The sequence below is a fragment of the Python bivittatus genome, unplaced genomic scaffold (assembly GCF_059951505.1).
Source record: "Python bivittatus isolate LINGU-HERP-01145 unplaced genomic scaffold, Pbiv_v1 ctg000700_np1212, whole genome shotgun sequence".
NCBI classification, from domain to species: Eukaryota; Metazoa; Chordata; class Lepidosauria; order Squamata; family Pythonidae; genus Python; species Python bivittatus.
Genome location: NW_028277098.1, coordinates 64,403,344 through 64,547,522, shown reverse-complemented (window position 1 = coordinate 64,547,522; position 144,179 = coordinate 64,403,344). Strand labels below are relative to the sequence as shown.

At 37.6% G+C, this 144,179-nt stretch overlaps 2 protein-coding genes across 2 annotated transcripts; one reads left to right on the top strand and one right to left on the bottom strand.

Moving 5' to 3' along the window:
- The first annotated feature begins 75,754 nt into the window (after positions 1–75,754).
- Positions 75,755–115,502, top strand: CD34 (CD34 molecule). The gene is made up of 8 exons (XM_007427485.3): positions 75,755–76,037; positions 95,475–95,615; positions 98,777–99,015; positions 100,495–100,578; positions 107,033–107,168; positions 108,995–109,047; positions 111,313–111,477; positions 113,273–115,502. The coding sequence occupies exons 1-8, from the start codon at positions 75,959–75,961 to the stop codon at positions 113,462–113,464; spliced, it is 1,089 nt and encodes a 362-aa protein (XP_007427547.1). The 5' UTR covers positions 75,755–75,958; the 3' UTR covers positions 113,465–115,502.
- A 19,065-nt stretch (positions 115,503–134,567) lies between these two features.
- Positions 134,568–143,255, bottom strand: LOC107326105 (uncharacterized). Its single transcript, XM_088154535.1, has 3 exons — positions 142,900–143,255; positions 142,358–142,568; positions 134,568–142,210 (listed from the first exon to the last, which is right to left on the bottom strand). The coding sequence occupies exons 1-3, from the start codon at positions 143,001–143,003 to the stop codon at positions 142,199–142,201; spliced, it is 327 nt and encodes a 108-aa protein (XP_088010661.1). The 5' UTR covers positions 143,004–143,255; the 3' UTR covers positions 134,568–142,198.
- Positions 143,256–144,179: the final 924 nt, after the last annotated feature.

Genomic DNA, 144,179 nt, shown 5'->3' with positions numbered 1-144,179 from the left:
TCCGACTCTTTGTGACCCCATGAACCAAATTGCGCCAGGCCTTCCTGTCCTTCACTGCCTCCCTGAGTTTGCTCAGTTTCATGCTCATTGCTTCAGTGATGCTATCTAACCATCTCATCCTCTGCCGTCCTCTTCTCCTTTTGCCTTCAATCTTTCCCAGCATCAGGGTCCCTTCCAAAGACTCCTCTCTTCGCATTAGGTGACCAAAGTATCTGAGCTTGAGCTTCATTATCGATCCTTCCAATGAGCAATCAGGGTTGATTTCCTTTAAGATTGACTGGCTTGACCTCCTAGCAGTCCTGGGGACTCTCAAGAGTCTTCTCCAGCACCACAGTTCAAAGGCATCAATTCTTCGGCGCTCAGCCTTCTTTATGGTCCAGCTCTCACAGCCATACATTACTACTGGATTTAATACATTACCTGTAACTAATTATCTTTTTTGTGGCCTCTCAGTCCAAACAGTAATAGCAGTGAAAGCAATAAAAACAATTTGCAAGATAATGCAATAAATTTCCAATCTTGATTTAAAATTTGACAGATCCCAAGTCCCAAATTATGTTTTAGGGAATAGAGAATTTTTCTATTCTGAACTATTTCTTTAAGACACCTTCCCCCCTACACAGAACGGTGTTCATGCTAGCAAGAGTTTAATGACCTACTGTTGAAACTTGTGGAAGGATGGTTTAATAGCATTTGCTATTTACATCCCCACTGCATGTGTGCAGAAGTACCCATTGAATCAATAGCACATATTCTGCTGCACTGCCCATTATATGAAGATTGTTGAACTCTGATATACATTCTCCTTGCGAAGCATACAGGCTGGATTAAGTCTGAGATTATACACTTCTTGCTAGCAGACACCTGTACTATAATTCTTTAAATTGTTAAATTTTGCTCCATTGTAGTTGTCATCAAAAGCCATGGAGCAGTGGCTTTAAACTTGTTAAGACCTGGAGTTGTTTTGGGTATTATAAAGACAACTACCAGTTGCTATTTGAATATAGGTTGGTCAATGTTCTCCCCAACAATTGAGTCATCCAGAGACTAAACTGACTCAGTTGCTCACCAGATAGCAATACATAAGCTTATTGTGGGTGCACCTGACCAAAAGAATAAAAAAATCTTTTAGAGTGGCTTCTGGCTTTTTATACGAATGTAAACAAATTCCATTACATCTTGGACAAAAGACTTCTGGCTGTAAGTGAGCCATGCATTTGCTACAGAAAATCAAGCTGAAATCCTGATTGTAGCAGTTAGAGCTCCAGATTGTGACTCTGCACTGTACTCTCAAGGATGCTTCAGATGGCCAATTTAATACTTAGTATAGTGAGCATTTAGACTCTAAAATATCACCTGGATTGAGACAGCTGCTGACTTTTTAAGAAGCAACAGATTCTGGGATTTGTGTTTGCTTATGTAGGAGTCAACATATGGTTTGTCCTGGAGTGTAAAAAGTGCAATAAATTACCCAGACAAAATCGTTTTCCAAATTTTCTGGTTGGGAACTCAGACAAATGAAAAGAGTATTATATAAAACTTTGCACCTCAGGTAGAACTCAGGGCTAAAGGAGCCCAGCTTACAAAAAGCTTTGCTAATTGTCAACAACTTAATATTCCAGATGTGCTATAGGTACAAATAAAAAACAAAAACTTTGTAACTCAAGAAGAAAATAAGAGAAGTTAGCATTGTATAATTATGAATTATATCTAAAACAGTTTCTTATTGCCTGCTTTACACTGTGCATTAACACAAATGAATAAACTGTCCCATTCAGGAAACAATAAGTACATCTATAGCAATTCATCTGAATTTTTGCAATGGGCATGATATCCATCAAGACTCCTGGCCCTCTTTATTCCAGCACAATGCATGTATCTTGAAGTGTAAAATACACTTAAAGTATTAAAACTTGTAATAATATGATGGGAAAACTAGTTTTTCTCTGTTTGGGGGGTGAGGTCCAAAGGAAATGGAAGAGGCAGGCATAAGAAGTTGGCTGGGCTTCTGTTTTTTTGGGTCAGTTGAATAAATTCATCCCAGTATGATTATCTATTCATTTAAAATAAAAGGTCTATAGTGGGTGGATAAACACACACTCCTTTTGTTATTGTTGTTGTTGGCTAGCTAACCTGGAAAAAAAAACAGCAATGTGATTTTGCTCTCAACATTTCATAGAGAATTGGTCACTGGTTTGGCAAAAATATAATCACCTTGCTTTGTACAGTAGCAACAGAAGAACAAATAGCATTGATGGTCACCAAACTCCAGTAGGAGACAACCCTAAGAGAATGTGATTTTGCACTAAGGGGCTGCTTTTGGTTTGGCTATTGGATGTGTGTTTATGTGTGTGTGTGCATGTATATTTTTTCTGAGGACTTCTGCAATTACAGAATTCTATTTCTTGAAAGGACACCTAGGTTCGACAAATGTAAGCTTCATATGGTGAGGTGTTTAACGTAGCAGCGTGGGGGCATTTTATTTATTGTATGCTACTTATAAAACTATAAGTCTTCTGTTTCCAACCAGAGCTAAAGAGTATAAGCCTTTTAGAAATTCTCTTTAAAAAAAAATTGGAACCTCCATTAGACAGTCCTTTGTCTTACAGCATGGAGCCTGTCCCAGCTGGGGAGAGAACAAAAGCTTTGAAATCCATTCAACAAAGATTTATTACTTTTCTATCTAAGAAGGGGAAAAAAATCTCACATCAAAAAACCTGGGTGGTTATCTAAGTGCTAGATTTAACATTTCTCTATCAGGATTAAATAATTGTTCCACCTAATGTTGATATTTTTGCTACCTTACTGAAAATAGTTTTCTTTCTTTATAAAAAGCCACAGCTTCAGGATTTCAGAGTGCTGTTTACATTTCTCCTCCACCAGTGGATCATAAAATTCATGCCACTCCATCTTGCTGCGGCCAGTGTTGGAAAGGTAACAATGGCAGGCAAGATTTGGCCTGCCAAAAAATGTGCAATACATCTTCCAGTGCAGGCATGCTGTTGCAGTGTTGTTCTAGCTAGGAATAATACAACAGACTCAGAATGAATTTACAGAGGACGTGCTTTGCATGCAGTAGTCTAATCCCTGCCTTGTAGGCCAAATACATTTGATAAATAAATAAATAAATAAAATGTAAACCTCTTTTTTGCAATCTGGAATAGCCTATTATTTTTACTTTGGAGGGGATACCTGACAAACACAGATAGATTAGTAAAGTCATCATAGGGAACAGCCTGACTTTTTGGCTTTTTCAGGTTTTGGAGGTATTTTCTAAAATGTAAAATGGGTAAATTAATCGTAATGAATTTCATTTAATTCTTTGAGTTAATCTATTGAATATTTAAATAACGTAAGATATGCCAGAGATTTTCAGTGTTTTGATGATGAATTGTATGATCTTGATGGAAGAGTGGGGAGGTCTTTACAGATTGCAAAATAGTCTGGGCCTCACCATTTGCCTACTGCTAGGGTTACCAGATGTCCAGCAAAAGGAGTATGTGCCCTCCTTTTTGTCCCCGTGTCCTCCATCCAGCAGGCATAGCCTTCAAAAGAAATATAGTCTGGTTCTTCCTGAGCAGCTTTCCTTTGTGGTGCAGGGCTTCCTAGTAAGTGCTAAGGGCAAGTTCACAAGCTCTGCTCTGTGACCTTAATTAGTACTGTCCTCCCAGTGCTGCTACCGGAAATTGACAAGACCTTAATGAATTACATGCTGAAGGCTTTTGCCTCCTAAGGGGCTCTAGCAGATTCCTGTCAATGTGTATTCCCCCCTGTATGCCTGTTTACTCACTTGTAATCCCCTCCTCTCCAATGAATGTAAATACAAATATTAAAGAGTATGTGCTCTTTTCTCCCTTATTTGTCCTCCTTTCCAAATGCCCGTGTCCTCCTTTCCCTGTTCAGATATCTGGTAGCCCTACCTACTCCTGACTTTAAAAAAAAGACTTATGAAACCACAAAGAACTACTGCCAGTCATTGTATTAGCAGTACTAAGCTATATGGACCAATATTCTAATATAATAACTCTTATATTCTATACTATGAATTGTCAAAGTTCAGTATTTGAAGCGAAAAGGGGAAAGCGGGGCACTTCCACAAGACATCACCATTCCAGAATAAACTCTACATCTCTCTGATCTCATTTCATTATCTGTGTTCAACAACTGAGCCAATTTATTTCTGACTCAGTTGCTTTGCATCTAGGGTTACCAGACATCCGCCAAAAAAAGGATATGTCCTCCTTTTTGTCCTTATGTCCTCTATCTGACAGGCATAGCCTTAAAATAAAATATTGTCCAACTTTTTGAGTGTCTTGGGTAGTATTATTATTATTATTATTATTATTATTATTATTATTATTTATTTGGAGTTTTTTGGACTGTTTTCATAACAGTAGTCATTCATACTTTCATGTATTGTGACCTTGTAAATTGTCTGCTTCTTTCTTTCCATTGACAGACTCAACAGCTTAGATTTATGTTATTTAATTTATTTCCTGATTCCAGTAATTGGCTTCAATTCAGCCCCTTCAAATCTATGATCACTGTAGTCCATGGATCACATGACTCATCATATGTTTCTATGGTAAAATTTGGAAGTCACATTGTCGATTCTATATTATTGCTAACATATCTTCTTGATAATAAAGATTTGGTGGAAAAATACTGTGATTGAAAAACCAGTCTTTGGATGGAAAAGTAATTTCATATACAGGTAGGCCCAAGTACTTTTTTTGCAGTTTTTCACTGTAATTTTGGCCACAGATGCCAAGAATGTTGAACAGTTAGAGTGTCCTCCTTTCCCCCCATTTGCTCTCCTTTCCAATTGTATGTGTCCTCCTTTGCTTGTTCAGATACCTGGTAATCCTATTTGTATCTGAAACTGCTATAAAGCTAGGCTTTGAAATGCTGAGATTTTGTGTAGCTGGTAGGAAATCATTTGCACAAACACTGATGTCATCTCAACTTCTGAGCTTCAGCTGCCTTAACAAGTCTTTTAAAGGAAAAAGAGGCTTCAGGGTTTTTCATCTCCACTCCACTCAAACTTCCCTGATTTTTTTTGTTTACAACTAGACAAATTTGCAGAATAAGAAGTAGGCAATTCATTTCCCGCATTTTGCACAGAATGGGGATGAAGGGTTTTTTGTTCCACCAGAAGCTGCAGCAGCTTGGAACAGAACCATGATGGAAAAAGAGTGAAGCAGCTGTCATGACACCATAACGTTAAGCTTGAACTTTCATACTTGGGTCCCAATTATATAAGTCATGTGGTTTGCACTGTGCCATCCCAACCCACATGTCATCATTTGGCCCCCTTGCCCCTTCTGAAGGATACAGACAGCATAGGACTATGCAATGCATTCAAAAAAGTGCTTTACAAGTATGTTGGTGTGCATGCACACTCATGTGCAGGCAATACTTCCATTGGGAACTCCAACACAGTGAAGCAGTACAGCTGTACATTGATACACAGCCAGATAGCCTTCGAAGCAGCTGATCAAGCTTTCCAAAAACAGGACTGCTGCAATACTCAAAATGTGTTCACTCAAGTTAACATTTTGCAAATCACCTATTTTAAATGCTTTGTACAGCTCTCTTAAATAACATTCTTTCTTTCTTGTTTTCAGAGAGAAATAAGTGAAGATGATCATATCTTGAGGGAATGATGAATGGAGACACTGGTGGCTTAGAAGTATCTAGTTTATCACTGCAATTTTGTAAAATGTAAAATCTGGCAATGCAGGAGATATCCCATGGAACAAGAAGTTCAGTCAGTGAACTAAACTGGCATCCACTATTGTGTAGGGATTTGTGGTTTTTTGTTTTTTGTTTTTTGGTAATCATATTGATGTGGAGGAAAATATCACTGGATTCTTGTTTTGAATGCAAGACATGCATAAATGGAAAGGGTCATTAGAAATCCTTAAACGCTGTATCTTCCCAGGTTGTGAACATCTGGACTGGAGTATCCTCAGGCTATAAGTGACATTACCATTTGTGTTTCATCTGAAGAATAATACTTTAAATTCATAGGGTTTGTGGGGTTTTTTTTAATGTGTTTTTAGTTTGGGCACCTCTAGTTAATACACCCAGCCTGAACTGTGAGTCTTAAACAGATGACAGAAAATGAATTATTTCTTCAGACCCTGAGGGACTCTCTGTAATAGAACAAGGTTTGCACAATTTATTCCTGGATAAAGAAATACTTCCTTTTATCTTCCCTTCTATTTTTCCAGTTCACTGCCAACATTTCCTCTATAATATATACTTTTTTTTAATTTAAAAATTCATTTTCATTTTTCACAAAATAGGAAGCTCACAGCCAGATAAGAAGCTCCATCTGTCTCGAAGAAAAAGGATACAGGGTTTTTTGTTTTGTTTTTTCCTAATCCAATAGTGTCTTAAATGACAGTGCCTCTTAGAAATGCTTTCTCCGTATTTATGAAATGATTATTTGACAGAGAGACATTTAATATTGTTAAAATAATTACTGTGCCTATTTAGTACATCAGTTTGAGTTATTATTGGGCAAACTATGCAATGCCAGATATTTTCATATATTATTATAAGACCTTTTACAGTTGGCATCTTAATGCAAAGCATTGTTGCTATTTTTTTAAATTCTCAAATATTGTATAGAAGTAATAATTGGATTTCAGAAATGAAGAGGGGCTGTGTGTGGCATAGGGAAGAAAGAGAAGATAATCCAAGAGTCCACCCACTGATACATGCAAATCTATCCACCAGAAGATTGTGAGTATCAGATCTTATGGCATTCTTTGACTACTACTTTATAGAAAGATCCACCTATTTATCTAGAAGTTCAACAGACTATTTTTTTAGTGATGGTTGCTGTAACATTGATAGATAAATTAACTTTTCCAGCATTTCTTATTCATAGTGACTTTTTATTCATTATTTTTAAAGGAAATGATGTGATAATTTACTAGAGGTGAAAATTGTAGGAGGAGATCCATGTTAGTTGTTGTTCAGTTGTTAAGTCAAGTCTGACTTTTCGTGACCCCATGAACCATATTGCGCCAGGCCTTCCTGTCCTTCACTGCCTCCTGGAGTTTGCTCAGTTTCATGCTCATTGCTTCAGTTTTGCTATCTAACTATCTCATCCTCTGCTGTCCCCTTCTCCTTTTGCCTTCAATCTTTTCCACCATCAGGGTTTTTTCCAAGGAGTCCTCTCTTCACATTAGGTGGCCAAAGTATCTGAGCTTGAGCTTCAGTATCAATCCTTCCAATGACTAGTCAGGGTTGATTTCCTTTAGGATTGACGGGTTTGACCTCCTAGCAGTCCAAGGGAATCTTAAGATGTTAGTATATAGTGGCAAAAAATCAGAAGGATCTTTTTCCAACTAACATATTTTATCAAAACCTTTTCCAACTAATACATTTTATTAAAAGCATAAGTTTTCATGAGCTGAAGCTTACTTCATTAAATAAAAAGAATTATTTACTTTGATGTAATATTGCACAAGTTAACATTTTGATATAAAGTAATATTTGAACCAAGACTTTCATTGTGACAGTAATTTAGTATTTTATCACCCATAAACAATGGTTTGTAAAAATCAAAACACTGTGTAGTCAAAACTCAACATAGCAAAGTAATAAACAGTTCTGCTAAAAGCATATCTGAATTTAAAAATAATCAGAAAGCAAAGGCATTTCTAACCCATCCTTAAAAGAAGAGGGAGGTGTGTACAACCTCTCCCATCTGGTGCACATGCAACTCCCTTCTAAAGTCTTGGGTACAACCCAAAATTTTGGGTAAAGCTTCCAGAAAGCATCCACACATTGCCACTGAATTGTAATTTTTATTAAAGCAGAGTTAGTGTAACAATGCAAACTATGCTAAATTAATTTAATTTAATTTAATTTAAATATAATATAAGTTCATATTGAATCCAGTTTAGTTTTGCACCTAGACCTACCAACTTTTTGGAGTCTGTCCCTCTCTATGCCACTCAAAGGCCAAGTGTGATCCTCAGTCAACCATCTCTGGAATAGAAAGAGATCCCTCTGGTGGAAATGTATTTTGTTCCAGTATTTAGCAGCATAGAAAGCAGGCCCTAGGATGGCTAAGTTCAAATGGATAAAGGTGAACCATTACATAACAATATCCCAAGCTGTTTTGGGCTTTCAAGTGAATCTGAAAACAAACTGATATCCAACGTGACTAGCATAGGATATATGTTATACATTCTGGCTGGCCACTTTAGTTTATTTCATTTTATTTTATTCTATTATAACCACCCACCCCAACAGACTCTAGACTCTACCAGCATTATAGAATCAACCTTTTCAAGTAATAAAATTGTTTCTGAGCTGTCTTTAAGGGCCAGCCATAACAGAGGACAGTGTTTCAGTGTCACTAGTCATTCCCCTCTGGCCCTCCTTGGCCAGTTTGACTTGGGCTGAAGGAGAGACCAGTTATCTAACTTCTAGAGAGGCATCTACTTGCATAATGCCTGATGAGGGCTTTCCCTAGGGCTTCTCAGGTCTTATGTGTGTTCCTTATATTCACAGGTTTAGTTCTCTTTTGAAAGAATGCTGGTCCTGTGTGTCCCAGTAGACCAATTAAACCAGAAAAGACAGAAGATCCATTATTTGTTTGTTGCTAATTTGGTCATTGTTGGGTGTATTACAGGTTTTCTTCTGCTTTTGTTGACAAGGGGATTCATGTGACCATAGTTTTTCTTATCTATATTATCCCTGAGGACTCACACATGAGTGCTACAACTTTTGCCATCACTGTGCAATGCTCCTAGGACCAGTGCCATATATCTGCAGTGTTCTACAGTGGTTGCTACAGGAGGGAGCTTCCCAAATATCAGTCAATCCTTTCTACTTCACCCCATGCCTCCTCTATGCCTATAACTTGTCAGTTGATCTAATTCTGAACCCAGGTTTAGCACTCTTTCAAGAGAGTACCATACTCATGTTCAGAAAAGGCCAATTCAGAGATAATAGGATGGATTGGAAATCCCATCTGATGACCTCTCCCTGCCCGCCCCACCTCCCAGCACCTGCTGTGAGTAGGCAATTTGACAGGGAATCATCCACTCCACCCCACCTCACCCAGGGTAGAGAAATTTATTGATACTTGTTTTCCTACTCATAGAGGATGCTTGGTGGGAAGAAAAATGAAGCCAAGGGATTCAATCAACAGCCTTCCTTTACTTGATCTGCATAAAGATAGCACCATTCACTGATCAGTAATCTGAGCAGCACAATTTATGCTAGTAGCATACTTTTCTGTCAGCTCAAGGACTGGTGGATAGCATTTAACTCACCTGTGTGGAAGAGCTCTCTAAAACACAAAGTCTGTTTTCTACTTTTAAAAATCAGAGTCTTCCAGATATAATTTACTTTTCCTTTAATCTGAAATTGAGCTGTATCCTCAGTGAATTGGAAAAGACTGTTCCTCTACAGAAAGCCAGGCAGCCTGCTCTGACTTAACATTTGGAACATAAGACCTATTGCAACCTTATGTGGTCTAGCTAAGATTGAATTGCTAAAGTTAATATTTGATTTTAGTATACAGCATGGATGTAGCAAGAATTTTGTTGTATATTTGGACACAGTCAATGGTTATCATGTTTACTTTCTTATTCTCTTACAAATCTTTCTTGGTCAAATGAATAATTTATTCCCTCAGAGTTCTGGAAAAGGTATATACTGGATTATGTAAATTCTGGTTGCCACCTTTGAAGAAGAATATAATGCAGCTGACAAACTTGTAGAAGAGGGCAACTAAACTGTGTGATTCAAACACCTTTTTTATAAGAAAAGGCTAGAACACTTAGAACTTTTTAGCTTAGAAAAAAGGCAACCAAGTGGGGATACAACTGAGGTGTATAAAATCATGCATGGCATGGAGAATTTTTCTCCCTCACTCAAAACACTAAGACCAGAATTATCCAGAGAAACTGATAAGAAGGAGTTTTAAAAATACTTCTTCAAACAGTAGAATTTATTATTTCAAACTGTAGAATTGATTACTACAAGATGACGTCATGGCCATTCACTTTCTTGCAGAAAGCACCATGTGGGACGGAGGTATTTCTGATACTTAGGTTGCAATATGCCAGGTTTGTTTGTTTGTTTGTTTGTTAAAAAAAACTAAACGAATTTTTTAGAATTGGAGTTAAGCAGTACAGTCAGCTTGGAGAGCATCAAAAAGAGATCCTCACAGGTATATTTGTGTTCATAGATGCCCTGTTGCTCTCAGATCTCAGGCCAGGCACCACTATCAATCTCTATTCTCAGAAATTCAACCCTCCATTGAGGGGCTAGATACAGAAACTTCACAGACTCCACACTTCTAGATAAGTTGCTTTATCGAGGACAAGAAAAAAAGTGTATGCAGAGATCTGTCTACTGCAGAACATGGATATCAAAGCATATATGTGTGTGTGTGAGAGAGAGAGAAAGAGAGAGAGACTCAGGGTTTAAACCTTAAGCCACTTTCTCCCATTCTTTTGAGTCAATAGACCTTTGGCTGTCCCCCACTCCCCCAACACCCACATACTTGAGGTTGGGAGGCATCTGCTCAGTGTTAACACAATGGTTCTATCCAGAATGTGCTGTGCTGGTTCCTGCCTTGCAAGTTTCAGCCTTACAGTTCTCTATTCCTTCTCATGACTGGCAGATTTGATCAAGCACTTTTTAAATTTCAGTCTTTATCAAACAGAATCTAAATGTCCTCAAGGTTTCCTTGGCAACCATGGAAGCTGAAAAATATGTATTTAAATGGTAGCTAATATTCTCAAAATGCTTGACAGCTGCACCAAATTCTTTTCTTGTACAAAGTCAGTACACATGTAAAATGCTGTAAAAGTCCTGCTTATATCTCTTTCACAGTTGAGATTTTACTGATTGTTCTTACTGTTTATAATCATGTTTTGTAACCATACTCACATGTTTGTTGGGTTTTTTTGTTTTTATGAATTAAATGTTGCCTGGAAAGCAGTGTTCATTTTAAAGGAGTATAGTACTGTTCTTTTTGCTTAGATGTTTTTGTTTGTATGTATGTTGTAGGGTGGTTGTTGTTTTTTTGGTAGGGAAAGTATAAATTGTTCTTTTTAAAAAAATCTGATTTTGAATTTTCTGTGGTGGCTTTTTTGGGATTTGCAAGGGAGCATCTGGAACTGTTGGCTGAGCAGTACATCACATTTTGGTGATGCTGTCACTGAGAGACGTGGCGGAACAAAAGCAAAAGAGGTGACAAATTGTGCACCCCTCTTCATAATTAGCCAAAATATCTCAGTATGAAGCAAAGCAGGGCTCTTAATTAAGAGGCATGTGGGAAGTTATTTTCTGTTTTAAAAAGGGCTTTCTGTTTCTCCTCCCCCCCCTAATCATTGCACTCGCAATGGAGAATGATATTTAAGTCAGATGCGGCAGACTGACGCCCAGTCCCCAGTGTGGCAATTAATATTTCACACCTGCTAAGCAGAACAGAGGCAGAAGGAGAGAGGGGAATAGCATTGAAAAGGGAGGTTGAACCACGAGGGTCTAAGGTTTTTAAAGTGTGAAGCCACAAAAAACAAAATGTCTTTTGTCATGCAGAGAACAGCGTAGTGAGACCATTGTTACTGAAACTTGGATAGTGGGAGGGGGATCTGTAAAAAGAAATAATGATTTGGGAGTAAATAGCCTGTGAGCTGCAGCATCTATGAAGACCCGAAAGAACATCATCTCTGAACGAAAAGAAAAAGCCATCTGCAGGTCTTAGGATCAATAAAGGAAACTTGGTGTGGTATTCTAGAGACCCCATGGCCAGAATGCTTTGAAATTTGAATCCCAGTCTCTTCTTAAAACCACCACCAGTTCCCAATACACACACCTCAACTCCCCAGGATAGGGGATATACTGGAAGGCTCGTCAAAATGATAATTCACACTAGCCATTGGGGAGCTTATATTTCAGGCAAAGGACGATGACGTGGAGGGAAGGAGAGAAATCTCCAACTGGCCTGTGTAAATTGGGCCACAGATTACATTCTAGCTGTGTATCTGCTCTTTGAGTTACTTCACACTTAACTAAAGTTTTTTTCAAAACTTGTTTGTTCTTGGAAATTCATATCCAATGAATATCCTATAGAGGATTGGAATTATAAACAAACTACAGGTATATTTGCAAGTGGCATGTTTTTTTCTTAGTGCATTCATTAATATTTGATGTGTTCTTTTTAACTGGAGTACCTGAACTGCTTCATAATATTTATGAAAGTATAACTTACAATTTAGAAATTATAGCCACCAGTGTTTGGGGGTGGGGAAAAAGGGGGCCAAATGACCAAAGGAGAGTCACGCCAACACAATACAAGCTCCGCCTCCTTTTGTACATGTGTCATGACTGGATGCTTCTGATTATACAAATAAAATAGATGAATGAGCAAAAATGAAGAGAAAGAGACAGACTGGGCTTTTTTTTTTTTTTTGCATATGCATACACAAACAAAAATAACTAAACAAATTGGACTGTATATCTGTGTTTTTCATTTACTGGTAATCTTATCCCAGTCTTCCCCAAGCTGGCACTCTGCAGACTTCCTATCCAGCATGACCAGAGGAAACCCTGGGAACTGCAGTCTCAGTACATCTGGGAGGGGTTAGGAAGAGCTCAACGAAAAAATCCAGACTCTTGCTTGTTACTGTTTTTTCCAGTAGAAGAGAATATCTGTAGCTCAGGGTTGAATTGTGGAGTCCTTGGTGCTCTCTGAGCTTGGTTGTTTGCTTGCAGATGTTTCATTACCCAACTAGGTAACATCATCAGTACACTAGCCAGGTAATGAAACATCTGCAAGCAAACCACCAAGCTCAGTGTTACTGTTTTGTTGATAACCTCCTTCACTTCCTTACTGTGCTATACCCAGTAGGACATGTATGTGCTCACAATGTATAAAAAGACAATTCCTTCATGACAACTATTGTTACTATGGCAACCTTTTTTTTAAGATAATGTTGGAATCCTGAATATTTCATGTATGTAAATAATAAAAACCCTATAAGAAACAACTTCCTCAGTCTATTCATTGTCTCTTTAGCAACCAAGTCAGCCACCAGGAATCATTACTGGTTGCCAAGTTCACAGAACTTTTCTTCTAAGAAAAACATCTGGCTTCATCTTGGCTGGCATTTACCTCCAAAGGCCTCTAATATCTTTGAAGGCTTATTTTATACTGGAGAATTTCCCATTTCTAGAGTCTCTTCCCTTCTCCTCTCCTTTCCTTTCCTCTCCTCTCCTCTCCTTTTTTTTTTTCTTTTGTCCCTTTTTGCTTTATTTTGATCCTCTGCTAAAATTAAATATGTGTTCTTGGGTTTTTGTCTTTTCTATGAATTAAACATACCTCAGGAGACCATTCTTCCTTTCCCATCACAGTATAGGTATGAGCCACTGTGAGAAATGCACCTCATTTCTTATGCTTTCTGCGTGTCCTCAGTTTTGTACAATTTCATTTTATAGTCAGGTGTCTTGCTAGACCAAATTTTACCACTATTTGAGTTACAGGACAGCTCTCTCAAGAGAGAGACAAGACAGATTGCAGCGTTCAGTCCTCTAAACAGTAGACCTGAGGAATGGAGTTGTTCAACTCAGGGGAGTTTAGATAACAAAAAAACAAAACAGTTGATTGGAGTTTTTGTGAATGTTTCTCTACAAACAGTAATCATTCATTCCTGCTTCTTCTTTGAGTTACAGATTCTTTTTGCTTACAAATTGTGCAGATATGATGGACAAGAGTCATCCATTGGAAAGAAGCTTTTACCAGTTTCTAGCTGATGCCTGCCCCCATCCTATGTCTTGAAAGTTGCTCAGAAAATTATTTGTCTCCAGTACTGAATTGTTTTGCCTGCTAAAAATCTGCAGCAGAGCATTCAAATGCCAGAACACTCAATTAGCAATTCCATTGATAGAATTTAACCATACTATTAATAGTGCAACTGTAATATTTAAAGAGTGATAACAAAAGATTTATTGCTGCTACTTTTGTAATGCACTTTTGTGGATGGACTAAGGATAGTAATTAGAACATGGGGACAGAATTGGTAATTATTTCAGTTGATTTATTCCAAAATGAAAGGAGGTGATCAAGAGTTTCATCCTGTGATACTTGGGGAATGAATAACACTTTCCTTTTCTATTAGAGACACATAAGTGGTTTTCTCTGTGTTCAACTCATGACATTGCTATAGTATTTAAAGTTCATTTCAGAGGCAGGGACAAACAAAATTGGCATGATGAGGAAACAGAGTTGGCTTGATATAGAAAACAATCCCTATATGACAGATGATCATAGGAAAAGCATCATTCAAGTCAAGCTCATGCACTTACCATCTGTTTAATCCATGTATTTGTGACAAAATGAATTCATCGTATTCCTATACAGAGTTATCTTTGGGGAAGGGGGAGGGGCAAAACACTATACTCTGATTGTTCTCTAGTTCTAAGTGAGATTTCAAAGAATCAAGGAACATTATGAAGACACATCTAGATTTTAATTATCTTTGAAAGCAGGTGAGATTAGGCAGAATTGTGTGGCATAAATATGCTCCAGGCCCATGTTAAATAACGAAGGAATTATAGCACACACTTTGTATGTTCCTGATGATCATTACTAGTGAGGGATGAAGCCCTAAAGAATTGCAGTGGGAAGAAGCTAATTTCTGAAATGCTAACTTCCCTCTAATTTAGGAATTTATGAGGTTCTTATCACTGTAGCATCATTAAATTGCTTAAATGCACAGCTTATACATTGTTGTCATGCTCAGCCTGCTATTTACAAATAAGGAAATGGAGAACATGAGTGATCTTTCAGGATTATACGTGGAGAAAATTTCAAGGGTACATGGTAAAGGGAACTCTTCTCTTATAACAATGTGCATTAAATCCCTTTACTTAAGAAGTTGTGAAATCTGTGGTCTAGAGAATTTTATTTTCAGTTATATCTTCAATTATTAACTGAAATTTAACTGATAGATGTTAGTATCTGTCAGGTGAGCCATTGGAGATGAATGTTCATTTGACATCATCACCCTTGCATAAGTGTCCTCTTTAGGGTACCCAGAACCCTAAAAGCTGATGGAGCCATTTTTTTTAAATTGAACATCAGGAGTATGGTGAGAAAATGGTGTTTTAAAGATTCCAGAAGCTTATAGTATCTACTGATTCCCTCAAAACCTCTGAAACTCAACTCAAATTGATTCTGTCCCTACCAGCTTTTCATATTTTCATCCTCAACATGCCCCCATAAAACGTGGTGTAGATTTTGAAGGCACAGAAGTTGTAAACTCCTGGTCTAAAGTCCAGAATTATTTAGGTTTTTTAAAATTATATATATACAATCAGTTATCTATAATCATTTAATGAAATATTGAAAAAAATATACTATATTTGTAAATCCTTGTTTATTCACCTGATTCTATTCCTTTATTCTTTTTTGTTGTTGTTCTTTCTCCCTTTCTGTTTATATTTTGTCATAAAATGTTCAATAAAAATATATTTTAAAAGTTATTTAAATAAGTCAATGTTTCCAGCAAGACAAGGAACCTCTATCCTCAGAGTCTAATTTAGAATAGATTTGGAAAATCTGGCATAGAGAGAGAGGTGAGCTATAGGGTAGAAAAAAAGAAAGTAAATTGTCAGTAATCCTAGCTCTGTGGCATCATTCAGAATTATGCCATAGTTTTCAGCAACGAACCTCTGCTTTATCAGCTGCCTCATTGTTTTCATCTTACATGCTCCATGTCAAGGGTGGCACACTGTTTCCTTCCAGTACAATACTTTAACCACTTTCAGTGTCAGGATTAAAGAATCTGTTGGTTTCAGTATGTCTTAGTTTTTCTGTTTTCCAATCTTAAATTTGCTTCATCCCATTTTAATAACACCGTTGAATTAATTCTTATCACCCAGGTTGTGCTCAATGGGTGCTCTTATGCAAATACTGTGCACACTACTTTGAAGGAGGGAAGGAACCACTGATGGTTTGGCTTCCTTCCACTGTGGCTGCATTTACTATATCCCTGCCACTTCAATACTAGCTGTGATAACCTGCAGCACATGCACATTATTATTTTCCACTCCACAGGTTCCAATAATAGGATTTTCAGTCTGCGGTGCTAATGTTCCTTTGCTTTGTGGGAGAAAATCCTTTTTACTCTCCACTCTGGTGGAATGATCCTCAGCATTCATCTCTGCTTTAAGCTGCATGTATGGACATTTCCTGTTCTCTTCCTACCCTGCAAGTCTTGGAAAAACTTTGCTGCTTGAACAAACAAGGAACAAACTTATAAAAGTTCCTCCATTTGCTGTGCTTTAGTTCAAGTTGTTTTAATCTGACACCAGTTTTCCCTTCTGATTAAAGGAAGGCAAACTGCAATCCTATCAGCAATTTTGAACTCAGCAGGAGAGGCAGAGAAACCAAGGCCCTTTCCATTGACCTCCAGACACAACTGTCACTGACTTTAAAATCATTAGGCAGGCGGCAATTCTGCAAAAGAGGGAGAGGCAGCAAGATTTCCTCCAATAGACTGGGTGGACTTATGTCTGTGTAGCCCTCTATTAACTTGGGGACCTCCTGGGTTCAGGACCTCATTTATTTCAAAGGCCCTGCTGGACTTTGCCCAGCTCCTATTGCTTCCTTTAGACAAAATTGGCACCTTGGATAGTCCACCCAGGGTCAGGACTTGGCAAAAAGGGATAAATCCCTCTAATCCCTCCCTGGGAAACTCAAACGCAATAAAAGAATGCCACCTCATATTTGTGAACAGAAAAAAAAGTCCATGATTAATTTTATTCCAATTACTTACAGAAATAAAACTTTTAAAATAATGAAGTTGTATAGTAAGACCAACCCAAATCCTTTTTTTTTTTTTTTCAGTTCAGCTAAAATTAACACTAGAGAATCCTTTTGTACCTTTAAACTCTTCCTACTAGTTTAACCCTTTGGACAGTTATTGTGAGGAATCAATTTTTATACAAAAGAGGCAATGAGTGGAAGGAACTGTATTTGATCCTAGCTCTGCTATTTAGGCTGATTGGCCATTTGGGGCAGGCATATGCTAGGGCCTTACACTTCACAAATTATGCTCTTGTGCTCTACTTCAGATTCTCTCTTCGCTCTTCCATCTTCCTTCATGCGGCCATTTAATCCTCATTTATCCTAATTGCTTCACTTTTTTTGATCTCTCGCCTCTGTCTCTTGATAACTATCAGTGCCTTCTCCTGTTGTTCTTTTCCTCTCAGCTCTTCTCTGACTGATCTGGTGCTCTGTCTCTATCTCTCTTTACTTTTTTTTCTTCTTACCACTAGATCTCTGTCTTTGGGTCTCCTTTCTCTTCTTCAGATTTCTATGCAGATGATCTCGGTACTTGAAATGTTTCCTTTCATCTTCTTGGTGGGGAGGGGGAACCTCCTTCTGCTTCTCTCTTGTTTAATTTCCCCTATTTTCTTGAATTCTTGCTAGATTCATTTTTCCTGTGGGATACCTCCTGCCCTCCTGATCACTTCTCATAATATCCTTCTCATCAAATTCTTTGTAACAAGGTTTCCTTGTGTAACACTCCTACCAAAGGCTGCATGTATTTTCATAGTATTGTTTCTTTTCCTTTTTTTTCCTATTGAAAAAAAAAAGTTGGGATAGAAATAAAGAAACCCTAGAGTAATTGTGTAAGAAATCACACTGGTCATTTTTTAAAGAGCTATGTGATTCAAAGCCTGCCACTGTACAATAATCCAGCCACAACTGTTCTGATTTACCATAGTGCTAACTTTTAAATTTTTTGTTCTTATATTTTTTACTTTGCTTAGACTTTGAAATATCCATATGTTAACTCATCAAGCTTGAAAAATATAAGTCATGTAGGGTTGTAAGGGTTGAATTGGCTCTATTTTTGGTTCTTAGGAGTTAATATCTGGCAGCAAGATAAGACTGGACCTTCTTTGTAGCTGCTCCTAAATCTTGAAAGACAGCCCCTATTGAGCTAAGAGGACTGGTGTTTTTCAAGAAGGCCTTAACTGTGGGAATTGTTTTTAATTTTTAAATATATTTTACTTCAGTTGTTTTAGTTCATGTTACCTGTTTGAGTTTTGGGGTTGTAAATTTCCTATGAACAAGAGATTGGCAGTATGGGCATATCAAGCAACAGTGATGAAAATAATAATATCCATAATAACTGCTATTCTTCTAACAAGGAGAAACAGTAAAAGCAGAGGGATATTCAGCTGGAGGAAGCAACTGGATTTTATTAAAGAGAACTTCTTATGTTATAATGCAAAAGTAAGCTTGCACGTCTAGAACCAGCTAGTTCTCTCAATTTTCATTATTCATATCAACATAATTTAACTCAACTCAATTCCATGTAGAGCTGGTCATGCAAGTCATGGGAGTTTTGAAGCCAAGCCTTTTTGCCTTGGTACTTTTCCCAAATGGTACATCTCTGACATGCAAATGTTATTTGGCATCCCTGCAAGGTCAAGTTGGATCAACAACTTGTTCCCATCACTCTGACTTTGCCCAGAAATATCTCATTGGTGTATCTCTGTACCTGGCTCTTGACAATCTCTGAAACTGTCAGAGCTCATCAGCTGTCATTGTAATGTTGCTGTCCTTTCAGAAAGCTGGCTGGAGAGAGCACAAACAGAATAAATAGAAACATTTGCTCCCTGATAGGTGCCTAGAAGGAGAAGTCTTCTGGGGCTATTACACTGGCATCATACAGCTTTTGATGGCAGCCCTGATTATATGCCTCCCCTCACTCCTGTGTTTTTCCTAGGCCAGATTCCACTGTACATGGAAGTTCTAAACAAAGCCAAATGCTTCCTCCCTTGATGCAAAAGGTGATCTCAGCATCGTGTTTTGAAATGGCTTTGCTCCCAGTGAAAGCCAGCTTGATGTTTTCTGACAGTTATGACAAGCCTCAAATGAGACAATTAATATTTCACAGCTGTCAGATTTAGATGGTGTCGCCAAAAGGGGAGGAAAAGAGTGTTTGGAGATGAAAACTTGCTCAAAATTTACAAACAAGAGTAGTTCTGAGCATTGATAAACAGGTTACCTGAACAATTGTTCTAAAAAGACTACTGTTTGCCTCAAAACGATTTTTACTCTTATTCTCATATTATACTCCTTCTTTACCTTAAAAACATACCAAGTTACATGCAGAACTGATCATACCTAGAATATACAAGAATAAGCCTAACTCTGCCCCATGTAACTCTCAGCACCTTTTCTAACATATTCCAATGTAAATTGTGTTTCTACCATTACTTCTTGTATATCAGTTATGCGGGGGGGCGGGCGGTGTATGTGTTTGTGCTGCTTCCTAGAATGTTGTTAACAACTTAATTCTATACACGCCTTACTCAGAAGTAAGTCCCATTAAGTTTAAGGGGGTTTTATATCTACAATATGTGTAAACTCATTTTCACTATAGATAAGGTGGTCATCTGTTGAGGTATGGAGCTATAAGAAAATAACTCAATTTACATTCATAAAATTTCTCCACCTACAAACTGAAAAATCACAATAGACATTGATTGAAATAGGAAATGTTTTGTTTTTTCCCTGGATGCCAAATGCAAGTCAATTTATCAGTGGCCATGACATTGAAAGAGACAGATTAATTTATGTTTATTTATCGGATGAAGAGACTGCAAACATGACATCATGGAACACTGCATCAAGAAAGGACAGGAATGATAAATGTCAAAAATGAGAAAGTTCCACAGAATTGAATTGATATGTGGAAAGAAAACAAAAAGCAGAGAAACCAGGCAAGTGAATAAAGAAAAACAAGCTATGAGAAAAAAATACTAATTTTGTCCCTGCAATAATAATAGTTTTGCCAGCATCAAAAATAAATGCTGCATTCTGAACTTCCATCTCATTCCTGGACTAACTTTGTTACCTGATCACAAATGATTGGGGCATTTTGATACCCCTTCATATTGCCTTACTTCTTACGTTGACCACTAGAGAATACCATCTCAGTTCCTTGAAGGAACCTTAAACTCACTGCCCTCCCCTCCACTCTGTGATCACTATCCTGCAATGCTTTTCTTAGTAGGATGAGAACTAAGACCCACAGAAAAGTAGGCTTCGGGAGTAGGTGATCTGTGTCTGGTTATCAGAGGCAATTCCAGGACTGGGGAGCTTAAGTGGCATGTCTTCTGGGCTTGTCTTTCCTAGCTATTCTTCTGAGTGCCTTGCCCATTCCACCACTCTTGTATTTAGAGTGCTGCCTGCTAGTACAGTGTGGTAAAAGAAGATGGCACACCCCTAGTATTGCTTATGTGGAGGTTCTGAGGGATTCTGTCTGGGCCACAACATCCTCAGTCTATATTAACTCTGTTCAGTGTAATCTCCAAAATTACTTCTACCATCCTATTATGAATCTTCTACGACTCTATGATTTTATTCACTTTTTAATTAATAAATTCTGGCACTAAAAATAGTTCATTTCAATATGGTTCCTAACATTCCCTTGTCATATATATATATGCTGTGTTGTAATGTGACATGCTCAATGCATGAAATTGTCAAGAAAAATAATAATTTAGTCTCATATCCTATTAAATAAAGTGGGCACTAGGATTTTACATTGCTCCAATAAAGCAGATTGTTTTCACAGCATCCAGCTTATCAAAATAGTGACAAATTAAACATTAAATTGTTTGTGGACAATTTAATCTTTAATCCTGGTTGACAACAGGACAAAAGTGATGCAGAAAATTCTTCTTCATAACTGAGCAGACAAAACTATGAATGGAGACTCAACCAACCATATATATATATATATATTAAGTTTGTATGTACATATATAGACATGACAGCTTAGTGAATTAATAATGTTGGGCCTCTGATTTCCTGAATATTCATGCAATAGCTTCTTTGGCTCCACATTGAAGTCAAGGTGTTGCTGTCTTTAGCATCCTGGTAGTCAACAGTTTGTTTCATATGAAGTAGCCAAAATTCAAAAAGAGAGAATGAGAAAAAGCTTGCTTGATGCAAGACATCAGAATAAAGATTCCCTTAACTCTAGTTTTAACCCTATCCTCTCTTGAAGACTGTCAGCAAAAGAGTCACATATCCCTGATCATTAGTTTCATTGTTGAATGCGTCTAACTCACTAGAATTTTCTCTCAAGACCTCTGGATTTGTTAGATTTAATTCTTGTGTTTGAGGCAGCCAATATCAATTTTTTGTTCTGTGTAATACTCTGACAGGTATTTGAAGAGAGTGATATTTGAAGAATTGTCTAAATGTACATACAGTTGCACTGTTCAAGAATTAAAGTAAAATGTTGCCTGTTATTCAGAAACATCCTTTCAATTTATACAGATGTAATTAAAGAAGGTTCTGCTACATTATTTTTGGTATACAATTGGGTATACATTTAGCTATGACATTTAAAAAAATCACTTGTTGCATTATTGCAACACCTCATTAACAGTACCAGCAGACTAATAATCACTAGGGCTCCACATATTCTTGAAGAGGTGCTTCACCTCAGCAGAAACTTGTGTGAAGCATCCGTTGGTAACATCTCAGTGCAACAACACAGGCTTCCACTTCTAAACAGAGAGGGGAGCCGTGTTGTTTTGCTAATGGGAACGCTGGAGGAGATGCTTCATCTTATATGAAGTGCCTCATCAAAGACAAGTGCTTTGTCTCTGTCCATCAACAAGGCAGAGTGAATCACCTCTATGGTTCAAAGTGTCTCATCAAGGTGAGTGAAGCCTGCTTCACATGGCTCTAGTAATCAGTGTTGATATATCCAGCCAATAAATATAACCCTTGAACAACAATCCTTTGTAGCTGGTGTGGAGTAGTTATGAAAGCCTGAAATGTAGACAAGACACTGATAGTTAACTTCACTCCAAAGGAATAAATACATGTGTAGTCTCCATGCTTTAAAAATAGTCACTAAACATTAACTTACTATTATTTTGAATAAGCACATGTCCATGTAAACTACAAAGTATCTAACCACAGTTCAGCATGCCCCACCAGTGTTATTAGTTTATGGTTCAGTGTGTTGTGTGAACCAGAAAATTGGATTAATGGAGTAAAGCATAATTAAGTTAACTATGGATTACTGTGCCATGTGCATATGTATCCTCGTTTCAATGCATCTAATACTGAATATGTTCCCAAGAGACATGTGTGAAGTAACATCAGCCTAAATAAATAGGTGGAACTTTCTATTATGGGCAGCACAAACTTTTTCAGGTTGAGGCCTACATCTGGTTTTTCAGTTTTACACTTGGGTTGCTCTGCAAAAAAGTAATTGGAGCCAAGACAAATACTACATTTAATTTAATTCAGTTTAATAAAAGGACATAGAGTTAATAAGATTACTCCCCATGTATTTAATACTTTCCTTCTTCTGTCATATGTTGAAAACATATTTCTTCACCTTGGCATAAAAGATTATATGATGTATTTATTTATAATGTAAATTTCTAGGGCTGTCCACTTTTTGATTGCTTTGGGTAGCTACAAGGATTCAAAACCAACAAATATATATGAAAATCACTGATAAAAGGTGGTCCTACCAAGGGAGGAAAACAATCTTAGTCACTGTCAGCCCTTCAAGCTAGGTCAGATCAGGAAAGTGACACCATAAGAACTACTGGAACTCTATTGTTAAAGGGTATATTAACAGAATCTTGAAAGCCTTTCTTGCCTCTTATACCAAAGGGAATCAAGGTGGGGCAGTCTTGAGTTTCTTTCTTACTTTCTTACATTCCAGAGCTATGCTGGTGTTTGTATAATGACTGTTGAATTCCTTCTTCATGATCATCTCTGTACTCCTCTACAGCCATTAATACAATGGTTATATCTTCCACTGTGGGTACACATTCTGTCCTAGCCCAGGGCCTAGAGAAAGAGTGAGATCTTCAGGGCTCTCTTAAAAGATAATAGGGTTGGGGTTGACCAGGCCTCAGCAGCAATGCTATTCCAAAGGGTAGGCACTGAGACAAAGAAGACATGCCTCCTGGGTCCCATAAAATGGCACTTCTTAATAGATGGGACATGAACCAAGCCAACCCCATTGAGATGAGACAGGCAGAAACAATTGGAGAGAGCAGTCACTCAAATATGCAAGCCTATGCTATGAAGGGCTTTATAGATGAAAATCAGCACCTGGTTGATGGCACTGTTCTACTTTGTTACATATTTTATATATATATATTAATACATTTCAGTAGACTTACATCTTTTGTTATTTATGTTTTATTGATTTTAAATTGTATATTTTTATTTTAGAGCTATACATAGCTTGGCAGGCTGTATAGAAATACAGTATGTTAAATAAATACGTTAAAATTCATAGTTCTAAGGCCTCAGAGCTTTAAGATATGAATGCCTTTTTTTAGATGGAGAGGCTTTCAGATCTAGATGGTCACATATAGGATCTAATTATGTGTAGAAAGAGAGAGAAAGAAAAGGGGTTATAGAAAGTCAAATTTTACCCTTTAGGGACACAGATAACAGCTCTAAAAGAGACAGGAGGCATTTGAGAAAAGGGATTATAAAGGAAGCGAGTTGAGATATTCCTGCTGCTAATGAAAGAAGGGCAAAAGAGGGTCTCCATATGGGATTATGTGTGATTCGGGGGTTCATATGATAATTGGAAAAAAGTTCTATTTGTAGTTCTTTGTGAATTATAGCTTACTAAAGTCTGAAAGGCAAGTCTATATGCATTGACCTGAATGAGCATAAGTTTTTCACATGAGTAGGAAACTTTATGGTGCAAAAACATATAGATTCTTTGTCCAAATTTTCCATGCTTGCAACATCTGAACACACAACAGGAGCTTTTCTCTCTCTTTTCCTGTCCCTTACAGAGAGACACACAGAGAGAATTGTCTTGTGCATGCACTGAGAAGCAGATTTTATTGCGCTCTGCATTGTTATTGTTGTTGATATCTAATACCATTTGACTGTTTCAATGTGAGCTTCAACTTCTTGTTTTATTTTTCCATTTATTTCAAAAAATATGAAGTGTCAAATGTTAAAAATATACTGTTTGACAGTGAGTGCACCAAGAAAAGTCATCATAGTTTGCATATTCAAAAAACAACAGAACTGTTTTCTTAGCTTTATGAGGGAGAATTTAATTGCTCCTTTAATTTGCCTTGCCTCCTTGAGAAAAACTAAAAGAGAACAGAGAATGAGTTTATGTTGTAAGACAACGCTCGGGTTTACTGTACAGTAAGTGTTGAATTTGTTTTTTTCTCTATTAAGGAGCTGTCCCAGGTTTTTACATGTCATTGTGATGTGGCTGATCCACTGTGAGCCTCAACCAGTGATGAATGGTGGAAGCCACAGCAGTGTGCTCTGCAGCTGGGCTGCTTGTCTCTTGCTTGTGATTAAAGTTTATTATTGAATTTACTAGAGGTCAGAATCACATATTCAGCGTAGGAGGTTTTTTGTCTTTTCTTTTTCCCCCTAACCGTGATGCCTATGACTTTTGTACCCTTGGTTTTGACTGAATTAAACTATACTGATAGTTTTCTTTTGAAAGTGAGAAACTCCTTTCACCACATTCCAAATTATTGTGATATGCAAAAAATAAAATCCCTGGACATCGAGGAAGGCTGGCTGTCAGTATTCTGCATACTTTATTTCCTCTGAAGTTTCTCTCTCCAGCATTCTTCCTATATCCGATGCATGCAAGATGTTGTTGATATACTGTAGGGCCAAGGAAATCTACAGTTTGAATACAGTCTGACAGAACATAAAGAAAGGATTTTCTTTATGGTTTTCCTTTTAGTCTTGTTCTAAATAAAGGGGGCCAGGACTGATTGTAAACATCTATTTGGCATGCCTGCATGCAGGTACAAAGACACCACATGCACATGTGAAAATGACAGTTTACATACAGTATAATACAAGCATTGATTTGTTTCTCTAAACTACAGGTATATTTTCACAGTTCCGGAAGGATAGCTGTGTTCGTCTTTTGCAGCCCAAACAACTGAGTCTAGTGGCATCTTAACCACTAACAAATTTATTATTGCACAAACTTTTGTGCATCCCAATCGCCTTCAGATAAATACACTCCTATACACACACATATACCTAAAATGGAGGTGAGAAGAACTTAATATATTATGGGTCTTATTTTGACTGCACTGGGGCAAGGTTTTCTCTCCTCCCTGCTCCTCAGCAAATTTTATTTATTTATATTTCAAATTTAGTCACCACCCATCTCACTCAAGGAGTGACTCTAGGACACAGATGACTTACAGCAAACTGAATTTAGCAGAAATGGGCTCTGGGTCTCTGTGCACCTGAGCATGTCCCATCCATGCTTGTACTCATTGTAACATCAGCACATACATGGAACTGTACCATGAAACTAACATGAAAATGTTAGTTGGCTAACATGGCCAACTGAATGTTTGGGGGCAAGCATGGTGTGTATGTGTATATAAAAATATATACATAAAGAGAGAGAGAGAGAGAGAGAGAGAGAGAGAGAGAGAGAGAGAGAGAGCAGAAAGGTTATTTGTTTTTAAGTGAACAGTTGGATACCCTTTCCCCCTCAGCTACTCATTACAGCTTCCTCAGTAAAATCAGAAAGCAAAGAAAGAAATGGCCAGTGGATTTTAAATAAAGCTGCACATAATTCATGACATACAGTATTGTGATCTTTTGTCCTGAAGATTGATTTATCTAGAAGAGGTTAAAAAAAATAATGAAATAAAAAAGGTAAGGGAAAATATTTCTTTCTGTGCAAACCAAAAAAAAAAACAAAACTCTTTTTCTTTTAAAAAGAGAATTCTGCCCAAAGAAAGGCAGCACTTAAGGGATCAAATGCCTGTGCACCAATTGAGAGAGGATGGGGAACAAACAGGGAGAATGAAGTCCTAGTACAGGTGGAATGGGACTCCTACTTGGAATATAGTACTGGAAAGATATCATCTGTTCAAAAGCAACAGGGCCAGCAAAAAAAGGGGGAGCACATTCCCAACAAATAATGTCTATACCTGTGTGGAAATTCATGACACCAAGAGTATAGGCCCTGCTGAAAATGTCCAGATGAAAACCAAGCAAAAAAAATAAAAATAAAAATGACATTGTTACAGATGTGCATTACAGGCCAACAAACCAAGCTGAAGATATAGATGAAATCTTTGTAAATCAGATGGCCAAGGTATCCTGGAAACACACCACTATAGTAATGGGAGATTTTTAACTATCCACACATCAACCAGGAATCAATCTCTGTGGAAATGGGAGAGCCAACAGGTTCTTCATATGCCTTGCAGACAACTTCATCATCTAAAACGGGGAGGAGGGAACTAAGGTTAGTTCAGCTGTACTGGACTTAATGCCGACAGGAAAGAAATGGTTGAGAAAGTAGAAGCTGCATGAATTTTACATAATGTCATCCTGGAATTCACCATATTGAAGGCAGGGAGAACTGAAGGTGGCAAGATTAATGTTTTAGATTTCAAGAGAGCTAACTTGTAAGCTAAGGGAAAAGGTAGGAAGGATTCCATGGATGGAAATCCTGAAGGGAACAGTTCTGGAAAATTCTGAAAAATGAGATAATGAAGGCCCATACACAAAGGATATCAAAAAGAAAGAAAAATGAGAGACACCCAATGAAACTGGCATGTTTACATAAAAAGCTCTCTGATAAGCTGAGAAACAAAAAGGATAACTTCAAAAGAACAGAAATAGGGTATATAGCAAAAGCAAAAGATTAGAGAATAGCTCAAATCTATATGGATGGGGTCAAGTAGGCTAAAGCTCAGAATGAGCTGAGACTCGCAATGAATGTCAAAACAAAGCATTATTTTGATATAGGTGAAAATCAAGGAAATGGTTGATCCATTGGTTAGAGAAGATAGTGAGATGGTGATGAGGAACACAGACAGCTGAAATTTAATTCCTATTTTGCACCTGGCTTTTCACAAGGGAAAAAGTGGTCCAATCTGTCAAAAAGTACATGAGGAGGTGGGGGGGGGGGGGAACAGTAGAAGGCAATTGCAGGTCAAAATAGATAAGAATTGGTGAATCCTTTCTTCTCACATTGCTTAGTAGCTTAAATCTCTCAAATCCTGCGAGGCAGGCAAATTCAGGAAATAAGGACCAGTTTTATTTCTGGAAATATATTTATTACAAGTAGGGTAGAGCACGGAATCTTGAAATCCTGCTAATGCCAATTCTCTAAATCAACTTACACCTGGTATAATTAAGGTGAAGTTACTCTGAATCTCTTTCTTATGTTTCCCTCCTTCCTTGAGCTGACATCTCTCTTTTGAAATGGTCCCATTTCCTCCCCCATGTTCCCAGGCTTGCTAGACATTTCATCACAAAGTAACAGGATTGTCTACATAGTCTCAAAGTCTCTCATCTTGATGGATCCTAGTTATTGTTTTGGGATCCTAGGATGATCCATCACTGCTTTTTTTTTAAGAGATAAATATAAATTCATTGTTCATAGTCATCCATTACAAACTAAGATGATCAAAAAATTATGAAATATATGTTGTGATGTAACAATGCAAACCTGGCCTTTTGTAGTTACATTGTGATGTCAGATACAATTATCTAACTCATGGTGTTTGTGTTGTGATGTCACAACATAAATTTGATCACTTGCTCCTCCTTGTTATCACTGCAGATGCCTATGTTACTGAAGTCTATTGATGTTACAATGGGAAAGTAATGTATTTAAGGAGCAGCAGGATCCTAGAAAAAAAAGCAGATTTAATTAAATAAGAAACATTTGGCTATGTTTCTGATGCATCATGAGATAAGGCTCATCCAACTGGGTCAAGAAACAAATTCCTTTGAATTAGTTTATATGGCAAAACAATTAACCTTTTCCCTATAGGAAGCAATTCCTTGCTGATTCCTATTCATCATGGCAACCTGCACTAAAAGCAGAACAGCAATGCCAGTAAAATATATACTGTATTACTGCAGGTGCTTGGGACAAGCCTGACTTTAATCTTGTTTAGCCACTGACAAGGTGTCAACATGAACACAGAAAGGATGAATCTGTTTCACCCAGCTAGTATCCATCAGATCTGACATTCATTCTGTATCTCTAGACAAATTAGGCATCATTAATTTTTCATTATGCTGGGGAGCCAGATTCTATCTTGGGTATTCCTAATGTGCCTATTATATTCACTCACTGCAAATACAGTTAACCTCAAGGCCATTGGGCATCAAGATATATGGCAGGCAGATGAATGGAGAAAGCTAATGGTACTTCATATCATATGCCTCATTATAATACACAGGTCCTGAATCTTTTGTTTTATTGCAAAATTATTCTAGCATTTACAAATTCCATATCTTGTTATTATAAAATATCTGGCATACTGCCAAATATTCTTTTAATACTCTTTTAATCTGGAAGCTTCTAAGCAAAGGCCTACATCAAAAGATTTAAAGAAAAAGGGTTGCATGAATGCTAATGACTCTATAGAAGAAGGCTGTCCAGAGAAGTGTCACATTCAGTTTGCACCTGGGTTGCACCATATTTTGAAACCTAAAGGACCTCATGTTTAAAACAGTATTGCCATTTTCTACAATTTAATTCTTCATTTCCTTTGCATGTTGCTTGCTGTCAACAGTTCAAAGTATTTCATTCTGTTTTTATCCAAACTTGATCTTGAAATGTAAATAAGATAGATGTAAACTCTCATGAGGCTGGTTCTTTCATAAATATTTGTACTTGTCAGCTAGGAAAATAGTTTATCTAGCCCAAGGAGGCAAAGCAGAAAGGCAAGCCTGTTAGGAAGATAGGAGCTAAGATCTCTTGCTATATATCTCCAAAAATGGAGCAGAGAAAAACAAATCAAAATTTCCTTTATAAAATTGAATAGTCTACTAAGGTGGTTAATATGATTTTGCCTCAATTGCACATCCTGCCAAAATAAATTTAAAATATTAATATTTTAATGTTAAACTACATACACATGGACCTCTCAGTATCTTCCTCTCAGTTTATCCAAGCACTGCTGTCTGTAATGGACTCTGGAGCTTCATTTGGTGGGCCCTGTAAGACTGCAGTAGCTGTAAAAATTACCTCTTTCCAGTGATTAAAAAGCTGATGTCATGGAATCATAAATTCCTGTACTACTAGCATGCAGTTATATAGATAATGCCTACATATTTGTTTTTAACATTCACCTAAAGCCTTCTGTATTATTGTTATTGTACTAAACACAAAAATATACAGATTTTGTATAGAAAGCTTTAAGTTTGTATTCAGTGAAAGTTTTTTTTTTTTTTAATCGTTGATCAAGTTTTAGACCATAAACAAACATCCTGGTATTCTCTGGATGATGGGGATTACAGACTACATAATCCCTGCCCATTGGCAATACAGTTCTGAACTAAAATCTCCAGAAAGCACTTGATTGTAGAATGAATTAGTAACAGGTCCATCACTGAAAATGGCAGCTACAGACTGTTGCAGAAGTAAATAATTGCAAACAACTATATTGTAAACAGAACTCTTGTCTGGCTTGGCTAATAATGATAGAAGGGAGGGTTTTTTTAAAATTATTCTTTAAGTGATTTAGATGGCCACCCATCTTGTAAAACAAATTCTGGGGATCTCTCAACAAATGAATGTGTTGGTTCAAGAATGCAAGAGACGGTAGTAAAAGTGTTTACAATTAGAATATAGAAAGGATGCAATTTTTAAGATAAACCAGAGAACATTTTATAAATTGAATAAATGAATAATTTAATGATTTAAAAACAAAAAGAAAAGAAAAAAACAAAATTACACTGCAAACCTTTTCACTTTTCCCTTGCTGAAAATTTTAACACAGCCATCTCCTTTTTTATGGACTTCAACTGGTGGAATTGGAAGGTTGTAATTCCATTATTTGCTATAGATGCTATCTATGGAAAGCATATATGTGCCCTCTCACACACACACAAGTCTATGCTTATTATATAACATCAGAAGGTGCCTCTTTGACATCAAGAGGTGTCTGCAGCTTTTGTAACTGCATCTAAAGTTCAAACACATCAATAAATGACATCTGAATTTAGTAACATACTCCTAAGTTACATAGCCACTTTTCTTTATCTAGGTCAACATACAACTGCAAGTTTGGATTTTTTATAATTCACAATTTTATAATTAAAGAGGAGAGAGCCAAGTGATTTTTCACACAAACAGAAATATGGCTAAAACTAACTCTTTGCTTGCCCTCAGTATTCATCTGGAGTTTTGCAGCTTAGATCTGGCAGCCCTAAATAACATCAGCAAGTCAGGGATGCCGGAATGAAAATGGACAAAATTCAAGAGCTTCTTCTATGTTGATGATTTCTATGATTTCTCAGTAGCTGCTTATGTATTTGAAGGTATATATTACAATATGAGTTTATTAAGTGTTGGTAGATGGTCAAGGAAGGTGGCAATATTTGGTCACTTTTGTTATTCTTGAAAAAACCTAAGCTGGGTCATAACTAGTTAGTGCTAGGGTATGAGGCCACAAAAAACTAGGATTGTAGGATAGACTGAGAATTGGAAAAAAAAATCCAGGGCAAGTCAGTGACCAGCTACTTCTATACTTTTGTCAAGCAAACAATACATGTTGTCCATGAGGTATCAGGAGTCAAGCCTGACTCAGAGGCTTTAATTATAAGATAGAAAGGTGAGACTCAGTGAAAATCCTGCCAATCTTATTGCTGCATCTACCCACATATTTTTTTAATTAGATAAAATCTATTTTACGCAAACAGCTGAAATTCTGCAGTTGTCATTGTATAGATTTTTATAAGTTGCATGTGACTACCTAATACAGATTTTTTTTTTCTAAACCAAAACTACTCCTATCTATATGAAATCAATGCAGCCACTCAGAGGCTTTCATGTCATCTGAGCATATAGATGAATCTTCTGCTGAACTTTGGTTCAGTAGCAATCTTGAAGGAAGTGATGTCTGTGTCAGGATTTTCTTTCTCATGGGAAAGGATTCATCCCGTTATCTTTACAACAATAACAAATAATATTTTGACTACAGACATCATGTGAAAAACACCTGTTATTGTGTGTTGTGTATTGTGCTATTTACTGCCACCTATTGGCATGTGTATGCTAGGTACCCAGTGGGGGGTGGCATAGAGCTATAATATAAGGGGAGGAAAATGTTCAGCTTCTCTGAGTAGTTGTTAGTTGTTTTAGTGTTAGCCACTATGTAGGTTTTATGGGCTATGTAGTTGCAACAAAGTACCAAGTAGTGTACTTCTTCTCTAAAAGTTTGTAGCTAGAGATGTTGTTAAGCGTGTGTTGCTAATAAGTCTTGGATGCTACATTACATGAGAAGATGTGTTTTTCTTTATATTTTGTATGATATTTGCATTTTATGGAATTTTGCATTTTTATCAATAAACACCAGTTAGTATATATTTTCTGACTGGATTTCTTTGGGAAACAAGAAATGGACATTGCATTGTGTTTGCTGTCATGGCTAATATTTTCCTGGAGTTTTTGCTGCGCTCTGCACAAACAGGAGTGTTTGTGATTATCTGCCCGACAGTCTCTGCATGTTCATACGTTATTGAATTACATGAGCCAGCCCTTAAAGTGGTCACACTGAGCTTTCAACAGGATGCATCATATCTACACTGCATTGAGGAGGAGGTGGCTTCATTCTGTGCATCAGCCTTCCAAATTGTGTACACAACTCTACTAGCTCTGTACTCCATGGACTTGGGACACTCTTCTAGAGATTACATAAGCATCTGCCATCTGCTCAGTGCTGTTCTTGATCAAAGGAAAGTCAAGAATCTTTATACTGAAAATGTACAACCATCCTCAATCAGGCTTAACTGTTTTGTAATTACCCTGTAGACAGCTGTTTGTTGCATAAGATACATGAATGGTGTTTTGCAACAAATGCCCCCTGTGACAGGTTGTCTCTTTCAAGCTATCTCTTAATTCTTCACACTCATATTTAAGGCTTGAAATAAATGTATACAGAAGGGTAAAATATCTAAAAGAAAACCAACCATTGTATATAAATATTCAAAAGCTAGAAGCTTATGATAAGATGTGGGTTAAATTGATTATAGACATCACTGCCTTGTCGTGGCGAAGGGGCTTGCGTAACTCAGTGAAGCCATGAGCTATACCGTGCAGGGCCACCCAAGACGGACAGGTCATGACAGAGAGTTCTGACAAAATGTGGTCCACTGGAGAAGGAAATGGCAACCCACTCCAGTATCCTTGCCAAGAAAACCCCATGGACAATGTTAAAAGGCTAAAAGATATGACGCCGGAAGATGAGCCCCTCAGGTCGGAAGGTGTCCAATATGCTACTGGGGAAGAGCGGAGGGCAATTCCAAGTAGCTCCAGAAAGAGTGAAGCGGCTGGGCCAAAGCCGAAAGGACGTTCAGCTGTGGATGTATCTGGAAGCGAAAAGAAGGTCCGATGCTGCAAAGAACAATATTGTATAGGTACCTGGAATGTAAGATCTATGAACCAAGGCAAGCTGGATGTGGTCAAGCATGAGATGACAAGACTGAACATCGACATCTTGGGAATCAGCGAACTGAAATGGACGGGAATGGGTGAATTTAATTCGGGTGACCATTATATCTACTACTGTGGGCAAGAAACCCTTAGAAGAAATGGAGTTGCAATCATAGTCAATAAGAGAGTCGGAAAGGCAGTAATGGGGTACAACCTCAAAAACGACAGAATGATCTCAGTGCGTATCCAAGGCAAACCATTCAATATCACAGTCATCCAAGTCTATGCCCCAACCACTGATGCTGAAGAAGCTGAGGTTGACCGCTTCTATGAAGACCTACAACACCTTCTAGAACTAGCACCAAAAAAAGATGTCCTTTTCATCATAGGGGATTGGAATGCTAAAGTAGGAAGTCAAGGAGTAATCGGAATAACAGGCAAGTTTGGCCTTGGAGTACAAAATGAAGCAGGGCAAAGGCTAATAGAGTTCTGTCAAGAGAACAAGCTAGTCATAGCAAACACTCTTTTCCAACAACACAAGAGACGACTCTACACATGGACATCACCAGATGGTCAATACCGAAACCAGATTGATTACATACTTTGCAGCGAAAGATGGAGAAGCTCTATACAGACAGCAAAAACAAGACCAGGAGCTGACTGTGGCTCAGATCATGAGCTTCTTACTGCAAAATTTAGGCTTAAATTGAAGAATGTAGGGAAAACCACTAGACCACTCAGGTATGACTTAGATCATATTCCTTGTGAGTACACAGTGAAGGTGATGAATAGATTTAGAGGATTAGATTTGGTAGACAGAGTGCCTGAAGAACTATGGATGGAGGTCCGTAACATTGTACAGGAGGCAGCAACTAAAACCATCCCAAAGAAAAAGAAATGCAAGAAAGCAAAATGGCTGTCTGATGAGGCTTTACAAATAGCTGTGGAAAGAAGGAATGCGAAAAGCAAGGGTGAAAGGGAAAGATATAAGCAACTGAATGCAGATTTCCAGAGAATAGCAAGGAGAGATAAGAAAGCCTTCTTAAATGAACAATGCAAAGAAATTGAGGAAAACAATAGAATGGGGAAGACTAGAGATCTCTTCAAGAAAATTGGAGATATGAAAGGAACGTTTAGTGCAAAGATGGGCATGATAAAGGACAAAAAAGGCAGGGACCTAACAGAAGCAGAAGAGATTAAGAAGAGGTGGCAAGAATACACAGAAGAACTATACAAGAAAGATCTTAATGTCCCTGATGTCCACGCTGGTGTGATCGCTGACCTTGAGCCAGACATCCTAGAGAGTGAAGTCAAGTGGGCCTTAGGAAGCATTGCTAACAACAAAGCTAGTGGAGATGACAGTATTCCAGCTGAGTTATTTAAAATACTAAAAGACGATGGTGTTAAAGTGCTGCACTCAATATGCCAGCAAGTTTGGAAAACGCAACAGTGGCCACGGGATTGGAAAAGGTCAGTTTACGTTCCAATTCCAAAGAAGGGCAATGCCAAAGAATGCTCAAACTATCGCACAATTGCACTCATTTCACATGCTAGCAAGGTTATGCTCAAAATCCTACAAGCTAGGCTTCAGCAATACATGAACCGAGAACTACCGGATGTACAAGCTGGGTTTCAAAGAGGCAGAGGAACTAGAGATCAAATCGCCAACATTCGCTGGATCATGGAGAAAGCACGAGAGTTCCAGAAAAATATCTACTTCTGCTTCATTGACTATGCAAAAGCCTTTGATTGTGTGGATCACAACAAACTGTGGCAAATTCTTAAAGAGATGGGAGTACCAGACCACCTTACCTGTCTCCTGAGAAATCTGTATGCAGGCCAAGAAGCAACAGTTAGAACCAGTCACGGAACAACCGATTGGTTCAAAATAGGGAAAGGTGTACGACAAGGCTGTATACTGTCACCCTGCTTATTTAACCTATATGCAGAGTACATCATGAGAAATGCCAGGCTGGAAGAATCACAAGCCGGAATTAAGATTGCAGGGAGAATCATCAACAACCTCAGATATGCAGACGATACCACCCTAATGGCAGAAAGTGAAGAAGAACTAAAGAGCCTCTTGATGAGGGTGAAAGAGGAGAGTGCGAAAGCTGGTTTGAAACTCAACATTAAAAAAACTAAGATCATGGCATCTGGACCCATCAATTCCTGGCAAATAGAAGGGGTAGAAATGGAAGCAGTAACAGACTTCATTTATTTGGGCTCCAAGATCACCGCAGATGGAGACTGCAGCCATGAAATTAAAAGACGCTTGCTCCTTGGGAGGAAAGCTATGGCAAGCCTAGATAGCATATTAAAAAGCAGAGACGTCACCTTGCCGACAAAGATCCGCATAGTCAAAGCTATGGTTTTTCCAGTAGTAATGTATGGCTGTGAGAGCTGGACCATAAAGAAGGCGGAGCGCCGAAGAATTGATGCCTTTGAACTGTGGTGCTGGAGAAGACTCTTGAGAGTCCCCTGGACTGCTAGGAGGTCAAACCAGTCAATCTTAAAGGAAATCAACCCTGATTGCTCATTGGAAGGATCGATAATGAAGCTCAAGCTCAGATACTTTGGTCACCTAATGCGAAGAGAGGACTCTTTGGAAAAGACCCTGATGCTGGGAAAGATTGAAGGCAAAAGGAGAAGAGGACGGCAGAGGATGAGATGGTTAGATAGCATCACTGAAGCAATGAGCATGAAACTGAGCAAACTCAGGGAGGCAGTGAAGGACCGGAAGGCCTGGCGCAGTATGGTTCATGGGGTCACGGAGAGTCGGACACGACTTAACGACTAAACAACAACATTAATATAGAAAAATATGACTTGTTTTTCAAATACAATTTCTAAAAAGTTACCTAAGTCTAGGAGTATGCTATTTCCTCTGTGGATCTCACTTAAAAAGAAATCAAATCTAGGTAAACATCATATCCATGGAACTTCTCACTGTTCAGAAACATAAATTTGAGGGGAAAACTAGTATTTTACAGCACAGGGAGACCCACTGAAGACTATGGAAGTTAGAAACCACATTTTTTTCCAAAGTCTTTGGGGTCTGTAGGGGGATGACAATAATGCCCCCATAAGGGGCAGTTCCAAAAATGAGCCAATTTCTTTCCTTTTGGGTTGTGTTAACCCTCACAGAAATGTAATACATTCATTTTACTTCCTAATTCAGTAAAAAGTGCATAATTATAATAATTGTTGGTGTTTTGCCACCAAATTTTGTAAATGTATCCTGTTATAAATTTTAATTGTATATTTATTTATTGTTTTAATAGATTGTGAGCTGACCAGAGTCCCCCATTCGGGGGAGATGGGCGGGGACAAGTTTAATAAATAAATAAATAAGTAAATTTCAGTGGCACAATCTGAGAGTTCTAGAGAGGTCCACAAAATCAATATGATGGATCATGAGTTACACACTAGTGCTTTAAAATAGTACTGTATTTTAGGAGTCTAACATTTGTATTTCTTCTGACTCTGATATCATGGATATTGTTCATTTGTTTGTTTGTTTGTTTATTTATTTAAATTTATTGCCTGCCCAACTCCAATGGGGTCTGGCCAGTTATGCTATTCCTATGAATCTTAGATGCCATGCCCTATACCCGTTATGCTACAGTATAGGGCTGGTGCTTTCTTTTGGCAGTGTTGGTCTTTTGTGAAGTGCAAGTAGAAATGATGAAAGCCTTCAGCTGCATAGATACAAGGTAGCAAATGGTATTGTGTGAATGAAAGACTTCATCTATATAGACTTATTTATTCTCAGTGCTCCAAGACATAGAGTCAAGTTAATCTACAAAATTAAATGAAATTCTTAAAATTGTGGCATCCTTGGGGTTCTCTGAGCTTTGGTGTTTTCTTGTAAATGTTTCGTTGCCTGGCTAGGTAATATCTCCAGTGCTAGATTCTAGCCGGGTAACAAAACATTTGCAAGAAAACAGCCAAGCTCAGAGAACCCCAAGGACTCCACAGTTCAACCCTGAGCTACACATACAGTGGTACCTTGGGTCATGAACGCTTCTGTTCACGACCAATTCGGGTCACAAACAGCACCATTCGCAACATTTTGCTTCCATCCGCGAACTCCGCATCGGGTGACGAACAGGATCCGCGGCCATTTTCCCTGCCGTGACACGTGGTTGTGGCTTCCTGTAGGGAGGGGGACTCTCCCTCCAAGCAATAACCGCCTCCCCACCCACCTTCCTGTCCTCCATGCCAGAAGTCGCCTCGAGCAAGGTTAGCGTTCTCTCTCTTCGTACTGCACTGTACTGTATTTTGTTTCATATTTTTGTGGTTTAAAAAAAAAAATACATATGGTTCAGAACGGATTAACCATAATTACATTGAACCTTATGGGAAAATTTGATTCAGGACGTGACCAAAATCGGTTGGCGACCAAATTCGGAGGGGTCAGAACGGATTAACCGTATTTACATTGAACCTTATGGGAAAATTTGATTCGGGTTGCGACCAATTCGGGTCGCGACCAGGGTCATGGAACGAATTAAGTTCGTGACCCGAGGTACCACTGTATTTGCTTCTATTGGATTCTTAAAATTACAAGAAATATGCAAGATCTAAACTCTATATATTAGACATGATTAAACCCATCTTCATGTCTTTCTCAAAATTCAAGAAGACCTACAATTTATGCTCCTTCAACACTTATCCTATTGCTACAGTGGTGGAGATAATGGTGGTGAGGATGACAATCATGATGATGATCCTTACTTTTCCACTCAGAGGCCATTAGGTGGCAAGGTTTACCTGTATTGAATAGAATGTGTGAAAAGAGTTTATGTCTTATTGACTTGTGAATCATAATTCCTATAGTTCTGAGAAGGAGGCATCAAATCTTAAGTATCTTGTCTTGAAAGCTACATTACCAAACCCACACATACCAAGAAATCTTGGTCAAAGGAAAACTATTCTGATAAACGTGATTGCTGAGCTCATCATATCTATGTGTCTAGTAAAGTCTGTTATTGTTCTGCTGGCTCCAAAGGATTGTAAATCACATCTTTTCTTAGGGCTGCCACAGATGGGCTGCAGAAGTCCAAAAGTCCACTAGATGGCCACAAAGAAATACAGGAAACTGATTTTTTGCAACCCACATCTGGTATTTCTGCCTTTTATATATTTTATTTATACTGGATTAATGCTTTCCAGAGTACAAGCTTTTGAATAATCAAGGTAGTTAATCAAGGCAGAATCTGGTTCCATGAAAAGGTACTAAATTTACATGCCTCTGGGTTTAGTTTTGTACTGACATGCAATGTATACGTCTGCCTCCAATTGAGCTACCAGTGTCAGTAACTTTACATTTCTCTCCTTTCAAGTACTGTCAGCCTCTACTAAGCATTGCTTGCAAGGTTCATAAAGACTGTCATTCACAGTGGTGTAGCTACATAAACACCGATTTGTGTACTCAAAATGGTAGTGACTTCAGAGTGGAGATATTCCAAACAGTAAATCTATTATACTTCCTTTCCTATTGAAAGATATTGCCATGGCTTTCAGACTTTGCTTACTCTAAATAAACTACAGCTGGAAGGGAGTTTCTCTTTTGAATGATGGAATTCAAAGGATGTTTTCTCCCCCTTAATCCTAGTTAATATTACTTTTCTTACTCTGCCAGTCTATCCAATTAGATCTAATGATTATTTACAAGTAGTAGCACATTCAAGCGTTCGATTCCTCAGCCACTTTTGTCCTTTTTAAAAAAATGTACATGCAGCTTTACATTAAATGCTTTTGTAATCTGCAGCTTTTACAAGCTAACTGAACAAACTGTGGTCTTTCACTGCCGTTCCTCTTCAGAAACAAGAAGAATCATGTGCCCCAAGATTTTCAAAGGATTATATAGGAAAAAGGATTTTATTCAGTGATTGTGTACTACGTTGGTCCCTCTCAGAAGCAAAGGGCAATATATTTTGTATATTATACACTTAAGTCATATTAATCTTTGAGGGTGCTTTTGATATCACAACTGGTAGTATGACATGTTATGTTGCCACAAAGCAAGCAGTTATTGCCCAGATTGTAACTAATATAACTTGCATTGCATTGCATTTAACGTGCTACTGTTATTTTAATATGAGTGTAATAAAGATGTATCAACAAAGAGTTGTTCATATTGTTTGTTTTTTAAGATTGGACATGTACTTCTGATCCTAGCTGTAAATATGAATAGAAATTCTCTCTCTAGTCCACACTGAGGGAAATTATATATTCAGGAATCCTCTCTAGGTGTGCTTATAGTTCTGTGAAAAAAGTGTTTGCCTCATTTTGGATATTCAAAATTGTTAGCAAAAACAACATATAACAGGAGTCTGAGTGAATAAATAACACTGCAAAGTTTGGTGCTGATTCCATTTATTTTGCACTGGTTCCATCTATTTCATAGCAAAGCCATCCAAAATGTGATGTATCAATGTCAAGCAGAGGGACAATTATTTTTTCAGTCAATTCAGTTAAAGAGATAGTTAAAGCCAGTTGCATGAGTACTTCATGAAACCATTGGGTCTGGATTGCACCAGGCTGTCCTATGTAAATCATACAAACTTTGATTCCATTATCATAGTGAAGTTCTCACCACAGATTTTAAAGGGAAATCATGCCCTGCTCAAAATAAATTTCTGAATACCTCCATCATACATGCCTATCAGTCTGGAAAAGGTTATAAAACCTCCGGGGCTTTCCTGACCCAAAGTCAGAGGCATATTCCTCAAAAGGAGAAGATTTGGGAGAACAGTGACTCTTCCCAAGAGTAGACATCCTGCCAAAATCATTCTAAGCATTCAACATAAAATTGTCCGGGAAGGGGGGAAAAAATGGCAAAACAATATCCAGAGATCTGGAGGCCTCTATTATCTTGGCTTAAATCAGTGTTCATGACTCCACCTTTAGAAGAATACTAAATAAAAATGGGATTCATGGGAGGCATTGCTCACTAAGAAGAACATTGATGCTCATCTCAAGTTTGTCAAAAATCATCAGAGAGGAAGAATTATCCAGCAATAAGCCTAGATATATTCTTGTGCATGGAGAAGCAGATTGAAGGGAGGAAGAAAAATGTAGGCAGTTGACCGTTGGAAGGACAGACTTATTTTTGCCCAGCATTATCTATTCTGACTTGCAAGAGTTCTTTGGGCACCAAGTAGAACATGTTTTTAAATGTCTTCTAATCCTTTAGGGTGTGTGGCTAGCAATGAGTTTTAGAGAGTGGCAATAGTTAGGGCCTAGCTCCTACTACTTTACTGGGGGTCATGGCAGTGCAGACAAATATAGTGGATTGCACAGGATATTGTGCATTATATAATGGTCTCTGACAGATATGACATAGTTAGCAGTATTTCAAATGGAGCACATTCCATGGAGAAGCTGTCAGGCAGTGATATTTCTAATGAGATTAAAGAGACTGAACCCCACATGTACTACATGCAATATAGGCACTCTTGTCTGAGTTCTACATGTAAAATTGGTGTTTTACCACTCATCTATAGTTGGACTCCAGCCTGAAGTGCAACAGAAGTATGGTACATGTGCATCAATATACATAACTTTGGATTCCTGGATTTCCATGTATGGATCATTGTGCCCCTGGTTAAGCACTATAAAGTTAAATCAAAAGTTCAAAAAGCTGCTGTGTAATGAAGAATGAGAATTGGCTGTCAAGAACATTTCCACCTAGGTATAAAGTCTTGGATCACATCCCAGAATGCTCTGGGTGGTCTCTTAAGATCACATTGGATAGTCTACAATCAGCTACACATTTTGGCAAGACCATCATCTTTTTCATGATTACTGCCAGTGAGAGGATAGAAAGCATACCAAAGATTTGTAAGCCTTTTCTTGAAAACATGCCATGGTGAAAACAGAGAATATTGGGAACACTGTGTTAATGTTGTACAGATGCCAATTTACTTCAGAGTGGGTTCTAACACGCCAAGGAATAATTGAACCATAAAGCCTTCCTTCTTTTACTATGTAATTAGCCAAGCATTCTATAGGGTGATAGTACTGTAATAGCATTGGGTGTTCTTGTTATATAATAGTGCATTGACTATGCATTTTAGGACCATGCAGATCAGTCAAGATCTGACTCAAATTTGGGATTCAAAATTCAAAGGAGGCAAGATTTGATTCAAGCGGATTTAAAATGTGAGGGTCTCAGGCAAGTGCTGGGGTGTTTGGGCAGGCACTAGGGAGTGCAGGCAGGCCAGTGAGGGCTGCAGGCGGGCTGGCAAGGGCAGTGGGCAGACACTAAGGAGTGTGGGCAGTCAGGGGGTGTTATGGAGTACGAGATCCCTGGAATCTCATATTCTGTAGTGGGGGTCCTCAGTAGAAAAAGTGGTGGGAGCAACTTACAGGAGGAACTTGCATCCTTCCCTGCCAGCTTCCCCATTGACTTTGTTTGCAGGAAGCCAGCAGGGAAGGTCACAAAGGTGATCATGTGACCACAGGTCGCTGCAATGTTGTAAGCACGAGCTGGGCAGTGAGCACCCAGATCATGATCACATGTCCATGGGGATACTGCAATGGCCACAATTCTGGGGACTGGCTATAAGTCCCTCTCATTTGGCGCCATCATAATTTTACTAAACGAATGGTTGTAACTCAAGGACTACCTGTATATCAAACTTGCCACATTTCATTTCAAGGGATATTCAAAATAACACTTTTCCTGAAATACTCTTTCTACATCTCTTTTAAGGCAGAGGAAGCAAGAAAGAGTCTTGGCCTAACTTTGACATCAAAAACTGATTTAAAAATCAAATTCCATTAAAGATTGAAGATTCCACTACCCTCTGGTCTGGCAGGCTTGTTGGCATGGTAAGGTTATCTTCTTCTGGGAATGATGTGTCATGTCCTGCAAACTTGTGGGCTTGGGAAAGAGATATCCTAAGAATGCACAGGTATAGGATGGAGGCTACTTACCTCTTTTACAGTTTTTTATTTGTAATTGTTTTTATGTATTTATTATTTTTCATTGTTGTATGCCGCCCGGAGTCACCTTGTGTGAGATGGGTGGCTATATAAATATGATAAATAAATAAATAAATAGCTCAGTACCTGTGAAAAGGATCTTGGAATTGTAGCTGATCAGAAGCTGAATATGAGTCAGCAGCATGGCATGTCTGCTGAAAAGGCAAATGCAATTCTAGATTGTGCCGTGTATAGTTTCCAAATTTGGGGAAGTAATAGTTCCACTATTTTCTACATTGATTGATCCAACCTGAACTATCCTGTGCAATTCTGGCCATCACATTTTAAGACGGATTCAGAGAAAGTGAACAATATAGAGAAGAACAATTATAAGAGGACGCGGGACCTGGAGATGAAGTCTTATGAGAGTGAGAGAACTGAAAGCATTTAGGCTTAAGAAAATATAAAGAAGGGGATGTAATAGCATTTTCCAAATATGTAAATAGGCATCATATAGAAGAAAATTAATAAATGTTCTTTATAGCCCCAAACTACTGATCATAGAACAATGGCCTAAATTACAGGAAAGTAGATTCTACAGGTAGTCCTTGCTTAATGACTGCCTTGTTTAGCAACCTTTTGGAGCTACAGCAGTGCTGAAAAAGTAACTTTACAACCAGTCCTCACACATAAAACCACTGCAGCATCCTGCAGTCATGTGATCGCCATTTGTGTGATTCATAGTTGGCTTCTGACAACCAGAGTCAATGGAGAAGCTGGCAGTACAATCACAAGTCACAGTCACATGATATCTCACTTAACAAACTCAGGTAATTCGTTTAACGACCACAGTGGAACTGACGTTGTAAGTCCGGCACAGTCACATGATTTATGCTTAATGTCCGTGTCACTTAACAACAGAGTTGCTGGTCCCAATTGTGGTAATTAAGCGAGGACTTCCTGTATTTGCACATTAGGCATAAATGCTAACAGTAAGAATATTTCAACAGTGGAAGAAATTACCAAGGAAGTGGAGGGGCTCCCCTTCACTGGATGTGTTCAGGTAGAAGTGGAATAAATCACTATCTGTTGGGGAAGCTTTAATTTGGAGTCTTATGGGGGGGGTTGAATTTGATGGCCTGAATGGCCCCTTCCATCTTGATTACAAGGAAAATGAAAAAATGGGGAAGATGCCCCAATTTAATTTTGTAACTGAATGCTCTTGCTTCCAACCAGCTGGAACAATGAAAACAAAACAGCAACAAACTTTCAGCTACAGTTTTGTGCTTTTTCAAAGGGATGCAAAAGGAACTTATCAAGTTACCTTGGTTGTTAAGTGTTTTGTTTTTTAATAGCATTTTATGACTGTGTATCTGTGGCAGCTGCAATGCTCAGGACTTCCAAGAAATACAATCCAGTATTAAGAGAAGGAAGCCTCTACTTCTGATGCCTGATGTCAGCTTCCCGTCTAATATAAGCTAGAAGAGGGTAGGTTTGCTATATTGCAATATTTGTGTTGGGGGGCAGGTAACTCTTTATACTTTAATTTTTAGTGCCTAAATAGAATGAGTCAAAACTTTGCATGTGGCGAAAAGTTAGTTAAATTATTGCCAGTAGCGTTCCTCCTTGACAGCAGGAGCATATTTTTGAATCAGTAATCATCAAAAGCTTAATCACAACAAAGATATGGTAAGATGGATAATGCTAATCTTCTTAGGGGAAGAATCCAAATTAAGTAGCATTTTTTACCTTTATTTATATGTCTTGTATAAGACATAAACATTCGCCAGTGGCTGGGCAAAAGTGGAATGCAATAGAAAAACTTTCCTGCTGCTATCATAGTGTAAGTTATATGCATTCTGAGAAATAAACATTTGCATGCTTTGGACAAGAGATTTACCCCCAGATGGTGGCTCTGTAAGCATTCCATGTAGATATCATAATCCATGAGTAAGCATCTGTTATGCCACACTGGCATCAGCAAACATTTAATCTGTAATTTATACAGTTCAATCTATGCCCAGTAACATAAACATTACATTTGCTGATGTAAAAAGTAAGAAACATGTGAGGATCCATTTCTGATTTGTTAGATGTGATTTCCTACTGATGCTTTGGACTACAACCTTGACAATATCTGATTGTGGATGATATGGCTATGCTTACAGAAACTACAGTTAAAGTATTAGAATACCAGAATCTGGCTGACAAAATACTTCCAATACAATATTTTTAAGGATTTCCTGATGCATAATTTTGCTAATCTCCCTTGTTTCTATATTTGAGAATTTGCTGTCAGGTTTAACTGATGGTAAATATTGTTTGGAGTTGGGATCCACACATTCACTGCTCTTACATATGCCTTTCCTTTTTTGCATAATCTCTAAAACTAGCATACCTGGGCTGCGAAAATCCACATAATGGGGGAAGAAAAAAAAAACTTGCATTTTCTGTATCTCTTTGCTGCCATCTAGGGGTTATCTGCACTTTTGCATTTTATTTATTTATTTATTTATTTTATTTATTTATTTATTTATTTATTTATTTATTTATTTATTTGGCTTGTCCCCGCCCATCTCCCCACAATGGGAGCATTCCATATATGATAGCCCTAGTAATCTCAAGAAGTTTTAACAAGATGCCTGCTGATCCTAATGACCTGTGTCCTGGATTTTATTAATTCTTTGAAGTGGATTTTTTTTTCTTTTACTGTATTATAAATCAAAGCTATGTGCATTGGTCAGAATGTGTAGGACTACCGACAAATGTGGATTGTAAAGACCTGAACAACCATTCAATGGCAGCAAAGAGATGAAGAAAATTCTAACCCTTGGCTGCCCTCTAAGCAGTCAAATGGATATTTTGCAGTCTAAGGGTAATAGCCCTATGAAAGCTAGAAGTGTTGTGTGGCAGTGGAAGGAACTGTAGTTCACAAGCTTCCAGATAAAATATGTTAAGAAATATGGCTCTTTTGTGTTCTGTTCAAACAGACATAACACCAGTTTGTTTGTTTAGAGTTGTTTAGAAAATGACTAGAAATCATGGGCTTCTTTTCCCCTTCCATACTTCTTCTATAGATGGAACTCATTCTCCAGTGAGATGATTCTGCATTAGGGCATGTTTTGTTTTTCCCTGGGCAGGCTTCTTGCCACGCCCTCACTTCCATGCTGTTTCATACCGCCCAGTTCAGGGTAGTCTCTGAACTGGTGCTCGGATGGCATGAGGCTGTCAGTGGCCCTGCTGCTATGAATAACACACCTTGGCTCTGGCTGAGAAGTAGTTGGTTGAGGTGCCTTTTGCAAGCACCAAACATACCGGTAACATCTTACCGGTGCAGTTTTTAAACTGCACATGGTGAACACAATCCGTGAGTAAAGTGGATTCTTCTTCAAGTGTGTTGGGAACGATATGAAGGTGGAATATCTGTTGGGGCGGCAGTGCAGATTACTCAAGTACACCTCCTCTTTTGCATTTTGTTTCCCTACAGCAGGCATTCAAAATCAGATGCATGATATACGTTTTAAACTACAATTCCCACAGTCTTTTGCCTTTGGATATGTTGGTTGATGCTGAAAAAAAGGTGAAGTCCAATAAATCCAGAGGACACAAGGTTGCCTCTCCCTACTTTACAGCCATATTGCCAAGGACAATCCCCATTGAATTTTTGATATCTCCATTTAGAAGGATGCAACCAGTAGGTAAGGTGCAAAATCTGGAGCATCATTGCCACCAATTAAAGTATACAATATCTGCTGGATGGAGTGTCTATAAGTAATTTCCTTTCTTGTGGCATTTCTCCTTGTTCCTGTGACACAGCAATCCTAGGAATGGCAAACAGATTAAGAAAGGGAAAGTTAATGTATATTTTCTCAGCACAGAGAGGGCTCTAAATGTTCTAGGTATATCAAGGAGCAGCTTAGAATTATGCTTTCCCAAATTTTTTTTATCTGCAATGCTAACAATACAATGCACCTGTTTTATTTTAGCTGGGATTCTAGCACCCCCTGCAGTTCTCTTCTGAACAGCAGTTTAGCCTTCTAGTTTTCTTGTGTGTTAATGCTGTAATAACATAATATTGAAGAGAAGCAGATATAAAATCAATGGCAATACGGGTTGGCTGACACATCTGAGGTATCATCTTCTCTTCATTAGCATTTCTACATCCAAAATCATAGGCTCTAGATGTGGTATCCCCAAACTTAGTCACATTGATTAGAGATTATGTTCTTCAGCTAAAACTGCCAGATTTTTCCTTAGACAAGGTTCTGAAATGTTAAACAAGTTCAGATTGCCTTTGAAAAGTTTGTTCTAATTAGCGGACTCCCTTCCTTTGACCTTGTGGTTTGTTTCAGCTCTAGCCCTCTTTCTCTGCTGCAAGTGTATCCTAGAAGTGGACAAACCATCAGAGTGCTAAGATAAAAGAAAATTAGCTTTTACTATTCCCTTTGAGAGTTCTCTCACCCTGTTAAAGACACCTCCCTTTAACAATTACTTGGGGGCAGCCCATGACCTTTTCACATTTGGCATTTGGGCAACAAGAGCTTTAGCACAGCACTGCCATATTTGCATGAGACTATCTGATTTTTTTTCCCCCTTGCTTGCCTGCAAGTCAGTTCAAATCACAACACTTCTGTTTTGTGATTTGCAGCTTGGAGCATGGTCAGATTTGGGGGTGGACTGCTTTTCTCCCACCACCTGAACTCCAAGCATGTTAACAGGACACAAATCTTCAAAGAGCTTTTCATTTTGATGAAGGTTCATACAAGGATCTTCTTGAAGTTGCTTTGTGAAGTAGCCCCTGCCCATCCCTCTGCTTCTAAAAGTGAAGCTGTTGCATCGGTTTCCTTCTATTACTCTAAACACCTAATCTGGTGAATCTGGCAGATGAAATATCTGTGCATACACAGCGCATACTCAGGAATCCTTTCCAGGCCTCTGAAAGCCTTTTTCAACTACTGGAGGGCTACTAGATGAGGCTTCAAGGCACGTAGTTCAGGAAAATCTGTCTCCTTACCTGTCAGCCCTTCAAGGTAGCCCAGACAAAAAGCACCAACCATGAGTACTAACACTACCTTAATTGTAAGTTTACAGTACCAGAATCTTGCAAGTCTGAAAGTACATCTCTCCCCACTTGCCTTTACAGTGCAAGAAAATAGGGAGGGTCCCTTCTGAAATGTTTGCTACAGCCCCATTCCTTTTGCAGGCTCAGCTGACTCTTATTTGTCTGTTGCCTAGTCTGTGGCTCTTCCTCCTCCTCCTCCTCCTCCTCCTCCTCCTCCTGTCTCTCAAGGACATTCTCACAGATCATTACATCATCTCAATGAGGAAGTGTACCACCTCCATGGTATAAAGATGTACCGAAAGCAAAATACAGCTGCCTCTCAGGCCTACTTCTAGTCAATGTCACAGGAAACCTTATCACCAGACCCAACCTGAATCATTTTAGTCAATTTCAAGATTGCCATTCAGAAAACGCTGCCAGGCTTGATTTACCTACTTATAAAAGCAGAATGCTTTGAGCTCTTGCCTCATCCCCACTTTGTCCCGCTGCTACTTCCAGCCTCCAGCCCCCAACAAGCCAAATGTTTTGGGAGAACTGGAGAGTAAAAATGGTGTGTGGGAAAGTGCCTGTCTTGACATTTATAAGAATGCTTCCCCAATGCATACTTTTATATGGCTGGGTTACTAAAAACATATGAGTGGGAAGCAGAAAGTCAACTAAATGGGTCCGTTTTTCTACAAGATTGTCAAAGATCAAGGAATTCCCATATAATTGGGCTCGTGATGAATTTCCACCACTGACATAGTTTTAAAGTGGAAATATGGAGGGAGGGTAGTTACTACAACCTTCATGTTGAAAGGAGATATGAGAGAAAGGAGGAGAAAAGAGATGTGAAGTTTAGTGAAAAGCTGTGCTTGTAGAATTTCTGTAATTTCCTCCCATGTAAAAGGGGAAATCAATTTGTTAAGAGAATCAGGATTGAGAGATAGAACAGAATTTTCCTGGAATAAAAGCAGGAGGATAGCATGGATTATATGAAAGAGATTGGAAGAAGGATAAAACTATATACAGTATAAAGGGAACAGATGCAAAAGAATTTCAGGCACATCTATTTCCATTTGTCTGTTCCAGTCTGCCAGGTTACTCTGTGGGTGTGCTCTGGTTTAATAATACTAAGTAGTCTTGTGATTTAACAATAATAATAAACACTGTTCAGTGGATTTTAGTTAATAGGGTTGTACAGCATTTGAATATTATGTAAAAGAAGTGTTTCGGGCTTTGTGAAAATCTAAGTACAGCACCCCTCTACTGTTCATTAAAACAGCCTGATTTTCTCAGGCTTCTACAAGGGGTCAATTCATTAAAGTTAATGCTGCTCTTAATGTACCATAAATTTTGTTCAGGCTTACAAAGAAGTCTGAAGAAGCAGGGTTGCTTTAAGGAATAGCAAAAAGATCCTGTGCTAGTACATTGCCTGCAGCATTTCTTTCTAATAATGTTCAAAGCATACACAGTCCTATTTTTTAACTAATTAATTGGTGGACTACTTCTGAGACAATTAAAGAAATTAATTTGTTACATTATTAATTTTTTTAAAGAAAATCTTTCATTACTGCAAAACCGTATCTGAGCTGCAAAACTCCAGTTGACCACTAAATGGCAGCAAAGGGGTACAGAAAATTCTGTTTGCTACTATCTAGTGGTGATATGGATCTCTCACTCATATGGCTTTTTCAACCTAGATATGGTAGCCCAACTAACACTGGATTGGAATTCTGGATCTTGTTTCCCAACTTGTTTGAAGAATACCAAATTGGAGAAAGTTGTATTAAGAACTTTTGTATCAGCACTTCAACAGGTTTCCAAGCCTTATACTGCACGTTAAATTACCTATTTAACCAAGTTATTTTTATTGGGCAGACAACACATAAGTTGAACAAATGACAGAATTAAGCTGTACAGCTCACCCATGCCAGGTCTGTTAGGGAAAGCAGAAATCACTTGTTTTTTCTGCCAGAATGATGCATACTGTTTGATTTCCCTTGGTCCACTATATAAAGAAGGACTGTGCAAATTGTATCTATTAAAGAACACTCTTGTGATTATGATTAATCACGGGAGACTTTTCTAAGTCAGATCATGAAGCAGAAGGAGATCTAGGGGAACTTTCACTTCATCAGGTGTATGTTGTTGTTACTGACATTTGGTTTGTGCTATGATGGTGACATTAAAATTGTACAACTAACTAATAATTTGTGAGGAAAGAATTTTTTTTTTTTAAATTTTAGGCTGTTATTGTAAGAAATAATAGCAACACCAGCCACAAGAGGGCATGTTATACCATGTAATGTTTATTCTAAAATTATTTGATGGCACATAATCAATCAATTTTAAAAAAATGTTGACAAGATAGCCTGGACCCTAAAAATGAAAGCCATGTGAAATACTTCTTTCAATTTGGGAGGACCATGATAAATGTTCATTGAAAATTGGTCAAAAACCTGGACTCCACACCCCCCACCCCCCACCCCAAGATGTATTGCCTGTGTTTTGCTAATAAACTTCAACCTTTTCCAAGTTGATCTCCTCCTGAACTGTTTAGGCCAGAAATCCCAAGCTCTCAAGTCAGAATAGCTATTTGGCTGGTTGGCTGGAACTGAAGGACTATTGTCCTAGTAGACAGAACAAATTGCATAAGGCCAGTATAAACTGAAAAAGGTTACCAATCACTATGATCCTTTAAGATATTAACTCTTTCCAGGTAGACAACTGTGAGTGCTACTTATCCAAAAGGCCATACAGGTATTCCATCCTCCATCTGCAATGTATTTCCTAGTAAGAGAATAAGATGGAATAAATGGTGGAAAGACATAGGAGAATTAAAAATGGGAGATGAGATGCCCTACAAATACACACACAAGCTGTAAGGTTCTGTGAATGAAAAAGAACAACTTTACAAAATTGAAAACAAAACAAAAAATTCAACCCTAAACCAACTAAAAAGCACCCACCCCACCTACCCTTGTTGTTTTAAAGAGAGGGCAAGAGCTTGTAGCAGCGGTAGAGGTAATCATTTTGTGTTATTTACATTATAAAAAGGACAGTTATTTTGATTCAATAATTATATTATATATTATATATTATATTTGGTTCACAATATACCTCTTATTCCACCACAGTTTCTATTATGTCACAATACTTTGCCTACAGGGATCACATAGGCCAGTTTTGTCTCATTCAATTAGAGATTGCCCAACCATTTTTGGTCTGGTTTTGCTTTACAGAAGCATGCATACTCAACAACCACATGCATTTTAATGTACACAAACCAGCATAACACATTTAATGAGCTACAGCTGACTGTGATATTTTTCCACATTCAGATTTTATATTTTGACATTTTGTATTATCTCACTTTAAAATTGTATCTGTGCCTTCAGTGGCTAGAGCATGTCAAATGTATGATTCAAAATCCCAAGACTATTACAATGAATTGACTCTGACTTTCAAAATGCAGGAAAGATGTCTCTGTCTTTCCCTTCAACATCATTCCGTTAGTGACATCGCTGACCCTGGAATTCTAATACTAGAAATAGTTAGCTGATCTGCATCCACAGGTCGTCTAGTCCTGAATCCTTTCTCTCCTGCAGTATTGAGGCTGCAGTTTTCATAGCAGCCCCAGGAGAGATTTCATTATGCAGTGGCTTAATACAAACCTCTTTTCATGCAACTATCCCAGTGAAAATTGGAGAGAGACCTCATCTGTTAAATGAATATTTTTGTCACAATTGCAAGTGCTACTTTGAACATCACACTGATTTGGATCTCATGACCTCATGTTTTGCAATTTGAAAGAATGGAAACTTCAGTATTTAGAAGCCAAGTAGATCTGAAAGAAAAAAAAATATTGCCATATGGAAATTTATTTATTTATTTCCATATATATTTCAGATTTGTCACCGCCCGTCTCACTACAGGAATATTCCAGATGTGAAGCCATGCCCTTTTTCAGAATATCTGAACAAGCAATCAGTATTCCATAGTTTTTGAGGTTGGTCAATATTCATTAGCATTTGTTGGGTTCCTAATTTTTTTTCCTTTGTATTTCTATAAACCAGGTCAAATTTACTAATACATCCATCCTGAGGGTGAGTATCATTAATTCTGCTACATAAGAAGAGAACAGGTTCACTATTAGTATATAAGGTAAAACCAGTCATTAGATTACATTTCCAGATAAATTTCAATATTGCATACTTATATTGTGGGGGAGGGGGGAGAGAGAACATACAAGTTTGAAATTTGGCTGATAAAATAATTCAGTCGGAAATTAGTAGATCTGGAAATTGGGGTAGATCAATCAGCATGTATCAAATAATTATATGTGAACATAAAGGACCAATAAAGGAGAGCATAGATGATTAATGGTTTCCTTTTTAAAATGCATATTTAAGTAAAATCTTAAGTAATATCTGCTGATCCCCAAGTCAGAGGCATTCATCCAAAAACTGAGAAAAGAAAGACATCACAGGAAGGAAGGAAGGAAGATTTTACTGAGAATATAGACATGATAGTGATGTGAAAAAGGAACACAGAGTCTAATTATCCATCAGTTGCCAGCACCATTTCATTCAGTCCTTTTTGACAGCTTTAACAGTGTATTTACATAAATAGAACTGTTTCAGCCAAGGAACAAATGCTTGATGGAAATAACAAATAGTTACTGTAGAAGTTAATGGATGATGGAAACTAAACAGCCATAAAATTTGGTACAAACAATTTTGGTGCTATTAGCTTTCAACCTCCTGAAGTTCCAAGAAATGGCCAATCCCTTACACTTCTCTTCTCTTCTCTTCTCTTCTCTTCTCTTCTCTTCTCTTCTCTTCTCTTCTCTTCTCTTCTCTTCTCTTCTCTTCTCTTCTCTTCTCTTCTCTTCTCTTCCCTTCCCTTCCCTTCCCTTCCCTTCTCTTCTCTTTTTTTTCTTTTCTTTCTTCCAAACATTATCATGCAATATATCGAAGTCAAGAATATGGCATTGTTTCCTTCTCTAATAGCAGTATCATTTGCTTTTCAGTTATTTGCATCAAGATCTGTTGCCTGTAACTGCAAGATACTTGTCAATATCTGGTGGCTTAAATTTAAAAATGCCACTTTATAAAATAATATGTAGAATATACTCAGTGGCAAACAACCCATTTCTTGAAAATTAAAGTTAAATTAAACTGCTATCTCTGGTAGTAACAGCCTGTTTTTGCCAGTCAAGACTGTTGATGGATGGAATATCTGACTCATAAATCTAGTGCATGCCTTTATGCGACATCCATAAATGGGTGGAATAAATCGCAATCAGTGGTCTGCACAGCAAGTGTGGGAAGCTAGGCTGTGTGCTAAATTATGAACCTTATGCTTTAATGATTTTTATTGCTGTTTTGTTGTGATGCTGTTTATTATAGTTAAGTACTTTGGACCATGAGGCATTGGAGAGCAGTCAGTGAAACCAACCAGGTTAATGGGGCTCTGACATCATCTAAATGTTCTAATAAATTATTAAGAAACCCTGACCAGTAAATTTCAGTCTGTCTTTAGATGTCCTTTTTGGTTTTCTATAAAGAAGCAAGGCTACCTTTATCACTGACCTTTTGTGAACATATTTTCACTAAATCTGATCTACAGTATATGACCTTTGCCTTATCATAGTGACTGCTGTCTTTTTTCATGTTTAACTTGCTTTTCCTAACTCCATCGTTATTCCCCAACTGTTGGTTTTCTCCCCAGCTGTTGGGCACAGAATTGCTGGTCAAGGGTTTGAGGTGGCCTATAAGAATTGCCTGTAACATTTGCATAGTTATAGTTATATCAAATTGTTTTTATTGTTTCAGATTTAATTCTAAGTTGGCCAGAGTCACCCTCTGAGGGAGATGGATGGCATATAAATTTAATAAATAAATAAAATAGTTGTACTCATACAATATTGGGAACAGCCAGTCTCAAATGGCTGGTGGTGAAGTGAGTAAGGGTTCTGATTCAGTTCTTTTACTGCTTCAATAATACATTATTAGCCAAAGGGAAATTCCAATTAGACATTCAACCTTTGCCCTGAATATACAGGGACAAAATTGAAATCAGCAGGTACAAAAAAAAAAAAATGAGGAAGGGGCTTGTTTGTGTGACCTCCCATTCTGAGCATCCCCCTCCCTGCCCCAGTTCCTGGAATAGAGTTAAAGTCATATTCATCTATGGGATAAATGGGTAAGAGTCACAGAAGCCACATTTTATAGTTTCAAAAAGTTGAAGAAGGCAAGGTTTATTGAACAAGAGATTTATGCATTTATATAAAGAGAAGCAAAGCCACTGTGGGAGCACTTTGCAGTCATGGTTTTACACATGAATACAGACTTATAGTTCCAGTATTGAAAAAAATAGTAATTTATTGGAGCCACAACATGTAAATCCAGTTCCTAAAGAGTATGCTCATTTAAACATAGTAGGAATTAGTTCTGAGTAAATGTTGCTAGGATTGTGCTGTAAGGTTGTGTATTGTTATTGTTCCAAATTAATTTTCCCATGTTTGTTGAGAATTGGTAGCTCCTTTTCTCTGCAATTTAGCAATATGTAGATTAACCCTCAGGAAATTTTACAGAGGAATAATGGATATGTTAAGCTTACTATTTCTTCAGAGTTCTTATAGTTTGAATTAAATGTCACAAAAGGATAAAAAGGCTCATTTTATCTAAGATGGCTCAAACAAGCAAAATCCAGCATCTCTTACTTACCAAATATTTGGGGGGGGGAGGAACAGATAGGAGTGTGGGGTTCTTGTTTGGAAAAAAAACAACACTCTGAAACTGATATATACAAGCCTAGAAAAGAGGTGAACTGTATCAATCACATATGTCATGATCAATTTACTTACAAATAAAATGAATGCTAAAATAGTCATTGGTATTTCTGGCATGCAATGATTTCAGCTTTTAAATTAAACAGACAAGTAGTCCCAATATACCAATAAGAGCTAGTCAATAGTCAGTTTAATTCTTGCTGCACAATAAATTTCTGAAACGTATTCCTTCAATTGATCAAACCTATGAAAAAGGATAAAGAGGCACATTTTATCTAAGATGTTTTTTTTATATAAAAGAGTCTCAGAACATCTCTGTCACTTTTCTATAGGAAGACACCCAAATATTTCAGCTTTTGTTGTGCTCTTAAATAATACTACTATACAGACGAATAGAACCTGCAATTACTTCTAATAACCTTAGATGTTTAGTAAGCAGAATGAGAAATTAATAATGAAATCTTAGATAACTTTACTCAGAACAGCTAGGTAAGCCTCACTATTAGAACTTTCATCTAAAAATATTAAGATTGCTAAATATAATAGGGATTTATTTGTTTTCTAAAACTGATCACTCTGGAAAGCAATCATTTTTTAAAAAGTTTTGTGCTGAAATATGCTCATACCAAATGAAATCAAGACTACAAGATTTATTCTGGTTCCTTAAACAAGGATTGCCTATGTTTCTTTGAAGCCTGGTCTTTGGAGATAAAGAGTGGAGGACTATGTAATTTTAGAAAATCCAGGTTCTATTCGTCTGTATAGGAGTATTATTTAAGAGCACAACAAAAGCTGAAATATTTGGGTGTCTTCCTATAGAAAAGTGACAGAGATGTTCTGAGACTTTTTTATATACAAAAAACATCTTTGCTTTTTCATAGGTTTGATCAATTGAAGGAATACATTTCAGAAATTTATTGTGCAGCAAGAATTAAACTGACTATTGACTAGCTCTTATTGGTATATTGGGACTACTTGTCTATCTAATTTAAAAGCTGAGTGACATGTACAAATTCACTAGGTGGAATTTCCTTCAGCATATGAAATGAAGTTCTGGTTGCCATGTAGCTGAAATAAAGGCAAAATGTATAACTCTGTTTCACAGACTGGTTGATATCAGACTAACACAGACATAAGTATCTATCTATAGCAAGCCATGATGATGTCAGAATGACATGTTCCTCATGATGCCATCACTAATTATCATGATTATGCCATAAGATCTGATGCAATTATATAAATTATGTCATTTACATCATGATCTCGGGAAGTATATGTTGTCTTTTGCTACCCTAGCAATTGCCTCTGGGTATAAAGATTATACTGCAAGTCATTAAAAAGTCCCTCATGCATGATATGGGAACACCACAATTTAAGCTGTAACATTCTTACTGAGATTTATTCTCTAAGTCCTGGAATCTTAAAACAGTTGTGTAATTAATGATATAATTGTTTTGATATTATTTATCATTACTATGCTTGTCATGAAGGTATTTTCTTCTTTCTTTCATTTACTTGCTGTAAATGTTGCATAAAGAAGTTGGAAGGGTGTATGGGATAGGGTGAAGTATAAAACAGCACAGCCACATGGTTTCAGATAGAAGCATTTAAAATAGTGAATGTTCTGAAGTTTTCTCTGTATCCTTTTTCATGCCACCCACTAAAAAACAGGTGGCTAACTCATAAATATCAGAAACTGATGAAATATTATTTAAAAGGCTTATATACATGAAGCATAATTTTCTCCCTTCAAACTATCATGGGTCTCTCTCTTAAAATAATCCAACCATATTTTTAAAGAATTTCAGTTCCTGTGCTCTACTTTGCTGGACAGAATCTTTAGTTTTTAGGATCAATTTAGAATCACTGAAGATTCTGAATAAAGCAATTTGGGTTTCAAGTTCATTTAAGTAAAGGGGGGGAGGAAGAAACAGCTAATGAATATTAGCTCTCCAGAAATTCGAAATATCTCCGAGGGGGCTATAATTATGTGATCACTGTTACTAAAATGCTTGAAAAAACAGTCCCCTTATGATATGTAAAGGGTAAATGTAGTCATTACTGAGTGCAGAAACATCATAATGACTTCTATGTATGAAAATGTCAAAAGCACAAATGCACTTCAAAAGTACAAAAAGACAAAATGCTCTTCAAAAGCACAAAAGCACTTCATTTTATCTGATAGGACCTCAGATACAATAGATTTTAATTGAACTCCTTCACATTTTCACAAAATCAGTCTGATGAGTGATTCATTATCAAGAAACATATATGTATGGTTGAGTCAACTTTTAACATGAAGGAGAATCAAATATGCCTCTACATACTGCTCAACATTTCTCAAATGAAATTAGGTATATTAATTTTCATTTGTTCATAGACACATTTATTAAATGCATCCATTTCATTTAAATTCAAACTGTAGCCCTGTAAGGATATTTAATGTGTGACCAATATCAATAAGCTGTGACTATAGATTTGAGGGCAGAGCAATTTTTGAAGCTGAAGAAATTGATTTCATTAACACATTTTTATAACAATTCCCCATACAGCAACATAATTGTATTCTGTGTCGATTGCATATTTACATTTTAAGTAATCTTCAGGATTTCAGATCTTAGGGTGAATTACCAATATTTAGCATGAACTACTTAAAATATGGCAAATCAAAAGCAAAACAGGAAAGCTTTAAAAATTCTACCTGTTGCCAAGCATAGATTTCAAGGCTGTCCTCTAATACCAGACACACTTTATTACAATATCTTCATATAGTAATATGAACCATATGCTATGTTAATCCATCCCCTGTGATTTGTAAGCCATGGCTCTTTCTTGGAAAGATTCTGTTTTATAAAAGCTTTAACATCCTATAACATCTGCTGCTAATTTGGTGCCATCCAGATGTGTAGACTTTAAAATTCCCAGGAATAATATCTGTTGCAGGCCCAATTAGCTCATGCAATGACAATGGTTGCTCCAAAGCTGAAGTTGGGCCTGTTTTAGAATTTGGAAAGAGAGGATGGCTATTGTTCATCAAATGAGATAATTTCCTACATTTCAGGCAAAACTGTCTGTTCATTGCCGTTACTAATGAAGCCTGATTTCAGCCTAGCAAGGTGACATATATGCATATGGTTTATACTGTCTCATATGCATTAATTAAGTCTCTCCAAGTTAGTTGTTTATATAGTCTTTCTTTAAAAATATAATTTTGGAATTAAGGAAGCGAGAAGACCCCCACACATACAACTAGACAATAAAATGCACTCCCCTTTGTGTGTTAACACAAAAGCAATAGCTTCAAGATGCCTTTATATGCAGCCAAAAGTGGCCTTTTGTCTCCGAAGCAACAGGAAGTGAACAATTCCTAATCAGCAATGGTTCTTGGCCTTCCAAAAGATGCTTATCTCTCTCTCCCAGGCTACCAACTGTAGCTTCCGGAGTCAGACAGATTCATTTCTTTCACATACATATCTCAGCCCCCACATGTGAAGAGTGCTCAACTGGTGATTATTTTTGGAACAATTTACTTTTAATATTTAAACTGGGTTTGACATGCTTTAAAGCATATTTACTAGAAAGTGGAGGAAGGAGAGGCAAATAAAAACAGGCATACATGAGAAGAATCTCATGATTATTTCAGTTCTTTTAGAGCTCCTTATGGGGGCAAGGAGAGGGTGCCAAAGCTTTTGTAGGGAGAAGAGAAGGCACTTAACTTAATCTGACAAAAAGCAATACAATCTAATGATGCTGATAAAATCAGCTTGCATTCTAAAAGCAAATTTGCATGTTGCTCTTTGTTACTGGAAAACCACTTGTTGCTACAGGGAATTTCCCAAAGAGAATTAAAAAACCAGTGCACTCCTACAGTCCAACCTTCCATTCCAAGCGCTCTTGAGCTACTATGCTACAACATCAGGAACTGATGAGATCTATGCGCAGCTGCTCATTTTGTGAACCATGAAAGTGCAGAATGCAGATTCTCATTTAAATATCCCATCGGAGCATCACCTTACTCAGTCTGTCTACTTGATCATCCAGGACAGGAATAATGAATGTTTTCTGTTGCAGACGTACCTTCCCTAACCAGCAAGATTACTCTGAGATTTGGGGTGTTCTGTATCCTTTGGTTCTAATTTCTATTTTGATCTCTAATCCTGCTTCCTGGCTTGACTTGCTTTTTTGACCTGGCTTACAATAGAAGGATTTCAAGTGTCCCTCAGGCTTTCCTAGTTATTAAGTTATTCACTTTTTGAGCAAGTGGACCCAGCTTCATAACTTTGGAGATGTTCAATTTTCATAATATTCTAATACACTCCTACAAAGGTTATTGTGATGATCTCTGAAAGTCCACCATATTTTCTATGTAACTAAATTCTAGTGAGAATCCAAAAAAGGCTTTCTTGGTGACTGCTTTCGCATTTTAAAATCCCTTATTCAAAGACCAGCAAGCCTTTTATATAGCCCTTTAATTGATAGAATAGTGGGATATACAATAAATTGATGAATAATAAGCAGGGTTTCTTGAAGTTAATATATATGTGATTTCAGCTTACAATCAGAGTATAAGTGACAAGAGTGTTTGGAGAGGGGAGTAGTTGATATACTCATATTATATATGATCAATGATTGAATGTTTGGGATAATCAATGTGCCAAGAGTTATTTTTATAGCTAATCTCACTTTTCTAGACAGAATGAACATACTGTAATTTGGACAATGAATATTTCTTTCTCTTTTTTTGAATTTATTTATTTATTTATTTATTTTATCCCCACCCATCTCCCCCTAATGGGGGACTCTGGGTGGCTTCCAACTCATTAAAACAATAAATAAAAATACAATTACATAAAACCTAAAAGCTATATAAAACAATTACTAAAAAAGAAAGAATCCAGGAGGCCAATGGTTCAGAGCAGCAAACACCAGGGCTCTAAGAGGGCTAGCCAACCCCACACCTGATGTCTTCCCTCCCCACCCCAGGCCAGATGGCAGAGCCAGGCCTTCAAATCCCTCCAGAAGGCCAGGAGTGAGGGGGCCAATCTCATCTCCAGGGGCAAGATATTCCAAAGAGCAGGGGCTATGGCAGAGAAGGCCCGCCTTCTGGACCCTGCTAGTCAGAGCTCTTTTACCCGGGGGTACGGAGCATGCCCTCTCTGTGTGATCAGGTGGGACAGGTTGAAATCATGAGGAAGAGGCGGTCCCTCAGGTAACCTGGTACCATGCCATATAGGGCTTTAAAAGTGATAACCAAAACCTTGAATTGGACCCAGAAGCAAACTGGTACCCAATACAGCTCGCAGAACAACAGTGTTATATGGGTCCTTCCTGGGGCTCCAAAAATAGCCTGCATTGCCGCATTCTGGACCAGCTGTAGCTTCCGGATACTCTTCAAGGGTAGTCCCATGTAGAGCGCATTGCAGTTGTCTATCTGGGAGATAACAAGGGCATGAGTGACTGTTTGAAAGGCATCCTGATACAGGAAAGGGCATAACTGATGCACAACCCAAAAGTTGTGCAATAGCCCTCCTGGCCACGGCTGCCACCTGCTCTTCAAGCAGGAGCTGTGAGTCCAAGAGGACCCCCAAATTACGCACTGGGTCTGTCTGGGGCAGTGCTACCCCATCCAGCACCAAGATGACAAAGTCCCAGCTACAGAGGAGCCATTAACCCACAGCCACTCCATCTTACCAGGGTTCAGCTGAAGCCTGTTGTTCCCCATCCAGACCCTTACAGCCTCCAGGCACTACAAAAGGGCAGTCACGGCATCACTTACCTCACCTGGGATGGAGATGTATAATCGAGCATCATCAGCATACTGATGATACCTCATCTCATGATGGCGGATGATCTCACCCAGTGGTTTCATGTAGATGTTAAAAAGGAGCACCCCACAAACCCTGTGGCACCCCACAAAGGAGGGGCCAAGGATGGGACCTCTCGCTCCCTATCACCACCGATTGGGATTGTCCCTGAAGAAAGGACACCCAGCATAAGACCATGCCACCCACCCCCAATTCCCTGAGTCGTCCCAACAGGATACCGTGGTCGATGGTATCGAAAGCCACTGAGAGAGCAAGGAGAGCAAGGATGGTCACACTTTCAGCATCCCACACCCACCAGAGATCATCCATAAGTGCAACCAATGTCATGTCCATTCCATAACCAGACCTGAAACCTGACTGGAAGGGGTCCAGATAATCTGGTTCCTCCAGAATCCTTTGGAGATGTGATGCCACCACTTTCTCAACCACCTTCCCCGAAAAGGGGAGGAGGGAGACTGGACAGAAATTGTCCAGTACGGTAGGATCCAGGGAGGGTTTCTTGAGGAGGGGGTGCACCAATATCTCTTTAAAGGCAGATTGAAACACTGCCTCCCGCAAGCATGCATCAACTATTCCCTGGATCCAACCACATGTCACCTGCCGAGCTGCTTTCACTAGCCAGGAGGGGCACAGGTCCAGATGACAAGTGGTGGCCTTCACAATCCGGAGCATCCTGTCCACTTCCTCAGGAACAACAGGATCAAACTGGTCCCAGATAACTGGGTAAGAACCATCCCCTGGTATCTCCCCAGACCCTGCCCCATGCTCGGAGTCTAACTTGGAATGAATCCAAGCAATTTTGTCCTGCAGATGCTCTGAAAATTCCTCCACATGGCCCTGCAAATGTACCACCAGATCCCCCTTACCAAGGAGGGATCTAGTCTGAAACAGGGCGGCCAGGTGGCACTCTGCGGACACAATAAGGGCGGAGAAGTATTGGCCCTTCACCACCCTTATTTCCACAATGTAGGCCTTGATAGCAGCTCTTACCTGTGTTTGGTCGGATTTGGTCTTTGTCTTCCTCCAGTGGTGCTCTAGACGTCTCTTAACCCTGTTCATAACCCTCAACTCCTCCATAAACCACAGGGAGTGTCAGGGCCAGTGTGGCAAGAGAGGTCACATAGGCATGATCCTGTCCAAGGCCCCGGCTGCCTCCCTATTCCAGGCAGCAGCCAAGGAATTTAAACATTATGTTATGTATATTTGTAACATGAATCTAATCAACTGAAGATCATGTTTATTCTGTCAACAAGAACTTCTGCTTAAAACACTAGTAAATTAGGTTGCAGTGGCTTCAAGATGAAGAATCCACTGGATTCAGTAGAATCCACTGGATTCACTGGATCCACTGGATTCAATAGAAGTAAGAAGTCACCATGATCAAACCCTTTCAGTTTACAACTTTCTCTCTTCTCTTATAAACATGGACATGTTGAAACATCCAAAGAGCACTGTTGCAAAGCTGATCAATTCACACCTTCTTTGGTCTTTCTTAGAGAGTCCTCACTAACTTGTCACCTTCTTTCCTCACCTTCTTTGTTCCACTCAGTTTTCTTCTTAATGTAAATAATTAGAATTTTACCGAGTTATAATCAAAGTAACTTCATAATGGGAAAAAAAAAATCCACCTGCTCCAGTAGCTTCTTATAAAGCAAACCTCTCTTGGTTAATTCACATATGAATTAGGAATGAATTCTACTGCTTCTTTTCCCAGCAGTTAACAAAATTTATTTGAAAGATTGATTGATTGATTGATTGATTGATTGATTGATCAATTGATTAGAAATAACACTCAGAGCCCTTTGGAGTAAGGGCTCAAAACAATTACCTCTCTTTTGTATGGGAAAACGATTGGGCCAAAATTGTTATGCACTATCTGTATTGCTGGATCCAGTAATGATAATTATCTGTCAGTTGCATCATTCTGTATGAGATCGAATAGGCTGTATAGCATTCCCCAATCCTTTTTGACAGCTGTATATTAGTTCTGCCTAAAAAGATTATTGAAAGTGCAAAAACCTGTAAAATCTATTACAAAGGACATCTATTTATCACAAGCAAACCTGGACTGCAAATATTTTCTATATGAAGCAACCATTCTTTCAAACCAGCCTTCACTTTGGAACGAAGTCTGCTTCTAACCTCTCTGGCTATTAGCTATAATAGATAAGAATGGGACCTCATAATTCACCTTCTGGTTATTAAATTCTGGAGATCAACCACTAGTACTTGGAACTCAGATGTGTCAAATATAAGAGAGATAAGAAGAGAAAGAGTGAAGAAGGGTGTCTTCTTTCATATTTTCCCATCATTCATGGAACAATAGAATCATCATTTGAGTAAAGTTACTGACTGATGGGAGTTTTATGGAAGAAGAACTGTGTATCACAGTTTCCATGTTTTTTGTCTCTTGCATAGCTATATGTATCTTAACATGACTACAAAATCAGCAATGTTCCATCTGAATTCCAACATTGTATCATTTAAATTCTCATCATAACATGTAACTAGCTGCCCTACCCAGGAAATTTATTTCGTCAAGAAAGTTACATCTGAAATCAGTCTTCATTCAAACTAGGAAATACCAACCTTTCAGGTTCTCACACCCAAAAGTATGTAAGTTGAAGCTTATCCTATTTTTAGTATGATGCATTATTTTTAGATTTCTTTTGGAAGGAAAGGCGAGTCAAGGTCTGTCACTTATAGTCCGGATGGGCTTGCTGTTTTCTTTTATTCAATCCCACACTTCAATGCAATGAGAGAATACCAGGAAACCAGGCAGTGTGGACAGGAGAAAAACTGAGTGACTGAAAAGAGCAGCCAGGAAATAAGAAGGTTGAAGGTGATCAGAATAATGACTCTTCTACAATGCTACAGACAGGAACTGATATCAGATTTGTGGAATTCCCCTTTATATGGCTGAAACTCTGGATTCAATTGACAGCTCAGAACCAGTTCTTATTGGTACTTCTCTGCTTCACTTACAACAGAACAGATGTTTCTGTGGCTGTTGCAGTGCAAACTTCTGCTTACCATACAGAGCTGACAATATAGTGCTGAAATGCTTGTTGGAAATAAAATTAATGAGTAATTACCTCTGAGTGTTTTTCAGAGCACTGTTAGACTTATATATCATGGTTGGTCAATTTCTATTTCTCCAAATAAGAATAATCCAAATGTTTGAAAGGATGTTCTGAGGAGGTGCCCAGTCTTTAAACTCCCCTTTTCGGTGCATCATCAACTGCAAAAGGTTCTGGAAGAAATGGATTACCTGGACCTTTTTCAGACTTTGGGACGGGGCATGGGAGCAGATGTCAGCCCTATCAGGTAGACAATACTGAGAAACAAACACTGTTCAGACCTAAAGCTACTTTTATTAGAACATGTATAGTAACAGAATCTTCCAAGTCTGAATGTGCTACCTTTCCTCCTTCTTTTATCTTCATGAGAATTGAGGGGGAGAGATTGAAGCATTTTCACAAACTACTTTCTTGGCCTGGGTTCAAGGTTTGTTTATCTGATTGTTGCCTCCGTAGCAGATCTTCCCTCTGCTCTTCAAGGCCATCCTCTTTATTCATGACATTGTTTACTCTCATTGATGATCAGTTGCAGGGTTTAGATGGGGAAGTGCAACCATACTAGGTCTAGATCTTTCAGTGGCATTTAATACCATCAACCACGGTATTCTTCTGGACTGGTTAGGAGGATTGAAAATTGAGGGCACCATTCTTCAGTGGTTCAGTTAACTTTATAGATGGGTGGTTCCAGTTGGTGTGTATGGGGATGAGAGGCTGAGCCCTCAGTCACTACAATATGGAATGCTTCAGGGCTTCATTTTCTTTCCCAGCTTATGTAACATCTACATTAAGTCACTGGGTTTTGGAGGTCATCCCAAAATTTGGTTTGGTATCAGCAATATACTGATGATACCCAGTGATACAATCTACCCCAGGCTGTCCAGGAAATGTCATTAAAATCATGACTTTAGTGTCATAAAAGGACAGTAATCTGGCCATTATTTAATATATTTTTATTGTATTTTTACTGATTGAAGAGGAACTTATGGGAGTTTCTGCCTCCAGTGCCAAAATATCTTGGCCAGTTTTGACTTTGACTTGGTTGGAGTGGAGTAAGAATTCTATTTGCTGTTCTGCCTTTGGCAGTAAAATGTCTTAAGTTGCCATTATCAATACTGGTGAAATCGTGGAGAAAATCACAGCACAGGTCATCACCTTCAGTTTGGAAAAAGTTCTAGAATGCAATGAGAATAGCAGAAGTCCTATAAGACATGTTTGAGAAATTATATAAATCCTTGAGGAAGCCATCACGTTGAGCGGTTTCTTGATATTTCATCATTATTCTACCTCAAATTAACCTCATTATGAGCTTGAATAATTTGTGTGACAGAAGAAATAACCTGAATATCAAAATCAGTGAAAATGCTAATTCTTCCAGAGATGGTCTGTATTTATGAGAAACAGAGATGTCCTCCAATCAATCAAGTTTGCATACCATTCTAAATGTTTAGCAATTAAGTGTGTAAAGTGAAACAATAATAATTCCTTCCTAAAATTTGCTAATCCACCTCCTTTCTTAAAACCTGCCTATTCTGCTAGAAAAAAATATCTAATAATTTCTCAAGGAGAAATTTATAATACATTTGAGTCACATCTCTACAAACACAAAAGCAATCAGGTAATAATTTCCTGTCTTTTCCTCACTACCTGTGGATTAATAACAGCAGTCAGTCGGCCAGCTGGAAAATTGACTGGTAAAGTATTTTAAATAAACATATTAGCAGGAACTGAGGCATACATTTTGACCTTCTATGAGAGCACAAAAGTGAAATATTTACCTGGGGCTGCTGCCTAGCTGATGAGTCAGCTGGAAAAAATGCAGAACATTAAATGTGAGAGACAAAAAAAGAATTTCTAACAGTGTTTTATGTAAATTCAGACCATTTAATATTTAGAAGTACTGCATACAATACATAATATAGGTGCTTGTAAGACCGTAAAGGGTAAACAACCTGTTACTGTGTATGTGTTCTGTTGCTTTGGAAGTTATCTGGTACAAAATAATGCTTCCTCCCTTCTCACGCTAATGATACTCATTATTTTAAGCCCTGTATGGTTAGCAGAAAATAATAAAGGCATAGAAAAACTGTGTAAAATGTAACAAATGTAGTACAAAAGCATCAGCAAAAATTGAAAGTGATCATTCTAAGGAAAGAGACATTTGCCATATAAGGAACAATACAGGTGTGCAAGAATAAGTTAATACTTTACTGAATATGTATCAGTAATCTCAACTGGGTATTCTTCAGATGTCTTAGATTTCAATGTACATAATTCTAGCAAGTAATACTGGCTTCTCATTAGGAAAGTTCAAAATATGGAGGCTTTCAAGTTAGAGAAGATTGGTATAAAGTCATTAGATATTATCATCTATGATGAAGCCAAGAAATGGAGTGTTAGAGTGCTTTGCTACATACCCAGAGCTTTCTGTTGTATCTTAGGCTCGAGTGGCTTTTGTATTTGAAAAATGGTTCAGATTGATAGTTGGTAGTTGTTTGAATGGGAATGCATGGCAACGGATGCTCATAGTCTTTAGGTGGCAGGGGCTGACTTCCTTGAAGTGACTGGATAGTTGAGAGACAGATGATTCCCCCTCACCCCCAGTATCCAATTTAAAGCATATAAAGCTTTTGCATATTGGCAAGAGAAAATGACCCAGGTTTTTGATATACAGAGATCCCAGGATACACCTTGGTTATTTGAGAAGCTTAAGAAGATGAAGCATCAGAAACAATGTCTACAGTACCAGTAGAGAATGACAAAAATGAACCTGATCAAGATCAGGTATGACTCAAGTTTGTGCCTACACTGTGGAAATAAGACAGCCAAAGTGCTATTATTTCTTCTCCATGGATCCAGTGGTATTTGATAACTGTTGCCCAGTCTCCAGTCTTCTCTTCTTGTTGGGATTTAGCTGCAGAGCACTCTGAAGGGAGTGGATTATCTGTGTCTTTTTCAATAAAGTTTGGACTTGGGCAGGAGACAAAGTTGACATTGGTTGCTGTGTCATAACCTTGATGAGGGTAGTGCACTCCTCTTGATCCTATTAGTCCTCTTGGTAAATTTTAACACCATCAACTATGATATTCTCCTAAAATGCCTGGAAAGTTGGAGAATGGGTTTACTATTCTGCAATTGTACTGTTCCTATCTAAGTTTGCAAATAGTGGAGAAGAGGTTGGCCTGATGGTAATTCCTTTCTAAGGTGCAAAGGGTGCAGTCTTCTCCCTCTTACTGTTTGACAAATATATGAAGCCACTGGGAGAAGTCATGTGATGGATCTGAATATAATACTGTCAATGTTGCCATCCCATTGCCAAACCATGCCCAGCTGTATTAAATTCTTATCCTCTTATGTGGAGGCTATTGAGACAGGCTAAAGTTGAAGCCAAGAAAGACAGGGTTATAGTTTATTTATTAGAGTTATCTGTCATCTCCAGCATTTTCTCTCAAAAGGATGGTACTCACAGCTATTGCTGGATGGGCAGATGATGACTATGGCCAGAAGAGTCGTTGCCCAGTTCTGGCCAATGCACCAGTAGCACTGTTTCTTAGAGCAGAAGGACCTGCTAAAGTGACTCATGCCCTTATTATCACCCTTATTATTGTTAGACTTCTGCAATGTACTCTACATACAACTATCTTTGAAGACCATTCAGAAACTTCAGTGGACTCAAAATGCAGTGGCTTGCCTGTTGACTGGCACTTAATGCTATGATCATTTCACCATACCTTGCAGCCCTTGCATTGGTTACAAATAGGATTTCAAGCACAATTCAAGGTGCTAGGTTTAACTTATAAGGCTTGGCACCTGGGTACCTGCAGGACTACCTACTGCAACAACAATCAACCCATCTGAGGAAGTCTTCCTGGGAGAAGTTGCTTGTGGTACCCCAATTTTATGAGGTGGGAGGTTGAAGCCAGAAATGCTGTTTTTCCATCATTGCTCCACTAGTCCCAGAAGCTAAGTTTATCCCCTCAGTGACAGCCTTCTAAAAAGACCAAACATTTCCAGAGGGCCTTTTGGAAATGACTGCCATCAGTTTGCCCATATGATACTTTTAAGGATTATTTATTTATCTGAACAATTTATATGGCTGCCCATCTCATTACTGTGATGCTGGGCAGCTAACAAGACATTAAAACCACAAAATTAACTCAATTTTTAAAAGAAATTACGATCACAATCAAACAATACATCGTATGTTGGAGGTCCAAACAGAACATTCCATCTTACAATCAATACAAAATAACAGCCAGCCAACCAACCAAGAGAGCTTATCTAACACCTGGTCCAAATGCCTAAGGGAACAGTCAGGTCTGAGGGAACAATCAAGCACCCTATGAAAGGCCAACTGAGTTGGAACCATCAAGATTTCAGAGGTGGGGGATGATATTCCACAGAACAGGTGACACAACAGAGAAGGCACATCTCCTGGATCTCACAAGATGCCATTACTTAATGGAGGGGACCCAGAGAATACCCACCCCATCTGATGGGGTGAACAGGAACAATTGAAGAGAGGTGGTCCCACAAATAACATGAGCCTGTGCTATGTAGGGCTTTGCAGGTGATAACCAGCACCTTAGATTGCACTCAGAAGCTCACTGGAAGCCAGTGGAGCTTGTGGAGCAGTGCTGTTATATGAGCCAATCATGACATGCCCAGAACTGCCAACACTGCCACATGCTACTTTGAAGCCAGCCAGTTTTCAGTTATTATTATTCAAAATCTCCCCTATGCACAGGAGAAACCACATGTGTGGACCTTTTCCTGAACATTTTTCTTGGGCTATCAGATCTGAATGGCAAAAATAGAGCTCTGTTGCCATCTAATAATCATCCAAGCTTTTGCAACCCAAATTTGAGAGCCATACCCTTTTTCAGATTCTTTAGCCATGAATCACCTAGTTTTCCACCACCTTCAATTGGACAGAATGCTCTTTTTCTTTAAAGCGAGGTAATCTTTTGGTCTAGAAAGTTTTATAGATATATAAACCCGTTTTTATTTTTTATTTTTTTATATAACTCTGCCTGAGAATTGTACTGAACTGTAAAAAAAAAGAAAAAAAAAAGAATGCACATAGCCCAAATGCACATAGCCCAAATATCAGTCTTTATTGTCCTAGGCACTTTGCAAATTTAAACAGGAAGAGTGCATGGATTAACACCAAAATGGCTTTCAGTGTTTAAAAGATTGGATCATGCTGGCTGACTCCTGAGCTGTTTTATTAATAAACTCATTTGAATTAATGGTTTTGTTGTATGTGGAGAAATTGAAGTCAGAGCATGGCAGCTGATAATGTAGAAGGTAAATCCTACTACAGGCATGTTCTGAAGATCAATAGACGTTTGTTAGGTATGCTAAAGAACTGTGGGAAAGAGAAAACAAATGGTCTTACTTGAGTTCCCCTCCTTTTCTCCTTCAACAGTACAAAAACAGGAAAACTATAAAATACTCAGGCCAAAAACTGCATCATGAGCTTTTGCTGTGGGTTGTTTCAAGACATACACCACATGGGTTTATATTGGGGAATATTGATACCGACAGTTGTAGCAGCTGTATTTTGTGGAAGCTATCAAACCAGATGTTCTTTCAGATGCAACAATGCTATATTTGATATTTACTAAGTCAATAGTATTAATGAAGTCACTGTCAAACTACCACAAGATCTTTCCTTCCTTATATTGGCATGAGTGTATCTGCATAATCTGGGCTCTGTTATATAGAAAAACTATATAACAAAGTTTATCTGAGGCTCATTTCTACATTCCATATCAGTCATATAGTGTTCAACTTCTGAAAAGAGACTGTTTGATCCTGAATATATGGAAACAAGCTGTGCTTACTCAGTACTCAAAGAAATGACTACTGTACATGTTCAGGTATATTGTTCAGGGACAACTGTGGGGGAGGGGAGGTTCAAAAAGGTCAAGATGGTGGCCATGACTGCACAATCAAAACCCCATGCTTTTTTACATACAATGCATCCTGACTTTTTTGACACACACTCCCCCATCATTGCAGATGCTGTTCTTTTTTTACTATGTGATATATTCCAAGGAACAACACTTTTGCTGAAATTGGATCCTAAACTTTGTCCTCAATTGAACTTGTATAATTTGTTTTAATTGAGCATGCACGATATGCTGGAGTGTTTATTAAAATAGACAGATCAGTAACATGGAAAGTGTAACTCAGACTGCTTTGTGAAATTTATCCTACATGATGATTCTCTCAGAAATATACTTGCACATTCTATTTCCTATAACATTCAGAGTAAATAACTTCTGAATTTTTAACAAACAAACTTTCAATATATTTTCTATATATACCAGTATATTCCAGAATTTAAAACTGATCTGTGCCATCATAAAGGAGAAGGAAGATAACAGATTTTGCAATTCAGACTTCAACAATACATGGAAGAAGTACAGCCAGATGTACAAGTTGGATTCAGAAGAGGCAAAGGCACTTGAGGTCACAGTGCTAACATCCAATGGATAATGGAAAAGCCAAGGGAGTTCCAAAAAGACATCTGTTTCTGCTTTATTGATTATACTGAGGCTTTTTACTATGTAGCCCATAACAAACTGTGGATAGCCTTTAAAAACATGGAGACACCAGGCCACCTCATTTCCCTAGTAATATGATGAATAGGAAGCAACAGTTAGATGGAATATGGTGCAATTAAATGGTCCAAAATTGAGGAATTAGTGCACCAACATTGTATACTGTCCCCTTATTTATTTAACTCTTAAGAAGAATATATCATGAGGAATGCTGGACCAGAAGAAATAGAAATTAGAAATAAAATTGCTGGGAAAAACATCAGTGACTTCAGATATGCTGATGATACCATTCTGATGGCAGGAAGTGAGGAAGACTTAAGGAATTTCTTATCAAAAGAGAAAACAGAGACTGCAGAAGCCTGTCTGGTGCTTAATATTAAAATAAAACAAAACCTTGCATCAAAAGACAATGCCAAAATGGAATTAGGTGATGAAGAAGTTGAAATAGTGATAGATTTTATCTTCCTAGGCTCAAAAATTCACAGGCATGTGGACTGTGGCCATGAAAAATGAAATATCTGCTATTTGGGAGAAAGACAGTGACAAATCTAGACAAAATATTCAAGTGCAGAGACAGCACACTGACAACCAAGATCTATATTGCCAATGCTATGATTTTCCCAGATGTAACTAATGGCTGGATAAAGAAAAGTTGATGCCTTTGAACTGCAGTGCTAGAGCATACTTTTGGCCACAAAAGGAACAGTTGATTCAGTACTACATGAAAGGAAAAAAGGCCACTCACTGGAAGCACTAACAATGAAGGTAAAGCTTAAATATTCTGAACACATAATGCCATGGAAACCTGAAACAAAATCTAGTCTTTTTTCCAATTTAGATAGTCCAATTGACGCAGAGAATATATTTACATATCTGTTTCATGACACTTTGTCTTTCTGCATAAAGTTATTTTCAAAGTACTGTATCTCTTTATTTGCATCTTTGTATATTTGGTTTTTGACTCTATTGTAGAACACTGAGATAGAAGGAGTCACTAACTGGCCACAGTTAATCACTAAATTTATATGGTATCAACCTATTAATATATGGGAGATGGATGACAGGACATATTATGGTTTCTTTCAGTCCAATAATTTATTGACATTGTTCTTATATATCCATCTTGTAAAGTGCACTCAACAGATATCAGTGGAATTTAATTCTAAGTCATATTCTGTTGTACTGCATTTATGTGAAGAAGATGATACAAGATTTGATATTAAGTATGAGTGTCAAATGCAGCTTTTGAGGCCTAATATTTTCCAAAACAGCCAGAGGATGGGAACTTCCTTGTGGGGGAAATAAATAAATAAAATATTTTTTTAAATTTTATTTTTGAATTATATTTCATTCACAGTTTTTATTGGTGTGGGGGGTATATGATTTATACCTGCTGCAAAATTATACTAGCTAAACATTACAATAGCATATATAACTCTCTGGTTTTTTTTAAAAAAAAACTGGAATAAATTATCTTAGGAACAGATGTTTCCCTTGGAAGGGTAGCTTCTAATCCTGTACCAAAATAAGAGCTTTCTATGAAAGAATTTCATTTTAGTCATTAAAATAGTTTTTCTTTACACTTATGATAATAGAGTTGCATGGTTGCAGTGGTATAGAAATTCAACAAGTAAATACATATTCATGATAATATCTCTAAATTTCAAACTTTGTTTAGATCGCTGGCTGTGTCAGGATGTAGTGTGATAATATGCATAGATAATAATAATAACTGGTTACTTAAGAGCAGTTCATGCCTACTGTCAAATAATCCCTACTTATGTCTTCTGCCTTGTACAAGAGATTAAATTAATCAGAAACCAAAGAAGAAACTGAACCATTCCTTGTTGTTCTTTAACAAATGACAAATGGAAAACCAACTTTGAACTCTGATGTCAGGTTCTGAACTGATATCAGCTAGAACTCTTGGTTCAGACATTAACAGGTATTTTGCTTTCTTAAGTTTTGGGTTGGTCTCCTCATTCCCTCTGATCCAACTGTTTTCTGATACCAGAATTCCTACTCTTTACAACTGAAGAAGCCAATCTGTATGTACATTCCGTTGTTCCCAGGGACTGACTAATCCTCATACCCACATGTAGGAGTTCCAAATATGCATCACAGCATAACCTGATAAAACACTGGAATAGGAAGTGATATTTCTTTCACAGGAATAATCTACTTTATCAGATGACCTTGTTCTGTATACTTTGTCTGGAATTACATTCTTCATGAATTGGATGTCCTTTGGTTAGATCAGTGTTTCTCAACCTTAGCAACTCTAAGATGTGTGGACTTCAACGCCCAGAATTCCCTAGCCAGCATGGCTGGCTAGGGAATTCTGGAAGTTGAAGCCCACACATCTTAGAGTTGCCAAGGTTGAGAAACACTAAGTTAGACAGTAAATTGAAACACCATAGTCTTTTTAAATTCCATTGCAGTAGAGTCGATTGGTTATTGTGGCAAGTTTTCTCTTTGCATCAGTTTGATACAATGAATGAGATAAGCATTTTCCAGCTGGCATAGTATTATTATCTAAGTAGTGATTGTTGTTCTTACTGGGAATTTTTATTATTCTGTGATGTCTTCCAGCAAAAAGACAGTCCCGAGTAGATATACAAATCAGTAATGAATCATTGAAAAAATATCAAAAATATTTAGCTTACATACTATGATGGCATCTGGAAGATCTTTTCAGTCCAGGTGTGAACATGTTACATGATTAAAGCATCAACAAAACCTCTTTGTATGCAAATTTCTTAGTAATGTTAGTTCTTGCTTTATGCAAGTTTCTTAAATAATAATATCATATCAGATAAAATAATATATCCTGGAAGGATTTATATTCCAACCCTATCAATTGTTACAAGTGTGGAAGTCACCCAGTGAATATGAGTTGTTAATTTATTCCAATGAAGAGCAAGCTCTTCAAAAAGCAAGTTGTGTTCACTTTTTTTTAAAAAAAAAAGAATTTTATAAAGACATCATGGCTGATAACACATAATAACAAACATGTATAAAATATAACACTATTATAGGAAATACTGTAAGCAATATTAACTAAAAAGGGGAAAGAATGAAAGGAAAAAAACCATCATTTCAATATTTTTTTTTAAAGGAGAAATAACAAAAAAAAAAGGAATCTAAGATTTCAAAATTTCACCATTCTTCAGTATAAAAGTCTTAATTATGTATTTGTAAGTAAAATCATTACTATTCAAATTTTAATTGTTGAATTAAACTCATACCATAGGGGATTATATTGTCTAATTTTGCTTCTTCATCACAGCCAATCTAATTCAAAGGCTGAAAGATGATACATTTAATTGAACCAACATTTAGAATCTGGTACAGTATTTTTTGCTGAATCAAATTAATTTTGAAATCATACAAAACCTGACATTTAAAAAAAAAAAATCTGAAACCATTGATTTGAAATGCATGATATTCCAAATCACCATTCCATATTTCTTGTAGAGTTTTAATTTTTGTACACCAAATGTTAGTTCGGTCTCTGTAAAGGCATTCTCCAATACACAATGCTTCAGAAATGTTGGAAGCCAAGCAGGCATCAGGGCCAAATAATAAAGCTAAGAGATGCATATATTGGCATTTGGCTGTTTTATGTAAGTTACATTCCTTTTATTATGCTTGGAATACTGTAAAGGTGTCATTGCACACTACTTGATTGACAACATTAATCCCATTTTCTACCCAAATTTTCCAAAGAAAGTTTTCCAATCATTTTTTAAATAGGATTACTCCCTAGCATCAATTTTTCATGATAGTTGGAGTCAAATTTAATTTACTACCCAATAGAACTCAATGTGTCTAACCCCCTTCACTCCCTGCTATAGTAAGAATGAAAAACTTTACAGCACCAAGTAATATTCTCCACTAAAGCCCACAGCGGTGAAAAATCAATGTCTTTTTCATGTCAAATGTTCTTTAAAGTCTGGAAAATCAAAACCATCTTCACATATGACAGCCATAGATTTAAAAGAAAAGTCCTAGGTATTTGTTCTACCATAAAAAGTTCACCATTAACTTGTCATTGCATTCCATTAACACTGGCAGTACTCTCAAAGTGTCTCTGTGTCAAACAATATTTTTTTTTTCAGTAGAAGTGAATGAGCAATGACCCTCCTTAATCATTTCTACAGGAACATTCCAGCTTTAGCCTTTTGGATTTATCTACCTTTTAAATCCAATGACTTCTGCCTAGTTGAATGGCTTTTATCCAGGGGTGTTATCTGAATTAGATCAGCAACAGGTTCCAATAGCGACAACTAGTTCTGTTCTGGCTCATCCTCCTCCTCCAGCTTGGCTGGCCCACTGCTAGCCTCTCAACCTGGATCTTGTCTAGCAGTGAACTGGCCTAGACTTGTTCTAAAGCTGCAGCAGATCACATGTGCCAACAGGGGCCATGGCTGAAGAGAAAGCAGCCATCAGGGGCCCAGACAGCAAGTGTGTAAAGGATAGCAGTACAATCCTGCTGCTGGAAATTATGAGTTTTCCCTTCAGCTGGAGCCTACTGGGCCTCTCTCTGTTCTTAAAGAGGAAGAATTTAACAACTGGTCCAGCAGAACTGGACCAAATTGCCTAAAAAAACACCTCAGCTTTTATCAACATAAAATGGAAAGATGGTATATGCAAAATTATTTTTAAAATGCTTTGAAAATGTATTTCTGTGTTGATGGTATTATTAAGAATAAGGTGAAATGCCTCCACATTCTTCCCCATCTCTATATTTGAGTTGAGAGTATATATTTCAGACAGAAATGATTGGTAAAAAATTTTTGTTAGGAACTGCAAAATATGTTCTCAACGTAAGCAAGAGGTGTGCTGCTTATCATCGAAACTTTTAATATTGAGAAATCAGACCTTTTAGCATAAGTATAGTGCCTAAACATTAATCAAGCAGGTGAGGTTTTGGTAGAAGTTTTGTTTACTTCTCTGTCTATCTATCTAATCTTTTTATTCTTGTCTGTATGTAATTCCCTCTTATGAAGAATGTGAATATACAAAAAGAGTTCTAAAATATGATCGTTGATTTGTTGGCATATTTTCTTGCAATATTGTCATTGTTTTTTCTTTATTCTTCCATTCTTGTTCAATATTAATTGAAAGACTATGGAACATTGCAATATTTGTATATTATTGCATCCTTTCAATAATATCCATTTTGAAGGCTGTCTGGAGTGAAGATAAACTCAGAAAACATATATTTTGTTCATAATCACTGCTTAAGAGTTCACTATTGAGAATGATGCTTCTTTGCAGTTTAAGGGCAAGAAGAAAAAGAAGTGCATTGTGTGTTTTGAACATGTTGGGTGAATGTATGAAAAATGCAAGAAACATAAAACTGCTTATTGCTGTATATACAGATTGAAAACAACTGCATTGTGAATCTCATCTGTGGTTGGACCAGTTTACTCTTAGAATGAAATTAAAATTGACAGAATTAGTAAAGTATATTTACCATCACACACACACACACACACACACACAGATTGTGACTCAGTTCCTCAAGAAATAATGGAATCCCATCTAGGCCAGGCATATCATTCAAATCTTGAAGAATGATCAAAAACTCTGTCCTGTCAAAACTCAGCTCAAGCTTGTTCTCTTAAAATGTGTAATTCTGACCTTGCAGGAAAAGAGAAGTATAACTGGGCATTACCAGCTACTGTGGTTAATGGTATCAAAATGCACTGAAAAATCTAGCATATCATCAAGATTGCACTGCCTCTGTCTCTCTTCTGAGAGAGGTCATCCATCAGACAATCAGTTGATCTATTATAAGATAGCTTCTTTGTGTGGGTGTATTGGAGCCTGATCGGACATCAAACAAGAATAGTATCAAAACTGTGATTGCTTAATGAGACTCTACTGATTAACTCAGTAAATAGAAAAAACAGAGATAGTAACCATTATGACTAACCAGTCCAATTGGCCCGTTCTCTTTTCACTACAGTGCTTGGATAAGAGCACCAGTTCCACTGTAGGACACTGAAAAATACATATCAGACCACTGAAGCCACCCTATAATAAGGATATGAAATATATAAAGAAAAGTGTGGTAGTCAGGAAGAGTCTGTCCCGAGGGACTAGAAAAGGTGACAGGGAACTGGTAATAAAATACTGTGGTTTTGTTTTGTGACGGCTCTTGCTCACCATGGCAACATTTTATGAATGTACATGACTCCCCAAGATAGTGGTTTTGTGAGAACGCCAATACAATGTGGAAATTCTGTATGTGAGCCTCAAATTAAGATGGCTGTCTGCCCTTGTAATAGATAATACAGGGCTTTAATGCCCAACTGATAACACACTTCCTAGATCAATGTGTGCTGATATTCCAGTAAAAATGGAATCATTGTCTAAATATACCTTGTGCATAACATTACAAAGCTTCCAAAAAATTGCACGTAAATTACTGCCAGAAGTTTTTAGAAAGGAGCTAACTAAATGTTTTAAGTGTCCTTTCTCACATTTGATTAAGTTTATGAAGATTCTTAAGAACAGTGAATCTTCTGTTCAGTGGGAAACTGCTACCTGTCCCAGTAAGGCTCACTCCGCTGGCTTTATAACATTTTGTTCTCAAGTCCTTAAATTTCAGTATGCTTGTAGCTAAAGTTCTCTACTGGGTTGACTTGAAGTTAATTAATATTATATCTTCATTTTGTTTGCTTTCCCCTCCACAGAGAAAATCTTACTATTAAAAGTGCCTTTCAGCAGTCAGTACTTGATTTCCATTTTTTTTTAATTGCAACAAATCAAACTATTTTTAATAGAAGAAATGTTGTTTTAAAATTCTGCAGCAGTGTTCATGATAGATTACATAGAATTTTTGTTCCCATATTTGAATATACATTTCAGTGCTTATGTCCTGTCCATAATAAAGAAAAGGAGTTTCCACAAAGGGTTAAGTGATGTGCTATTGTAGGGTGAGGGGAAGTTTAACAATGATGTTGACAGACTCTTCTGAACTATATAAAGCTATGAGATCAGACTTCAGAAAACTCCACCTCACAATCTTGAGCCACAAGCACATCTTTTAGGAGGGAATCCTATCCCATAATTAACTGACCTCAAAAAGCTTCAGTTAACAGGAAGAAACGCTGAAGCCTCAAGAACACAGCAGAGAAACTAAATCTGAGGGGAGCGCTGCGAATCATTCAGTTGTTAGTCAGAGGCACTGCTTCTCTACTGGGAATGATGCTAGTCTGGAGTTTTAAGATCATGAAGAAGAGGCAACTCCTCTGGGCAACCTTCTGTGTTTTGTGCCTGCTGGGTGAGTAGTTGAAAAGAATGTACAACCGAAGAACTTCTTATGCACAGAAGTGAACAAATGGAATTGTGAATTTGTATGGTATAGTTTATGGAATACTAATAGAAGTGGTGTATTTTTTAATGTAATGTCAGTTCATTTGAGGTTCAAAGGGCAGAAAAAGTAGTAAAAGAATGTGATATGGAATCAAAATCTTCCAGATTGGTGATTTATACTGGTTACAGCTGTGTAGCCTCCCTATTACAAGCAAATGCTGTACAGAAGCCTACAGTTAACAGATGCACATGTTTATTCACGGCTTTGCATCTGTAGGATCCTTCCCACAGATCATCAAGAATGCTTAGTTATCCTAGCATGTATTTTATCATTCATTCTTAACCCAGACTACATAACTAAAGGCAAAAGTACTGTAATAGTTATTTTTTTTAAAAAAATGCTATGCTTGTAATCCTCAGAGATCTATGCTATACAATTTATTGTTTCAGTAGCCTAGAGTGGCAGATGCAGTTTGCAAATTAGTGTATTTATTTAAGATTACTTCTTAAAATTTACCCCCTCCCCCCCAAATAATCCCCACTGCCCAGAGTTTGCTTTTAAAAGCACAGCTATTTATCAATGCCATTGTTAATGCATTATCTTTCTGCAAATACTTAAAAAATATAGCATGAAATATTGGGGGGGGGGGAGTATGTGTGCGTATACCTTCAAGTCAGTGTTAACTCCTGGTGAATGCCTGGACTAGTCCTTGGCAAGATTTCAGAAGTGGTTTGCCCTTGTCTTCTTCCTAGGGCTGAGAGTTAGTGACTGGCCCAAGTCACTCAGCTAGCCTTGTGTCTACAGCGGGACTAGAACATGGTTTTTTATTTGAACATCTTGTATACTGCAATATCCACACTTTCTAAATAAGTATTTTTACTGAAAAACATTCATTAATACAGTTAAAACCACCCACAATAATAACAGTAACAAGCAGTAAAGCAGGGTTTATCAGGTGAATGCATTCACCAGTTGATACTGCATTTCAGAGTTTATTCAACCAAGTGTGAGAGTATTTTGCCATTCAAAAAATCCTTCCATGGTGAGTCATGGGAGGTTGATGATGTGCCATTGCATTGTCTTTTTTTCAGTTTGTTTCCATAGTTAATAAATCTGTATCATAATGTGAAGAAGTTGTGATGATAATGATAATGATGGTGATGATGATCACATTGCTCTTATTTGGATGAGAATGGCCCACAACTGATTGGGCCAAAGGCCAACGGAAATGTTCTGTCCAAAAAAGTAGCCAGTCTACTTTAATTTCTCTTCAGCACATCATTAGATGGTACATCCTAGCAGATGTTATACTGTTCTTTTTCTGAATGTTTGATATCTATTGCACTTTGAGCACTCCCCAAAGGATCCCCAAACTGCTGTGCAGTTGACATGGCTACTTTTTTTATTTTGCAGCTTTTCGGATTTAGTTATATCCATCCCTGTTGAAGTCAAGACACACTTTACATAGCGATTATGTTTGCCTCTCCAAATACCCAGAAATATATATTAGACACCTGCTGAGAATCTGTACTTGATCCAGATTCCCTGACAAACATCCACAGTGTGTTTGGAGACAAATGCCTACTGTTAAATATATTAGTAGAATAATGTGTGTATCATATAAAGCATGTACACATTCCTTCTGGAATAGCAGACATATTAGGTAAATGAAACTTTTTAAAGAATTCAACGATGCATTGCTGTTTTAGTGGATGCAGATAATCAGTCTCTTGGTCAGTATTCGTAACATATTGTGGGTAGAGAGGACAATACCTGGCCTGCAAATAACTTTGGAATAAGTAGAATGTGTTACTTCAGCCATTCATCTTAGTGCCCTGATTTGCAACTGCTAAGAACCTGATCATGCCTGAGAAAAATGGGAAATTGCATGTGACATCATGTAATAGCTTGAATCCTTTTTTAATGTCACATATGAAAACTGCCTCATAATTAAATCTCAATAATCACTGTAACTACATCTGGTTTGGTCTGAGTGTGTGTGTGTGTGTTTCTATTTCTCTATTCTATGCAGTATTTTCAAGTACTTTATTGACCATTCTGAAAGCTCACATATTACTGGAAGAGCAACTCAACTCCCCAGTTGTCTAAGCGCAGGTTTCAATCCATAGAGTGGCCCTTAAGTAGAAATGAGAAAAACATGACATCAGTTTTGCAAATATACAGCCAATATACAGGAAAATGACTATATGGATGTATATTTCAATTTGCCTCATAATTTTTATTCATGTTCTACTGAAAGCTTGAGACGCATCTTGAAAGAAAAGTATCCAAGGCCAATGGCTGTATGTAACTGAGCGCTGAATTTGGTCCAAGAGAGAAAAGGTTTCCAAAAAGTGGTAGTGTGGAGATTCATGTGGACTTTTGGTTTGGGAATTTGTTGATACTTGGCAATCATTTTTAAGGAGATTATTGTGCACTTATGGATTCTTGAATTCTTTCCCACTATCTTTATAATACATTTCTCTCTCTCTCTCTCTCTCTCTCTCTCTCTCTCTCTCTCTCTCCCCACCCCCTTTATGGCAAAATGTGCAGAAATACACCCAAGAGCAATAGCATGTTCAAGTTTCCTTGTGTAGATGTTCAGATACATCCTAAGAAATCAGGTTGTATTTCTGTGTCAGAAGGGTAGGTGATTTTCTTTTAGACATGTAAACTCAGTAGTTTACTAGAATTATGGGCCAAATCTCTTCATTTCATTTCATTTCATTTCATTTCATTTCATGAATGTAGCAAAAAGCAAAATAAATAATTGATTAGGAGGCTTGATTTAAATTGTCCTGGTACCATCTCTTGGAGTTTACTACAAGCTTAAGATCCTCATTGCTTAAGAAAGACCAGAATACTATCTCTGACAAAAAATAAATAAATAAATAAATCCAGAGCAGACAGTTTCTCAGAAAAGGTTCAGTTGCATCCATTTGTTTAAAAGTGATGTCTATTAATATTGATGAACTGGAATGATTTACAGACACAGAACTATGGAAATAATAATACAAGATGGCATCTGGCATGTGAGAACCTATTTTCTTTTGATAATATTACAGAATCCACAATCAAAAATATTGCTAAAGAGACCTGACCTGTTGGAAGCAACTTTAGATAAGCAGCATTATCTAATTTACATGTGGCTGAAAAGATACACGTTTGTTTGTACAACAGTCGCATTCTAATGTTCAATTTTAACCTTCTCCTACCTGCTTTCAGAATCAGTTGTCTTGGCCATGGCCACACAGGCAATTTGCTGGGTAAACCTAAAGGGCAAAAGAGAATTGTGCACTTTCATACTCTGCACTGGGGAACTGCTCCCACCTTTGAAAATGAACATGTTGTACATTTGTTTACCAATTACTTAATCAAACAAATATTCATTATTTATTTGCTTGTTTGGGTCATCTAACAAGACTGATATCTAGTGTTGCATATTTTTCTTCTACCTTGTTTACCTCAGTAAACAGAAATGTCTGGATAATTTTTTAAATGCTTCTTCATCGAAAGTGGATGACTTATGTGTGGGGATTTTGTTTCCTCTGTTTGTCTCTTTTTTCATCAAGTCATCAAATGATACTTTGCTTTGAATCTGCAAGGACTAGGAGACTGCTACTGTAAAATAATATGATTATCACTTCACACTGGTTTTACTGAGAACAAGATCTATATGGGTGCATAGCTTCCCTTTTTATCAAGAGAGCATATGCAGTAAAAGCATATTACTTTAGGGGATCTCAAAGCTGCATTGCAAATTGAGATGCGTGTATGTAACATATTGCTAAGATATCATCCTGACTTGTATATTTTTCTTTAATAGGTGCTTCACATACTATATGTTAACTGTCTAAACTGTTTTCTATTTGCATCGTAAAAATCTAAAAGAGGGCACCAAACATGTATGTAATGTATTATATTCTACCCTTGCCAGGGAGCTGAAAGTGTCTGTAATTCTGATAAACCATTGGTTAGTAATCAATACATTTGCCAAATATTGCACTCAAAAGAATACTTTAATACAAACAAACAAAAAAATCCTCTTACATGGTGATAATGGTAAGAAAAAAATCAACTGCAACTATAGACTGTTGTATGATAGTATCACAGACAAAATACCAGTATTTGAAGATCAAACTGAGTTTAATTTAGTCCAGATTTTCCAATGGTCAATGATACAAATTCTGATAACTGATGGCACAAATTGTTATATTTGGGTGCAGCTCTTTGAAATGAGAATATTGCACTCAAAGCAAGTACTGTTAATTAAATTATTTGGAAAATGATATTAATATGCAAGATTACTATTTGAGGGCGGGGGGGTTGTGATATACAGTACTTTTGAGCTAATATTGGGCCTCATAAATAATACTTTAAAATGAGTTAGAAATAAAAGGACATTTCAGAAAGTTTTCAAGAAGGTTAATAGAATATGAACAATCTGAATCTGAAATCCCTATAGATTATACTATATCGATGCTAAATTTAATTTTAGCACTTATATGTTCATTTTGTTTCCAATGTATGCAACTTGGAATGGTGTAGGAAACTTGGAAAAGGGTAGAATTTTTGTTATAATAGAATTATTTCAGATTTATTTCAAATCCTAATAACATTTAAAAGTCAAATTAATTGAGCTGAATTGAAATAGACTGTTAAGCAATAATATCCTAATACTATATAATCAGCTGTGCTCTGGGGTTTTTTAGAAGTTTGAAAGATGACAAAACTCAGATGTTGATATCATATATAATCCATTGGCTGAAAAGTAAAGTATTGATGTAGTAGGCACTTTAGCTGTTGCATTTGAGTAAAACATTGATTAGATGAACATGGAGTTTGCTTAATAGAGTGATGTAATGTTTTAAGTTGTCATCTTCTCTCCTTCTCACATTCTCTTCAGTCTTTTCTTTTCATCGTTCGTGACTGTTAAAGCCCACACCCATATCCTGCCTAGGGCCATGTGGAAAAGGAAAAAGCATCTGGAGGAGGGAATGGGTAGAATTTTATCAGATACTTCCAGAAGGAAGGGGACTCCACCCTTCTGAATTCCTGCCACGTGGCTGGAGAAGAGCAAAACTAAAGATTCATGAGTAATGTGGCTCAGAATCCCCAAAGGTGGTACTCATTATAGCTATTGGCAGAATAAAACATAAATACAAAAATCTTGGCTTCTCCAGTTCGAGCCATTCTTACATTGCTTTATAATTTTGCAAGGGCATTCTCCAGAAGGCATGAAAATGCATACTGAGGATTTCCATACTAGCAATTTACAGCATATCCAGCCATTATTGTAGCAATATATTATTAATGAAGACAGGTTTTAGTTTGCTACAGCTAGGGCTTAGTGGTGTTATAAATTGCTAGTATGGAAGTCCTCATATTGAAATAATACAACACTTATTGAACATTAGTGTTACTGAGCAAAACCGGTATGCAACAAGACTTGGCAATTGATTCAAAAGCTTTGGGACTTTCTCACAGACATATGTGTATGTGTGTATGCATATACAGACACATATACACATGTACACACACACAGAATTTCTCACATGTATATATTCTATGTATCATCAGGTCCAACTCTAATTCCCAAGACTACATTGTTGCATTAGATACGATAAAATATTAAGCTGTACTTATGGTGAGCATATGGAGGCAAGGAGGATTTACTATTCTGCTTAAACAGTGTGAGTCTTGCCTTGCTTTACATTTTTTTACATTGTTTTAAAAAGTGCATGGTTTGATGCAAAGCAAAAGCAAGGTTACAATGCAATTTATTCCATTTAGCAGCTTTAGCAATGCAATACACATTAGTATATACTTACTCCACTCTATTCCTAGGATGATAGGTAGCTTGTAACTATTTCATCAAAGGGATATCTATCACAGTCACAAAATGACTCACCATCTAAGAAATGGGTATAGGTGGTTTGAAGAAACATAGATCATCCTTAAAAAGAGGAAGGGGTCATTTTGCAGCTCATCATTTTTCCCTTTTATTTGCTTTTTCTTAAAACGCAGCTCTATCAAGCATGAGCAATTTAATCTAATTCTGTTAAGCCTTCCATTTTCAGAACAGAAACAAAGGGACATGCATTACACAGAGAGCACCTCCTCTGCATTTTAGCCTGTCCCCCATAGTATTTCCAACGTGCAATACGTGTAATACAGATGACCGATTCAAAGCCTTTCCCTAAAAGGGGGCAAGCAAACTTTCAGGTTCCAAAGCTATGTATGAGGAAATCAGCTCAAGAAGCAGTGGCAGACAAAGGGAGATGTGAGGACTGTTCACCTGGTTTGCTTCTTTCCTTCCTCATGGGACAATTTTATTTTCCAAATAGTTGTTGCAAAGGGAGAAGACAAATGCTGCAGGTGTGATGATTCTATTGCCACACTCAAAAGGAGTGGACAAAACTGAAATATAGCAGCTAATACACTAGATGCAGCAATTCTGAGCCTCATGGGTTCAAAGTCAGCAAGGCAAAGGAATGTCATATCTGAAACTGATACTCTGGTAGAGTGGTGGAGGAACAGGCAGAACCATGCAGAGTGTTTCTGACTATTTTGGGATATCCATCAAATTGAAAACTATGATTGGGAATGAAGAGAGGTGTGATGGCCTGATGCTTTTTGACCTCTCTAAGGCAAATTCTACAATAGCCAGAGCAGGGGCTGGCCATCACTTGATATAAAGGAGGAAAACTGTATGAGAGCCAGGATTTTGATGCTAAAGTAGGATTTCTCAGTTGAGATTTGAATGTAAATACAATATTTTGCCTCATATGACCTGGACTTCCTCTTTAACTAACAATCCCTTCCTTTCCTCAATAATTACAATACCCCTATAGTTTCTGCTGGTTCTTTTAGGGAAAGCAGAGAAAAATCCTTCATGACATACAGACTGATGAAGGATTAACATGTTTTTTACCTTCCTTAGAGTTACTCCTCAGAGTAACTTTGTAAGGTAGTATTTAAAGTTACAATTTTTATAGTTATCATATTTATTAGAACCAGACAGATTTGCCAATAAGAGAGCAGCTTACTAGTATCTATAGAACAGGAAGAATTGATGGCTAATGTGTGGTATAGTAGAACAATGGCTACTTAGCAGATCTTGGCAGCAGTGCATCTGCTCACAACACTCCAGGTTTTACTACAGGTAGTTGGGCTTAAATATGAGAATAAGGCCAAAGAACACTTGGATGCTCAGAAAGCAAGGAATGATCTCATATACCATTTATTATATACAGTACAATGTTGACAATATTCAATAGGGGTGTTTGCTCTTTATTATCATCCTAAGAGGATAATTTACCATATTAAGTATTTTACAATTGTAAAGCATAAATGTTTTGGCATTATTCATAGCTTTAAAAGGCAGTTTTCTTGACCCTTAATAATAACTCCTGCTTCTACTGAGCATTTTAAAGTGCCCAAAGCATGCAGCTAAATTATACTACAGCTTCCTACAACAACTCTATAAAGCTGCCTTCTCCATCTTGGCAACCACCACATATCCTGGGACCACCATTCTCAGAATTCTCAGCTTGCTGTATGGGAACTCCAGGAGATGTGGTCCAACACATCTGGAGGACACAATTTGGAGAAAGCTACAGAAAGGTACACTACAGTTACTTTGAAGACTCAAACAGCCAATCTATGACTGAAATGTCTGGAACATTCTAACAAAAAATATATACGCTTCTGTGCATGTTAGCATATTACAACAATGGCACTTATTGTTATTACAATTAAGATAATTTCAAATCTATTAAAGCTGAAATACTATTCCCAGTTACTAGAAGTAAATGACATCACACTTATGAATAGATGTGATTAGAACTGTACTCAGCCACTGAGATTATTACACTATGTTCCCTGAGAATAGGAAAAATAACTAATTGTGTGTGTGACCTTCAAAGCCTCTAATTTCATCACTAAACGTTGAATTATTTCCATTTGTCTTAAAAGGGCAGACATTTGAATATAGTAGGTAATGTGGAAGAACTTGCTTTGACTATAGTTTTCCAAAATCATCTTGTCAATTAGGAGCTGATCTTTTGTCCCTCTGCTGTTTGGGTGGGTTCCTTTCTCCTCAGATGGAAATAAATTGTTTTCAACTAGGTCCTGTTGGAGTACATCAGCTACCACACCAGCTAGCAATTTGAAAGTTGATGGCAAGCAGGTAATTGGCCTGTAGTTGCTGAAGAATAAAAAAGGGCATTGGAAGAGTATCTGAAGGACAGTGAAGAAGATGGACTGAATGTAGTATACTGTGAAGGCTTACTGAATACCAGAGAAATTAGACTGGCCTATAAGAAAGACCAAATGAAGAATAGAAAAGAGACGTGGCAAGGCAACGTATTACATAGCCAGTACACAAAAAAAACTAGCAGGCAAAGCAGATAACAACAAGACCTGGCAATGGCTAAGAGCAGGAAGGTTGAAGAAAGAGACAGAAGGGCTAATTCTGGCTGCACAAGACCAGGCCTTAAGAACAAACCCATACTAGGCCAGAACTGAGAAGACAGCAACAGACAGCAAATGCCGCCTCTGCAAAGAAGCTGAAGAAACAATGGACCATCTAGTTAGCTGCTGCAAGAAGTTCGCACAGACTGACTACAAAAAACAGCATGACAAAATAGCAACAATGGTATATTGGAATACCATTTGCCTGCAAGCAAGAACTGGTGGGACCACAAAATAGACAAAGTAATAGAAAATGAAGAAGCTAAAGTGCTCTGGGACTTTAGAATTCAAGCAAACAAGCACCTGCCACACAACACCCCAGACTTTACAATTGTTGAGAAGAAAGACAAAAAAGATAGTGGACATTGCAATAGTTGGAGACAGCAGAATAAAAGAGAGAGAATTGGAGAAAATCACAAAATATAAAGACCTGCAAATAGAAGTAGAGTGACTATGGCAAAAGAAAGCAAAGATAATACCAATAGTTATAGGTGCCTTAGGTGCAATCCCAAAACATCTGGAGCACCACTTGAATACCATCTGCATTGACAAAATCACTATCCATCAATTGCAAAAGGCAGGTTTATTTGGAACAGCTTATATCCTGCGACGATATCTTTAACACCATCAAACAACAACATCTACCTATCCCAGTTCCTTGGAAAGGACTTGATAGGTTGATAAAAATGCCAAATCCAGTCTAAACATCTGGCTGACTGTGCAACAAATCATAATCATAATAATTCTGCTTGATAATGCTTGTCTTTGGAAGGCCAAGAAGGTCCAGTACTCTAAATTGATTATATTTTGTTATAATCTGTAGTCTGCAAAAAATATTAAATTGGAAGAAGTTAGTCACTTTTCCGTGTTTAACTCCAACCGGCTGATATAAATAAGAGTGTTTAAAACAAATTTCAATTGTTTTCTGCTTACTATTTCTGCTTGGCTGCAGTGACAACATGCAAATTCAATGCTTTTAAATGTATACAAATTTTCCAGAACTAATTTGAAAAAGCTGTGCAGAAAATTGTGAATATTTTGGACATTGGCAACAGTGGTGTATCAATGCCCATCACTTTTGCAAATCTTATACTTTTTACAATAAAGAAGGAGAAGAAGGACCTAGTGATATTTAAACCATCTAGAAAAGTCTGTATGTTTTTATTCCCATAGTCGTTGCATCTCAAGTTTCACTAATGATTCTACTTTGTTGTATCTGAGGTGACACCAATTATACTATTGAAAGGAGATAACATTTTCTACTACTGCACATGCAAATACAGAGAGATACACCCCCACACATACACAGAGCTTATGAAAATGATGAATGAAGTTGAGCGTTCCACATTCTTTCCCATTAAATCATGCCTCTTGTTCTTGAACACAACCACTATTGGAGAAACAGACTGCCAATTTGGGGTGTGCTTTATTTTAATCAGATTAGAGAAAGCATTTTAAGTTGTTTCGGAATGTAGAAATTGGATGTTAAAATAAATTAAATTCATCATTGGAGTAATTTAGATTCTAGAAAATAATTCAAGTTTTTCTTTTCAAGGATCCAGGCAACTGTAGCCATAATTAAAGAATTATTTGCAGTACAATATAGCTTTTTCTAAGTTTTTATTTTGCAACATGTCTGCATATTTGAATAGTGTACATTATGTTGAATTCTGACCACTAAGCTGATTAGTTCTTTCCATGACATCGCTCATCTGAGAAGGTTCACAAAGAACCAAGCCCTCCAAGAGTTAGCACATAGAAGTAGTTCATACTGTCCCCTAGAGAACTGTTCTTCATGCATCTTCCCTGGAGCGGAAAGGCATATCAACAATATTCTCCTGGAAAAGAGCACTGCACAGGAACAAAAACTCTGTCTCCTAATGCCTGAAAGAATGGTTGACATCAGAGCAGGGGTTTAACTTCCTAAAGTCCCTTCCCTTGATGTCATTCTGCTTTTCAGGGAAGTATGATGGATGCGTGAGACTGAATATGACCCCAAGTCTAGATACATTTCTACTATATTTTTAGGTGGCATAATACTATTATAGCTTTTTCATAATACCACCCTTTTAAATCTTATTTTTAATCTAATCTTACTTAATTTTCATTTGTCCCATTTATTTTTCTAGACAATAAGTCATCCATTCTATTTGTCATGAACATTTTTTCTGACTTTTAAAGAAAGATAATCTTTACATAAAATGAACTGGTTAGGTTTCACAAATTAAAACCTATTTTCTAATGTTGGTCTGTCCTGTATTAATCAAAATAGTGGCTAGTTACATGGATAATCAGATTAGCTATAGGGAGAGTGGTGCAATATGCATTTGGATGGATTTAATCAGTCCATTTGATTTTATTTATAACTCATTTTTCTATAAAGCATGCCCTAAGCAGCTAATAAAAATGGGCCACAATAACCATAAATATATAATGTAAGTAAAAAGACAACATGAAAATGTAACAAAAGAGCACAACACTGCATTAATTACTCATAAAATATTTTTAACACACAGCATCAGTTGGAAATTGAAATCAAAACAAATGAGCTTAATTTATCAAATACAAGTAAAAAATTACATAGATTTACCCAAGGATGTACTTGCTTAGCCTTGGTGCCATAATAGAAAAGGCCCATTTTTTCACTCTACCTGTAAAGGTTGTAGAACATGTAATCTATTTATTGCCATCTATTCTCAGTGATTCAAGCTGTAATCTCATGTTCACTTAGAAGTGAGTCAATGGAACCTGAGTAGATATTCTTTTTAAATGAGTAGGCTTAATTTTCCCATTTCATTTTGTTCAACAGCTTGGGTGCTGCTAATAATGATGAACCTGCTTTCTTTGCATGAGTGTATGACTGTTGTGGGTGCGGAAATTCTTGTATTGCGGTTACTGTGATCTATATTCAGAGCCTTCCTGTGGGAGGCACAGGGACAGAATGTTCATTTGAGCATGTGCGCGTGCGCACGCTCACACACACACACACACAACTTGCTACATCTATGTTAATCTACTTTTCCCCATTGTTTTTGTCCATCAAAGCTCTCTAATCCAAAGTGTGTGTGGGATCCTGAAATACTGAAATAACCATTGGCATTATATTTTAACTGATTCATTTTGCTACCGTGAATGAAAGATATTGGTTCATCGTTTGAAATACTGAATTATACTCCCCCTCCCCACATGTGAGGCCGAGTGCAATTGGTCCCATCCCTGTTAAAAAGGCACTTCTGCACTCAGTCTCCTCTGAAATAATAATCATCCAATTGAGCAGGTCATTCAAGTATCTCAGCATTGTATTTCATGACACAATCACACATAAAACTACATATGGGATATGTAATCTAAAAAGCACAAAGATCTGTCACAGCTCTTCAAATGTTCTTTTAAACTAAAGGGACATCATATACGTAAGTATATTTAGTTCAGCAAAATTATTGTTTGGTGCTCCAATAGGTCCCTACAATTCCTTTGCCCCTTTAGAAAGAGTATAGACTAATTTTCTCAGGATTTTATTTCAAGTCCCATGTTGTGTCTCAAACGCAATCCTATGTCACGAGGCTACCATTAGTAATATTGTATCCAGCACCTGGATACACATTTTCACATACTGGACTAAACTGTTCCTTTCCCTGGCAGGTCCAACTCCCAGGTCCTTTCTGATAAATTTATTTCCTTTTGGGCCAAGGTGATACTTAAAAAACTGGAACTTCTGTTTCAAGTGTACATGTAAGGGCAAGATTACACAAACAGAGGCAATCAAGCAACGCCCCAAGGACACTGATATTCAAACAGGCCTGATGTCCCTCTCTAAAGAAGTATCACAGACCCACCAGATAACTTAATTAGAGTTCCCAAACTAAGTAGGGCCTTAACTCTGACATGATTCAACACATTTCCATTAGCAGTCTTGGAAGGGATATACAAAGGCGTTCCATTTAAATTCAGACTTTGCCCATGTGGTGAAGGAGTCATTGAAGCCAAGAACATGTTTTATTACACTATATATTTTTAAGTTGATCCTCACTGTGAGCTGCTAACCCTCACTCTGACCAGTTTTACTTAAAACTTTTACTTTCAGATTCAACTGATTTCATTTCCTTAAGTGTGGTCAGATTTTGTCATGTTATATGTAAGATGCACAACAATTTGTCTGATTGATCTGTTTACCTGATTGGTTAATCAACATCAGTTTTATGTAAGGTGTTTTATGAACTGGACATTGACTGCAATAAAGATTCTCCTTCTTCTCCTTTTCCTTCTTCTCCTTCTCCTTCTCCTTGCAACTGCTTTATGCACAGATCCTATCCCCATTCAGGTTAAATGCAGTTATGTAAGGGCACCCTACATAACCAGCCTTTTAACAATAAAAGTCTATCTTTACACAGTATTTATTCAAACATATTCAAAATGTGACAAGAGCTGTTGCTACAAAATGTGCAACTCTGTGCAAAATAATTGTATTCTGATGTACACAATCCTTAACCTATTGAGTCTATAAAGTTTGCTGACTGGAACTGTAAACAAGTTTTAACAGAAAACATTTTTTGTACTACATAAGGGGAAAAAAAGGTAAGGTACTTCTATTACATTTTGGCTCTTCGTCCATAAGATGGCAGCATGGTAGTAGATTCAGTGTGTGAATGAGATTTAATTTCATGTGTGATCTTTTTGCAGATTTTTCCCAAAGTATTCAAAATCTTCTGACCTACCTAAAACAATGGGCTATAGTTGGCAATTTTAATTAAGTAATTATTACTTGGCAAGCACAGCTATATAAATAGCCTAAGACATTCCATGCTTAGGACAAACTAACAAGTGTAATTGATTTTTTAAAAAGCCTCTAATTCTATAGTTCAATTTATGAATTAAGCAAAGAGAATATCTCATATATTTTCACTGATTTCTGGAAGCATGTTCATTACAGAAGGGCCTTTTCTATTAGCAAAGTCAGAATGTAGAGGCCTTGTTTAAGCTACTAGTGACAGTTTTCTCTGCAATTAAAGTCTTTTGCTTCAAGTAACTGCACTTGAATTATTGGCAAAACCTATTTTAAAGACTGCATTTTTCTGATCAGTTTAGGCTTACTTTGTATTTAAGATAAGCACAGAATTTTCATGGTACTATTTTAAGCCTTAGCCTAAACATTGCGTAGAGTTGTAGGCCAGGTCTCAGCTTGACATAAGTATAAACGACATCATTTTGAGCATGTGTTCACTTCTTGAATTGTGATTATGTTTTGGAAATACATCTTTTAAGTTTACCCTTCCATATCACTTGGAAAGGGTTAAATGCAATTCCTATTTCCTTGGGTTGGCAAACTGTAAGATGTGACCCAGGCCTTTCATTTGCAGTTTTCTAGCACAAGTAGCTCTAATAAGAACTGAAGGATACTGCTCATCTAGCTGAGGTGCCTGGTGCAGATATATGCTGGTCTAGAGCCACAGCTATGCTAGCTTACTTCATGGGACAAACTGTCCATTTTCAGAGCCTTACTGTCTCTAGATGAAGTCACTGTTTCCTAAAGAAACATGGCAGTGATTTTTGGATTAAATCCTCCTTTCAGCTACATATAATATTTTTACTGGAGGAAAGCCCTTTGAGAAAGGATAGCTATTATTTGAGTAAGTTTATTTGTTGTTAAACATGTCACCATGTTTTGTATTATTCTAAAGGGTGCAACCAGATAAAATAGCATGAGATCCATGGCTGGATCTCTCTCTTTTTTACAAATGCAGCTTTGAGTGGACCTGATTTAGATTAGGGCACTATACAACAGAAAGAGCTTTAGCCTTTTCCTGTTGAGGCATTTCCCAATTTCACCCCATCCACACAGACAAGCACAATTCTCCAAAAGCACAATGAAGATATTTGGTTCTGTAAACAGAGCAAGTAAAGAGGGTAAAGTCCTTTTTTAAGTGCTATGGTCCTAATTTGACTAAGGGTCCCACAGCTGCTTTTTAAATGAAGATCTTGGAGTTCTGTCCACACCTCAACTTGTCCCTCACAGATGTGTGAACACCCCACTAATAACACCTCTCAATTTTGTCATAACACTGAACACAAAGCATTACATGCTTGCTTTCTAGAAAATCAAGTATCCAGTTAGACTTTGTGTGATACCTCCACCTCAGTGATGTTGAACAGGTTACAAAGATCTGCATTTTTAACTTCCAAGGTTGAAGCACTGCTACCACTTGTTTGATTTACAGCCATTACTAAGCCTCGGCTTAAACACATGAGGCTCCAGACATGTGTATCCAGGAGGCAGGCAAAAAACCCAAATTTATTTATTTACAATTTGGCACATTTATTAAAGAATCTAGTGGAGAGGGGGTCAGGAATGGTCAGTAGCAGATGAAAATGAAATTTAAACACAAATTTTATTACCTAAAACTTAGTGGACTTAGCTACTTAAACTTATTAGGAACCTCAACTTTTGATTATACTTATAGAACAATTCCTTTGGTTTCCAAAGCAAATCTGATCATTAATCATTATTGTACTCTTGAAAATGCAGGTTTCTAATGGGTGGGACTAGCTTCCAAGAAGAGAAATTCAAACTGATCAATCAACCACATGGATAATCTGATAATGTGACTTCTGGGTAATTCCTACAGTACTTGTTTATTATAAGGGACAGGAAAATCCTGTGGATTCATGCCAGTCTGAGAATGCCTGGGCAAGTTCTTTGTCCACAGGAATGGCTTACAAAGCAGAGAGGGGAGTCAAAATCTGCCCCAGTTTGCATGTTTCATTTTATTTGTTTTTGTCTAGTTTTTTCTTTGTGATAGAGACTGAGAACAGGCATTGGTATTGAAGAGGGAGAGAGGGATCTTGACTGCAAAGTAGTAAAGAACGACAAAAGCACTCTATTTTTAACAATTGATGATTACCTTCTATTAAGTCATATTTTATTCCTAGTGACCACATTTTCTCCATGACAATCTAACCTGGTCTTTCAGGTCTTCAAACACTGATCACCACTGTAACAAAGTCCATCTACCTTGCTGCTGGTCATCCTCTTCTTCTCTTTCCTTCCACCTTTCCCAGCATTAGAGCCTTCTCCAGACAGTTAGGTCTTCGCATAATGTGTCCAAAGTAGGATAATTTGAGCCTGGTCATTTGTGCCTTGAGGGAGAACTCTGGGTTGATTTGTTCGATGATCCATTGGTTTGTTTTCTTTGCTGTCCAAGGTATTCTCCAGAGTCTTCTTCAACACCAAAGTTCAAAGGCGTCAAATACCCTTCCTATCTTGCTTTTTCCAACTTTCACTTCCATAGAGTGCTACAGGGAATACCATGGCTTGCATGATTCTGATCCTTGTAGGCACAGATACATCAGCATCTGAATATCTTTTCCAAGGCTTTCATGGCTGCTCTACCAAGTGCTAGTCTGTGGTATATTTCTTGAATATACCACAGCCTGCTTGTTCCTTTACTGTTGATGGTTGATTCTAAATGGCAGAAGCTACCCATTTGGATTTTAATTTCATTTATTTTACTGTTATATTTTATAGTATACAGCATTTCCTATTTTGTTTTAACTATTGTAAGTTGCTATGAATGCTTACATCAACAGAAAAACAGGATATAAATTTAATACTAAATGAAATGAAGACTATGACTTTTTCAGTATGCGATAGGTTATATTAAGAGTCTGAAAGAGATATGTAATTACCATATGTTCAACAGTTCATACAAGCAAATGTAAATCAAGTACTCAGTGTATGTGTATACAAATGAGCATGTGAATAGTCACATGTGTACAATTTAGGTACGAATATATGAATGTTAGTTCTTTTGCAAACTGGAATGTGTATACAAATACCCATTCATACTGTGAATACAAAATAATGTCTGGCTAACATTATGGTGAACCTGCAGCATGTAATATACACATCCTGAGCTGTGTCATATGAGACATCAATTACCCTGTTTCAGGCACTTGGCATTAAACATTTGTTCTAGATTAATTTTAAGATAATCCAGAATTCTTGGCAGTGAGAGTGTATCCCTTTGCACAACAGAATGTTCTTTTAATAAGGTTGGTGGATATAAATATACAACTTACCCAAACACTGGAAAATAATTGATTTCTTGTTCTGCTTCTAGCCTTTTGACCTGTAGAAGAAAAATACCATTATCAACATTCCTCTAAAATATTCTTTCAAACAATTGTAAAGGAACTTAGAGAAGTATGGCTCATGCTAGAAGAACACGAAAAATTGCATGCTATCAGAAACAATATGCTCAGCCAGTTCATCATAAATGATATTAGGTATCTGTAATATTTTCACAGAAGGGAACCAAAAAAGCTTTTGTGAAATGTGGAAATGAAGACTTAAAACTTTGTTCTCTTGTTACCTGAGTTTCAAGCCTGTCTTGACTTCTAAAGAAAAAAAAATAGTGCAACCATTTCAAATAATAGTTTGAAAATCTGAAATTATTAACGGTGCATTTGTTCTGAGCATCAACTAATTAAAAAACAAAGTTTTTGAAAGCTTGAGTGCATTTAACCTAAAATGACAAAATAATTAGGAATAAATATTTTAAGGTATTTAAAATGTAAATACCTAAATTTTAAACTGGAATTGTAAATGGAAATATTATGTTAAACATTGCATGAAGAATTACAAAGAATTAGGTTAGGGATAGCTGTCCAGATGTTGACAAGTTCCAGCTTCCATGAGCTACTGCTAGCACAGTGGAAAGTAAAGGGCTGTAAAGTTGCAGCCAAGCACTATTGTGAATAGTGCAGTGCAATTTTCCAAACTAAAACTACATTGATTACTAAGGAACATGTGCATACAAATGCATATGTTGTGAAATAACATATCTATTCTATTATGGAACTTTCTTGCAAAAATATCAAGAGGAGCGTGTGTGTGCGCGCACACATGAGCATGCCAGTCCAGTTTATGCAGATATTTAAAACATCTCCATCTTTATTTCACTAATTTCCTTTGTGTCCTACATCATAAACTCCTAAACTTGCTGCTACCTCTCATTCTCTCACCATCCTATATTTAACACTTTCCCATCTGGCTTTTAGCACTAATATCCACTGAATGGCCCTTACAAAAATTGTTTTTGATGCCCTACTTCTCAATCCAGCTCTCCTCACTCCACCTCCATGAGATCTGCTCAGCCTTTGTTATAGCTGGTTATCCTCTTCTGTTTGATTTCCCTCTTGTCCAAATTCTTCAAAGTTGTCTTCATGATTTGGTTCTCTTCCAATCAAGCTCTGTCTAATCAAGCTCTCCCTGTTTTCAAGAGGATGGATGTTTTCTGTCTTTGATTTTTCCCTCTCAGGGCTCTGTACTTGGCCCTTTGTTACAGGTTCTGTCTGTCAATATTAATATTGTCATTGGTAACCCATGATTTTCAGATGTGTATTGATAGTATCTATGCATTTACTTTAATTAATCTGTGCATTTAATCCTATGTCTTCCCAGAACATTCTCCCTTTATTCTATCGCAGATCTCTAGATCCTTTCTCATGCTCCCATTTTAGGTCAAGAGTTTCCAGCAAAGGGCCGTTGTTGTCCTTTGAGGAGTATGTTGGGTGTCTGCACTCCAGATGTAAGCAGGGTCAGAACAAAGAAGTGGGCAAGGACAGGATAAAAACATCTAATTTGATTTAATTTAATTTAACTTTACTTACAGTTAACGTAATTACTACCCCAAGACATAATAATTCACCTCTTCTTTCATACTAAGAATTACATCTAGGCAAGATACAACTATGGCCTGGGAAGCCACAAAGAGTCCTGACACTTTACATCCCTGCATTAGCTGTAAAATTGTAGTTTTCAGTGCAATATGTCCCCTAGTCTTTATTATCAAGGGCTGCTTTCCCTCTTGCCATCCACCCTGTTGCCCATGCAAGAAGCCTAGGCTGTCTGTCTCCCCTTTCCCCTCGATCTCCCACTCCCAAATTGTGCAGCTGCAATGCAGAAGAATGTACTTGTGGTTAATTGTCCCCATAGACCTTTCTACATGTATACATTACACACTTGTGGGCTTGGGGATACATGATCTCTCCTGGTGAAATGTGGATATTTTTGTTCTTTACAGCCTAGGAAGAAAAATATATGTTGGAAAATATAATAGTGTTCCCGTTGCAATCCCCACTTTTAAATAGTTTTTCCTACCCTGCTGTACGACAAATAGGTCCACTGCTGCAGAAGGAGATCTGCCTAGGTAGAGGGGCTTTAGGTTTCAAAGGCTTGACTTCTGGGGTACAGGAAACTCTTTCATGGTATGCACTCGCTTATCTGCTTTTATATCCTGTCACATCTCTTCCTATAAATTTTAACCATCCAAAGAGCTTCTGCTCCACCGTCTCATCTTTGATATTCTAGAAGAAGCTGTCCTGGACTAGATATTCCTAGAACTGCCTCCCTGAATGCTTTCATATAGCTGCATCCCTCCTGAAATTCACATTTTCCAAGATTCTTTCAGAATAACTTTAATCTAAGCCAATGTACATGCAATTGAAATAATAGCATGTCTTTCCCACATTTATCTCTCTCTCTCCTTCCCGCTCCCCCGCTTCTTTTCCTGTTTATTTGAAAATGTGAGTCCCTACGGGGACCTGCTCTTTGTAAATTCCATGTATTGGGATGGAATTCTATAAATAATAATAAACAATGGATCTGCCTTAATTTGAGATGTGCCAATGCAGAAAAGGAAAACAGGCAAATTTGATTTGTTGAGAACTAGTGACTGTTCTTGCAAATATGCAATTTATCATTTGCATCAAGTAATGTATTTGCTGTGAACAATAAGGAACAGGAGTGCATATTTTTGTTGTTGTTGTTGCAGCATTTCTGCTCTGAGCCCTGTCAAAGACTCTTCTACAATATCAAATTGTACTGATGAACTATAAATATTTTTCATTTCTTTCCTTTTTCTTTTCTAGAAAATCCAGTTTCTGGTGATGAATCCAATTCAACTAGTACTTCTCCAACTATTGCCACCACTGAGAAGTTGATGACAATCATCACTACTACCTCTCCTTTTAATTCTACCTTTCCAAATTCTACAACTACATCACCAGAAGGTAAATAGGCTTCAGTTTTCCTATGGAACTAGTTTGACTCATGTATTTATTTATGATAAAAACGCTACTTCCTCAAAGTATTGCCATCTATGTTTTCCCAGAGTTTTCCCCATCTTTTCTTAAACTGCAGAAATTCTGACCTATCTGGAAGAAAAAAGAAAATAGTGCAATTTTCATTGAATAGTCCTTTGTATAATTTTCCCAACTTTTCAGGAAACTGTCCAATTTCTAAATACTTTATATTAGGAAGGAGATGTTATTCTATACTTTTATTTTACCGATAGACATCAGTTTATTGCTTCTCTCCCCCCCCCCCCCCGTTTCCCCGTCATTGTTTTAAATCAGTTTTTTAGCTAGTACTAATATGCTTTGCTTATATAAATATATTGTTAAACATCTGAAATGCTCAGTTCAGTTTATTACAGTCATAGACCAGCTCAAAATAAATTCAAAATTAAAACATACAATTCCCAAATAATCAGTAGTGAAAATAAACAGTACTGTACAGAACTGTAAAACCTAAATAGGAGTGACAAATTAAAAATAAATATACAATAAAACTAAAAATAAGCAAGCACGTCTGGGTCAAAAGATATTTAAAAGCTGCTTATTGATAAGTTATGGCAGATACTATAGACGACAAGACAGTATTTAGCTATGTTCAGTAAGACAGAGTCCAGCTGGTCAGATAGCAATAGGTGAAGAGAAAATGAATCTGAGCAATTAGGATGTTTGTCTAAAAATGGGGATGTCTCCTGACATCAAACAACATAATGAGAACAGTACAGTATAATACAATACAACATGGTTCAATGTCTCTATTGTTCCTGTGCCACAGGGGCATAGTCTTTGCTCAAATAGAATGTCCTAGTATTTCCCCTCATGACAGCTGTTGGGAAGGTATTAAATCTAGCCAAAGAGAAAACTCTCCTAAATTTAGGGACCATTATTCAATTAAGATATTGTGCTGCTTGGAATGGATGAAAGAGATTGCTCAAAAAATATGTTTTTAGGTAGGGCTGACCAATCCATCTGAAGCTCCAGATCAGAATGTGCTGTTTGAGACTGTTAAATGCACATTCATAGCCCATCAAAAGAATAACCGCAATGAGAAAACTAATGATTTTAGACCATGAAATATTACAATACTGCATTGATTAAATCAAAATTTTGTAACACTGTAGGATGATGATGATGATGATGATGATGATGATGATGATGGTTGGTCACAGTCAGCCAGATGTTTAGACTGGATTTGGCATTTTTATCCACCTATCGAGTCCTTCCCAAGGACCTGGGATAGGTAGATGTTGTTGTTTGATGGTGTTAAAGATATCGTCGCATGATATAAGCTGTTCCAAGTAAAGCCACCTTTTGCAATTGACTGATAGTGATTTTGTCAATGCCGATGGTGTTCAAGTGGTGCTCCAGATGTTTTGGGATTGCACTAAAGTGCCTATAACTATTGGTACTATCTTTGCTTTCTTTTGCCATAGTCGTTCTACTCCTATTTGCAAGTCTTTATATTTTGTGATTTTCTCCTTTTCTTTCTCTTTTATTCTGTTGTCTCTAGCTATTGCAATGTCCACTATCTTTTTTGTCTTTCTTCTCAACAATTGTAAAGTCTGGGATGTTGTGTGGCAGGTTCTTGTCTGTTTGAATTCTAAAGTCCCAGAGCACTTTAGCATCTTCATTTTCTATTACTTTGTTTTGTGATCCCACCAGTCCCTGCTTGCAGGCAGATGGTATTTCTTGCAGATATTCCAATGCACCATTGCTGCTATTTTGTCATGCCATTGTTTGTGGTCAGTCTGTGCGATCTTCTTGCAGCAGCTAACTAGGTGGTCCATTGTTTCTTCAGCTTCTTTGCAGAGGAGGTATTTGCTGTCTGTTGCTGTCTTCTCAGTTCTGGCTTAGTGTGCATTTGTTCTTAAGGCTTGGTCTTGTGCAGCCAGAATTAGCCCCTCTGTCTCTTTCTTCAACTTTCCTGTTCTTAGCCATTGCCAAGTCTTGTTGCTATCTGCTTTGCCTGCTAGTTTGTGTGTGTGTGTGTGTGTGTGTATACTGGCCATGTAATATTTTGCCTTGCCATGTCTCTTTTCTATTCTTCATTTGGCATTATTATTATTATTATTATTATTATTATTATTATTATTCCTCCCTTCCCCCCTCTGCTATCTGACTATTATCAATTTAGTAACTTCTTTCTCTCCAATCCATAACAAATGTTAAATATTCTGGGTTTTGTTCTTACATTTCATGGGAAACAGTTGTGCAATTGTTCACTAATGTGCTTTGGGAGTAACAGACTTAGGTTTTTGAAGTTGTTCTGAATCATTGGAGAGCTTCATTTTTTCTGAATGTCCACATAAACCAATTGGACATTCTTCTAGCTATTCTCTTTCACTAGTGCGGATGTAATCGGGGAGGATGTGATATATACACAAACACAAATGAGTAACTACAATAGTGTGAAAAAGACAGCTGCAATTTCATTTAAAACTTATAGCACAAGAACTATTAGTCCTGTGATCTATCTGATAGCTCCTTCTTTTTTAGCCATTCTTTGCTGATAATTATCAACATATAGAATACCTCATTTAAATGGGCATTAGAATCAAAGGGCATGGGATTTTCCATACATGCCTATGTTGTTATTGTAAAACAACTATTGGAGAAGTAATTTTGTTTAGCTTTAAATTTCCTTCTCCTTCCTGCCCCAAACTGCTATTTGCCTTATAGGGGAACACTCTGGTCTTCGCAGAATTTCTCTGAATTAGAAATAATGGACAGCTAATCACAACTTTCTTAAAGCCACATCTAGGTCAGTCCTTAACTTCAAAACTTGAAGAAAAATAAAGTTTATGTATATTTAGAATAGTGAGCATATTACATGTGAAAACTAATCATCCTTGGAGGGAGCATCCATGCTTCAGGAACCTAAAATTGTCTTATTACTTTGATTTCCTAGAATAAGTAGTCTTAGGTCACTTGAACTCGAAAATGACTTGATGACTTGGTGACTTAATCAATCAATTCATTCTAGATGGGCTGTTCTTAATGCAGTCTAGTGACTGCAGTGATGGAGTTTAGTTCTAGAATGTATCAGACATTCACAGTGCTTTTATATTCTCCCTTTCTCCTTTATTTTTTTTTTCCAGTCACTGTAAGGGATACTACCACGCAAAATAAAATGATATTTGTCCAAAGCACACCCACAGCAAATTTAACTTCAACAGATACAACAGCAGAGTCATTTACTACAAAAAAATGGATTCCTGGCAATGAGACAACTCAAAATGCAACTTCAATACCACTTCTGACAAGTGATCATTTTAAGACAACAACCTATTCCACCGCCTTTCTTAGCACAGCCATGACTGAGAACGGCAATGTGATGGTAAGATTGTGGAAATTTAGGATTGTTAGATTGGTTGTAATAAGAAGAAGGATGATGAGTTCCCTTTATTGGGACCTTTATTGTAAATCAATGATTGATATATTAATCAGTTCTCATGAATTAATCAACATGCTATTTTAGTTACTTTTGCAAAGTTGCCAACCCATAATCTTCAGCCTCCTGGATGGTTCTCATAGATGCCCATTTACTTCTTTAAATCTTCCCTAAGCTATTGTTCTTAATTCAATTTATTGGGGAAGAGGGTGCATGAGAATGAATGTCTTTATACAAGTTTTTTCCTCAGCATAGGAAGCTCCTGGCAGACTGCCTGAAGCATAAATGTGCTGGGGAAGAGGGAACATAAATTTTACAACTCCCAGCTGTGGTGTCCTCCTCCCATGTGCTTTCTCACATGCAGGTTTTTTGATAGCATTTGTCATTTAGACACTGATTCAACAATGTCATGTTCTAATTGATTACCTTACTAGCTGCTGCTTTGCCACTACAGTATTTCCTATTCAGAAAATGTGAATAATCAAATAGTCTCATCTTACTACATGAAAATGTCTCTGGATACAGATAAAGTTAATTCAGTGCAATAACAATTGTTATTGCATAAACATTGGCCTTAGTCTGAATTAATATTGACTCTGCCCTTGGTATTATAATTACAAAGCCAGATGTTGCTAAGACAAAAGAAACTGATGCTAAAGTAACATATTCCATGCTACTGGCCCTTCTTTTATATATCAGATAAGTTTGATTGCCTTTGAGGAAGCTCACCTATGATTTCTAATGGATAAAATTTAAGTTCAGCAGATTTCTTTGGTCTGACATCTCCATTTCAGGTCACCCTGTATTCACCGATGGTCTTATCAGCCATGTAGTGCTATTTGCCTGATGGAAGCATATGAAGTTTTTGAATTATGTCCCCTTCCAGAACAGGGCAGAAAGTTTTCTAACATTACAGAACCATGAGAATATTTCTAGATAATTATCTCCCATATATGGCTGCCAGCCCGAACCTTGTGATTCTCTTCATAGGTATGGCTCAGTGGCTCCCCACCATGTGAGGTGAGGTAGTACTTCAGGAACAGTCTTCTTGATGTTGGCACCTCTATTATAGAATAACCTCCTCAGAGACAGTTGCCTGACACCTTCTTTATGGTGATTTCTACACCAAGCTGATAGTTTATTTGTTTAATACACCTAGGTTTTTAAATTACCTGTAATTTTAAAAAGATCTCTTTAATCATTTCTGTTATACTTTTGGATTTATTTTTTTCCACAAGAAGAAAAGCTTATTTGTGCTTCTTTTATGTCACATTTTAGCAATGTCATTTATTCTGTGAATCATTCAGGAGGCACATATAGATTAATTGATAATTTCACAGAAATGCAATTAGCAAATAAAATAGACAAATGACATTAAGCAAAGGGAAGTGCAATGATACACTCTTCCATCCTTTCTTTTTCTAGCTCAACATCACATGTGTGAAAATCAAGAAGCTGACTAACACCACTGAAGTGATATGCTTGGAACTCGATGAGGTCCATTTGTGTGTAAGTAGACATGGGGGTTAAAATGGCAAGGGAGGCATGTTTTGTTTTGCTACAAGAAAAAAAAGTTTTGGGGAGAATTTCTTGCTTCAGAAGTTCCAACATGGGAAATTAAAAAGTGATTTTACCTTTTTACTTCCAGCTACCTTTAAAACAATAGGTCCAGTTTGCTTACAGGTAGTCCTTGACTTACAATCACAATTGGGACTGGAACTTCCATCACTAAGCGATGTGGTTGTTAAGTGAGTTGTGCCCTATTTTATGACCTTTTTTGCTGTGGTCGTTAAGCAAATCATATGGTTGTTAGGTGAATCTGGCTTCCCCCATTGACTTTGCTTGTAGGAAGCCCCCTGGGAAGGTTGAAAATGATGATAATGTGACCCCAGGATGCTGCAACTGTCGTAAATACATGCTGGTTGCCAAGTGCCCAAATTTTGATCATGTGATTGCAGGGACACTGCGATACTCATAAGTGCAAAGACTGGTCATAAGTCACTTTCTTCAGCACCATGGTAACTTTGATTGGTCGTTAAACAAATGGTTGTAAATTGTAGACTACCTTTACTTTCTGCAGTGGAAAACCACATGCATTTCAGTTCATCATGACACATCTGGTTCCATATTTTGACAATGCCTTGTTCCTAAAAGTTCATACATTCCAGTTTTTTAAGTGTATAAGTTGTCCAAGGGACTCCAGCATCATATTTCATTGCACACGCTTATTTACATACCAGCTATACAGTGGGGTTTTTTTTAGATTTGTTTTATCTTGCCTTTATTATTTTTATAAATAACTGAAGGTGGTGAACATACCTAACACTCCTTCCTCCTCCTATTTTCCTCACAACAACAACCCTGTGAGGTGAGTTGGGCTGACAGAGAGCGGCTGGCCCAAAGTCACCCAGCCAGCTTTCATGCCTAAGGAGGGACTAGAACTCAGAGTCTCCTGTTTTCTAGCCTGGAGCCTTAACTGCTACACCATATTGGTTATTTTAAATTAATTTTAATTAATTAAAATTAATTTCTATAACTTTTTTTAACACCATAATTTTGCAGCCAGGCACCTTTCCCAATAGCTGCATCCATAGCTATAGGAACAGCGTAGAGCTTCTCTATGTGTGTACGAGGGAAGGGGAAAGAGAGTAATGGCTCATTTAAGCCCAATGGCTGGAAAGCATAGACATCTGGGCAAGAGAGCAAGGAAGGTAAGTGATGAAATGTGCAGTATCAGATTGTGAAATAATCCATCCATTATATACTTGTATGTGACATTGTGATGCAAGTATGTTTTTGCATGGTGATGTCACAATGCATATTTCTTCAGGAAAATTAAGCTGGGGGGGGGGCAAGAATTATGAAACTGATAGGACATTGACTAGAAAGTGTTAAATCCAGTTGGTTGATAGGAGTTGTGTGTTCAAGCAGCAGAATGCTAGGTAAAGCAAGAGTTCCAGAAATGGGACAATGGCCTGTCTGCAAGCCCCACAAAATTTCTGTCTTGCAAATCTTGAAATGAAAGTTTTGCAGTTTGAGCTGTCCTAGTAGCCAGTAGGCAATTACATGTAAACACAAGGATGCAGTGCAGAGGCAGATATGATGCCAAAATCCCATGCTGAAATGTCCAATAACACTAGTCATTAAAAGTCTGTGTTAAAGTAATATTTAGAGGGATCTGATACGTGGTGGAATGTATGCATTTTATATAAACTGAAAGCTTTTCAAGAATTATGCTTAACATCTGCTGAAATAAACTCCTATGGGAGTTTACTTTTGTAGCATATGAGCCACCTAGTGGGTGATAGTTAAGCAGAAAAGCAAATAACGTACAATTGTGTAAGTAATTCATTTCGGCTTGTGATAATAAAATGCAGGTTAGCTATCCCTTATCTCCATTCATGGTACACACTGTACTTGAGACCAGCATTAGGGAAACTCGATCAGTTTTGATCATTATTGTCATTTGAGTTACCATATCTGACTGAGAAATAGCATTACTCCTCTGCAGGACGGACATAATTTATATTTTGAAATCATTGATTGGGAAGGCTGGAAGCTGAAGTTCTGATACATCTGGAGGACACCAAATTAGGAAAGACTGCCTACAGTGAATCAGGATGTGAATCTTCTTATGGAAGTAGCCATTTGACCAAAATTCTAGTTTTGTCATCACAAGTTTTGTTATAGACTTGTAAGCCCTGGAAATCAAATATTAGCATTTTCCCAATACTTTACTGTATTCAATAATATAGTTGAATAATAATATTATTCAGTAACAATTCTTATATTAGTAATGGCTTGTAAATGCTTCCAATCTATTAATAACTGGCTAATAGTGCTGTCCAGGCTAATGGTGCATTATGTAGCATTGACACTTAGACGGCTAATGATCAGAATTGGTAATTAATTAACTAATTGATAATTGTGAACATTAATTTGTCAATATGGAGCATTATAATATACTTATAAATGGAAGTCACAAACCATTGCTTGATTTTCCTTTCAAACATTTAGTGTGCGTATATTTACTGGTTCATGGACAGTTTTTTTCATAAATAGGCATTTTCAATGGATGACTAAGAACACAGCCCACTCTATTTCCTTTAATTGTGATGACCATGCATGGCATTGGAGGAAACATGGATGATGATGATGATGTTATGATGATATGATGAACAGGAAGCTGTTATAAAGTTCATCTTTGAATCATCTATTTTTGTATTTTTTTTCCTAAAGTGAATGAAAGATTAAACAATTTCAGCTCCATAGGTGAATATTCTGATTATAAGGCAAACTTAAATTTCCTGCATGTCACTTATAGTTTATTGTTTTATAGTAGTTATTACTACTCAATCCTAATTGCTGAAATCTTGCACCAGCCTTCCCCAATGAGAGGGAGATTATGGTAGCTGAAGTTTCATACATCCAGGAGGCATCAGTTTAAGCATGTAGGTTTATGCGCACCATTTATTTCTTGTGAATTTTTCACCTACCACAGAAACTGAAATGGTACTGTTACGTATTATTGTCCTGAACACACACACAATTTACAGGTTTGTCTCTTAACTAACTTTTACTGGAAACTGGGATGAGGCCATCTGCATTCAAACATAGACAGCTTTGACAAAGTGACATTTTGTTTCAGGGGTTATTTTTCAGCCTGATTGCTATGTCTGAGCCACCAGTATATAGAATGAACTCTTTCTCTTGTTTGTCTTTCTGTCAGGCTTTTCCAATAAGCTAGTTCATTCACTAGAAAGGAAACTCTGACATTTTCTAAAGAATTCTTTCTACGGAAAAGGAAAAAATACATAAGAGTGTTTTCCCTCAATATACCAAACTAATATCTGAGGGAATGTTTGGCTAGGTTTTATTTTTTCTCTTCCATTTCCCATGCATAATGCATTCTGTGATTGATACAATTTTTACTTCTACTGGGTAGCTTTTGTTTATGCCAGTGTTGTCCAAACTTGGCCACTTTAAGATGAGTGGACTTCAACTCCCAGAATTCCCCAGCCAGCCATGCTGGCTGGGGAATTCTGGGAATTGAAGTCCACTCATCTTAAAGTGGCCAAGTTTGCACAACACTGGTTTATACCATTTATGCCAGATATCAATCCATTTAAATATATCTTGAGCCAGATTAATTGTCTTGAAAATCTCGACTGGTGACTTAACTTGGTCCAATGGCATAAACCAGTGTTGTCCAAACTTGGCCACTTTAAGATGAGTGGACTTCAATTCCCAGAATTCCCCAGCCAGCATGGCTGGCTGGGGAATTCTGGGAGTTGAAGTCCACTCATCTTAAAGTGGCCAAGTTTGGACAACACTGGCATAAACAAAAGCTACCCAGTAGAAGTAAAAATTGTATCAATCACAGAATGCATTATGCATGGGAAATGGAAGAGAAAAAATAAAACCTAGCCAAACATTCCCTCAGATATTAGTTTGGTATATTGAGGGAAAACACTCTTATGTATTTTTTCCTTTTCCGTAGAAAGAATTCTTTAGAAAATGTCAGAGTTTAAAGTTAAGTCACCAGTCGAGATTTTCAAGACAATTAATCTGGCTCAAGATATATTTAAATGGATTGATATCTGAAATCCTAGGCTAGGTGCCTACCTATCCATGAATCCCCCACTCAGTAGAACATTATATACAGGTAGTCCTTGTTTAGTGACTGCCTCGTACAGAGATCATTTGCAGTTATGATGGTGATGACAAGGTAACTTTGCAATCAATTCTCATATTTATGACCTTTGCAGGTCTGTAAAGCAAAGGAAAGCTGAAGTAAGATTGTAAGCACAGTCAAGATTTCACTTAGCGACCACTTCACTTAACAAGCAAGTTGCTGGTCCCAATTGTGGTTGCTGTAGTTCAAAGTGGACTGGGATGGAACATTTCTCCCTGATATATTAGGTTTGTGTTCTTGTTTTACTTAAAGGAAAATACTGGCAGGGGGTGGGATATGGATATTTATGCAAGACCTTTCTGAAACAACACTTCTTCACATAACTTAAAATTAGGCAAACTATTATAATATATTCACTACTGCTTCATATAATTTATCACAACTTGGGATATTGCATTCTAACATTAACTAAACTACTAGTCTTGAAATCAAAATTAAAGCAGCCCCCAGTCATTTATTCACCTTTTAAAGAGAAAATGAAAAGAAATTATAAACCAGAAAATTGAAGGGTGAGATGATTCTGAAATCAAGTGGAGAGTGAAGCCAGAGACATAGTTTAAAATGAGAAATGCTTCCTGTATAATAGATTGTGGTGAAAAGTAGGTTTTACATCTGTAGAAATGCAATCTATGAATTAAATGGTGCACATGGAAATATTTATTTTTATCTGCCATGAAATTTCTTACAAGGGAGGGCAGAACTTCAGGAAGTCATCATCCTTCCACAGAGACACAACACAAGAAAATGGTCTTTGAATGGCAAGGTTTCTTGCTGCCACAACAGTAAAATTTTGTGTATATATCTGTGCTGGGGAACATGGAAATCTGGCCCCATTCTATTCAGTTTTCTGAGAGTTATTGTGCTGATGAACAGATAAATGGACAGAATCCCACCCTCTGTACATAGTTTTTCCAAAATCCACTGGGTTAGAAAGAATTAAAGAAGAAAGAAAATAAGACGGGAGCAATTTTCTGTTACTAAAATTCCTTGAATTGCACCGGGTTATTGCATTATTTGTTACTGAAATAAAAACAGGATTGGAGAGAGTCAAATAGAAGAAAGTAAGCTGATACAAGTAAGTCATGTGAGATTAATAAATGTTGTATGTGACTTCCTAAATTTCTGACCGGTGTTAGCTGCAGTATTCTATTCATTGAATATATTAGCTGAATATATATTAGACATAAAAAACTGGTGAAGACTCACTATGTAAGTTCTTATCTCCAAGCTACCAAGCCAGCATATATTAGAACATAAACTTTCTTCAGCATATTATTGTAGCTCTTGCTTTCCTGAATCTGACTCTGACCTGTGCATCTTCTTTGATGTCCAAATTGACCAAATGGAGGGGGAAAATTACAGCCCCACAATTTTCTTCCTGTCTCCTCCTACCCAAGAATCACAACTGTTTGGGAAAGGCAATATTTTTTTTTAATCTTCATGTGGGAAGATTTTATCCTTGCAAAATGTGCCATGAAAGAACCATCTGAAATACTCAAGGCATTTCCGAAACAGAAAGGCCAAGCCTATGCTTGTTATTTCCCTCATCTCCTGCCTGGTGACAGTGAAAAAGGAGATGGTGCTCATGATTTCAAAACATTAAGAGCTGCCTTGGCTTGTTCAGGATATACTTGCAGAATGAACTATTATAATGACACTAATTATTTAATCAGCAACTTAAATTAGATATAATTAGCAATTTGTATTCACAGAAATGTGTTGACAAATATTTCAGTACATATTCTCTCTATTTTGATTTATTATAATTTTTAATAACTGGACATCTAATTCATCACATAGTTCAGTGAAGCAAATTAAGAATCCCAAGAATATAGTTAAAACATGCTCTAAACTTTGTCTTCACTTCTGCAGCTCTGCCCTCACATGCTATAAATCACGATAATCTCTCCCATTAGAGAGATGTGCACACCAGTGTACCATAAAGAATATTCCTATGCATGTATGGTCATAACTAGTAAGCGGGGACTCTATAAATGGAGCTACTTTGCCTTCTTGGGAAATTGTTTTAAATATTTATGGTTTCTCTTAACCCTTACAGATGTTGAGCCATGAGATCCACAAATAGCTGCTACTGGGAGAATACACTGTAGCTCTTGGGAATATTTTGATGTCTACAGAAGCCAGTAATAATAAATATGCCACTTGATAGTGGGTTAGTGTAAAAAAAGCAAATGAAAAAAAAATGTTCAACAACAGTGACACTGTGTTTGTTTTTTTGTTTGTTTTTTTGCTTGGTTTTTTTTTCAGGAAAACTTTAAAACAAACAAAGGGGAGGGACTGAGCAAATTGCTTTGTGAAAAAACAGAAATGCCATGTCTTATTGAACTGGCAGAATCTGATGTGAATCGCCACTGCATGTTGTTGCTTGCGGTTAACAAAAAAGGTTAGTGGATCTGATTTATTACAGCTTGTGTAATGGGAGCAATAGGTGATTTGTTAAGATTGATTAGATTTCACATGTCACATGAAACCATTATTTTACCTACAGCTGGCTGGACCAATCATACATAGATCACTTTTAGCCCAAATCCAGCAATTATGGATTAGCAAGATATGTAAACCCAGTGTTTTTGCTGTCTTCTTCATCCTTGGATTGAGGGGGGATACAGAAAGTATTTGAAAAACCAACTATTTTAGAATGTATTAGCTGTTCTCAGTAGGTATTACTCCCACTCAACAGCAGATTAAGGTCAGGGAATGGTTCAGTTTGGTTTGGTCTGGTTTGCTTTTGTTACTTCTCAGTTAGTTTACAGCCATAGGAGTTCCTTGTGGTCTCACCTCTAAGTGCTAATCAATCCACCCCAGCTTAGCTTTTTCAGGATCAGCTGTATGTTGTGACCAGCAGCAAGTAAAAATGTGCAACTGCCCTGCTTCCACCTTGTCATTACTATATTCCAGCCAATATATGGCACATATTACAATAAGCATTCAAGTATTAATTTGAAACTATGACTGGATTCACAGATTGCATGGGCCATATTGTTTGTTATTTGGTTTTGTTTTAGCATTTTGTGTAAACAGTCATTTGATTTGTAAACCATTGCTTATAACATTGCTTATTTATGTATTTATTATGCTTGTATTTTGTCCATTCCCATAGGCTTTAGGCCGCTAAACAGAGGTAAACAGATAAAATGCCCCGCAAATCCCTAAATATATATAATTATTTTTAAAAAGCACACACAAATATAGCGTACCTCACCTTTCAATCAAAAAGCACCCTCCTCACGTGCAAGACAAAACACGTCTTCAAGGTTTTCCTGAAGCCTAAGAGTGATGTGGCATTTCTACTGGGAGGGAGTTCCAAAGAATGCCTACCTCTGGGGCCCTATCGGGTAACAATCTTGGAGAGATAAGACCTGGAAGATTTGACCTTATTTGATCTGTTGGGCAGGCAGATGAATGGAGGAAAAGGTGGTCCTCAGATAAACAGGACCAGATCCATATAGTGTCTTAAATGTGACAACCATCACCTTAAATCACACCTAGAATCCAACTGGTAACCAATGCAACTTCCAGAGCAGCAGGGTCACCCAAGTGTATCAAAATACCTCCATTACCACTTCAGCTGCCTCCTTCTGCAGCAGCTGCAGTTTCCAGAGGTCATTCAAGGGCCATCCCATGTGAGGCATGTTACAATAATCTAAACAAGAGATCACTAGAACATTAGTGACTGTGAGCAAGACCTCCAGGTCCAGGAAATGTTGCAATTGGTGCACATCATGTAATTGTGCAAAAGCCCTCGTAGGCCCAGCTGCCATCTGCTCCTCAAGTTGCCAACCACCTTTGAGCAGAGGAATACAACCTGTTTAGAGTTAAAAATGGAATTTCCCTGAAATTAGATAGATCCATAGATCCAAAACTACTCTATACTGGAGGGATTCAGTCAAAGTCTGTTCCTCCCCATCCAGACCCAGACAACCACCAGGGAGTCAGTTAGCACTTCTACTGCATCATCTGTTCAGCCCATGGAAATGATGTAAAGGTGGGTATTTGTAGCATATCATGATAGTATTTTTACTAATTCTAATCAATTGGGGCTTATTCAACACACCACAGTTATATCAGCCATGGCATAGAGCAGTCTTTGAATCAAATCTATACAAGTGATGGCCATAGATGTTGTTGAAGCTGCTTTGCTTGACAGATAATTTCAATACAAATTCTCTGAAAGTAAATTTTAGTCTTTCTCTGCTTTGGAAAATACAGGTGCAGAAGCATTGGATGGCTTTCTGGAACCCAAGCAACACAGTTTAACTGCGGTAATATATTAATGTTCTTATATATAGGAGTTGGGTGAGGCAGAGTAAAAAATTAAAAACCTAAAACATTATAAAATCTGAATGGAACACTTTGCATGCCAGGATCCTCTATCACTAAAATTATATAAATGAGTAGAGGTATTTTTCCCCAAAGAATGTGGAACAAAATTTCAGCATTTTAATAATAATCAAGTTACCATAACAAGCAACTAACTGTGGGAACTCCCCAAACAATTTCCAATTCGCTACATTTACTATTTTTAAAAAACAGACCAAAATTTAACATTTTTTAAGCAATAAGCAATATACATTTCCTGGATTTGAGGTGTTATTAACCTAAAGCCTCAACTGACAGTTCCACTGGGCAGAAAAGGCTTCTGTGCATCTACCTTGCATGTGAAGAAACCACTTTTAGCTACCAGAATTGCCAGAGAACGTTTCAGAAGAGAGCCAGAATGAAGCTGCTTTCATGGATGGCTGGTGTGGGTCTTCCGGGCTGTGTGGCCATGGTCTTTGAAGTTTTGTTTAGGAAACAAAACTTCAAGACCATGGCCACACAGCCCGGAAGACCCACACCAGCCATCGTATGCCGGCCGTGAAAGCCTTCGACAATACACTGCTTTCATGGAGTTGTTTCGCTCATCAAAGAAAACATGGTTTTCAGGATCTGCAGAATTCTAATGCACAATGCAAAAGAAATTCCAAGAGTTTCCAGAAATGGCATCCTGAAATTTAGTTTCCTTTGTTTTGCCCCTAACTGAACATACCAAACATATGAAACGCACAAGCCTTCTCTCTTTCCAATCTACCTTCCCAAACATACATAATATCATAAACCTGGGTGATTTGATTTCAAGGAGATTCAGCTGCTCACACTTTCAAACTGAATCTTCAGATTGAATCCTTGAATCATTTGAAAGAATCAAATTGAATGAGGTGACTCTGAATCACTTTGAATTGAGAGATTTTTTTTTTATGTTGCTGCCCTTTTCTTCCCCCAAATGGACAAAATATCCTAACATTTGTTTCATCAGCAGTGTTGTCTGTACATGCATACACAGGCAACCCAGGAGAAAGCTCTCAAAATGACCGTGCTGAGCTTCCTGGGGAAAGCAGATGCTTCAATACTTCAAATGCTTTGCACAGGTTTAATTGACATAAGCAGCTGACCAAGAGTTGAATCATTTGCACAAGCCCTGCACTGTCAGATTGTTTGAGGGCTATTTTGCCTTTTGTGTCTCACTTTTTAATTAGAATTCATTTAGGCAGATTTACTTGGAGTGCTAAGTTTATTCTACCAGTGGTTGGTTGTTTGCTCTTTCTTATAGAATCCTCTTTCTTTCCCACAATCCACATCCTTTTATTATTGTATTTCCTTTACTCCCAATGTATTTGTCTTGCCTGAAACATAGCCAATTGGCACATGTACCCAATCTGTATGCAGTTGTTTATTTTCTATTAGTCCTCCCCTTTTGCACCTTTCCATTCTCTGCATTCCCCTCAAAGTTAAAAAAAAAAACATTTTTTCTGCTACTTACATGTCTCTGTCTTTGTACTGAGTAAGTCTATCTCAGACCTAATGTTGTCATACCAGGATGTAAAGAAATAGTCTATATTATATGCAATAGCTATTGCTTACACTAGCAGATGTGAAATATATAATAGTGATAACACACACATTTCTTAGGTTTTTTTAAAAAAATTGTTGCACAAGCATCACATGACACATCATTCCCAGAAGAGGCTCATTCTGCCTCTTCTGTGTTTCCAGCCCAGAAAGATAAATTACAGAGGGTTGCAGACCCTTCAAACTTTAGTAAGAACTTACTTTTTAAAACTGTTTTTGAAAGGCTTTATTTTTAAGATGGAGTAGGGCATTTTGTCCATTGATTCAACCTCACTTCTCCACAAGCTGGATAATTTCTCTCCCTAGACAGTTTGGAGCTGTTATGCTGTCATTTCCTCATTCCTGCTATGTCTTCTTTAAAAGAGATGTAAGTGGGAGTATTTCAAAAAATATTTCAAAGTGAAACCCTTCAAGCTACCCAACATTGTAGGAGGTCAGCTGTGTTAGTGTAGGATAGCAAAAACTCCAAAAGAGCCTGGTAGCACCCTTTTTGACTAACAAATTTTATTAAAAGATATAAGCTTTAGTGGGTAAAACATGACTAATGACCTTTAAGAGTCTACCATCTCTGCTATCTGCATCCCTTGCAGGTGTTTTCATGCTTCCTCGGTTGAACCCTATTTTGTTTTTCCTTTTAGCTTGGGATAAAGTCCTACAAGCGGGAACCCATTGAGACTCACCAGGCCCATTCTCGGAAGACCCTTATTGCCCTGGTCACCACCGGCCTGCTGTTGGCATTTTTGGGATTGGCTGGATATTACCTTATGAAACGACGAAGCTGGAGTCCCATGGGAGAGAGGCTGGTTAGTGCTTATAGTTGGCAAAACAAGCAGAAAGCTCAAGACACTCAGCAGCAGTTATAGAGAAAAATGTCAGGATTGTTATTCATCCATTACTGTAGGTTGTGTGCTCATTTCCATAAACTATTCTACAATTTCAAGTTATGCTTACTTTTTATCCAACAGTAAGAATCAACCATTTACAAATGCCATCAAGAGGGAATCATATTTTTCCCAACATCCTCATGCTTTAAATTCAAATTAGACTTTCTCCCCTTGTTTCTGCTGTACTAAAGATTTTCTCTAAGATTTTACCACCAAATGATGACAATAAAGGATGTGAAGAAAGAGAAAATCTTTTTTCTTGATTTATTTGTTGCTTTCTGATTTCTGTTTCTTCCGTCTTTAGGGTTGCTGGCACCCATTTAGTTTTAACCATATCAGTTAAACCCAATTGCAATTGTGATTAATCTTCCTTTTTAATACTTGGGGATGTGCAAATATTGCTCCCAAACCCAGAAGAAGATAAAATGAAGTGGAGAAGTGGCACTGGAGAGGGCACTTAATTCTCTTCCTAGCTGCTATTTTTACTTCAACACCTTTCATGGGGTTTCAATCTTATCTAAGACGATTGGGCAGATACTTTCCCAGGAAAATCTCTCATTGAGATATGATAGTAATTTTGGAGTGCAAACAGCTTGAGCTGTTCAGAAGATGAACTCTACTGATGAACCACAATCTGTGTGACATGACCACTTTCTTGGTAAAAAAATACAATAGAGTTTCTCTGTCTCACTCCCTTTTAAATGTTCTCAAACCTTCTGCATTTAAGGAAAAATATCTTTATATTTAAACAACAGCCTCTTTCATACAATGAATTTCTACAGGTCTCCTTCATTAACCTTGAATGCAAACTTAGAGCTGTGTAGGGTTTCACAGCCAATTTTCAAAAGGTGTTTCAGAGCATTTGGAAGTAGCATCTGTCTGCAACACCTTATAAAAGCTGTGCCTTTTCCCAGAACTGAATCCAAAGCACTGTACAGCCCCACCTTATAGTATAAAATGTTGACAAACTGAATGCCAGTGCCATCACAACAATAGCTAATGAATGACCTGTTATTCCATTTATCTACTTATTGGACTATACATTAGCTAGGCTACATTAGCTTTCAGAAACTTAACTATCCTTCCATTACTGCAAATTAGTGATATTACTATCAGTCTCAACAGTCAGGAAATATAGATGCATGTGAGATTGTGCATGAATCATACAGTGGGCAAAGAGTCAGAACAAGACCTCTTATAATCCAAGGGGAGGCTTCATAGTTTATTGCTAAAACGTGTTCTTTGAGCAAAAATCCCTAGATTAATTTTCTGACATCCCCAGTTTAAAAAAAAAAAAAATCTGGAACCAAGCTATGAATAATATCTCTGCTCCAAACCCTAGATAGACCTGTTACAATCAGAGGGGAAAATACCAGGATAGTTAGATAAAAATATTAATGCAGCATTTTGCATACTGGATTCTCAGTATTTCATCCAAGCTTTCATTTTATTGACATATTTATATTCAGAGAAGTTGTATTATTACCATCAATCACATAAGCCACTGAAATACCTTTCATACATGAACAAGGCCTTCCTGTTCACCCCATCAAGACCACTGTCTTCATATACTTTCTCTAAATCCCCGATTGAAACACCTGACTGAAAGAACAGATATTTCTTTTGTATGTAGAATCTAAACTACTTTGTTGACTGCTGAGTGGCTTTGTCTTACTCTGAATTTTCTTATTATTTATACCTCCCACCCCTTTAGGGTGAAGATCCATATTACATCGAAAATGATAGCCATGGCAACCCTGTGATCCCTGTGGCCTCTCATGAACAGTCTGACCTGCAGAATAAACCAAATCTCAATGGAGGGGCTCGGGAAAATGGGACTGGCCAGCCAACCTCGAAAAATGGACACTCAACCAGGCCCCAGGTTGTTGCTGACACGGAACTGTGAAAAAGCCATGGCCTTCTTAATGCAGCTGGAAAAGATCAAACTGCACATGCAGAGGAGCTAGGATGCAAGAATGTCTTAAATGAAATTATAATACCTTTAAAAAAAACTTTAACATCTCATACTAAAGCATACATTTTTCAGGGGCCGACACAGCATTTGTGTATGAAAATTGTTTGTAAAATTAGCAAACTGCTTAAATGGGATTGGGCATGTTCCTAATACACATGGGGTTTTGGGCTTTTTTATTTTTCTATATTTAGATGTGACATCCTTCATAACTGTTCATCCAGGGAAACATGAGGCATGTTTCCTAGAATTTTATGGAGATTTTTCACTATTAATGAGTTGCTTAATATCTATCTGATGCTGTTTAGAGTAAAGAAGGACATGTTCACTTTTAAAAATGTAATCTTAATTTAATATTAAAATATAACAGAGATATAACATCTATGGCCCAGAGTAGAATGCAGCCTTTGAAAGTAACAGACCCCTCAAAAATGACATCACTGAATTGTAATTTGTAATTGCAATTATTAAATAATTATAAGCACTATACATTTATCAATTTAAATATAAATTTAACTGTAAACAAAATTTTAGTCCCTGTCCTGGCCCCAACCAATCTTTTTCATAGAGCCTACCCCCTAGCATGTAACTCAAAGGTCAGTGTAGACCTATGTTCAGATAAAGTTCTGCTCCTGTTGTGCAGTGAGGCATATCAATACCTAGTGAGGTATTCCAAGTCCTAATTCACATGATCATTTTACATGGCAAAGTCAGCCTGGGTGAATCAGTTCTGTGAATGCTCAAACATGCAGCCATATTATGACTTGTCGTAAGCTATATTTTACATGTTTCAAGATAAAGGGATTTGTCACTTTGGTCCTTGTTTATCTGTTACAACTTTGGGAAACCTCCCAATGCTATTATTCTTTGGTAGGGAATCACTACGCATCCCCATATCCAATAAGACTGTCTTTCCTGCCTTTCTGCATTTATGCTGTGCTGCAATTTGTACTTAACATAAACTGATTGTAACTCTGCAACTCATCAGAGCCTTCTGAAATATGGCTGAGGCAGTTCTTAAACAACACAAAATAAACTCTTCACTAGATTTGCTTACTCTGAAAGAACTGAGTACCTTTTCACTTTAAAAGCATTAGGAAATATTTGGTGACATCTTTTATAACATGAAACTGCAGTAGGCAATTGACCTAAATCTCAAATGCTCTCTCTTCTTCGACTTTGGTTTTCTTTGTCCATATATATATATATGAACAAGCAAACAGCATAATGACACAGAACAACTTTCAGAACAACATAACACTTTCTAGATGATTTGGGACTGCTATTTCTAGAACTCACAAGGACATCCTTGGAACTCCAAGAGCTGTAGATCCAAAAATATCAGAAGCCAACAGGTTGAGGGAAGCTACCATAAAGCCACTGATTTTTTAATATAAAGGAGATAACAAGTCTTTAAAGTGATCCTCAATCTGGATAAAGTTAATTACATTGAAATTAAGGATGGCATTAGTTGTAGTTACATTAATTGGAGTTCCATTTTTCTGAGCCTACAATCCTATTTATAATGTCCTGGGATTTGAATACAATGCAGTTTACTTCTAAGTAGACATTTATAGGATGGCATAGAACCTATGAATTTAGTTTTCAAACAAAATATGTTACAGTATATTTGTAAATGCAAATGCAAATATAGCTATATTTAAGTTGTATGCTTAAACATATCTAAGATCTCAATTGTCATAGTTTAATTTAGCCTATATTCTAATTAACACTCATTTCTTCCCTCTAATATTTTTCTCCATTGCCTTCCCTTCCCTCAGTGCCATCCTGGGATTTATTGACTGTGTAAGTATTATCTGATTATACAATGTAGAACAAAAATGTGACTATGCTCTGAAATGAATTCTCTTTTTTTATGCTAATCATTATGGATACTGTTGTTTAACAGATTATAAGTGGAAATAATTCAAGAAGGCCTAATGAATAAATACTGCCTTGTTTACACTTGCAACTGGAAGCATTAGCTAGATATGGGATAATGAACGTAAAATTAAGTAGCCCACTAGTGAAGGGAAGATGGTCATCATATTTCTTATCTTTGATTCAGATTTCTCCAGTCTGCTCTCATCCAGATATGGTGGGACCAGAATTCCCAGAATTCTTTGCCAGTATTATCCAAATGCTGGTGCTGGAGAATAAATCAATCATTTAGTAGATTAGTATAGATAGTCTTTAAGTTTACATTTTTGTGTTAAGCGAGCAAACATGATTTGTTAATATGGTAAAAGAACCATGTATTTTGGAATTGTCTTTAGTGTAAACTATACATATATTAGGACACTTCCATAATTAAAAAAAAAAGGTAGTATATTTATACATTTTAATTGTTACTTACTACCTGATTTCCCAAATGCTATCTTGATTGTTTTTGGTTTGATGTAGTTAACTGAAAAGCTCAGATGGGTAGAAATGATTTGCCTTAAGCTTCTCTGTGAGTTCTTGGCAAAAGTAAGTTTTGGACTGGGATATTCTTTTGCACAAATACAGTGACTAAATGATAGTGGGCACAAAAACAGTATAGTTTATGGCAATGTAGGGAAAAAAATTAAAATATAAAGGAATGATTCCTGAGTTGTGTTAAGCCTCCTTTGCATATTACAGCAAGCTTCTTCCCATGCCATTCAAGTATATCTATGAAGGACCTACTTGGAAGCTGTTCACTCCACAAGAACACCATTTATGGGAAAGTGGGGCATTCTTGGCAAGATAAAGGCCACAAACATCTCTCATGTGAACCAGGATTCTTGATGAAATATCATGATGTGCAAGAAAGACTGATATTGTAGCAGAATAACTTGGTTCCTTAAACAGCTTTATGGCTAATCCTTCAGTGGGAATGCATAGGATAAAGATTTATATCCATTTTGCAGTTTCTTTCTGTGGAAAAGTACAGAAATGAACAAATGAATTTGTTACTATAGTAACAGATAAGAAATACAGGTTTTAACCTCACTTATGAAGAATACAGGCAACATGTTTTTATTGCTTTACATTTATGTACAACAACAAAAAAGTATATGAAATTTCATGGGTGGGATGGGAAGTTGGGATCACCCTTCATCCTTCCATTCCCTCTCCAGTTGCTCATTACCTTTTCTCGGATTTTTTTTTTCTTAGCTCTTTCTTCCCTCTCTTCCTAGTATACCCAAAACACATACCATCAAACTCTTTTGTTTCTTCAGCTGTAGTTTTACCTCTATTTCCCCAAAGAAATACATTCAGAAGGTCAATTACAGCAGTTTTTTATTCCTTATGATCTCAGCTATTAATATCCAACCTTCTTCCAGAGTCATAAGACAATTCCAGTTTCTATTTCTTTATGACTTTCAAATCAGCTGAGCAGAATGGAATGTTGGAATTGATTTATATTTATACTATATGGATCATGATTTTTTTTTCACTTTTTACTTTCTCTTTCCACCATCCTTCTTCCATGAATCCTTGATTGGCTGATTATGATCTATTAAGTTGGTAACAACTCTTAAGGACCTAATCGATTTTCTCCAGGAAGATCTGTCCCCAACCTAGCCCTTCAGGTCTCCCAACAGTGCACCCATTGCTGGTATAATTAAGTCCATCCTTCTTGCTATCGATTGTCCTCTTCTCTTTCTTTCCAACTTCCCAGCATTTTAGACTTTCAGGTCATCACATAATGTGTCCAAAAGATGATAGTTTGAGTCTGGTCATTGTGCCTCAAATAAGAACTCAAATTGATTTATTCTATGATCCATTTGTTTGTTTTCTTGGATATCCATAGTATTTTCAAGAGTCTTCTCCAACACCAAAGTTCAAAAGCATCAATACTTTTTTTTATCATGCTTCTTCAAAGTCCAGCATTGCTTGCACAGTTCTGATTTTGATAGCTATGGACACATCACAGCATCTGACTATTTTTTTCAAGGCCTTTGTTGTTGTTCTACCAAATGTTTATCTGTGGTGTATTTCTTGACTGCTGATTCCTTTACTGTTGATAGTCAATCCTAAAAGGTTGCTCACAAAGTCTAATTTATATAATTCAATCACTGACTGCATTGTACCTGACGACTGTCTTTGCTATATCCTTCCTGGCTTTGAAAGCAACACCATTTATTCTTTGTTTTTCATGTCCTGAGTAGCAAACGGTATGATCTTCTGACCAAATGTGCTCAATTCCAGTCCATTTCACTTCACTGATGCCTAAGAAGCCAACATATAGTTCATTCATTTCATTTTTCACTCTGTTGAGCTTTCTCACATTCATGCTTCTTATGTTTGGTTTTCCCATTGTAATTCTGCCTTTGCAGCTTTGGATTTTCTTTCCCTGTATGGCAACATCAGCAATTAGATGTCCCAAAGGCTTTAATTTAGCTGCATCATAAACACCATTAATATTCCAAAAGATCCTTAGCTCTTCCTCAGTAGCCACCCATCTGGCACTCTCTTGTTGATCACTTTATGCCCATGCCATAAGGAATATCTAGTTTGGGGGTAGGGACAAATGAGCCCATTTGAACACTTGAGAACATATTATGGCCATTCTGAAATGTTTATCAGGTAGCTACTCATCCAACCTGAGCACTGGGCTCTAGCTATAGCAAATTTTCAAAGAGATGCTTTGCAGAACAAAGAGGACCCGGAATCCACAAAAGGCTAGGTGTGGCTGAGCCATGTTGAAGTAAGTATTTTGAGAAACTTCCATGGCTTGTTCTCTCCATATCTGCACATATACACCGAAGATGCTTTTGCTGGCACTCCTAGTGAAGCAAATCAGCCAGCCAAAGTAATAGAGTCATGGTGAATACCTCTTTTTTTTATAGTCAAGACACTGGTTGAAATTGAATCACTCTTTAATTGAGACAGATACGCAAAGTGAAGCAGTACCACTTCACACCTTATGCTTAGGGAGGTATCCATGGTCATACTGGTACCTGTAGCACTGTTCTGGAGATTCAGGTCATACACTATATCTTGATAACCCTGGGGAAATAAGCATTGACAAAAAAGGTAATATAATATGGATGGAGAAAAAAAAACAAAGAGGACAAGAGACCACTATACAATGGAAATGGTGAGGCAGAGCTGGGAAATCTTTCAAATAATCCTTCAAAATGAGGGACATGAGGACATGAATTCAGGAAACTGGCCAAAGGTAGCCTGGATATAACTACCTCATTTCTGAATAAGGAAAACTGAAAGTCTGTCATGTTCTTGGAAAGTCATTGTGGTCTATGTTATGCTCTGGTCTCCCAGCTTTGGGACGTGAATTTAAAATGGGAGGCCATTCACCCAACTCTGATCTATCTAAAGGGCATTCTGCGATTTATGATATACCTAATGTGGCTAGACATAGGCATACTTCTCCCTTCACTCTAATATTATGTGATATGGAGATGAGGGATGTTTACAAAAATACATTTCCTTGTATGTTCTATGCCTCAAGGATCTTGAATGGCTGCTATTCCTACCCTTTCACGGCATCACTTTTAATGCCTAGCACATCTGCCTGCTAGTAGCCAACCTTACTAATGCAGGAGTAATATAATGCTTTAAAACTCCCCTATTCTTACTAGAGATCTTTAGAAGTTGCTAATTGGAGAAACTAGCACAATCCATAAATTGTGTATGTAATAAAGGTTTCTTTGTAAAAACAAATGTAACTTCTAGGGCTTAGTCATAATTTTCCTCACATCTTAGTAAATCTTTTGACATAACTTGTCCTATCTCTAACAAATTTCTCTTCCCAGAAAAAAAAAATGTCCTGATTTATGCAGGGGTAAGAAAACAAAAGCTGTTCCCAAACTGTCTGAAGCCAAAGGAAATGCAAGGCACGACGCCAATAGAGGTGCAGAATATGAGAGAACACCAGTCCGGAAAAGGCTGTGCCCAAAACTACAGGAAGTTTTCTCCAAGTGTATAAACATGGTCAGCTTTGGCTTAAGCACAGCTGAAGGTGTTATTACTTTTTCCTTATCAACCCACAAGCATTTCTTCCTTGCAAAAATTCCTTCTTAATCTTTTGTTTTGAAAAGCATGCTGCTGATAATGGTTTCCTCCTGCTCAGCTTCTGAACAGTTTCTGTGCTGCGATGAGAAACAGGCAATACAATATTTATCTCCTTTGTATTCATAGGCCTCCTCCAATTAAAAGGAAAAGATCTGATGCCTAGTTCTTCATTTAATTGGTGGAAGAAATCATGATGTGTTATTTATAGCAACATGCAAGAAAAATAATGGGTCTAGAACTCCTTCCATCAAATGATTTTATTCACATTTTATTCCATTGCACTTTGCTGTAAAAGTATCTAAGAAAACTTTCAGTTTTCTGAATCTCTAATTAATGAAACTTAAGCAAAAAGGCTGGGAGACTTTTGCCTGCAGCCAATCAGTGTAGTTGGCATTTTAGTTAGATGGGCTCATATTCTGACTCCTTGTAAGGCAGATTCTTATATCTTATGTTTGATACACTGTAAGAAATGCTTAGAAAGATAATTAATCCCTCAAGTTCAGCTTAATTCCTGGCGACTACACAGACCTATCCATATCATGTTCTTGAGTAAAATATGGAACTGATTTGCCAGTATGTTTTTTTTAGATCACATCAACAGTCCTGGGATTCCCCTACAGTCTTCTATACACGTACTAACCAGGTCTAACCAGGCCTAACTTTGCTGTGCTCTTTCAAGATCATCAAAGATCAGTTACAGGACTGCTACATGTTGTAGTTCAATGGACTTTGTATTTTTCTTGAAGGAGACTCAGTTTCTAATAATGCATAACAAACGTAATGTACACAATTATTTTCCATTAAGTTTAAAACCTTTATATTACTGACATCACTTGTTTTTAACCCACCAAAAATTATTGTCCCAAAAGTTAGAGTCTGAATAGTGGAACAGAAACCATTATTTGATCAACAATGAATTCTTACAAGAAGAATTTAAACAACTTTCTTCTTGGCTGTTTTATTGAATAATATACATTCAGCTACAGTGAAAATTGGCCAAATAACAAGTGTAAACCTATTCTAGAAAGTGAAATAGTAGTCTACAATGGTCACATCCACAAACTCTCTAGACTGGGAAAGATTTGAGATAAATGTTTAGCAACTAGAGAGGGTTTTAGTCGTGTAACCAATTAAAATAGCATAAATCAAAATCTGTTGTTAACCACATTTGATTTTCTGTTATTTCTTTGGAAACTCTTAACAACTGTTCTATTGGTGGGACTGAAAGCTATTAGGGTTTCCCCTACTGAGTGTCTCTGAGAGCCTGTTAATAACAGTGTCTAAGGACCAATTTCCAGTCATTAATAAGCTGTGGTTTCTGGCAGTCCACAAACACTTCACCCCTTGCTGGTGTGAACAGGAAATCTGAGATTCTTATATGAAAACAACAAGCAGAATGCCAGTGTTTCTGAAATATGGGCTCATTTAGCTACAAATTCCATGTTTTGTATTTTTATTTTTTAGTTTTAGTTTTATTCTAAGAACAAAATATATCCAATCTTGATCATCTTTACACAAAATAATCTCTTACAGATATGCTTGGGAATGTAGATTCGGTTCCTTAAAGCAGGCAGAGAAGCCTCTGTGACCCTTCAGATGCTACTGAAGCACAACATGACAATCCTGGTGGATGCTGGGAACTGTAGTTCAGTCACATCTACAGGACTGCAGATGTTCTAGACCCTCTCCCCCAGCAGTCTTAAGGGAATTGTTTACAGTAGTGTTTCTTAATCTTAGCATCTTTCAGATATGCAGACTTCAATTCCCAGAATTCCCCAGCCAGTTGGCTGGGGAATTCTGGGAGTTGAAGTCCACACATCTTAAAGCTGATAAGGTTGAGAAACACTAGTTTACAGTTTATCAGACAAGAAGATGCCTGTATCTCATGAGTGACATAGAAACATAGCAGCGTAAAATTGGAAAAGGCCATTCAGAATCTTAGGAGCAATTCTTTGCTCTGGACAGGAATTCAGTTTATCACATTCTTGGAAGATGGGTCTATGAGAACCCAAAAGCACTGCTAAGGCTATTGGTTCTACTGCTGAACTGCTGTTGGAATTACTCTATTCTTTAAATGATAAAACATAGGCATGGCCCTTTTCTCTGTGGTAAACTTTCACATATCTGAAAAGTATATCATATGCTTCTTCAGCCTTCTTTTCTCAAGGCTAATCCACTCCAGTTCAGTCCATTTTTCCTCATAGGACTTAAAGTTCTCATCATTTTTGTTGCTCTTCTCTGAATTTGTTCCAATGTATCCTTTTAAAAGCCTGGTGATCTGAACTGGACACAGCACTGTTTGTCAACCTTGGTAATTCTAAGATGTGTGGACTTTAACTCCCAGAATTCCCCAGCAAGCTGGCTGGGAATTTTGGGAGTTGAAGTCCACACATCTGAAAGTTGCTAAGGTTGACAAACACCAGGATGCAGTATATGAAGTGAAATCAGCATTATTATTATTATTGAGCAGTAGTATCTTTATTTCGCTCATAAAACAATCAGTGATTTTATAGCCAACCCATTGTCGCAGTAATCTAATCTATATACTGTGAGAAATGACTAAGGTTTAAGTTACTAACACAAACTATAAAATTATAATACTAATACTATTAGAATTGTAAGATTAAGATTATGAAAACAAGAATGAGTATGGTACAGTCTAAATTTATAAAATTTGGATGTTACTATATAAAACTATGGAATACTAGCTAAAATAATTAAAATAGCTAACACAAAATATACAATCACTACATCACTAAAATCTACAACTAAAACTATCCATATAAAATCTTGACTATAAGAACTACAATAGTATTGTATAAAATAAAGTAGTTTATAAAACAGAATGGCAATAACACTACAGGACTAAAGAACTAAAAGTAACCAATAGAAGAGAAATGTATGGGCGTAGTCTTCATCTTTGCACAACTTAATTCTCTTCTTCAGTGTTTCATTTTATTATCTCTTTCCTCTTCCATCTACTGTTAATTTGAGTCTCCTCACTAGTATTACAGCATGAATGGGCCTCCAGCAAAGATAATACAGGTTCTGGATATTATTGATCTCCAGCTTCCACAGCCAGAGTTTTAAATGATGACTAACTCATTTACCAGCATCTAATCCAATATCTAAAGCCCATGATTTGCCACTGTTGATGGCAAACTGTGGGATTGAGGATGGTTACTCAGAAGGCCATCCAAAAGAGTTTGGTGATATTGATTCATCAATGGTGTTTCTGCAGTCTAATTGCAGAATGTTGGTTTCTAATAAAAAATCTGATGGATCCCTGCATCTTTTACAGGTGCCTGACATTCAGCTTTTCAAATGAACACATTTCAATTTCATGTTAATTTTTTTTCCTGATAAATTTCTACACAGTCCAAGGACACAGCAGTGATATTAAATTACTATCATGGTGGGATTATAATGAAATTGGAGGAGGTGCTAATTTAAAAATGGGATATTAATGGCCTTTTTCTGCCAGTCAGACTTCAGCTTTTATCCTAGTACAATAGTTTCTAAGTTACTCATGTCCCTAAATTATGAAATTACGTTTCTGCTTCCTTCTTCCTTCACATATTGAGACAAGAATGCAAGAGAAAGAGGAAGCTTTTCTCTTTCTTTCTGGAAAAAAAAGGATGTGATTCTATTTTCCTTTGTACAGCTTGGCTCAGCTACAAAGAGAGCAGTATCTTTAGAACCACATCTGTTCTATGATAAAGTGCATGGCTGGACTCAAGATGTTTTCCCAACAGATGTAGGCAAGAACAGAATGTGATTAGATGAATTGGCTGGTTAAATGGAAGTCTTTGTGCAAGTTGCAAGTCAAGGGACTCATAGTAAGACTACAGAAAAGCCACAAATATATATTTGGAACACAGATAATGCAAAGCAGATCAAGGCACCTTCAGACTTGCAATCACCATTTCATAAATGGTTGTCTTTTGAATCTGTGGATACAGGTTTTGTTGTATTAATTTACCAGCTTCATACATCAGCTTGGCAGTAGCATTTCTGCTGCAAGTCAAAATGGGATTCATACATATCTCACTGTGTGTTTAGCTTCTTATTTAATATTGATTTCTGGTGCAGAAGAAAAAATCTTTTTTATTGAAATAATAAACAAATCAGCTGAAATTAAGTGGAAACCACTTCATAAAGGCTGCTAACTTCACAGAGTGATACCCATGTACCTAGGTTTTGGCAAAAGGGTAAGTCATAATACAAATCTTCCCCCCCAGATGCCCTCCAGATGTACTGGATCAACTCCCATCATCCCCAGGCTGAGCAGCCCAAGTCCATCTGTCTGGGGATGATGAGAGCTGAAATCCAAAACATCTGGAGGATGTTAGGTGTGGTAAGGCTTGTCTATTGAACAACCTTTTTACCATATCACATTGAAACAAGGCCACATGGTTACAGTGATGTTTTCCTCGCTTAAGTGACACTAGAGCACAACATTCAAAGAGATTGGTTGTTTCGGGGCTGCACTGAGCTTCCCAGTTTTTCTAAGGCCCTCTCCATGCCTCCTTAAGTCAAACATGTATTTTGCTGGACTGATTGGCCACCGTGGGAAGCAAAAAGCATGGTCCAAAAAGCCTATCAATATCCCTTTGGAGGCCCCAGAATAAGTGATCAAAAAAAAAAAAAATCAGCCCTTTTTTATTACTTTTTAGAAAATGTTAGGAATTTGTACCACAAACTATTCTGAATCTTAAAGCAAATTTAAATTTAATCCCTTAACTTTCCCATCTCTCACACGAATTCCCCGAAGAGGTCCTGGCAAAGCCTTCTGCATCTCTAAAGCTAATAAAGGTTTCATGTTTCTACCCCAAGGCATTGTTTACAAACTATATTGGCTGTGTTCTGAAAGCATACTTGGTTAAAACCAAACAAATTATATTACAGGCCAATGTGTCAGAAGCTTGTAAATTCCCCTATTCAGGAATGATGATACTTTGCCACATTTGTGCCTCAAAACACTTTCCATATACTCATTAGGGCTAATGTCAGGGGCAGAAAAAACACTTAGGGCTAAGGGACAGAAATACACCCTAAGACTGCAAACTTAAACTTCTGTGGGTCTCACTTTCTGATGGAAAGCAGGAATATACCAACATTTTGGTATATTCCTGCTTCTGTGTTCTTCTCTAAATCCCTGCGTTTCACTTTGGAAAGCAGAAGAGCAGACTAACCTTTTCTTCTCAAAATGTGCCTGCCTGGATTGGGAAGCCAGTTAGTCTTCTATTTATTTAAACTATGTTATTTTCCTTGCTTTTAATGTTGTTTTTGAAATCTTACCTCCCAATTAATCAAAAGGATTTTAATAAAATTGCATTAAAATAAAAATGGTCAGGCCTGGGGCTGAAATATTGAAAGGGCATGTTTTAATTTGACGGAGTAAACGTTGGTAAGAAGAGAAACATTCCAGAAAGAAGGTCTTGTTTTAATTTTCACATTTAGCGGGTTATTTAAAATTATATGAGGTCTGGAAAAAAGAAGTTCTGCCCTGAAGGCAGAAAATGTTTTGCTTTTAGACGTGATCAGTACACATATAATAGAATGTGCCTTAAGTAGGGCTGCCAGACTTTGAATAGAACAACAGCTGTATAATTTCCATAGATCAGTGTTTTTCAACCTTGGCAACTTTCAGATGTGTGGACTTCAACTCCCAGAATTGGTCCACACATTTGAAAGTTGCCAAGGTTGAGAAACACTGCTATAGATTAACCTACTTGTTGGAGGCAAAGGAACAGCTGTTTTCTTTTGGGGGGATATATCTGCAGTTATCATATAAGCTGCTCCTGTCCTGTCCTGTCCTGTCCTGTCCTTATGCTGGCTTGACTCTAAACTGGCTTTAAAAATCCTGTCCGGACTAAAACATTCTGGCAGCAACCTGAGATTCAGTCTGGATTGTAGGCCACTATGCCCTCCCACTGGAAAATTCCCTTTCTGCTTTGCTTTTCTACCTTTCTGTTCCAGGAAAATAATGTTCAGTTGCTTTCCTTCCTATGTCTTCCTGGACATATATACTCTTGTGTATATGTACCCACCTATATAAATACAATTTTATATTTACAAGATTAAAGCATTAAAATGTATATACATGCAGGCACAACAGGCAGCTTAAAAATCCTTTTTTCTAGCATGCACACTAATACGTTTGCTATCTCCCTACCAGGACTAAGGAAATAGCATAATGGTTAAGATCTCTGCTTAATATAAAATGAGTTGCTGGTTTAAAAGTCATCAGTAATGTGACACTTCGTTTTGTTTTTTGATTTTGTTTTAATTATGATCTTTCAAGGGTAGGTAGTTTTCTCACTTTGCTTAAAAAAAAAAAGTCCAGTTTTACCATTTTTCCAGTCATCTGAAGTAGAGGAGTTTATCACCGAGCCCCAAAACAGCCTAAACAAATTTGTGTGCTAACTGGAAGATGGGTAGAAATCTTTCTGCCTCAGGTGACTGATAAAATAAAAATAATAAAAATAAAAATGGTAAAATAGTAAAACTCTGAACTTTTTTAAAAAAAGCAGAGGGGGGAAACTACTGTTCCAGAAAGATAGTAATTTGGAAAAAAATGTTCCAATCAGCTCTTGAACCAGTAACTTTCTCTGTGCTAAGCAAAGATTTTTGACCAATTTCTATCATAGGTTTAGTGGTCTTTTACCACTAAAGATCACCAGACCCATGTTCAGAAATAGCCCAATGGACAGGTCACAGGTATGAGTGAGGGAGTGCATCAAGCAGTAGCGCTGGGAGAACTCTGCTGTTTCCCACCATGCCCCCCCCCCCCCGCGCCCAACAATGCCTGCCACTTATTAGCTTGGCAATTGACAGGCAGTTAAACCTGCTGTCTCAAGCATTCACCTACAGATGTCAAAACTCACCTCACAACTGTTTAGGGAAAGTGATTTGTGTTTGCTTCTCCAGCTGGCAGGTGACACTTGATAGGAGGGGGAAAAGCCAGGGGAATCAACCAATCACTTTCCTTAACTTGGCTCACATTTAATCAGTAAGGACAGCACCATTCCTCAATCCTGTTACTGTGGCAGAATAGAGATCAGCAACAGAGATAACACAATTTCTTGTGCTGGCATACTGTTCTGCTGGATCAAGGACCAGTGGGTTGCACTTCAACTTGGCTGTATGGAAGAGCTCTATAATATTTAGTCACTCATAAGCAGTAGCATTTGTTCCAGAGGGATGCACAATTTGCTTAATGCGATAATTTATGGAAAGAAAAAGAGGTGCATTTAAAGCTGATGCACGGTACAGTGCTACCCTCTGCTGTCTGCTCTTGGGAAACACATATTGTACACTATCTCTATTTTAAAGATGGGAGAAATTAAGAGAACTATTTTAAATTGATGGTGAAGAATGTTCAGAACTGTGAACTTGCTTGTCCCTAAGACTAGCCACCATCCTAGATAGGGCAAAAGATGGTAAAAGTACCCCTTTTCCCTTATCCTCCGATATTCTCTAACAGAAAAAATACAGACAATTGTCCAAACATTAATGGGTAAGGAAGAATGCCTAAATACTTTACATCCTTTGAAAATTTGTATTTATCTAGGAAAATCCTGAACATAAATAAACTATTACAACTTTATTTGATTAAAAATAAAATGGGTTGAATACCAAAAGTCGGGGGTCTACCTTCAGGGCCATTGTGAGGAATATGCTGAACATCTGGCAGGTAAAGTCACTCACATCTGCTCTGCGTTGAATTCCAGCCTTGATGCAAGGCCAGTGGGGGATACAGGGGCTGAGTCTTGCATGGTTATCTGGGAGGAATTCGAGTCCATTGAACCTGAGGAAGTGACAGGGTTCTTATAGCTGTTAGTTAAGCCACTTCTGTGTTAGATCTGGGCCCCTCCTGGCTGGTCAAGGCTGCCCGGGAGAGGACACATAATTGGGTCTGGGTGGTGGTTAATTCCTCTTTGAGGGAGGGGGTGGTCCCACCAGCTCTTAAGGAGGCAGTGGTACATCCCCTCCTCAAGGGGCCATCGCTAGGCCCAACTAATCTGGATAGTTTTCGTTCAGTCTCCAACCTCCCTTTTAGGGAAGGTTGTTGAGAAAGTGGTCACACGGCAGCTTTAAAGGGCTCTGGATGAAGCGGATTATCTGGACCCCTTTCAGTCAGGATTCAGGCTGGGATATGGGACTGAGATGGCATTGATTGCACTCTTGGATAACCTCTGGCAGGAGTGCGATAGGGGCAGTTCTTCCATCCTTGCTCTTCCTGACCTCTCGGCAGCCTTTGATACCATCAATCATGGTATCCTTCTGGATCACCTTCAGGAGTTGGGGGTGAGAGGCACTGTGTTGTGCTGGTTCTCCTCCTTCCTCCAGGGTTGGTTCCAGCTGGTGTTGGTAGGAGGGGAGAGGGCCAGTCCACGGTCCCTACTGTGTGGGGTGCCCAGGGCTTGGTTCTCTCGCCCCTCTTATTTAACATCTACATGAGGCCGCTGGGTGAGGTGATCTGACAGTTCGGGGTGAGATATCATCAGTATGCTGATGATACCCAGCTTTATATCTTCTCCCCGGGCTGTTTGAGTGATGCCTCCTATCTCAGTGCCTGGAGGCTGTAGGGGCCTGGATGGGGCACAATGGGCTTCGGCTCAACCCAAGCAAGATGGTGCGCAATCTGGGGGTCCTCTTGGACTCATGGCTCCTGCTGGAAGAGCAGGTGGCAGCCATGGCTAAAAGGGCCTTTGCATACCTTCAGGTTGTGCGTCACTTGTGCTCATTTCTGAACCGGGAGGCTCTACTCACTGTTACTCATGCCCTCATGACCTCCTGTTTGGACTATTGCAACGTGCTCTACATGGGGCTGCCCTTGAAGAGCATTCGGAAGCTTCAGCTGGTACAGAATGCAGCTGCCCAGGTTGTAAATAGTGTCAGCTACTCGGCACATGTAACACCACTGTTTTGGGAGCTGCACTGGTTGCCGGTGTGTTTCCAGGTGCAATTCAAGGTGCTGGTTGTCACCTATAAAGCCCTTCATGGCTTGGGACTGGGCTACCTTAGGGACCATCTTTTCCCAGTTGTTTCCAACCATCCAATCCGGTCCGGAAGGTTGGACATGCTCCGGGTCCCGTCAGCCAAGGAATGTCGGCTGGCAGGGACCAGAAGATGTGCCTTTTCTGCTGTGGCGCCTGCCCTCTGGAACATCCTCCCTCCTGAGATTAGGATGGCCCCAACCCTTTCGGCTTTCCGGAAGGCCTTGAAGACCTGGCTTCAAGGAAGGGCCCCATTTCATGGTTGTGCTGATACCAATGGTTTTGTTAAGATCTCTTGGCTGAATTTATATTTATATTCAATTTATTTCTACTGTTTTAAATGTTGACAGTTTTTATTGTTGTTAGCCACCCAGAGTCACTGGTCTGAGATGGGCGGCTATATAAATTGAATACATACATACATACATACATACATACATACATACATAATCAGTGATTTGTATTAGTCTTCTGCGGATTAGCTCCCCAGTTAAGACCACCAGTGCACAGATTAAGAAAAGTATTTTGAAAATATGGCTTAGGGGGCATGATACCTCCTTTGCCACTGATGTTTAAACAAAGGTTGGGTGGCCAACTGTCCGGGATGCTGTAGTAGTTTATTCCTGCACTGGGTCGGGGGTTAGACTAGATTGTTTCTGAGGTACCTTCAAACCCTTACATTCTATACTTCTATGATTAATTCCACTTCATTTCCTGAATGTTGAAGGGATATGTCACCCAGAAGACATAGTTTACCCAGTGGTCAAAGATTTGGAGGCTGTAGTTTTGCTGGCTATATCAGAGACTGTAGAACAACACTGGCTCCTCTGAAATGTTACTTTTTATGTTAATTTAAATGTTAATTTTCATTTTTTTTAAACGTTAATTTTTATTAAAGAAGATTTCCTAACTTTAATGGTCAATTCAATTTTTATTTATTACAGCCCTTACCCAGCAAATAAAACAGAAATAAAAAGGAAAAGAAAAAGGAAAAGGAAAAGAAGAGTCAAAATAGACAGACACAAATAAGCACAGATAGCAATCCAACTTTAACAGTAATATATTTCCTTATGGAATAAGCAAATTATCACTTTTCTTCGGGTAGCAGTCAGAACAGAAGTTTTAAAAAGATGGAATGGTAATTTCATGGATATATGACATTCTTTTATTTCATATTCATGTAAGCAATTTTATCAAATTATACTTCAATCTGTTAATTATCTATGGAAAATATTTTTTGAATGAATTTTTTAAAAGTTTCGGCCAGTACACCATAAAGCTCTTATATACAGGCTTCTGCAAGCAAGGATATTCTCAATGGAAAGGCTCCTAAAAATTTAAATTACTTAACAGGTTTGTAAAAAGAAAAGTGGTCCTTTAGATTTCTAGGCCCTGAACTGTTTAAAGGGTTGCAGTCAATCCCAAGAATAAATTCAGCTTGCCTAAGAACATCAAAGAATATATGATGTACAGATGTTCAAGAGTCATATAATGACACAGGTATTTATCAAAGGCAGATTTTAAAAGGGAAAAAAAAAACCACAATGATGTCACCCTGAATATTTAAGCAAATTAGACATTATTCCTGCCTGAAGCTTTAATTGAATTCCAAAATGTTTCCACAGGTTTGCTATATTGAAACGTGTTCTCCTTTGATTAAATCAGAAATAGGAAAAAAACATATTCAGACATGAGTGATATATAAAATTTGTACTTTCCTATTCCTAAAACAATCTTTTTTATAATATCATTAAGCTTTTAGAACCTTATGGCCATTTAGGAACAAGGGTGGGGCTTTTAATTATTTTTGTTATATTATTATCCCGCTTTTTTATATATGACTCAAGGTGTGAACAGGCTAATCCTATTTTCCCCACAACAGCAATCCTGCGAGGTGTGTTGGGCTGAGAGAGAATGATTGGCCCAAAGTCACCCAGCCAGCTTTCACACCTAAAGCAAGACTAGAACTCAGTCTCCTGGTTTCTACGTGAGCACCTTAACCACTACACCAAGCTGACTATCACAGTTCTTGTAGATTCCTAAGAAATCAGTTCTTATAATGAATGCAATTTACAACATCCCAGATGCAGGAGAATTCAAAGCACAATATCACTACTTATTTCAAGGCTGTTTCAATGACCGTTCATTTGGGTCAAGTAGAATGGAATCCAGATAGCTATCCCATGTTCTTTTAGTTCTTTTTCTAATTGTTTGTTTCATGCACTTACTTGGTCATACACTCCCAAATACTGTAAAAGGCTGAAATGTTTATAGAAAAGATGGCAAGAAGGCAGTTCATTAAAAAAAAAAAAAAAACCCTAACTTAAGTCCTTTATGAAGTTTCAGTCCAAAAGGGCATCAGGCTGGGGAAAAGTCTTTTTTATACCCTCGTAGAGATATTTTGGCATCTTATTGCTCATGTCAAAAAAGATACTTTGCTGCTTTTTTTCTGGACAACTCTGTTCCCATTAAGATATTCCCCATTCTTATATATGTTCTGAACCAGTCAAAAAGCACCTATGTTCTGGGGCATACGATCCAGTGTTTCTCAACCTTGGCATCTTTAAGATGTGTGGACTTCAACTTCCAGAATTCCCCAGCCAGCATGCTGGCTAGGGAATTCTGGGAATTGAAGTCCACACATCTTAAAGTTGCCAAGGTTGAGAAACACTGATAAAATCTCTAGAGTCCTGAAACTTGACAATGTCTCATTAATCCTAGACTCGAGATATAAGGCTAATAGAAGAGAATATGTGTAACTCAGGGCTCAATCTCATGTCATGCTAACCATGGCATGAAGACACTCCAGTAACCATTGTCTGATTCTCAACCTACCATGGAGGCAGCCTAAATTCATCCTTAGCTGTTCCAATTTTAAAAGTAGCATTTTCTCTCTTCTCCTAACAGAAGTCTTGGCATACAAACAATTTACCATGCTTCATTCCTGATCTTGGTAAAGATGCAGTTGGGGCTGGCACCTGCCAAACTCCAATTGGCCCATTGAGGCTGCTGTGGGCTCCCCTCCGGTCGCTGGGCACTGCATCCTTATTGAAATTTCTACTGATACAGAATGAAGCAGTTTGGTTACCAGTAGTATTATAACATGCTTTATTTCAAAATGTCTTATTTGATTCAAGTTCCATTTGAAAGTGCTGGATTTGACTTGAATACCCTAATGCCACTGAAGCTCTGTTACATGTCTTCTGAGGGAATGGGGAAAAAAAAAAGCATAACTTCAGCTTCCTGGATAAAGCCAAAAACTCGTCTAATGTTCTGATCACAGAAGGGCCATCAGGATGCCTACAGGGATTCCACAAGCAAAGCATAAATGGAAGAGTACCCCTCTGTTGTAGAATAACTTTTCTGTAAGCCTCCTCCTCCTCTCCTTCCTCCCCTTCCTCCTCCTCCTCCTCCTCTTCTTCTTCCTCCTCCTCCCCCTCCTTCCCTCCTCCTCCTCTTCCTCCGCCTCCTTCTTGTCTGACATCCCTTTTGAAATGACCAAATACAAGTTTATTCCTGCAAAGACACTGCAAAGCTAGAAAATACACCAGATCACTGAATCTCTATTTAATTTCTCTTAAATAATGCAAAGAACACCAAATTCAATTCAAGACCTCAGACTAATTTAAAGATTCAATTCAAAGGGGTAGAGATGCATGTCCATGAGAGGCAACAAAGGGTGGCAAATGACAAACGCAATGTTGCGCCAACACAAGTCTTGTTCCTTGTGTACATGTGTCATGATATCACACAGACATACGAAAAGAGTGGAACATGTGTCACAGCAGCACAAGGCAGCTTTCGTCATGTTAACAGAAGGGCCGGCTCCTACAGATGCCACTGCAAAGAGTGATATTCAAATCTCTTTTGAATTCATTCACCATTCTGCAGCTTTACATAGCCCTACAGAGTACAAAACTACAGTGGTACCTCTAGTTACGAACTTAATCCATTCCGTGACTCTGGTTGCAACTCAAGTTGGTTGCAACTCGAGGTAAATTTTCCCATAAGGTTCAATGTAAATACGGTTAATCCATTCTGCCCTCCGAATTTGGTCGCACCCCGAGGTAAATTTCCCCCATAAGGTTCAATGTAAATACGGCTAAACAGTTCTGAAACATATGCATTTTATTTTTAAACCTCAAAAACCTTCCAAACGCCACAAAACACACCACAAACCTCACTGAACGTCTCCTTGATACCGCGATCTCACCCACAGGAAGTCGCGACCACGTGGCAGCAGGGAAAATGGCCACGGATCCGGTTCGTTACTCGAGGCGGAATTCGCGAGTAGAGACAAATTTTTGGGGCCGGAGCTGGTCGTATCTTGAAAAATTCGTAAGGAGGGGTGTTCGTAACTAGAGGTATCACTGTAAATACTGTTGGGAAAGTTACAAATGATAACACATTTTCTGAATTTTCTGACATTTCTTTTTAATTTACAATTCAGTTTAATTCACATAATTATTGAAAACTGGAACACCAAGAAGGTTTAGATTTAGATCAATTGGCACAACCTATGAGGATGCTGAGAAAGAAATGGGGGAAACTTTTAGACATTAAAAAACTACAGGTAGCACAGCTTATTAGTTATTATTTAATAAACATCAGCTCAGTCCAGGCTGCAGAAAACCCAGGAAGAAGAGTTTCAAAACTTAAAAAAAACCTCTGCCTTCTGAAGTCAATAAGGTTATTATCACAGTTTCCAATATTCTGTATCCTATCCCTAATTCTTGCATTAAAACTCCTTATTGAAATCTGTGTCATTCTTGTTTCCTCGATCAAGCCCTCCTATATGGGACTTGACACAACCCCACTTAGTTCCAGACAGACATATTGAAGAATCAGTTAAATGTGTAAGAGAAACAACATTTGGAGATGGAAATATGAAACTGTTTCTCCTCAAATTACTGACTCAGTTGTACAAATCTTTGAAGTGCTTGGAAGTATTAACAGTACAATGACTACATCCTATTTTTGCACTATTCATTTCTGAAGTAGATAATATCAGCTATGGATAGAAACAGGTCAGAGTCTTTATTTAGAGATGCTTTAGGAAGCAGATATTTTCAAGAGGCAGTGTGTGGTAGAGAACATAGTTTTCATGCAATCAGTCCCAGATGCAATCTCAGATATTTCTGCTGAAAATAGTGATGGTCTTTCCTGGGTTAAATTAAATAGATTACCAGTCCTTTTTTTAAAAAAAAAAGTCAGGTGTAGAATTCTTTCAAAAGACCACTAAATGCAAATTTAAAAACAGGTCTTCCAGAAAATGTTCAACACATGAATATAAGAAGCCTATGTAACACCAAATCAACTATTATTTATATATTTATTTATTTATATTTCAAATTGTAAGCTGATGCATCTGTAACAGTGAGGTGTCCAATCTCTCTAATAGCCCAAACCAGACTTGTGTAGGAAGAAGGGCAAAAACACAAAATGGATCTAAATACAAATTTTGGCTGCCAGGGACTGGAGTAAGGATGAACTGAATATGATGTCATGAGGATATGTCCTCTAAAAATAGTAGCAGGACATGGTTAGCAGGACATGAGATAAGCCTAGAGGAACAAAAAATGTCTCTCCCCATCCACATTTTTTAAGAAGGTCATCACTTAACTTCTTAATCACGGCTACTCACATGCCAACTATGCACATTTTTGTTAATGCTATATACCAGGGGTCCTCAAACTTTTTAAACAGGGGGCCAGTTCACAGTCCCTCAGAATGTTGGGAGCCCGGACTATTTATTTATTTATTTATTTATTTATTATTAAACTTGTATGCCACCCATCTCCCCCAATGGGTGACTCTGGGAGGCTCACAATAATAGTTTGAAAAAAACATGAATGAATTCTTATGCACACTGCACATATTTTATTTGTAGTACAAAAAAAAAACAGGAAAAAAACAATACAATAATTAAAATAAAGAACAATTTTAACCAACATAAACCCCACCCTGCATTGGTGGTCAGTGTCAGTAAATGTTATCCTCCCCCATCCCATTCCCCCTGCCCCCTGCCCCCTGCATTATTGGTCAGTGCCAGTGGCCATTCTCCTACTTGAGAGGTAACCACACAGCCCAAATGGAGAAAGTAATAGGGCACCCTGGACCCACCGATCACCCTGCACAGAGGATCCCTCCCGCGGAGTATGAGGAAGTATGAGTTGAAGTGCCCCTGTGGTTGTAAGTGTGGACGGGCTGCCAAGTGCCCGAATTTTGATCATGTGACTGCAGGGGTGCTGCAACAGCTGTAACTTTGGGGACTGAGCATAACTACTGAATGAATGATTGTTAAGCGATGACTACCTGTACAAAGAATTTGAGATGATGGAACAGGTCTGGGCAAGGAAGAGGAGTTTGGATATAAATGCAAGGAACAGAAGAGAAGAAAAAGTGAAACAGAAACTGAGTACGATGCTTTCTGCCATCCTGATAATTTGCAAAGAAGTAGGCTGGCCTGATTTCCAAAAATAAAAACTTGGATATATGAATATTAAAAAATGCATACATGTATACAAATCTACAAGTCAATTTCCCCAAAGTCACAGGCAAAAATTACCAGAAAAAAAAGGACACAAAGATGTTTAGAAGAGCTTCTCTGGAATGAAGCAACTTTAAGTAGTTCCAAACATTCCTGTTCCCTGTTGTGCTTTTACACTCTGTGAAAAATTATTTCCAGGCCAAATTAATTTAATAAATGACTAACAACCAATTGACCACTCTCTCCATCATAAGGCTATCAGAACTGATCTGCAAAAATCCATTAGTTGTCAGCAAAGAGATACAGGAACTTTGCTTCTTATTCTGGATTTCTGCAGACTAGTACTAATCAATCAGCCAGTAAAATGGATAATGGAATAGCTTCATTCCCATGTTCGCTTCCACCATAAGGTACCCTGAGACTTGATGAGTAATGGAAAGACATCATTTCTTTGGCTACTTGTTCCCATACTGTTCTGCCTGCTCTACCTTGAGCCCTCCCATTAGTTCGAGGATGCCTTCCCCAAAATCAGGACTGTTCCTGTAAAACTGGAATTTAATCTTGGAAATAAGTTTCAGGCACTGATAGTGCCTTCTGTTAACTAAAACCTAGTCATGGCAGCAGGTTATTGGGAATATTTTAATGACATTCCCAATGAAATCCATTGTGTGGGTAAAACAGGAAGGAACATAAAATGCAAATGCAAAGCACCATGAGAACAGGGCTCCTGTCGTTCTCCAAATAGGGCACCTGCACTCATGAGAGCTGGGGAAGACCAGATGGTTTCTGAGGGATTGCAAGAACAGGGTGGGAAATTGGGAGAAAGAATGACACAAGCAGCTTGGAGAACGACACACCGATCACCCTGCACGGAGAATCCCTCCCACAGAGTACGAGGAGAGGAAGAGAGCCGCCGGACGACCCGGTATACCTGTAATGTAGAGGAGTCCAGCTCTGAGATCTCCCTCCTCATGCCTGCAGCTCCCGACACAGCCCCGACACTTCCACTTCTGAGAGACAGCGGCGGCAGCCAATCGGGCCGGATAAATGACCCTGGCGGGCCGTATCCGGCCCGCGGGCTGTAGTTTGAGAACCCCTGGTATATACAGTATATTCTGGATCAATTCACACAGAAATGTACATTTAAAGGAAAACAGAAACAAGCCCTGCATCTTAATTTTTGCATCTTGAAAGCAGATCCCATTCCATGCAGTGTGGCTGCATTTTAAACATTTTTATAATACTGTAAACATTTTATTAAAAATTACAATTAAAAAGGTAAAAACTAATAAACTAAAAGAATAAAAGAATACAAAGGAAAAATGGGAAGTGCAGAAAAGAAGAAAAAGAAGAACATAATAAAGAAAAAGAAAAGAAATATATAAAGAAATGACTTCCTCCTTCATCACAAGTATAAACAATTTTAGTAACTTATCACCTTCTCTTAAAATATAACAAATGATCTCTTCTTCCCATATCCCATCTCTTATCTATAAACAAATCCTTAAAAACCTCATCATTTCAATCCTGATGTTAACAAAGGTCCATTAAGGGTTACCAGAGATAACAGCATATCTATTTTAACCTTGATCAAATAAACCAACTTTATATTCCTTCCTTTTAACAATCTTGATCTTTAGTCTCTTCAAATAATGTCCTAGAACTTGATTTCTTTTCATTTTTTCTTTATCCCTTATCACAAAATTCTTCAAAGCTTTAAGAAGTCCCTTTTGTAAATCTAATATAGGAAAATTATCCAGGTCGCTCTCTTCATTTGTTATTTATATATCCCTTTTAATAATTAAGACATCAGCTGGTTTCTTTGGTATGTCCAGTGTAGCATCTTTTCCATATTATTCTTGTAGCCTATCATTTTTAAATCCACTCTCAGATCAGTCTCAATCTTGTCAGATATAACTTTTTCCTCTTTTATAACATCTTTTAAATACAGTCTATCTATAGAGGCAGACACTGTTAAAATTAACTTCTGAGTCCATTGTCCAAAAATATCCTTCAATATGTCCAATGTTAAAATATTTTTGTTTCATTCTGTATTAGTAAGTCAAATTTAAGTGTTCTTCTCAATTTTTTTTAAAGTCCTTAAACTTGTATTTAAAACTTCTTTCGCTAAGGATTAAAGGAAACTCACCCGATGTTTTCAGACTTGTCGATCCAAAGGTTCCTAATAGCTAAAAAGCAGTTAACAAGCAATTTCTGAAAGTGATTAGAAAAGGTAGTATGTGAACCCAGTGGTGCCGACCATAGTTTGAGGAAGATGGCTATTCCCCCATCTCCCAGATCAATAAACCCACCAGAGATTGCTCTAAAAGCAGGAATTGTCTGGAACACTTGTGTGTGATCTTAAATACTCTCCTTATCCAACCAAGAATTACAAAGAACCAGTCCACATCACCTACACTGCAGTACACAAAAGCTTACGCCTTTTAATAAAATTTGTTAGTCTGAAAAGGTGCTATCAGACTCATTCTGATTTTTGGATACTATAAACTAACATGACTCTCCTCCTACATTTATTACACGTTTGCTTCCCAAACAAATTTCTCTAATGTTACCAATGAAGTCAAGACATCTCAAAATAGTATGTGTACAGTATTGGAAAGAAAGGTTTAGGAGCAGTTTAGCCTTACTTCTGAGTTGCCATACTTCTAATGCCAGAATTGGAAAAATGTCCATTTATGGCAAGTAAATGTCAAGTTAAAACTTGGACCTCCAGGACAATAAAACCAGGTGTATTTAGGCTGTCTTCTTTGAAGATAAATAATCTGGCTGGATTCTCATTCCTATGGACAAAGCATTACATCTCTATAATAGACTGAAGGCTTTCTCCTTCTAGTACCTAGCATAATAAACTGTTCAAGGCATGTTCTCAGTAATCTATAAAGCTCCTCCTCTCTGGAAAGGGAAAGCCCCTGGTCTTTATCATCATACCAATGGAAGCCTGTATGTCTCTCTCCAAACTCTGAGGTTCTTCTTAACTGGAACCCTGATGCACTGCTCTATTCCCCAGGTATATTAGTCCCTCTCTCAATCCTTAAATTCAAGGTGAACAATATTTTTTCAGCCAAGGTCCATATGTGGTCTTTGAGTGATATGCTGGAAGGACCAAGGTCAAAACTAAATTAGATTTAATTTTAATTGACATACAATCAATTAGCTAATCTTGGAAACTTAACATGGATGGCAGACCACCTACAATCTGGAAGAAAGCAGGAACAGGGGCATTTTTACCATTTTAAATTAAATAGAATACATATGATTATTAGTGGGATAGGTAGTAATTTCCCCTTTCTATCAATTAAAAATTAGCTGGTCATTTTGAAGGGATTCTCAAGGCTGTACCAAAGTCTTATGAGGTTGTGTATGTGCAAGTTGTGTATCTGTGTCCTGAGTTCATCCAGAAATAGTTACATCTGCAGCTATGTTTTCATTGTTCTATATTGTTTATATTAATCTCTGACTCTGGTGTTGTTGCTTATTTTCTGCCTAACAGAGTCAGCTGTTAAGATACTACTTTTTTGCAATCTGAGCATCCTATTTCCTGCTGTTACATACCAAGCCTCAAGGCTAAAGTTCTGCAAAACATGTATTGATCCTGTACACATAAACATTACATGTATGGACTGTTCTATCTCTCTCTGCTTCTTGAGGGGAAATGCTTTGGAAAACTTGAAATACTTTATCATATTTATTATTACAGCTTCTGTTTGTTGTTGAACTGAATCCAAGTGTGCTAATGATACAGCGTGAGCCTGAAGCTTGAATAAACAAGATTTTTTTTCTTCTGCACTACCTGAAAGGTTTTATAGAAATTCAAAAAAAGAGAAAAAACTTAACATGAGAGAGATTGAAATATCTCTCATCCGAGGAGAAAATTCTTGAGATAATAACAGCACTTTACATCAGAGATTCCTGCATTCACCTGTTTGTTTGTTTTTTTTAAGATTGATTTCCTTTTCTCAAATACCCCTTCACTACATGTAGTTAATGCTGGGTTGTTTGCTTGCAAGACTTGTGAAGTGCAGTATATACTTCACTATATTGTCATTATCTTTCCTTACCTTTCTCTTTCAATTTTTCAAACATTCCCCTCTCCTTTGTTGTCTGTGTACATATTTTATCCTTTTTGATCCACAACTTGGCCAAGAGTCGGTTTTTCTTTGGCAACATGCTATCTTGTGGAAAGATAATAAGTTGTCTCATTAGTAATTAATTAGTTGTACATTTTAATAGCCTGTTACAGGAAAAATTATTCAAAGCACTTTCCCCTCATTGTGCAATATAATTTATGATTGGGTCATAAAATCGTTTATTAATGTTTCTTCATGTTAAAAGGATGTTGTCAGTTTACTTTTTTTTTCCTGTTAATATAATGATTTGTAAAGTTTAAATAGTATTTTTTTCAGCTTTAACAATATCTAGGTTAGGTAAGAGCACCCTTCCCCAATTCAATACTTCCCTAATTCAGTACTCTTCAAATGTAAGGGACAACTTATAGAATTGCTAGCGAGTTTCTGTAGTCTCACCACATTTGGGAAAGCACAGGCTAGAATAAGTTAGTGTTCCCCAAGTAGGGCAAAAATTATGTCTTAATGAAAGTGTAATCTGAAGGCCAACATACAAATTTAGGAGACAGATTTGTGTCATGCAGTAGTGCTTCCATTATTAATAACTGGTAGCACAGCTTAGATTTAGACTATGTGATTGTGACAGGGTTACAGTCAAGTTACGGTACAAGCTACCAATGAGGCTAAATGCTTTTCCTTTGGTATGTACACAAGGTAGGTTTATTATACAAAATATACACTTCTAATGTGTTAAACCTAATATATATAACTTATTTGGGCCTAATAATATATTTATAAGTGACAGTGTTTGGGCTATAAATGACAATACATAACAAAGTTACAAGTTTCCTTTTTACCCTGTGTTCTTAACTGGCCACCTTTCCTAGCCGTATTACCAGAGTTCTTTTTATACCCCTCACCTTTGAGGGCTGGGAAATCTGTTCCCTTTATCCAGGGCTTATGTCCCTTTACCTTACACTTAGCACTATATTATCATCCACTCTCCAGCTCTTATGTTTCAGTAGGTCCTGCTGGAGGTTGAAGTAGCCTGGTAATTGTTCCCTTTTACTGAGTTGCTTCTCTGTCACTCAGTCCTTACCAGTTTATAGGAGGGAGAAAACAATTACTTGTTGACTGGCTGTAACTGGTCTTCGTGTTTGGAAGGCTTGTGAGACTGTAAGGCTCTGCTACTCCTTACTCAGCTGTGGTAGTTTCAGAATCTGGTTTCTCACTTTTAGTTTCACCTCCTCCATGCACAGCTGGTTGCTTCTTTAGTTCTCCAACTCAGTCTCCTTTCTCCCTTCCACTGACACCCACACCCTATGCAGGCCTTCAGCATTTCTATCTCCCTGCAGTACAGGTGTGATCCTTTGCGGTCTTAAAGTCCCAGGGAACACAAAACCATAAGGAAGAAAAACTCACATCGGCAGCCTTGAGTATTTCCTTCCACAGTGATGCAGAGAACTTTGCATAATATTGACAGATCCATTTTTAGTTGGGAACAGAAAGTCTAAAAATATTCCATAACTTGTGGTGCTGTTTTATTATGATGACTTGGGCCAATCACTCTCTCTCTCTTTCAGCTCATCCTACATGAAGAGTTGTTCCTTTGAGGATAAAATAATGGGAAACCACCATGTATTTGTCTTTGAGCACTTAAGAAAAAGAAGGATATGAATGCAATAATATTTTTAAAAATGTGAGAAAGGCATAGCAAAGCCTTCCACTGGGGAGATAATCCCATTAAATTCTGATTATATAATGTTTCCACACTACAATGAAACAGTAAATCCCACAGGATAAGAGGCCTGAGGGAACCAAAGACCATTTAAGGCATTCCCCTACTGTGCACCTACTAGATGCTTGTATTTATTATATTTAGTTATTGCATTTACAGACTGCTATAGTTAGTCTTCTCACAATTTACAGAATATGTAATGAATATTCATTACAAATTATTGATTACTGGAATAAAACAGTAATCAATAAAATATGACATTATATAATTCCAGAGCAAGCCCCAATTCAAAATTGCAAGATGAGGTAGAAGGTTCTATATGAAGTAAAGAAGTATAGCCATGAAGTATATTTAATAGATGCTTTGTTACATGCATTCTCTGCCAGTCCTGATCAGCTTTTCAGAAATCAGCACACATGGACAATTTGATATCTGTATTGAACACTATTTTCTAATAGAGAAGACGGAAAATGACATTTCGCTTAATGACCAAAGTGAGGTCGTAAGCCTGTTGCGATGACATGATTTTCCACTTAGCGACAAAGTTGGCAGCCCCCATCGTGGCTGCTAAGTGAGGACTGCCTGTAACTATTTCCAGCCCAGGCAGCTGTGAGGGAAGTCTCACAGATACAAAGCACTGGAATGATTCCATTCCCTCACCAAGAATTAAGGCTTGAGGCAAATTTCAAGTTTTATCACTTGAGTTTGAAAGTACAGCCAGGAAGTGTTCCCAGGCAAATTTGTTTCATTTTTAGCCCTAGGTAAGAAATCCTATTACTTATACTGTACTTTAAAACATCCCTAAATTGCAACTAATTTTCCCTTGCAAATCTTTCAAAATGTCCAAACCCTCTAGACATTGGCACAGTACTTTCCAGCTGTAGTTAGGCTGAAATCCCATCTATATTTGAGTATTTCTTGCTGAAGCATTACATCTATGTCAGGGTTGTACTGCTTTGGATTGCAGGTACAGTATGCCGCTCCATTAAATAATATTGAGAATGTTTCTTCATCAAAAACTAGATGTCAGAGAAAAGGATTTTAGCCTAATCCCAAACTTCTCTGTAATATGCCAGTTTTGTGTGTATGCATATGTATATACCCAAGCCTACATCATTTAACACTCAGTTGCTAACTTCAAGTCTTAAATGTGCATAAAAATGTCTTAGTAAGTTTACATTGAAATTTAATTGTTATGAGTTACAGATAAAAAATATCTGGAAAACTGCAAAACAAATCAACGGTGAACAGGTTGAATTACTCAAGTCCTCTGTGATGAACTGGGTGAGAAGCTCAAGAGCGTGTGTCAACCTGGGGAAAAGCGATACTTCTTTCTTATGCCTGCAATCAGTCCAGGACCTGCGTGAGTACAAAGCATCGAACTTATAGGCATGCAAACAAATGGTAGCGTGTTCTTTTTTCCTCCTTTCCCCCTCAGCCAATAAAAACGCGGAGGTATATCAGGCAGGGCCAATAGCAAAGCTGAGTGGCCTCTTCAAGACTCACTTGTTCGTTCTCGAAATAAACGAGGAGAACGGTGGGAGGCAGGAAGTTCTTGTGCTTTTTAAGGGTCGGGCTGTACTTTTGCTGGGGAGATGTCCTGCTTCGCCTCCACGCCTGGACGTGCTTAAAAAAAACGGGTGGGGGAACGAACGCAGCTAGTAGGCGGTATACAGAAAGGTGTTCTCGATTTCCACCATCTGACGCAGTTGGCGTTCTGGGGTTGAGAAAGGAACCAGTTAAAAGACATGGCAGAGGGAAGTAAACAAAAATATTTCTGTGCCTCATTTGAAGGAGTGACCCCCGGCGCTGTTTATGCAATACGCTAGAGCCAGAGAATTACAAAGGAGGAGTTTGACTATCACGCTGGAAAACAATATCTGTAATTTGAAACTCAATACAGCGGAAGAACTGTATAGGAATGGCAGTCCGAGACACTGAAGTGCGTCAGAGGAAGAGAGGAGATAGATAGTTAAAGACGGCATATAAATGAACGCCGCTAGGGAGGTAAGATCACCAATCGAATGACTAGCGCGGGGTCTGCTCACTTTTGAATCTCCCCATAAAGATCTGAAACATCTGGGCGTCTTTGTTTTGCTTGTCGGAGAGAGAAGAAAAACCTGCAAGGAGTACGTTTTGGCTCCTTGCCCATGGCGAGCAAAGGCTAACGTTTCTGCCCACGTTTAGTGGGTCGCTTCCTGATCCCGGGCTTGGAATGCGTCGGAGCAGCGTTGCTGCCCGCAGAGCGACGGGGTCATTTTGTGTTGTTTTCGTTTGGCAAGCTGTCACGAGTGCGCGGCCCAGTTAAGATGGGCAGCCACGTGGTGGAGCCGGTCGGAAGGAGAACAGCTCGAGCCTGCCTAAGTGCGGGGGGGGGAGGGGAAAAGAACGCCGAGCTCCCCGGGGGAGGGAAATGTTCTGTTCTGTACTGCTCTGCTCGCTCCTGTAGTTGCCGAGGCAATGAGAGGCTGCGCTGATGATGCAAATGGTGTAAACCGGTTCAAGAGGCACGTAAGCGCCGCCCAGATCCTAAATTCAGCCGTCGCTTCTGAACCAGCCCGCAGCCGCCGTGCTGAATTCACAGGTGCAGACCTTTTTTCTGCTTCTTCCTGATGGTTGTCGAGATGGTGTAGGGCCGTACTGGAAAAAGACAGAGAGAGAAGCGGTTGTAACACTGCACTATATAAAAGCCCCTCTTTAGGTTTTGAGGAATAGGAAACCGGGGGGCCGCGCTGGTGAACCTTATATAACCTTATAGTTGAAGATTGCAAGATCCGCAGTACTGGATCCGGCGCCCCCTCCCTTTATAATAAACCCTCTCTGTTCAGGAGGATTAGCCCTAGGTAAAATAAGGAGTCCGCGTCCATTTGGTTTAAGTTTGACGAATCAGTTTGTAATTATATATCTAGATCTCAACTTCCGGGGTACAGAAAAAAAATTATAAACAACGTGTATTTGCAATGTTGGAAATATTTATATTGTATAATATGTAGGGCATAAGCCACCCAGTTTTAAGTATTGTTAATCTCAATGATTTGGGGGGGGAGTAGAGAATTTTACCAATTTCGAACTTCTACCAAAAATAAAAATAACATTTTAATTATGATTCTGGATTCCAAGGAATAGGCTGGTAACTTTGCAAAAGAGACCATACTTTCCATTAATTGAAAAAATAAGGTGTGTTTTTCACTTTCTTTGCTCATACAATCCTTTTTATGAACTAATCTGTATATCTAATTCTTTGCCTGCCTCACTTCAGTTCAGAATTATAGCAAAATATATATAATGGAAAAACATAGATGCTAGTGATTCTTAACTGGGACATTTT

Excerpts from the sequence above, each read along its gene's own strand:
- CD34 (XM_007427485.3), top strand. The coding sequence starts at position 75,959 with ATGATGCTAGTCTGGAGTTTTAAGATCATGAAGAAGAGGCAACTCCTC. Across the intron at positions 76,038-95,474 it reads CTGTGTTTTGTGCCTGCTGG|AAAATCCAGTTTCTGGTGAT; the intron begins GTGAGTAGTTGA and ends TTTCTTTTCTAG. Across the intron at positions 100,579-107,032 it reads TCGATGAGGTCCATTTGTGT|GAAAACTTTAAAACAAACAA; the intron begins GTAAGTAGACAT and ends TTTTTTTTTCAG.
- LOC107326105 (XM_088154535.1), bottom strand. The coding sequence starts at position 143,003 with ATGGGCAAGGAGCCAAAACGTACTCCTTGCAGGTTTTTCTTCTCTCTC. Across the intron at positions 142,569-142,899 it reads CTTTATGGGGAGATTCAAAA|AACGCCAACTGCGTCAGATG; the intron begins GTGAGCAGACCC and ends TCTCAACCCCAG.